A 144,179-nucleotide genomic window follows, 5' to 3' on the forward strand; every position below is an offset into this window, starting at 1 on the left:
TTCTAGGGTGACCTTTTCTTGGACTTGCCCTCATATGTAATACAATGATTAAAAAATATGATTGAACTGTTGTTTACAGAAAGAATGGAGGAAAGAAATGTTTGACTTCTACATTCATCAGGTTAACATACTTTATGTTAACCTGATGGTAGCAATGCTTAAGTTTGAGGATACATTGCTAAGTGGCAGGGGAGTGTACAATGAAAGGAATTGTCAGAGGCTTTATCTGACAAAGTCTATGCATTACGAAAAATTTCCCGTTTGATTCTCGACCGCACTTCGGACTGCAAACTGCGGTCGGATACCCCTTTTTTCGTTTGGAAAATCTCAAACAACATTTCCAACCCCGATAAACCCATCTTGGCCAGGTAATCCCCTTGTCTCAATTTCACCACCACGGGCCAGCTAAACGAGCGTTGAGCCAAGGACGAAATGATAAACAACAGCTGTGCTATTACGTAAGACTTGTCTGCCTGTAGAAGGATCTTCGGAATGAAATTATTGTATTCGATATTAATCACGTTTTCAACAAGTATATTACATTCAGACATCCAATACTAGTCCATTTTCAATTTCGAACGAAGAAAATCGACCTCGAAATAAGGAAAGTAAGCGGAATAAGAATTACGGTATGCTTAGCATGCAAGGACCGCGATGCATCCCATATAGTTTCTGTCCGTCCAGCAAGAAAATATGGGATGCATGCCGTTCACTCACGCAATGATACAGTCTTAACGAAAGAAAGGAAGGAAGGAAGGAAGAGAGAGAGAGAAAGAAAGAAAGAAAGGAAGAAAAAGTTTCTATCAACGCGTGTGGAACTCCATGCACTCACCAGAACTACACACATTGCAATCCATCGTGTGTGGCCCCCTGCTGTGACCGTTGATGCTGGGGTGTATTATCTTCGGACCAAGGTCAAGAAACAGGTGTTTCTATACTTAAATTTCATGCTTGAGGGCAATAGGGTTTGTAGTACTGAGATTTGATGATAAGGGAAACTGCCCAAACTGGGGTATACTGCTCTTCAAAGCAAGATTTTCGTTATGTCTTATTCAACAGTAACCATAGTAACAGTCACACATTTGCATTTCTCAGTCACTCAAGACCAAGCAAAACTGTCAGATAATAAATGCTGATTTAACATTCCACATGTGTGTCTTATCTGATACACAGATATTGATCACTTATTCTGCATTCATTTACATTTTCAAACAAAATAAAAACCAAGCACAACATGCCATTTGCATGATTCAGTGACTTACTTTGCCATCTCAGCATTTTGTCTCTTCATCTCTTCCTCTCTCCTCTTCTCCTTCAGCTTCTCGATGTTGCTAAGCAACGACTCCGTCATGGACACATCCCATGATTCCAAGAGATTCTTAACGGGCTCCTGAGAAGCGACCTGTTCGGGTTTGGCGCCATCGTTGGCATAGATTCGAGGATCGGCTCCATTCTGAAGCAATGTCTGAACAGCTTCCAAGTGACCAGCAAAGGCAGCTCTGTTAAAAAAGAGAGCAATCAAAACCATCAGAAATGTTTCATAATTTACATTTCATGCAATCATGACTAATTTATGTTTATATGGGGAAAATACACAAGGGGGAAAATGCATGTTTGCCCTAAAAACATAAACAATGACAAGAGGACATAAAAGCGTAGACTATGCAGATAACATAAAACTGTGCTTAGCGTCCTTTGCAAAGGGCATGCATTAATCACTGCATCTTTCTCAGTGTACACGCCTTTCGATTCACACAAAATATGCTTTCAGCAACAGTTTTGTAAACCTCTTTTATGAATTCATATAAGATGTAAATTTTGAATTGATGAATTATGGTGAAATAAACTTGCAAGAGCAAAATATATCTTGTTTTTAACATGAGTAGATCAAAATAGATACCTATAAAGTGGTGTCCTTTCAAATTGGCCTTTCTGATTGATATCAGCTCCTCTGTCGATCAGCATTTGAATGACCTCTGTAGCGCCACCACTGGCGGCTTCGGAGAGCGGTGTGTTGCCGTTAGCATCTTCACAGTTGACCATGGCGAGCTGGTGACGTGCACGGGTAGCCCGTCCAATCTCGTCGGTGGAGACACCATCCGTATTGTCACGGGCATCAACCTTTATATTGATTTGAAAATCACATTGGGAACAAAGATCTTATCAAGTACCATAAGATTCTGGAAAATATGTTGTGTCCAGTACTGGTTGTGTCTATGATTAAAGATTGAGCAAAAACACATAGGCCCTATCCTTGTTTTGTAGAGGAATAATATCTATTTCTTTTGTTCCATGTCAATTAGAAAATTCATTAAAAGCAATAATATTAAAAGAAGAATATAAACATAAATGTCATTACAAGAGCAATATCGATCTTTCCAACATTGATTCAGCAGGCAAAAATTTAAATTTCATTTCTAATGCTTCTATCAGCATCTTATCCCTAGCAAACGGACTACAAAATTACTGGAGGGGGGGGGGTGTTCAATGACCCATTAATAAATAATCTGGGAATGTTAAATGGTCTACAGCTTATCAAACAAAATTCTACTTATTCAATCATTTCCCTGGTGACTCATGCAACTTTATCAAAAGAAAGTATAATACTATCAAAAGACTTAAACAATAATAATATGCAACAATTATATAGCGCTTAATACAGACGTTTCTAAGCGCTGCATACTATTACCCCGTCTTTAGCGCGGCTACCCTGATAGGGCGCTCGAACATTCAAAGAATTCCTTTCTACCGGGTGCCTATTTGCTACACCTGGGTGAAGAGTGGCAAATGTAGATAAACGCCTTGTCAAAGGATGTAAGTGTTACGGTGGGATTTGAACCCTGGAGCTTGAGATTCAAAGTCAGGAGACTTATCCACTGAACCACAACACCTCTACCTCTTTTAATTAAGGGATGCAAGTTCAGGATACCCTACCCTATTTTACCTCTTTCAACACTGTTAGAAGGTCGTCCATGTTACCGTCGAAAGCAGATTCTAACATTGTCTTCTCCCACGTTTTCTCTTGCTTCTTCCTTTTCCTTCTCTCCATCTCCTTCCTGTGCTCTTCCTCCGCCTTTTCCTGCTCTTTCTTCACAATTGCAAGGAAAGCCTTAAAATGGGAAAGACCACATCCTTGAATGATTGGTGTACAACTGGCCAAGCTTTTTTTTTCACAAAAACAACATTAAAAAAAAAGATAACTACTAAATTTTAATCATTTTAAAAGCTAAACATGTGTAGTCACAATAAGTATTGGTTTCCGTCTGTGTTCATTCATTCATTTTCAATAATTAATTAATTCATTCATTAATTAATTCATCCATCCATCCAGTCAGTCAGTCATTCAGTCATTCAATTCATTCATTCATTAAGTCAGTCATTAAATTCATTCATTCATCCATCCATCCATCCATCCATCCATCCATTCATTCATTATTCATTCAATTCATTTCAAATCAGTTCAAATCAAAGTGAATTGTATTCATATCATCTGATATGTCTAATTCCAGTTTGTTTTAATACACGATATGATTTCATGCTGAATAACTACAGTACTCAGATATAGGGTGGTGTTTTCTAGACCACGTTCTTTACATAGTCTGCAGCCGTATGGGACACATTCCAATCTCAACATCATTTATAAGAAACCTTTATAAATCAAATCAAATTAAAATCAATCAAATTGATAAAAATGCACATTGTGGATGACAGAAATTATATTTTTGAATCAAAGGGTATATTTCCAACACTGTCATGATTAACTTTTTACTTAAAAAAAAAGGAGAAAAGTCACAATATTTAGTATTTTACCTCTTTTTCAAGTTTCTCCAGCATTTCCTCATAATCTTTCTTCTCCTTCTTCATCTTACTCAGCTTACACTGGGCCAGGAATCGACGTACCCATTTCTGTATCTGAATGGATGCCAGGTGTTCCTTGCTTGGAGGTTTGGGCTTGGCCGGAGCCTTCTGGGTAGATTTGCCTGCATCTTTGCTGCCTTTTGCTGCAGGGCCAGCTTTCTTGCTTCCACCTGAAGAAAATTCAATAGTATAGTTCACTGTTTAGGGATTAACTAGCGAAACCCTGTGCTGGCAGGAAGAGCTTAGTTATGAAACCTGTAATCCTGTATACCATTTTGTTTTCTTTAATCATAATGTAGCTTGTAAACTAAACATGTCACTAGTGATTATAAGGGAAAGGATTGGGTAACTGACCCCTGATATTTTCTAACCTTCCTCCCCCCCATTGAAATATGTAAAAAATGAAAATGAAATAAATAAATTTATAGATTGAATAAAAAAACTTCTTTTTCCTTCAATCCTGAAGATTCTTGCCGAACTTGGACCCTTGGTCCTTCCTATCTTCGAGATATATCCCTCTTTTCCCTCCTTGGAACAAATTCCAAATGCAATCTATAATAGCATCTTCTTTGGCTCGCTAAATCAAAAGCACCAATGCCAACTTCTAGCACCAGTATTCTAAGCAAATAGTACCTAGCAGCTCATCAACCTTGTGACAGACATACTGGGAGAATACCAAGGAGAACATTTGGGTGTGGAAACTGGTTGGACCTTAGGTTATATAAATCAAAAGTCCAGTAGGCAGTTCTTTAAACGTATATACAACAGACATTTATTAGTTGAGATGCAACAACAATGATCACTACTGCGTCATCTTGACAGCAGCCATAACTTTCTCTATGCAAGTAGTCACGTGTAATAACAAAGTATAGTCTACGCTTGCAGACCTTTATCAGTTATCAACACAGAAACAACCCATAACGAACAACAACAACCCTTGGTCAGTTGGTGAAGTGTGTGTCACAAAAATTTTAAGGGTAAATGCATAAAGTGCTCTCTTTTTTCAGAGAAGTACCGTACCGTATTAAATAGAGGGAGAAAACCTTTGTTCACCACTAACAGTTCAGTTAGGCCTAGATCTATACAGAGATGCCAAGTTCAAAGACCAGCTATGCGTGAGATTTTCTGGGAATCTGAGACTGAGTGTGATCCATAGAGATGTATGTTATTGACACTAGAGGGCGGACTTCATCAAATTGCTGTGATTCCATGTTCGGGGCTGCCGCCATCTTAAAGAGGGCAAGAGCGCGGATTTATAACACACGGCTCTATGGGAGAATATCACATATTTCACTTTTTTACATTATATTTTCAATTTAATGCTGTATGCAACGTTAAAATCACAAGGCAAAACATTTTTATGGTAAAATATATGATAACCATGCATATTTTATAAAGGAGATGGACTGAACATCCAGAAAACGGGGGAAAAATAGGTTGCTGTACGTGCATTAGATCAGGGCTTGGTCTGAAGTTTCCCCTCCTTTCAGTTAATTTTGAGGAAATCAATGTAGAAATCATATGGTGAATCACTGATAATCCCATTAAATATAATATTGGAGACTATGCGACGTTATAGCTATATTTAACACCACGGGTGTTAAATCTAGCAGCCCAATCAATAAAGGACCTCACCATCTGGTGTTGGAGTTACACTGCCACTGGTGTTAAGATTACCAACATTAAGGATGTTAAAATATATAAACACCAGTCTTGGTGTTCGATTTGAACACGAGTCGGAGAATGTTATGAAGTTGACAACATTTGGTGTTCATTTGACACTCTCGAACACCTGCAGAAACGAACATTTAAACGAAAGTTTAAATCACCCATTGGTGTAAAAAAAAAATACCAACACCACTTACACCAGCTTTGGTGTTGTTTCACGGTTCGGATTCACACCATTTGGTGTCCGATTTCAAGTTCTTCAACACCTGCAGCCTGACGGTGTAACTTAACACTAGGGTATTTTTTTAAAATACCCCAACAACAGACAGTGTTGAGTTACTCCAGTGAAGTGTAACTTCAACAATAATTTTTGTTAAAATATTTCTATCCAACACCTGTCACGGTGTTGTTTCAACACTTCTGAGTATTTGGTGTTTATTTTACACTCTAAGTGTTGTTTCAATACAGTATATTGCTTGAACACTGAGTGTCAAATGAGCACCAAATCAAGAGAACATATGAACACTCTAAAGTGTTAAGTTGACCTTATCTGACACCCTTGTCACGGTATATGCTATATGATGGCTAATATATTGAATCAGTCGACCTCGTCGTTTTCCCCCGTTTTCTGGATGTTCAGTCCATCTCCTTTATAAAATATGCATGGTTATCATATATTTTAACACAAAAATGTTTTGCCTTGTGATTTTAACGTTGCATACAGCATTAAATTGAAAATATAATGTAAAAAAGTGAAATATGTGATATTCTCCCATAGAGCCGTGTGTTATAAATCCGCGCTCTTGCCCTCTTTAAGATGGCGGCTGCGCAATACATGGAATCACAGCCGCATTACGCGCGCGTCAATGCGAGCGATTACTCTAGTGTCAATATACATCTCTATGGTGTGATCACAGACATTGTCATTGTGTACAAAGTATATGGGGATAGGCTGTGAGAGTTGCATGAGACAGAGATATGATTGAGGGGATGAACAAGAGTCCAAAATGCTTGAGTCTCACGCATAATGCGTGAGACTTGGTAGCTCTGTCTATACCACACATGCAACAAGCATTCTTTTTTTTAATACAGCTAAGTTATATCTACATGTATCATCTTGGGCTGCGAAACTGCACTATTGTCGCTCACACACTGGCATTCTGCATAGCGACAGTCGGGATACAACTAGAGCAAGGACAGCTAGCGGCAACACCATTTTGGGTCCGGGCTGATGAAGGGGAGCACAGACATCAAAATACGCTCACCTGGTGCGGCTTTCCCAGTCGTAGCAGGTTTTCTTGCCCCAGTCCCAGCTTTAGATGTAGTGGCTTTTGCTCCTGGTTTCGCAGCAGCTTTAGGTACAGGTTTAGCTTTAGGAGGCATCCTTTCCTAATCATGCATGATCGTGTCCAAAAAAATAAGTAATTCAGAAACAGAACAGCGATTCTCCTTCCCCGAGCAAGTCAAACCGAAATCGCCGTAGTCTCGTTGATTAAGACTCCACTTAAGACCAATATCTCTGTAAAATAGCATCCACTTATTCATTATTACTTTAACAATTATGAAAACATGTATTTATGCTCTTTATAAGATAACAAACTCGAAATCATATTCATCAATCTAATAAATCAAACGTAAGTTTACATTGAAAATGCAAATCAACAAATGGTCAAGATTCTGTTCTTAATTCAAGACTAGAAATGACGCTTATTTCGTTGTCAAGAGGTACGGGATCATGTACGGCTGGGGTCCCAACCCCCATATTAAAACGCGGCAAAACGCCATCCCCATTTAAATCTATAACATTTATTATTTATCTACAAAGCAAAGTTTCAGAGTCAGTCTTCCTCATATAAAGTTTTCATATCCTGAAGGAGGTACACCCCACCCCGAGGTGAGGTGATAGCTTTTTTTTCCTTGCCTTAATTTAGACTTCAATAAAGAAGACATTTCCTTTCTTCTTTCTCTTTCCCCCTTCCCTACACTTTTTGTCACCACATGTACTTGAAAAATCTCCCGTGGCCCCCTCCACCATTTAGCTCAACACATTATATACATCCCCTTTTTTCACTTCTCACACAAGTACATAGATAAAACTCTTTAGCCTGAATACCCCTTCCCCTTCCTCGCTCACTCTGCATATCCCACTTCTCTTTTCACTGGTGAACTGAAATAGTCATGATGGGGAGGGGGTGGGGGCAGGCTGCTACCCCAACCTCCCCATTTCACAAAACACTTTGCATTTCTATTTTTTATGAAGCCCTCACTACCATGAGATTGGCCCACTATTTTATCCCCCCTCTCATTAATATTTTGCATAAGACATTAGAAAATCAACATCTTTTTAAAAATCAATCATATTCTTCTTGATACATAGGAAAATAGTGGGGGGGGGGTGCTATAGATCTGTCTTCAATTGATCAAGCAATTTATAATTTTTTAACCTTTTCACTTTTTGTAACCCCTCATCAGAAAATAAGGTAGGGATGAATTTAAAGGATAATATTGTCATAGAATAAAATTTAAAGCAACAAAATATAAACCTATATCTAACAAAAATCTAAAAAGTTACAACTTCAAAAAAAAAAATGTTTCAAGCAAAAGTACTGTTTAGGCTCCTCTTACACTAATGACTATTAAACTTCTGTCAAAATATAATCAGCTATAATCAACAGTCACAAGATTCCAAGGGTCATTTGGTGAATCAAATACCGGTATCAAGTGCTAATACTCTGTTAGTAGTAATTCAACAAATTTTTGTAATTGCGCACTTGAATGGGTAGATATCTTAGTTTTATTTTGTGGTGTGCTGTTGTAACAACTAACAGTAAACACCTACACCAAAATATCAACACCGAACTTGAAATCAACCAAATGATTCAATCTCATTTTCACTGCATATTTTTGTTTTTGCTACAAAGATTTCATTAAGGGGAGATCATCTTCTTATGTTAGAAAATCCAATCAAATATTAAGATTGTCAAAATAAAACTAGGAATTGGATTAGATTATGGGCATACAGGGATGAGACCACCCTCCCTTCAAATAAAAACAACTTACCGGTACATAATTATATAACGATGATTTACAACATGAGTAGCGACAACATATATTTCCTTTTATCCAAACTCACATCACTTTATTAAACAATAAACATTATCAAATACTCATATTTACCTACTATCCATTTCAAAAGACATGTATAATTCACTTTGATGTGGATAGTGAAAAATACGTTCGATCGTTCAGAAATTGTTTAAAAACAGGTTCATATGTATGTACATTTCATACCACAATTAAAAAAAAAGTTATTAAAGAACTCTGATATACTTTCCATATCGACACATTACACAATCATGATTTTCCACTAGTAAAATAGCATTTATCATATTCAAGAATATTAAATTTTAATAAATAATCAAACTAGAGTGCATTTCCTGATATAATAATTCATAGAGAATCAATGAATCAATTTAAATGGCCAGGCAAGAGGGCCAATATAATTGATTCAATGCAGTGTGCATGAACTACATGTATCAGTGATCATATTCATAATTCATTTCTAAGAAACATCAATCTATTTTTACATCAAAGATATTTTATTCATATACATGAAGACCGTAGACCTGATGAAACTGTATCATTGTGAAGATTGTCTTTTTGCTCTTACTCATTTATACCGCATGGGCAGAGATGAGGGTGTTTCATGGAACACCTTCTGCACCATGATGTATGCAGCAAGAGGGCAGTTGTCCCCCCCCCTCCCCCCTGAAATTTTGAAAACTTACAATGTTTAACTGAAATTTTCACAAAAGTCAAAAGAAGTATGAACAAAATCCTTCATTATCACTTTAGAAATTGAAAAAGCACCCCCCCATGGCAATCTTGGTTGCTTTTACTCCCTTGCGCTTCAACCCCCCCCCCCCATCCTCGCAATTTTTCATTCCATCAGTCATAGGGTAGCGAATTCAAGTGCTATTGCGCTCATTTTTACAGATGTGATAGTGAACATATTTTGCTTTAAAATTAAAATGACAACATAACATTCATGACAATCTATGTCCCTGATTGACCAAGACATGCTATAAAACAAATTAGAAAAAGCCTAACACCATCACCTTTCTATAGAGCGGCGAGTACATGGCCATGTACGTTTTATCAGTTCATAATAATGAATACTACAGAATACTAACAAATCATTACTATATTCCCTGATAGAAAGTACATTTTTGTGGTACAGCGCCATTACAATTGAAAGACTACCTAGAAATTCACCCTTTTTCATGAATAAATTGGACTTTGGGCTCTGAGCCAAACCAATTATGTTCACGAGCAAAGAACACTAATTACAGAGTACATTCTACAAAGAAACACCAACATGAATACATATAAAGTAACAAAATACACATACATGTGCATGTATCAACTTCAGCAAAACAAATATGTTAACACATACAAGGAAATATTCATTTATAAAGCAAGGTGCAGACCCTACCAAGCATATTAGCCTCAGACAATAGAAATTCCATTGATTAAGGAAATGAAATGGAAATCTTGTACTTAGAAGTAGGAAAAGAAATTGCAATGCGTTTATGAACCCCTATGCGTTAGTGTATTGATCCCATAACATTTTAAAATCCAATCATATCATACATTTAAGAGCATTTCATGACAGGACTTGTCGGAAGTTTTATCCAACGAGTCCCATTTTATCCGACAGTTACCATAGTAACCATGTCTCTTAGCCAATTAGAATAAAGATACATGTACATGTAAGTTGTCGGATCCGATAACTTATTGGATGAAAGTGTTGATGAAACGCCCCCAGAACTGGCATTTTGTCACTATTTGTATTTGATATACATCTTGGCCTGTATTCTGAACTCAGGTTTAATAGATGTGCTAAAATTATGGGAAGTCAAAAGTATCAAAATTTTTATTAAGTTGTATGTTTCTTATGTTTACTGTGCTCTTTTCTGATTCATCGATGGTGAAGACAATAATCTATTTAAACTTCCTAGACAATTGAGAATGATTTGAGAGCCAAATGAGCTGAAATATATCTCTACTGTTAGGTGATTTATGTAACAACTGGCTATCCATACTTAAACCACAACTTTAAACCTGAATTTTAGTTAAACCCGACTTCAGAATATGGGCCCTTGAATTTAACCTCCTTTAAAGTTACTAAGTTACTCTTTTGTGAATAAGCATTGAATAGAGAGCTCATTTGAGTTTTAAAGGACAAGTCCACCCCAATAAAAACTTGATTTGAATAAAAAGAGAAAAATTCAACAAGCACAACACTGAAAATTTGATCAAAATCGGATGTAAAAAAAAAAAGTTATGGCATTTTAAAGTTTCACTTCATTTCACAAAACAGTTATAGGCACATCTCGATTGGTATGCAAATGAGGAACTGATGACATCACTCACTGACTATTTCTTTTGTATTTTATTATATGAAATATTTTTATCTTCTCGTCATTGTCATGTGAAATGAAGTTTCATTCCTCCCTGAACACGTAGAATTCCATTATTTTAACATTTTGTGCTTCAGGCAAGGAGGTCCTTATCGTCAAATTCGTAAAATCGACATATTGTATAATTCAAACAATAAAAAACAAAAGAAATGGTGAGTGAGTGACATCATCGACTCTCTCATTTGGATATAACTGGCTCGTTTATATAACTATTTTGTTGAAAATAAGCAAAACTTTGAAATGTCATAACTTTCTTATTTTACATCCGATTTTGATGAAATTTTCAGCATTGTGCTTGTCTGATTTTTCTCTATTGATTCAAATCAACATTTTTCTGAGGTGGACTTGACCTTTAAATAATGTGTACATAGGCCTTACAACTGATTGTATGGAAATGTACATTGTACAGGTTTATAAACAGTCCACATTTCATTGAAAACAAAGAACAAAGAAAACAGGAAAGATGCCAAACAGCCTTGCCACATCCAACAACAAAAAAACAATAGATAATATTTACAAAATGGGTGTAACTGCATGTACATGATGACAATAATTTTAGTTATGGATGTATCAAATGTTCATCTATGAGTAACATCCACATCAATAATCTGCTTAGATTTCAGCTTTTTAACTTCTTATTTCTTTTTCTTTGAAATAGGCAGGGGTGGTAATTATATGAGCATTTATCATCACCTTGCTTTCTCTCAATCATACTTTGCATGTTTGTTTGGGAAATACACTGTATGACAACTCAAACATTCTTTTACATTATAATATACATGTAAGGCAAGTACTTCATAAACAAAACAATAAAATAAATACATGTACACTGTACATGTAGGCACAGATCCCTCTCCCCCTCCCTCCCCATACTGAATTTGTACACAAAGTCACAAACATAGGTTCCTGAGTGGGTTTCTCCTATCGCCCCCTTTTTGCATTTTTCTTACTTTTTTTTGTTACTGAAGAGCAGGTTGGTAATATCGAGAGCAAATATGTGTCCCCCCCCATTCTGGAATTCTTGATCCATTCCTACAATGGACATGTATGTTGTCACTCGAAGTATAGGCCTATAAAGTAGTACATACGTACTTATGGTCTGTTAGTCTCAGACTTACATATAAAGAAAGGATTGTTTAACTTTTAATACCCAATTCTCATTTAAAAGTGTGACATTGGTTCCATAACATAAGGGTTAGACAAACTGAATCTGAACAGTCAGACTGCAGGTCCCAAGAAAGTGGCTTCTTTCATCCAAGTGATATTCATGACTTGAGATGTTTTGCATATTTAATGAGCTTGATGCGGACCAAAACATCTCTTTTTATTCGGTCATTGCTGCTATAATTGTGCATCAAATTTCATGAGTTTGGTACCATTGTATAGAAGAATCATTCTTTTAGGTCATGTGTTTGGATTTATTCAAAAATTTTGTAATATAGGTTAAAATTTTGATCTAAATTATGCTACAAAATAAATATTTTCACCTGACAAAAGCTGCTATTTTCACACTTTATGTTTGAGCCTAAATGATTTTTATATCATGATAAAGCTGAATATGTAGGGGAAGGCGGGGTAAGTTGTGACAGTTTGCTTTTTGCATGTTACAATTGATATGATTAATAATCTTGTAGAAATAAGTACCTTGCCTTGAAATTTAATTCTTCTGAAATATTTTCCACCTATATATAACTTTCTATCACCACAATGAAAGTCATCGTGACCTTTGAAAAAAACGATGTCAAATGGCTCAACTTGCCCCATATATGGGGTAAGTTTGAGCCACCTTCTGGGGTAAGTTGAGCCACAAAAACTATGTACAAAATGTATTAGGGGAGAACCAGCATGTCAATTTTTTGTTTAAAGTCTTTTCACTTGCTAATTTTCTATAAATACTAACATCCTTTAAAAGGAAAAGAGCAGTCATGTAAATTTGCTCCTTTCAGCCAGCATTTCAATCGATTTATATGGTTTGTTTGTTTTTTGAGATACATTACCATAGGAATTACCATGGCTCAACTTGCCCCATGCTGTTTGGCTCAACTTACCCCAGTCCGAACTTAGTGCGATAATTTTGTATCCACACATTTATTATGCATCCATCATATAAAAGACTACATGTATGACAAGAATGAAGATCCATACCTGGACTAATAATGTTGTTATCATGTCTTTATTATATTTAAAGACGTGTGTGTTTATAAAGCACTTATCTATTTCACACTCTTTTTTACTTTTTTGGCTGAAATTCATATTTTTTCCTCTAAAAAAATACTTTTTGTTTCAAAGTTGAAAACAATGTGGTGGGGTTAGGGGTTATGCTATGGGTCATCAATACATGACACCACCACAATATCTGACTCATTCATTATTGGCCTGGGGCTGGTGGCTCAACTTGCCCCTATGCTCAACTTACCCCGCCTTCCCCTATGCTTTGAAATGATATAGGTTTCAAAATAAGAATTGGTTTAATCGGGTCAAGATCACACTTTTCATTTGCCAAGTACATAAAGCAGTTTGAAAACAAGAATACTGCACTCTGATTGGTCAAAGAGACCACCCAGTGGCAAATTCCAACGGTTCCAGTGCATGGTTCATGGGAAGGTCACACTTCCCATGTGGTAATCTCCTCAAATACCCCGCGCCTGTTGTTCTGTGAATCTTATCCAGCCAATCAGGACTCTGGATTTCATGCCAGTACAAAATTTCAGAAATCTCGTCTTGTACCTTGGTGGGAAAAGTGTGATCTTGACCCGATTAAAAGGTACCGCATATCAAGAGTGGCATTGTGAGAAAGTACAGAAGTTCAGCTTTATGGTGATATAGATATCATTGAGGCTCAAAATAAAAAGTTTTGCACAATTTGCAAAAGAAAACAGAGGAAGAAAAGTCAGTTTTGAGGCACATTTTCCTGCCAGAAATTTACTTATTTAACAAAATATTGTATACAAAATAAATGACCAATATGAAAGAGTAACTTTTACTCTATCTGATGGTGCAATAATATTTCATTTAACTTGAGGTTAAAACAGGTAAATTCTTAGAGAAAGAAAATCTCACGAATCACGAGATTTTGCGAGGAGGATTTAGCAACGAGATGATTTGGATGAATCTGGCCTTTTTGCTCATTAACATAGGGACCTGCGGTCTGACTGTGAAAGAACAATTCTGATTGGTTCCCAGTCAGTCCACTGAGCAATATGCACATGCAAGATTGACCATTGATAGGTGATTGATTAGCGATAAACCACTAAACTTTGTGTTACGCGGCCATGGGTGTTTTTTCATTAAGATGTATTTTTCAGTTGTATGTGTAACATATCACATTGGTCAGATCATGCTGAAAAGATGCATGCTATGTATCAACAACAAGAAAACACTGTAGGCTATACCAGTCCCTGGAAATAATAAAAGCAACTGAAAAAATGGGAAAATATCTAGTTCTAAGATATTCTTTTAACAGACAACAGTACAAGAAAATCAATATTGAGGCACATCTTCTGATAGTGACAAGCACTGGAAAGGCTTGGAGTAGCTAGTACATGTCATGTACAGTACATAAAGTAGTCAATATAAAGATAAACTTCCATCCAGTTTCATGTGCGATCTTCATCTACATATATGTGTACACTCACAATATACAGCTCCAGTTCAGAACTCCTGTTCCTGATCATCTCATACTTCATGCACATGTCTGCGAACCTGTCGCCGTCTTGCCCCTGAGCTGGAGGTGTCCACATTCGATCCAACATTTATAACTAATTCAGAACGTAACGTTTCAGTGACCCTCTCCACATTGGAATCTGTTCTTTGCGCAACTGTAGAACTGGTAGCTTGATAGCTACTTTGGTCTCTGGGAGGGGCCTGAGGCGCGGGGCCCCTTGGGCGGCTGGAGGGGCGTGACTCTGGGGCAGAGTGAGTTCGCTGGTGGTTTATCGTCAGCTGTTGGGCAAGAGAGGAATCTTCTTGGGCATCAGCTACTGTCTGTGAACTTGCACCTGATGGAGAAGGGTCGTTGGCATGTCTCCTTCTTTGACGGATCGGTTTGGCATAGGTTGGAGGTGCAGTATTGCTGCTTGGGGAAGGGTTGGTGTACCTGAATGTAGGAGACGACTCCTCCCCTGTCCTACTTGTACGGGGTGAAGCATTCCGCACCACCTCATAGACAGCCTCATTGCCAGCAGAGTTGCTGTGATTGGCATTGGGGCTCACTGCCCTCTTCCCCTGAATACTTTCATCACTTTCAACCCCTTCCTTCTCACATGGAACAGTCCTATCCTGTGGACACTCATCCTTATCCTTGACCATACCATTGTCTTCCGGGGGAGCAGTTGCACCACCTACTGCACCCCCGTTCTCCTTGTCTTCTTCTGCTCCAACAACACGCCTATCTGCCGAATCTTCATCCCTCTTAACCTTGATCTTCAACCCTGCAATGCCCTTCTTGGCAGCGCTCACCAGGTCGCGTTTGATGCGTCTCCTGCGAGAGGGATCTGATCTCCGATACTGTAGCATGCTATCTAAGTCAATGACATACACATACCCTGCAATCAAGAGCTCAAATGTCCTCTTATTGGCACGATAGCTCTCTTCTAGCTCCGCATCTGTTCTTTCATCATACTGCCACCATCCGTTCCTACCTTCATAGAACCACGTATAGCACTCCTCAACTTCATCTTCCACTTCCTCTTCATCGTCCTGATTAAGCAGAAGCTTTGGACTCATAAAGAAGTCTACGGGGATCTCTTGCCTACAGAGAGCGCACCTCCTGTACTGTGTAGAGGCCCCCTTCATGCAGAGAAAACAGAAGACGTGACTGCAGGGCAGTTCAACTGGATGCACGCACGTTTGAAGACAGACGGCACAATCCGGGATGTCCATCTTCTTGGTGGCTGCTGGCTCTGTGACAAAGGTGAAAAGGAAAGAGAGATATTATTAATTCATTGAATGTCATATTCACATGTAACACTCCTCGGCAGGGATGTAGTCAAGGTAAGTACTTCTGACTCATGAGGCCATAGGAGAAAACTTTCTCCCATAGACTTTGTGCATGTCACTCGGCCTGATGACATCCTTGCTTTTCAGTATAAAACTCAGTCTACTTTATACAGTATATATCTTGCAGGTTGGGTTTCATGCATTGACATTACATGACATCACCAGTCCAGAAGAATGATTAAGAACAATAAACTAATGAAAGATTGTACCTTTAGGTTTTAAATTTAAATCCAAGGTTTTGCACATGCAGGATCACTTCAAGTGCCCACCTGAATTGCCTCTTTCCCAGTCAATATTTCCCTGATAGGTTGAATTGACAGCGGTTCTAAGAAGATTTTACAATGATATCATCATACTCTCCTAAATCAGGGCTTATGAGGAATGGCATGTAGAAGAAAACAGACGACAACAACTACATAAAGAACAATGCACAAGGACTGATGAACAGTACATGGATATATTTTTCCAGCTAGCAGAATCAGCTCTACCCCTACAGTCGTCTAAAACATACTGTAAGACATGCAGATAATGCAAGTTTCCTCCTTCTGTTGTTTTCATGAATTGCTGTGCATGCACCTATTCTCATCACTCACTGACTCACTTCCTTCTAGCAGTTGAAGAGGCTACCACTTCTAATCAGGGGCTAATAAACCTAACAGTATCTCACAAAGACAAAGATTTGCTATTATTACATTTATGGTAACCCAATATAAATGTATGGCCTCATTGACCTACAAGTACAGAGTACAATACATAAATTTTCATCAGTGTAGTTTTTAGTGTAAAATTAATCTTTAGGGTTCTTTGAGAAAAATGCCAAACTGGGCCTTAGATTCGCAACCAAAACAAACAAACAACAAAGAAAAATCTTGTTAAAGTGTACAGTCAAAGAGTTCAGGATATTCTCCACCCCCAACATTATTATCTCAATTCATAGGTGGCAGAATTGGAAAATACGCTCAAAAGGTGGTTTCAAACTGCCTCGATCACAAGAATCCCCGTTAAATTACGAGAACTTTTTCTGGCTAAAAAATACCCATTAATTATTCCTCCATTCACACCGCCCTGAAACATACCCTTTCGGGATAAGTTCCCGAAGTTACGAGCATGTGCAGTATGGTCTGATAAGCAGGCAAGGCGCGAAATTCAAATTCACTAGCCCAGCAGCCACCCACGCCGCCGCGCCCAACGACACGCTGGGCTAAAAGTCCCCGTAATTTGCTTTCACATCGCCAAAATACCTGCGACCTTGGAAAAATCCCCGCGAAAGTTCTCGTAATTTCGCCAAGTACCTACTATTTAGCGGGTATTTTCTTTCGGGGAAATTACGCGTAGTTTGCTTTCACATTACCAAAATACCTGGTATTTTCTGATCGGGGTAAATTTCCCGATCAAAGAATACCTGGAACTGGCGAACTTCGAGGCGGTCTGAAACCACCTAAAGTTCCCTTCACTTGTTTTGCTCTATATAACAATCTATTTTTAGAATACTGCCAAATACTAAATAATCTATAATATCCACACCCTCCAGGGCAAAGTTAACAATTATGGCACAGTGACCTATTGGGGGAAAACCCCTACCACTGTCAGACTCATAAGCCTGTATTCTGAAGTCGGGTTTGTTCATGTAGACCATGGTCTAACTTTGTGTTGAAATTATGGGAAGCCAAAAATGCCAAAAATTTGTTGACATTTGAAATGTACAATGCATATTTCTTATGGTTATTGTGATCTTCTTTAATTCTTCTAAAGGGAATTTCCCCAGACACTTAAAATGATTTAAGAGTCAAATTAGCTGATACATTGGATTACAGTATATCATAATTGGCTATTCATAGTTTACTTTAAAATTAAACAAGACTTCAGACGGGTCTGAGACACAAGTGAGTCAGGAGGTGTAGCATTATTGCATTCACCAAACATACATGTGTTTGCATGGTTTAAAGCACCTGGTAATCCATCTATATCAAAGGCTATTGCCATGTATACCTGACTAGCCTTGATGCCCCTCACATTGGCCTTGGAGAATTAATGAGCCCCCCCCCCCTTTGGCCAAAATTCTAAAAAGGGTGGCTAACCTAGCCTGGGCTAAATGACGTCAAATGACGCGATTTAGATTTAAAGTTAGCCCCCTTTCGAGAATTCAGGCCTTTATGTCCTAATTGTGCTATACATAATAGATATATGTGCACAAGAAGGAAAAGAGGCCTTGCCCTAAAAATATTGAAATTTAAGGCCTGGAGTTACACTGGAGTTATGTGTGTACATTTATTGCCTGCTTCAGGAATATTATACTGCCAGGGTCCTCAGGGAGACATATTCAAATCAACAGCATATCTGCAATTAAATACATGCATGTAACAAATAATGCACAGTTGTCTGTTTTAGTGGTAATGCAGCTCTTTAGATATCAAGGTTTTTGTATGTATATGGACGAGCACTCGTGTGTTTGGCATACACTGCACATTGCAAATACCCAAGACACCTGCAATGCTAACATCACAAATATAAACCTGTTCATGATTTGTTTTATAAAACAGGTTGGCTGTGTGACTTCATACAAAGTGATATAACTTTTTAAAACTTTCTCCAAATTTTGAATGATGGCACATACACTGCACATGTACAAAGACAAAGAACCTATCAAAAGCCTCACCTGCTTGCTACATGTCCATCAAGAGAATAGCCTGATTATTCACACCAAAATCTGTACCACAAAGATGTTGTATATACATGTACATCCAATTTCAAACTACTCTCATTTTTTTTTCAAACATAAGAAAAACATTATTAGCAAAGTTTGAAACAGCTAAATCAATAGTTAAAGAGGTTGAAGGTTACCTTTAAAATAAATGGTACATGTTTAAATATGTACTGCATTACAATTACTGTTGCAGCCTTTGATTTTTTATTTAAAACAAATTTTATATCAAAGTTTGCTACAGGTGTAATCAAAATTGTACACTGTACACTGGGTCTCAGAGAAATAAATCAGATGTAACTTTTCTTTTTTTAACTTAAGAGTCCCTGTACATTCTTCAGGCATGGGTGAAAGCAAACAATTTTTTAATACAGGAAGGATACTAAAAAGTCATTTGGCAGAAGGTACAGTGTATCCGAATTTTTAAAAAGAAATTCATGTCTCAATTGATTCAAACCTGCTCCTGTACAATACCTTGATAACTGAGGAATACTTCCCCAAAGGTTGATGAAATTTCACGTTTCCCCTTTTTTACGTAATCCAAGAAATGTTTCTCTTTTTCCCATATTTTTTTGAAATAATATTTATTAGTTGGAAACAATCAAGAAAATGAATAACTTTTTTACTTTGAAAAATTGTACTTTCAGTTGATGTCACTAATGTCTACATGTGGTACCACAATAAAAATATCCCAGATTCAGGTTAGATACAAATTACAAGATTGGACCTTTAAACTTGTAAACGTTTTATGCCAATGGATAAGCCAAGAACATGTCCTTGAACCATTGATATTGATTCTATTTAATGCAATTAGGCTAATTTTCTTGACTTGAAAAAAAAATCGCATTACTCTGCAAACAATCATGAATGAAGTTTTGCTTTACCCGGTACCCCTAAATGCACTAAGAATCCATCTTGAAGGTGATCTTGAGTCTTGACAGGATTTTTATTTTTCAAGTCAAGAAAATGAGCCCAAATGCATTTATAAATAAGTTCAATATCCATGATTTACTGACTTTTTCTTGGCTTATCCACTGGCACAAAATATAAGTTTACATGCAAGTGACATCAACTGAATGTACAAACTTTAAGAGACAAGAATGAAGGAAATGTTCTTCATCTTCTTGATAGTTTCCAAGTTAACAAAAGAATTATCAGGGAGATTGATGGCCATTTCATCATAAATATATGAAATGTGACATTTCAACAACTTTTGGGTAAGCTTTTCTTAAAAAAAAAAATCCCCTGCCAATTAACATTAACGGTTAACCGCTTGTTTATTAACAGAGGTCAAGTGCAAAATAAACATGAGCCTATGCTATAGCATCAGATTTTGGTTAGACGTGTTTCAGCATGAGCAGGACTCGAACGCCTCACGTTGAGATCTCCAATATTATCCAAAACAGGCGCTTTGATCGACCAAGCTACAGTACACTACATGTACCATTCACAATTCTTGGACTCACCATAAAAAAAAAACAATAGATTTGTTCCACTGAATCTATTGACTTGAGTATTGTTCTCTAGTTTTAACAGGTACACTGTCTGTAGTGTACACTCCCCCCACCCCCCTACCCCCCTGAATTGAAACGTGAAAATTGAAATGAATCTGTTTACAAGACCACACTTACATGTAGACTAACCCAAGGAGCTCCGGCCCGAAGCCCAGGACTCATCTGTGTAATACGAGGCGGTCAAACGCTCTCTAAAATGGGGCAAAATGGGGTCATTCCCAGTTTCACATGTTTTATAACTTGTTGCAGTGAATTACATGTATTTTCAGTATAAAAACAATAATATAAAACCAATTACATGTAGTACCACTTAAAAATCTTAAAATCCATATTTTATTGTTCGAAATAGACACCAGAATTGAAATACTCTGAAAATTTGTTTTGCCCAATTGACTGCGGGCCCTGCAGCCGCTGTGCAGCGCAAGATCGACGAGGCTCTATCCCTTTAATTGTTGAACGCCAAACAGGGTAGCAGCAACTCCCATCTTTTAACGTCTTTTGATCTGACGCGGCCGGGGTTTGAATCCCCGACCTCCCAGTTGTGAGACGGACGCTCTACCAACTGAGCCAACACACCGGTTACCAACACTACATTGTACCACCAAAAACCAGTCATTCAATGGAAATTGTTTTGATATGCAACAAAATATTACAGTCTGGCTGACTTCCATGCTTTCGACTTCTGGGGTGATCAAAATACCCTGATTTTTCCCTCATTTGACTTTGAGGCATTTCCCTCTGATTTGAGGTATCTTATTCTTTTATCAAATTCCCTGATTTTTCCCTGACCAGTGGAAAAGGAAAAGTTGGACATTATCATGGTTTATGTCACCAGTGACCAGTCCATTCACTGTCGTTTATTTCGTCAACGGCGGTGACTTCTTTCCACTCCCACTGACTTTGTACACAATGAGCGCACACACACTAGAAGAAAGGTGATAACTTTCATGATATGGCCCCGTGTTGGGAACCCAATTATCACTGATCAACAGAAGACATCATCGACATCGCACTCTCATTCACCATTTCATTTTTCTAGAGTCAGAATAATCGTTGTTGACTGTTTACTTTTACTGTTGTTGACTGTTGTCCCTGTTCTTTCTTGCTTAAAATCGATGGCTACTAGTAGTAACAAGTACCCACAAGTATTCCTCCCACCCTTTCTTTCATTCACCCTTTATCTCTACTTAGTTTCTTTCTTCATATTTTATTCTTTATTCATACCTGCTTTATTTACTTTTTTCTTTACTTTCTTTTTTTCTTTGTTTTGTGCAGGTGTCTCGAAATAATAATCAGTCATTGCATATAAAATGCCTATTTTGTGCAATGCGCCAGAAACAGTCTACGCACAGCGCCCATGTTATTCTCTTGACATAAGGAACGTTTATTGGTTAAACTGCCAATATAAAGCGCATTTTGATTGGTAATATCCTAAAAATGGGCGTGTTGAAGATAAGGAAAGACTTCCATATGTCCCCTCCACTAATTTTAAAAAATACTTCCCCAAAACCCCCTTCTGTCTTTCTCTTTTTTCTTCTTTTTTCTTCTTTCTTCCGGTGGGAACTTGGATTCGAACCTCTCGCTGCAGAACAAAGCATCTCCAGTCTGTCGCCTTACTCACTGAGCTAGCAGGAATTGTTGAAAGCCATGGGTTTCATAACAATTATCGTGTGTGTGTGTATTTGAGTTTTGTCAGACGTGTATCAATCAGATATTTTTTACGTATGGGACCGACCTTTAACGTCACCATCCGAAAGACGTGACCAGGGCTCGAACCTCGAACCTCTGCATCAACCGATATTACGACTAGTCTACTCTCCAAGAGTATTGGGTATTTATTTTTCTGACTAAATAAACCGATGCCATTGGGAATTACACACACTCGAATTTTTGACGGAATAAAGCCATATTTTGGTATGTATCCGACTTTTCCTTCTTAAATCTCTTAGATATATGTTAGATAATTCTTGATAAACCTCCATATTTTTTTTTTCAATTTTAGTGGAGGGGACATATGGAAGTCTTGCCGAAGATAAGAAGGAGGCAGTCCTTAAAGATTATAGGGCACACATGAGTATTACAGACCCCCATTCACTCACGTGTTACAGTGTATATCATAGCTCATCAAAAAATCATTAAAAATCAATCCCTCGATAGATTTTGCTTTAATTCACTGACATTAGTCACAATTAACAGTACATTAAGACTTGATATGTTAATCAGGTACTTGACCAGCTCAATCAAAAGTTAAATGGCCTGAAATAAGACTAACCATAATTTCGGCCAGTTCGTTACAACTGGGCGTTGTGGCGTGCGCCTGTAATCCAAGCTGTGGGGAAGTTACAAATTGATGCAGAGGTTCGAGGTTCGAGCCCTGGTCACGTCTTTCGGATGGTGACGTTAAAGGTCGGTCCCAGACGTAAATAATCATATCTGATTGATACACGTCTGACAAAACTCAAATACACACACACACACAGTTCATTGCCACAAAAACCAGAACTGCATTGTGGGTAATAATAATTAAAATGAAATACAAAAATGCAGTCTAGCCTCCCCAAATGCCTTAATTATGAAAGAGTATGAACGTAGCATTTTCTCTATCGTTTTTCTTTTGATTATATACAAACATTTAATCTATTTTTAATGAATTATTTTAATCAATAAAGTCATGTGATCTTTACTTACGCCTGTCCGGCATGCTTTGTGCGGTTGAATTACTCTCATGTGCCCTAATAAGAACGCGTTAAAAAGATTTCCAGAAATACTGATTTGCAAAGATTTTTAGCATCTTAAAATTAAAGATAACAAAGTCAATTGATTATTTAAGAATGTTTCAAATTTCAGAATACCACCCCAGCCCAGGTCTAGATTTTATCCAATTTCATTTAACAACAGTCACAATTTTGTCATGACACAGCATATTGCCTTGGGAAACACAAAAATTCAGTCACAATTAATTTGTTAAACATTTTTTAGCAGACTGTCATCACTCATGTACACACTCAGTCACACTGCACTGCACTGCACTGTCTGTCACTGACGTCACTCACTCGTCAGCTGAAAACAAAAATCTGCAAGACTGATCGACTAAATCATGAAATGATAAAATTTTACCTGTATTTACGCCTGCTTTATTCGTTTTATGTTGGTTCAATTTGATCTTCGAATCCCCCTTTTGCACCTTACAACGCCCTTGCGAGAATTCCTCTGACATTTTACAGAATTCTTGATTTGTTTGTGCTCTTTATGGTTCAACTTCGCAAGCTTTCATACATGTTCGCAGATACGATGTATACGTTACACCAACAAGCGACCAGTAAAAAGTAGTAAAATTAGCATACCAAAATTCAATAGAAAAATATCTAAAGCGTCCTCAAAAGAACAAACAAACAATGAAAGCATATCGTGTTGAGGTGAAATGAATTCAGGCGATATGATAATTAATTATCACTTTTTTTTCTACCTTCACCTCTCAGATTTACCACTTATTTATTTTGCTTATTTTCATGTTTACTTTGTTTTTTTTTTCTTAATACACCCCCTCTCTCATACAGCATCAGCTTCTTTATTTGCTTTTACCCTTTTAGGCAATTATTTGCTTCCCTTCCATATATACAGGGTTTTTTCTACTATATAGTCTTCTGTTTTTCCCCCTCACATCCAGCGGTATACAATATCAGTTACACCATCTGTTTATACATATATTTTTCCCCTTTTTGTATATATTTATATACTTACAGATTTATTTTTACTTTCTTCTCTATCATACAGACTTATGTCTTTTGCACATTATCAGTTGTTCCCCCGGGTTGTTCCCCTTTTCCTCCACTCTTATGCACCAGTTTATTATGCCTTTCATTTGTCCACTTCTCACTAATTCTCTTGTTATTCATCTCACCTCATACCCTCTAGCTATCACTGTTTTGTTCCAGATCCTGTTTGATGTTGCCTGCCTATATCTTAATCCCTCTTGGCTTGAGGTCTTTCTTTGACCTTACACTAACTTCCCTTTCTTTGTCTGCCTACTCCATTTCTTTCATCCCCTTTATTAACCTGATGGTTATCTCTTCCCCTTTGTCTCCTTTTTTCTTGCAGTTCTTCTAGCGTTGCTGTTGAATTTCTGTGGTCTATATTATGGTTGTTCCCTTTATATGTTTGTCATTTTGCCTCCGAAGAAGCTGCTAGGATCGCCAAGCTTAGGCCGCTTTTGAATCACTCCATTGGCGCTTTTTTTTAGATAAGCAGTTTTCAGCTCAGCAGCTTCTTTTCACATAAAAATATAGTATCATAATTTGAAATATTTTTTATAGACTGTTTAAAACTGTCCCGTTTTTTTTAAACGCACTGTATAGCGACTTCTCAGAAAAACTGATCATCGTTCAGAGAGGGACCATGAATGAACTTAAGATGGGGTGGGGGAGGCTTAACATTGTAACTGGTGTAAGGAAAGGAGCCGGGCATCAACCCCTAACCCTAAACTTTGAGTCCCAAACATCTCAGTTCAGTGCATTCGCAGTCATATTCATTGTTTTTACTTGTTTCATGTGGCTATTACCGGGAGGGGCAAGGGGCACGTGAAAAGGAAAACAAAAATTGAAAAGAAATGGTCAACATTATTTTAATACAGGAATGTCAAGAGTAAGGAATTAAGTCGCAGAGGAAAACCACTATGGGGTATATTTATATATATATATATATCTATTATATAAATAGTGTACAATCTATTGTACAATATACTGGATTATATGTACGACAAATATAGAATTATGCCGAGTGCAGGTTTATTTCACCGAGGCCGAAGGCCGAGGTGAAATAGGCTTGCACGAGGGATAATTTTATATTTGGAGTTCATATAGTCCAGTAATATTGTATGATAGAAGTTCACTATTTATTATAGTAAATAGATCTCTCAATCTAAGCCCCCCCATCATGGATTTTACCACAGTCTAGATCTAGATGGCATACGTTCTTCTTACCTTATATTTGTGAAATTCCAATTGAACACGATGTTCAATTTGTCGTCTGCTGCAAGGGGTTAAACCACGTAAATTTGTATTTCTATCTGCTATCGGAAATTATAAAAATGCTACTTTGGGAAATCGATATACAAATATATCGATTGAAAACAAATTAATCGATATTCTCCCCATTCATTTAACACGGGTTTTGCCATCCAAAAATCGAAAGTTATATTGTACATATGTACAATATAACTTTTTGAAGGGAGGTCACGTGGTATCAATCCAGCCAATCACAGCTCGTATTTTACTACCACTATTTACTATATATATATTGTAAAGAAATGGATGAAGAGAACATTTGTAGGCGTAGCTTAAATCAAGGTTCCCCAGAGCTATCTACCCTCTGGAAAAATTGGTGATGCCGAAAAAATGTCTCTGCCGGGAATCGAACCCGGGCCCCCAGCTTTGAACGCCGGTGCCTTAACCACAACCGCGTAGCCAGGATTTCATTTTGGAGGGGGCGGTAAATGCACGCGAAGCGTGCCAACACTTACAGAGCGCGCGAAGCGCGCTACCTATAGGGGGTGGGTGCAGGGAGGGGGAGATTCCCCCTCAGCGAAGCGCGAAGCTTTTGGTGTTTCATAAATCAAAATTAAAAGGAGCCGTCTCCCTTGTCTCTAGTACCTATAATTAGCTCAAATTCAGTTGACTGTATTGTGATTTTGAACCTTGTTTCAAAAGTGATTGTGAACGCACAAAAAAGGAATACAATGGAGGAAATTAAAATAATAATAACCCCGCGCGAAGCGCGGAAGCTTGACCTTTTTATCATTTTTTTGGCCATGAAAAGGGTCCCGAGAAAAATGTATTATCTAAAGATATATTGAATATACTTCCCTTGGAAAGATAAGATTTGATTACAAACAATTTAGCGACACAGGGCATATCTTGAACTCGCAAAACAGAGGAGAAGAAGTGTATATGCCAGTCCTGAGGAAGAAGTTCCTCCCCGCGCACTCTGACATTTTAAAGGGCTGACGTTTCATCAAATGCAGATATCTCTAATACGCCATCGGCTCTAATTCAATTGATTTTCTATGATTATTGAATTTTACTACAAGGAAAATAGTACGCAAAAGCTGACTGTGATTCATTGAAATTATTTAAAAAAGGATGCCTATTTTTTTTACTTATCCTGAAGCGCTTCATTTTGAATTATAAAGAAACTGAGGGCGCAAAACAGGACAGGAGATCAATGTGCAGGGAAATTACATGAAATTTAGTAGAATTTGATAAAAAATATTGTACTTTTTTATTTAATACGACACGAATTTTTTATACACTCTAAATTACAGGGATTTAAAATAAGTCCACATGGACTGTAGTTAGGGACCAATCGAAGTCCGGATTTAGTTTGAAATCCATAAGATTCATTTTTAAATCTCGAAAGTTTTAAATTTAAATCATTTGAGATTTAAATTTAAGTCTTTACGACTAAAACTAAACCCAGAAATTTACTGGTCCCTAACTAAAGTCCAGCTGGACTTATTTTAAATCCCTGTAATTTAGAGTGTACCTTCCTCTTTTTTAAAATTAGGAACCTGTTTGTCCCAAAATCATGGTTGTTTAGTATTGAGCTGAAAAGCGGGAAAAGTTGCCTTTATGGAGGTGACGCCAGAAATTGATATAAAGATTTTACCCGCTCGGAGCCGACTAGACCAGAAATTGCGCGATCAATTTAAAAAAAAGATAACTTCATATACTTCGGCCTTACCTTACTCTAATTCCATGCCCTAATGTATACATTTGAACTTTTAAAACTGCCAAGAAACACATATAGCTGAGGTGGAAAAACAGGGTTAGAAAAGGAGTAGGGAAAACAATGGAGAACGTCAATATTGTCATTTAACCGGGCGCAGCGCGGAAGCAAAATTCCCATATAGATTTAAAGCAAGAGTGAAGGAGAGTCTCTTTTGAGAAAAAAATAAAGAATGAAAAGAAAAAAAAACACAAAGCTACCTTTCTTCCCTTTCCTCCCCTTTTCCTTTTCTCCTCTCTTTTGTTCCTTCTTTTTTTCTTTTTGGGGACTTTTTTTTTGGGGGGGGGGGCGACCGCCCCCACCGCCCGCCCTGGCTACGCGTCTGCTTAACCACTAGACCACAGAGACGGGTTAGTGGTTAGGACGAGCCAGATCCGACTGACCGTCAGATAGACAGATTTTCGACACTATACCAATTATATTTTCCTCAGTGTCGGGTGAAGGTGAGTTTTGAACAATGACAAGCCGCCATGCCTCAGCTGGATCAAAGCTATAGCTTGATACAGTACACGTATGGGAGAAGAAATACAAATGTGTAAAGCTTTACATGTACAACAGCTTTTGGCAACTCTTTTTTTATCTAAATATTGTAAAAAAATGGATGAAGAGAACAATGGCAGGCGTAGCTTAAATCAAGGTTCCCCAGAGCTATCTATACCCTTTGGAAAAATTGGTGATGCCGAAAAATGTCTCTGCCGGGAATCAAACCCGGGCCCGTAGCTTTGAACGCCGGTGCCTTAACCACGAGACCACAGAGACGGGTTAGTGGTTAGGACGAGCCAGATCCGACTGACCGTCAGATAGACAGATTTTCGACACTATACCAATTATATTTTCCATCCGAGTCCTTCCTTCATCCATTTCTTTACAATATATATATATATATATATATATATATATATATATATGCCATTACCATTGGTAATGCAGTTTCGAACCCATGTGGAAAATGAATCTTGCATATTTTTACCCAAGGATGATATCCGTGACAATTTTGATTAGTGATAGGATTATACTTCTTTGCTGAAATCCTCTTTAAAATTATATTCCCCTTTTTTATTTGCTCTTTTCAAGGTAAATATTTATGCCGTTCTCTTCCTTATTAGTCGCCAGAAGCCAGCGCGCAGCTGGCTTGTATCGTCATGGGGCCGATTGCACGAAAGGGTCTTCCCAGGAACCGTCTTCCGTGTCGCCCATCTTTTATGATGCGCTATAAGCGGGGTGTTTCTGAAATTTATGATAAAAAATAGAATTCGTTAGCTTGCTTTTAAATCAAATTTTATTCAATGTCATGAGATATCACATCATTTTATAAACAAATATTTTGTTTATTTTAATGTACAAATAATTTATTTGAAATGCGTTTCACATGGCGCATCATAAAAAATGGGCGACACGAAAGACGGTCCTTGCAAAGACCCTTTCGTGCAATCGGCCCTGAGGGCCGATCTCTGCATCCTGCATGCTGTATGTACATAGAGATGTATATATATAGTAAATAGTGGTAGTAAAATACGAGCTGTGATTGGCTGGATTTGTACCACGTGACCTCCCTTCAAAAAGTTATATTGTACATATGTACAATATAACTTTCGATTTTTGGATGGCAAAATCCATGATGGGGGGCTTAGATTGAGGGATCAATTTACTATAATAAATAGTGAACGTTCTATCATACAACATTACTGGACTAGTATATGAACTCCAAATATAAAATTATCCCTCGTGCAAGCCTATTTCACCTCGGCCTTCGGCCTCGGAGAAATAAACCTGCACTCGGGATAATTTTATATTTGTCGTACGTATAATCCAGTATATTGTACAATAGATTGTACACTATTTATGTAATACATCTCTATGTGTATGTACCGAACGCGCCGCCCCGCGCGCTCGCGCGCAGTGATTGAATCTGTGTCAAGATGGCGGAATTCGACCTAACTTCGAAAATCGGACAATATTTGGATAGACATCTTGTTTTTCCATTGTTAGAGTTTTTGTCAGTACAAGAAGTGAGTATTATGTACAAAGATGGTGTCTCAAACTTATACGGATTGTATAATTGTTGTAATTATCAGGAATTTCGTGCCATCTGGTCGCAACTGTGTGCCCCCATGTGGAATTTGACAGTCCGACGTGTTCACTTTTGCGTCATGATTGATTAATCATGATCAATTAAATTAAAAAAAGGCAGTGTATACAGCCACACGCGTGTGTCTTTACCATCCAGCCACACGCGTGTGGTTATATCCAGAACACCTATCTGTGGATACCGCCACACGCCGCCAGTAATAACAGTAAAACACGTATGTAGGTCTGACCGTCTATATCACAATCAAAATAACCTCATTTCTTCATTAAATTCTTACATTCTAAACCCCTTTGATATCCTTAGATCGTTTCAACTTCATTCTCACCGTCTTCTCTCCTTGCTTTTCTTGTCTTGTTACAAAAGGCCGCCTGTTAAATAGCAAATTTCCACACTTTTTCTACTTGTGTCGATTCTCTACTGATCTAGGCTATGTGCGCGTACGTACGAAACTCGGGATTCGTGCATGCTTAACGCTTGGTACTTAATTCGTACCAAACGTAAACCCAAACTGTGTACGGTATGTCTACTACTGCGCTGCGCTAACGCTGTATGGGTCTGCCACCGCGTAGGAAGCCAGAATCGACACAAGTAGAAAAAGAGAATTTGCTGTTAAACAGACGACCGTTTGTAACAAGACAAGAAAAGCAAGGAGAGAAGACGGTGAGAATGAAATTGAAACGATCTAAGGATATCAAAGGGGTTTAGAATGTAAGAATTTAATGAAGAAATGAGGTTATTTTGATCGTGATATAGACGGTCAGACCTAGTGTTATTACTGGCGGCGTGTGGCGGTATCCACAGATAGGTGTTCTGGATATAACCACACGCGTGTGGCTGGCTGGTAAAGACACGCGTGTGGCAGTATACACTGCCTTAAAAAAAAAGTTAGGCCTAACCCAGGCCAGGGAACTCCCGCCCGCTACGCGGGCGGGAGCCCAGTATAGTCACGTATTGTATTACCGGACACTATCATATTTCCGGACGCGCATATTACTGCGTATGAAGTCAATTTCGTAGCGCAAGGCTTCCGCAGTTCAATTTCACAGATCAATTCAAAGAACAAGATTGCAAAAACAAGGCGAAAAAATCTAACTTTTACCTTATTATTTTTCTTTAAAATGACAGAAAATTCTTAAAATAACATAGTTTTGCATTAACAATAACAATTGATCACAATTGATCTATTTCCTGATGGGAATACGGACCTGATAATTGCTGAAATTAAATCTTGTCCGCTCCAGCATCGATCAGATCGTCGCCGGGATCGTTGACGGCTAGTTCTCAAGTAGACCAAAACCTTCGTCTCTGTTTTGTTGGTTGTTCAGCTGAACTTCATTGGCTTCACTCACCAAATACAGAGACCGAAGTTCTAGCGCGATCTGTACAGGGGACTCAATGGCCATATGTTTATGTACTTAAGATCGGATAAAACGGGGAAGTGAATTTGCGCGACAGCCGAGGTAAGTCACTGTTTTTGTTCCTTTTAACTTCATTTTTCTCCGTTTTTTGGCAATTGATGCCAAGAGGGAATATAAATTTTCACTCTGGTCACTATAATTTTCGAAATTTTTATTCATTAAAGACAAAAATTGAAAAGCCCCGACGGGGGGATTTTGCATTGCAAGTCCCCTAATGGTGGCTGCACGATAGCGAGCCGTCTGTGTACGAGGAGAAATAAAAAAAAATGTTAAAAAACTCCTCGAAACAGACGGCTGCCAGCTGTCTAGTTCTCAAGGTACTCGGTACCCGCCGTCATGGCCGTGCGCGAGGTTTACCGCGATAGACAGCCGTCAATGATTGACAGCGCATCGATAGAACTTGATGACTGAGTGAGGGTCACGATATGAACGAGCAGTAATACTGGAAAGTGCCATATCGATAGCGCAATTGAAACAAAAAAGAAATTAGCTGGCAAACACAAATTTTTATAAAAGATTTGCTCAGAATCGATATAAGAAAGCACACAAAAACTTAGAATTTACTCATGATATGACATATGAAAAAAATCACACCAATTCTTTCTTACATCATTATAATCAAGAATATTTTTACCCGTCCGGCGCGCGTCCGGAATTATGATGTAATTTGTCACGCACGAAAATAATTGTTTTTCGCGGCTCCAGGGTATGCGGCAAGTGCAGTGCAAAGAAAACGGAAAATGTAAAATAATATCATCATATTCATAATTTTCAGAATATTTGGAATAGCAAGTGATAATTTTTCTTGATTGTATTTCCTCTAGTTGTCATTTTTAAATCACTGAAATAAAGGTGTCCGGCAATAGGATACACTGCCATACATTACGTGTAATTGACCATACTCACCTGACTAGTGTGATGTATGGTCAAAATAATTCTCCGAAGAAATAGTTAAAACAGAAATCAAGCACTTACCACGATTATAATATGGATGAACATGATAAGGGTCTAACGAGTGGCAGTTTCCTGACATCTGGGCACAAACTGGAACCTCAAAAAAACGAAAAGTTCTCTCCTACCCCCGTCTCGATCGGCCATTTTTGTTATGAATCGTAACAAAATGACCGATCGAGACTGGGGTAGAAGGAGAGAACTTTTCGTTTTTTTGAGGTTCCAGTTTGTGCCCAGATATCAGGAAACTGCCACTCGTTAGACCTTCATCCATATAATCGTGGTAAGTGCTTGATTTCTGTTTTAACTATTTCTTCAGAGAATTATTTTGACCATACTTCATGCTAGTCAGGTGAGTATGGAATTACACGTAAGGTCCTGGGCTCCCGCCCGCTACATGGGCGGGAGTTCCCTGGGCAGTGCTGGGTTAAAAAAAAGTATGATTTGATGATGGTGGCTCCAAGTCTGCGCACCTAGCCTGGGGCGTCTGGGGAGTGAAAGTCATTTACTGTACGTATGGTCACTCCCCACTAATGCCTGGGACCCCTAACTATATTTCCCCACATACGGGTACAAAACCAGAAACTTTCGCCCCCGAGAACTCTACTTTCCCTCTCTAAGTAAAACATGTACATGGGGTCCAACTTCATTTCCAAGTCACATTTCTGCGATATTGATTTCATTTTTAAAAAAAGAATTCATTAAAAAACGAAAGATTTGTTATGAAAAGATGGGAAGAGCTTACGGCCTTGTTTACGTCGCCATCTTGATTTCTTTGTCTTCCGCTTGGCGACAGCACACTAATAAAGTCATCTTTCAAATGACACCAAAATGTTGGAAAACTATTCATGCTTGAGTGAGCACTACCCTCTTAAACAAAGGGTATGAAAATTAGGGTGGGCAGGAATTAGGCTTTCGGTTTCTTTCAGTTTTTGAGAGGCGAGTCCCTTGGAACTTGCAAACTTGAGGGTGTTGTGATGAATCAATGGTCATTATCAATTTAAATTGTTAGAGCAAATTTCATGAATTATCAAACTGAAATTCCATGCATGAGTGAGCGTCAATTGCAATCTTTAGTGCAGCATTTTAACTTTACAATGTGGGTCTCAGCAGTGTGTTCATTGGAGTCAGGAGAATAGGGGTAATATTGTACTTCAGTGGGTGAAGTAAGCTTATGGTAAAAGGGTCAACAGAACGTTTAGCCTCCCTCCTACAGGTCCGTCCCTCCCCCTCCTGTTGAGATTGAGACTGATTGCTATTACATTACGAATTAAGTGCAAAGCAGACTGTAAATTTGATGATAAATTCTGAAAATGTACCTAGCGATCATTCAATCAACAATTTGATAGTAACTCAATCAGTGTGATCAATCAAATATTCACCTTTTCAATAAATCATTTCATAAATCATCATAATTAGTCAAGTTTTTAATAATCATTCAATGGAAAAGAAAGATCCATCAACCATAAGTCACTTGGCATTTCAGTATTAAATCCATGAGAAAGAAAGGGGTGGAGGGCGGAGGTGAGTACATGACATGTAATTTGTAAAAGAAAAGTCTTACCCTATCTCACCCCTTGCATGTAACAGGTACCATCACATTACTCTGACTCTTACAAGCACACTTGCTAAGATCCACATAATAAACTAAAAATGCTACACTGAAATTACAATTCCTGTTTACTCATGCATTACATTTCAATTTAGTACCTCATGAAATTTGCTTAAGAAACCAAAACTGATCTCAATTCATCAGTAATTTAGCATAACACCCTTAACTTTGCAAGTTCCAAAGGACTCACCTCAAAAAAAAAAAAAAAAGCTGGAAGGCTAATTCCTGCTCACCCCAGCAAAGGCTAGTTTCACAGGAGGGGTGAAGAGGGTAGAAAGAGAGAGAGAGAGGGGGGGGGGGGGGTTAAGTGTTCTGTTGACCCATTACCCATCAACGTACTTCCCCCACCTAAGTCCTATCCCTATTCTGACTTCCATGAACACATTGCTGAGATCCATTTATAAAAGTGAAAAATTGTATTTCATGTTCACTCATGCATTAAATTTCAATTTATTAATTCTTAAAATTTGCTATAAAAAACCTAAATTGATGATGATGATCATTGATTTATCAAAACACCCTCAACTTTGCAAGTTCCAAGGGACTCGCTTCTCAAAAACTGAAAGAAATTGGCAGGCTAATTCCTGCCCACCCTAATTTTCATACCCTTTGTTAAAGTGGGCAGTGCTCGCTCAAGCATGAATAGTTTTCCAAAATTTTGGTGTCATTTGAAAGATGACTTTATTGGCTTTCCATATGTAAGTATTTCCCCACAAAGTGATATACTTTTAATTTGGCAGCCATTTCAAAAGTGTATAGTTTTTTTGGGCGACGCACTGTATATATATACTCTCTCTCCCTCTAACTGCACCCTCTTTGCCTTTGTTAGACATTGCGCAATGACATGCAGACCAGTAAGCTGCAGTGGTCGTCCGCTCCTGCACTTCGCTCTGAACCCCTGTCAAATGAGAGATGGTTTTTCATTTTTTCTCTGGATCTTTTCTGCTTCACAGATTTACGATGAGAAGGACATGCTGCAGGGCAAGCTGGATCTCCTCAGCAACACAAACATGGTAAGATCTCCTTGTCCGTATTAATTCAAATCCAGGAATCACATTGTCATTGCAAACACTCAAGCACCAGTAACAAGAAGGACATTCTCAACCCTAAAAGATAAAGAATTGATTCGTTTTGATGCCTAAAGATTTTAGAGTCGTTTCAGGTCTTGGCTGTTTGTTGCATCAGTGCATGATTATGATGGAAATAGGCACATACAGTGCCTTTGTTAAAATCCCCAAGATTCTGAATCATTGTTTTTTTTTACAAGACAATGCTTCTAAAATGTATAAATCATGCTAATTTATGCATGAAAACTTTTTTGTGGTTCTCAAAATAAATAAGAACGAAATTTGCAAATTTCTGTCTAAATCCATTTTCTAGCATTTTGAATAAACTTGTAAAGTTGAACTAACTGTTTGAATGTTCAATACATGAATACACATGAGAGGTTAACAACCTTGCTAAAGTAAATAAACTTGCTCTTGCCACCTTTGCATGAACTAAACCTGATGTTGCTTTATTTAGTATGGAGAGTCAAAAGTGGATCAAGTTGTGATGCCATATTCCCTGATATTCATTATCTCATTTCATCTGAAATTCCTTTTCATTCACCCCTTTTGTAGGTTGATTTTGCCATGGACGTGTACAAGACACTCAATGAAGACCAAGAGGTGCCACAAAGTAAGTCGTATACATTTCAAAATGTGATTTATCTTGAAGGAATACTCTTCAAAATAAATCATTTATTCAGTTGCTTTTGGACGTTTCAGTTTATTTGCTCCTAAGGGCAATATAGCCCCCACCCCCTTTAAAATGCCCCAGTGAATTTCCATTTGGTTTAAAACTGCAAAAGAGATATAAATTACAGAGAAGTACAGTGTGCGGAATGGTCCCTGTACTGTCTTGAACTAATGAATTCCTCTCATTGGCATTTTTATTCCTTCATATCTTTTAATAGATTAATGAGCTGAAAGATGTTAAAAGGTAAAAGAAAATGGTTGCAGCAAACAATCATTTTATGAGAAAGTCTTTAAAATCAATATTGCCACAAAATAAGTATCAAGATTTAGATCTGGTTCATTGAAATTAACTTATCTTTGTGAAATAATGAAATCTTAACTGAAAACGGATAATTCTGATGATTACCAACACAAAAAGGATTTGTTGGACAGTGCTATTATTATTTGGAAAAATACCTGACAGTATGAGTTCATGGAATCTTGCTTATTTTGCTCATTTCTCAGCAATTACACATATTTCTCCAGAGCCATGTGGCACATACTTTAATATGTACATACAAATACTGAGGTGGTCATCTTATTTGATTCCGTTCTATCTCCTTTTGATATCGTTACCACACTGGTATTTATCTTTAAGAAAATGTCTATCTCACATTTCTTCAGCAAGAAATTCATCTTCATTGTGCTGCATTTAACCCATTTGAGGTAAATGGGTTCCTGACTCAATACATGAGTCAGTGGTGGACCGTGACCCGAAGGAGACGAAGCATTGGAGGGGCACAGCATTGTTCACAAACAATACAATGCTTTGTCTCCTGGGTCACGGTCCGCCACTGTCATGAGTGCTAGAAAAGTAGAAATACATGCCATGTAACTGCTTGTTCGAAAGCAGGTATAAATGTACTAGTATGCCTTTGAATTGGCAAAGGGTGCTTGAAATAATTTATTTCAGTTACATTTTACATATTCTGTTTGATCATCCATTAGCCCTGAAGGATAAGCGTGCCGATGTGGTGAATCAGTTGAAGCGTCTTCAGCAGGACACAGAGCCGATCATCAAGATCTTTGAGAATGCTGAAGTACTAGAACATATCCAATCAACCAGGGATAGCAAACAGCTCTTTGATTACCTCGTCAAAAACCACGGGGTAAGTCGTCGTCTTCTCCATCTGGTAGGAGCGCTTCCTCGAAATACTGAAGATGAATGCTTTGTTTATGCATGTTGCGCCTTATTGTGGGCCCATATTCGTAAAACCTGAATAATTATAATGAAAAGATATTTTGCTTAGGGGCAGGTCCAATCTATTTGACTTGTGACGTACGGGACATTTAGAGACTTTAAAGTTGTGTAACATAAAAAAGAAATGCACAACAGAGAATCTTTTGTGGATTTTGGAAGGCCAGTTGTGCCCTCTTTATTCAGTAAAAAAATTAGTGATCTACAATGCCATTAACGATGCACTATATTAATTAATATGCAATGTGACGTATGGGACCAGACGAAAGCTGATTTATTTTAAAAAAAGTTTGTCATTAAAACTCTGTGAATTGGAATAAGCTGGAAATCTCTCATTATCATGTTTTCATCTTGTATCTTTATCAAGTTTCATTAGCCATGAATGAAATGATTGAACTCATTGGAGTTATTATGTAATAGCTCAAAATATAAACAACCGCGCTGTGACGTACGGGACATGTGACGTACGGGACATTTGTCCATGTGTAAAACGAATGGGGAAAGTGAAATTTCATCAAAATTTATAATTGATGCAAACGTAAGTAAGTTAATTTTAACATGGATTATCATGTTTGATATATATTTCTTTAATAGCATACACTGAAACAAAACATGGCAAACACTTTATGACCTTATAAATATTATGAAAGATGTCTTGCAAATAATTCCATGTGTTAAACGAATGGGGAAAGTGAAATTTCTTCAAAATTTATAATCAACTGGATGTGAACCAAAGTAAGTTAGATTTACATGGATTATTATGATTTATATATACATGTATTTCTATTATAGTATATGATTAAACAAAACAAAAATCTTTATGACCTCATAATTGTTAAAGATTAATTAATTAACTAATTGATAATAATTAATGTTAATTATTACAAATCATAACTTTATTATCAGCCTTATACCAATATTCAACCATTGATATTATATCATTTATCTCAATTTACATTATCTTTGATCCTTATTGAAAAATAACCCTAATTAGAATTACATAGAAATCTTATAGTGTGTCCCGTACGTCACACATTTGTGCACTTTCTCCACTCCCTGGGGGACATTCCAACAACTAGAGTCTAGATTTTACTTGATAGGCCACAGCACACAATTTCATGATTACTAGTTTTAAGGATGTATGAATATGGACCCTGGTGCCTACATACATGTATATGCACATATGCAAGAAAAAGAAAATAGTCAAGCTGACAGTACTGAGCCTGCATCACTCTTGAGGCCATTTAAGCATGAAGAAAGGAGGAGTGAGTTGGATCCTCTGGGAGGTTGTTTGGGAAGTCATTTTAGGTTCTTAAGAAGAACGAAGAAGCGTATGAATGACTGCTGCAGTTGAATCTCAAGAAAAAGCAAATTCACAAAGGTGGTTTTTAAAATCATTGGTTGAAACCATGGTTTATGCAGATTACCTTTATAAGTATGCTATTCCGAATAAAATAGCGTGGATAACCACGGCAACAGGCATCAAATTGGCGCACTGTGACAAAGCACGCATCAGCATTTGACATTTTTTTAACATACGCGGTAAATAAGCGTAATTTATACAGGATGTCTGCATAAACCATGGGTTCTACTGATGGTTTTAAAAACCACCTTTGTGAATTCGGGCCTTATTGTCTGAAAACAGTCTCCAAATTCCTGTAGGGAACCATCTCTTGGTAGAAGAAGGTTTCTACTTCTATCATATCTCCAAAATTGGGTTTAGTCTGAGCTTTCATTAAAAAATATGTATTTGAATTTTAAATTTGAGGTTTTAACACCCCAGCTGCAATTTATTTCTGCATAATACTTGAACACCTGTAAATCACCTTCATCTCTTACTGCTATATGTTTGATGCAACTAGAGAGAGAGAATGTTTACTTTGCAATTATTTAGGCCTTATCAGAAGTATTTCTTCTGTACATTTTATCATTTCGTATTTTATCATTTGATGAAACCATATCAAGATGTAAGTGCGTCGTGGTCTAGTGGTTCTGACTCTCGCCTTTGAAACAGAGGGTCGTGGGTTCGTATCGTGGCTACGGCGTGTTTTCCTTCAGCAAGAAATTTATCCACACTTTGCTGCACTCCACCCAGGTGAGGTGAATGGGTACCCGGCAGGAGAAAATCCTCGCAAGTACCGAGCGCCGGTGATGGTAGCTCGAGCTAAAACTGGGGTAATAATGGCAGCGCTTTGTATCCTCTGGCAAAAAGCGCTTTTTAAATCCAGGTATTATTATTATTATTTCAGTTTCGAGAAGAGTCACTGAGTCTTTTGTATGAGTATGCCAAGTTCCAGTATGACTGTGGTAACTACTCCGGAGCATCAGAGTACCTCTACTTCCATAGAACACTGGTAAGATACACACTGATGAATGAAGGCTTGACCATTACATGGTCGGGCCTTCATCATTTCATTGTTTCCCGACAATCAGATATTCTTGCAATTCGCTTCCATCTGTTTATTTTGGACATTATTGGATGCATTCTCAAAGTATCTGCTGAAATATGTGTAATTAAGTTATGAAATCTTCTTATTCTGGTAAGATACACACTGTTGAAGGCTTGACCATTACATGATCGGGCCTTCATCATTTCATTGTTTCCCGACAATCAGATATTCTTGCAATTCGCTTCCATCTGTTTATTTTGGACATTATTGGATGCATTCTCAAAGTATCTGCTGAAATATGTGTAATTAAGTTATGAAATCTTCTTATTCTGGTAAGATACACACTGTTGAAGGCTTGACCATTACATGATCGGGCCTTCATCGTCTGATTGTTCCCCCACAATTAATCAGATATTCTTGCATTATTTTCCATCTGTTTATTTGGGACATTATTGGATGCAATCTCAAAGTATCTGCTGAATTATGTGTAATTAACTTATGAAATCTTCTTACACTGGTAAGATACACACTGTTGAAGGCTTGACCATTACATGTTTGGGCCTTCATTGTCTCATTGTTCTCCCATAAATTAATCAGTTATTCTTGAATTTCTTTGCCATCTGTTTATTTGGGACATTATTGGATGCATTCTCAAAGTATCTGCTGAATTATGTGTAATTAAGTTATGAAATCTTCTTACTCTGGTAAGATACACACTGATGAAGGCTTGACCATTACTGTTTGGGCCTTCATCGTCTCATTGTTCCCCCATAAATTAATCAGTTATTCTTGAATTTCTTTGCCATCTGTTTATTTGGGACATTATTGGATGCATTCTCAAAGTATCTGCTGGATTATGTGTAATTAAGTTATGAAATCTTCTTACTCTGGTAAGATACACATTGATGAAGGCTTGACCATTACTGTTTGGGCCTTCATCGTCTCATTGTTCCCCCATAAATTAATCAGTTATTCTTGAATTTCTTTGCCATCTGTTTATTTGGGACATTGGATGCAATCTCATAATATCTGCTAAATTATGTGTACATAACTAACTTATGAAATCTTTATAAACCATGATTTAAAACCATTCAAAACCACCCTGTGAATCCCGGCCCGTAGGTAATATCTTCTCATTCCCGTCTTTCATCTTTAGACGAGGTCCTATTTTACACAGAATGTCATCTTTTGAAAGGAAGAAATTTCATTATAATGATTAAAGGTGTGAAGTATACCCCAGAAAAATATTGATTTGAATAAATAGAGAAAAATCAAACAGCCATTATGCTCAAAAAATTTCATTAAAATCGGATGTAAAATAGAAAATTATGGTCACATTTTAAAGTTTCGCTTTATGATTATATTTTTCAGAAAATTGTTATATACACGACTCTGACATTTGTTAGATTTTTCTCTGTTAATGCAATTATTTTTTTTTTGGGGGGTGGACTTGTCCTTTAACCTCAATTGTTATTTTTTATATTGGTATTTAGGTCCCACCGTCTGATCCCAAGTCTACCAGCTCACTATGGGGTAAGCTGGCCTCTGAGATTCTTATGCAGAACTGGGAGGGAGCTCTGGAAGATCTCAACAAGCTCCAAGAGGTCATTGACCCTCAAGATAAAATGGACGTAAGTATTGTACAGCAGACTGAGTACTGGACCTTGTTGCATACAAGTTTCCATTATGGTAACTCTGCCATGCAAATGATAACTTGTAAGGAATCCTTGATTTTGATTGGCTGTTGATCAGTGTTATCAAGGTAGTTACCATAATAGTTACTTTTATGCAACAAGGAGCTGGGGAGCCTTTTATCAATATTTTCATCTAAGAAGTTGTGAGACAGCAACTCTCCTTGATTTTGATGTCTGAGAAGCACTTACTATATAGTTACTGTCAGATAAAGTGTCCAAGTCCTCTGGGGAGCCTTTCACAAACATGTTCATTTGACAACTCCCCTTGACTTTGATTGGCTGAGAAGCGCTGTTACTCTGGCAAATTTTGTATAAAACAAGACTTGTTGGGAAAAAAGATTTTCGACAAGTTCTTTTATGAAATACCTCCCTGAGCAGCCTTTCATGGAGCATCTTATCAATGATTTTCAAGGATATGTTTACTTTGAGCCAATAAGATGCAATGATTTCAGTCAATAAAGTCACTGATAGTTTTCTGAAATGTTTCCCAGAGTGTAACATAAATTCTGGTTTGCATTTCATGATGTCTAAAGGGCAATTCTTAGAAAAAATAACCTTTCAGGATGTCTGACCCCATTATTCTTTATTCTGACGTCAGTTCATGAACTGCTCAACCAATGATAATTTGAAGGCATTACAAGTTTCTATATGAACTGGAATGAAGAGACGATTATTTCAGGAAAATCCCTCATATAGTGAGATGGACATACATACTTTATAGAATTTACAAGAAGGGGAATGTTGTTGGCCTCACAAGTTACTATTATAAAGTACACGTAATCCAGAATTGTGAAGGTCTATCCTACCATATACAGCTTGTGATGTATGATGTGTTTAGGGTGTCAAGGATGCCTACAATATGAAAATAGTGTACAGGCAAAATCTGAGAAAAAAAATGTTGATTTGAATCAATAGAGAAAAATCAGACAAGCACAATGCTGAAAATTTCATCAAAATCGGATGTAAAATAAGAAAGTTATGACATTTCAAAGTTTCGCTTATTTTTAACAAAATAGTTATATGAACGAGCCAGTTACATCCAAATGAGAGAGTCGATGATGTCACTATTTTGTTTTTTTATTGTTTGAATTATACAATATTTCATTTTTTACGAATTTGACGATTAGGACCTTGCCTGAAGCACAAAATGTTAAAATAATGGAATTCCACGTGTTCAGGGAGGAATGAAACTTCATTTCACATGACAATGATGAGAAAATACAAATATTTCATATAATAAAATACAAAAGAAATAGTGAGTGAGTGATGTCATCGACTCTCTCATTTGGATGTAACTGGCTCGTTCATATAACTATTTTGTTAAAAATAAACGAAACTTTGAAATGTCATAACTTTCTTATTTCACATCAGATTTTGATGAAATTTTCATTATTATGCTTGTTGAATTTTTCTCTTTTCATGACGAAAAACTTCCATTTGAGAACAATATAATGAATATACCCCAGTTCCCCTTCTCATCAATTCTCTTCTCCAGCCGTAACTGCCTCAAGAAAGCAATTTAAGTATTAAAATACCTGTTTCTTGACGTTGGTCCGAAGATAAAACAACAGCCCGGCATATACAGTCACAGCAGGGGGCCACACACGATTGGATGCATGCGCAGCGCTGAGTGCAGTCCCTGTAGGCATGCCGTCATTTTTGTCTCACCTGCGAAGCAGAGTGAGACTATAGGCGCTGCTTTTCCGACGGCGGCGGCGGCGTCAACATCAAATCTTAACCTGAGGTTAAGTTTTTGAAATGACATCATAACTTAGAAAGTATATGGACCTAGTTCATGAAACTTGGCCATAAGGTTAATCAAGTATTACTGAACATCCTATTAGAGTTTCGTGTCACATGACCAAGGTCAAAGGTCATTTAGGGTCAATGAACTTAGACCATGTTGGAGGAACCAACATCGAAATCTTAACCTGAGGTTAAGTTTTTGAAATGTCATCATAACTTAGAAAATATATGGACCTAGTTCATGAAACTTGGACATAAGGTTAATCAAGTATCACTGAACATCCTGTGCACGTTTCAGGTCACATGACCAAGGTCAAAGGTCAATGAACTTTGGCCGAATTGGGTGTATCTGTTGAATTACCATCATAACTTTGAAAGTTTGTGGATCTGATTCATGAAACTTGTACATAAGAGTAATCAAGTATCACTGAACATCCTGTTCGAGTTTCAGGTCACATGATCAAGGTCAAAGGTCATGTAAGGTCAATGAACTTTGGCCATGTTGGGGTGTTTTGTTGAATAACCATCATATCTCTGTAAGTTTATTGGTCTAGTTCATAAAAAGTGGACATAAGAGTAACCATGTATCACTGAACATCTTGTGCGATTTAGAGTAGTATTCAAAGTCAGCACTGCTGCTATATTGAACCGCGTGATGCAGGTGAGACGGCCAGAGGCATTCCACTTGTTATTCGCTTACTTTCCTTATTCCGAGGTCGATTTTCTTCGTTCGAAATTGAAAATGGACTAATATTGGGTTAATGAATACAATATGCCTTTGAAAACGTGATTAAATATGGAATACAATAATTTCATTCCGAAGGTCCTACTACAGGCAGAGAAGTCTTACGTAATAGCGCAGCTGTTGTTTATCTTTTCGTCCTTTGCTCAACGCTCATATACTGGCCTGTGGGGGTGAAATTGAGACAGCCGGGATTACCCCTGGATTACTTGGCCAAGTGCGGTTGATAAGGGCTTGGAAATGAGTTTTAGGAGATCCAAATGGAAAATGGGGTAAAACACCGCAGTTCGCAGTCCGAACTGCGGTATTGTTTCAAAGGGAAGTTTGACGTAATGTTTTATTCAAATCAAGTTTTTGTTGGGGTGGACTTGTCCTTTAAGTGTACAGGCACATTCTGAGAAAAAAAAATGTTGCTCAGTTGATATTTCCAATGGGGAAATCTGATATGGGCCATTATGAGAAATCTCGACTTTAATTTGGTTATAACTCTGAGAAGTTTATAAATTTAGCAATACGATGTTTACATGACAGTAACATGTTTGGTCAACTATCATTTGGAAATAATTCTTGGTGACAACAATATGCATGTTCAAGGTCAGAGGTCAAAAGAATTGGGTCACGTGTATGACTTCAAAGTGTCACACACGTGACCCACTTCTTTTGACCTCTGACCTTGAACATGTATACTGTTGTCAGCATGAAATACATGTATTTCCAAATGATAGTCGACCAAACATGTTACTGTTATGTAAACATCAAATTGCTAAATCTATAAACTTTTCAGATTTATAACCAAATTAAAGTCAAGATTTCTCATAATGGCCCATAACAGATTTCCCCATTGGAAATATCTACAGAACACAACATATTTTCTCAGATAAACATTGAATTACAAAATCTATAAATTTTTGAGAGTTATAACTAATTTAAGTCAAAACTTGTCATAATTTTGGTCATATAATAGCAAAGAATAGCCCTGTACTTGACTGCATCTTTCTGTATTTCTTTTCCTCGTGCAGTCTCATTTCATCACTCCACTGCAGTCATTACAGCAGAGGACTTGGCTGATTCATTGGAGTCTCTTTGTATATTTCAACCATCCCGACGGCAGGGATCTCATCATCGATAAGTTCCTTTACCAACCAGCGTAAGTAGATGCTTCGCGAGATTTCATATTTTAATTCAACCACGACATGAAATGTAAATACAAGTGTAATTCATAATTAAAACACAGATTGCTTTCTTCAGAATGTGTATTTTTTTTTTGGGGGGGTGTAATTTGTCACTAAACGCCCCCCCCCCAAAAAAAAATTACACAACGTGTGGAAGTGTTGTGATATTACAATGCTGTGGTGCCAAATCTCCCTAGCGTCATTTGGATAGGCGTCAATCCACATTTTGCTACTCTCCAACCAGGAGTTGTATAATAATATGCAACATTTGTGTAGCGCTTTATATAAATATTTCTAAGCACTGCAAACTATTTCCCCCCGGCTTTAGCACGGCTATCCCGATCGGGCATTCATAGAACTTCGTCCTACTGGATACCCATTTACTACACCTTGTTGGAGAGTGCAAAATGTAAACAAACACCTTGCCAAAGGACGCAAGTGCTGTGGTGGGAGTTGAACCTCTGACCCTGTGGACAAAAGTCCAGAGACTTATCCACTTAGCCACAAAACCTCTACAATGGGTATCTGGTAGGATGCGAAAGCCTCGCATTAGAGTTTGAAACCGCTTGTTGGAATACTCCCTTGTGAGTGGAGAACGTGCGTACTCTGTGTTTGGGCAGGCAAGAATCCCTCTGTATAGTGCTTGGAGACATTCCATTAACTGCTTTGTGGAATTTTATTATTAAAAGAAAAGGAAGAGAATCCTCACATTTTGCAATGTGGGGGCTTGTAAGAACTATGTAATGTGGGCTATGATAAGAACTATTCATCATTGTCACACATTGTATACATGCACATATGTGAATGCAAACAAGTTAATATGTCCTCACATCCTGCAATATGGGGGTATAGTAAGAACTATTTACCTTTGTCACATTGTATAGATACCTGGGAAGTTCATCAATAATTCATCCGACAAGTTGTCAGATCTGACATCTTTCCATGATTTTGATTGGCTGAGAGGCACTGTTCTGATGGTAACTGTCGGATAAAATGGGACTTGTCGGATAAAACGTCTGACAAGTTCTTTCATGAAACGCCCCCCTGAATGCAATCCAGACCATGTGTCCTCACTTCCTGCGTTATGGTGTGTTACGATACTGCAACAAATAACAATCAGAAATTGATGTATAAAGTTTAATTTCCTCTTTTTTTATTACAGGAAATAATTATACATAAATAAAACAAATAATGATCTTACATAAATCTCTTGAAGTGTCCGATGTAAAATCCCGAAGTGATGATACTATATCCAAGTAATAATCCAAATGATAAAATCCCAGTTGACTGGCGAAAATTCACAATGATGGCGATGATGAAACTGATGTTGAAGTCCGATGAATAATAAGAGTCACTGCAACGAGTTGAAATGTCCGTGAAGACGATGTTGATGATGATTAACAGTCAATTTCAGTAATCCATGGGTTGAAGCGTGTTCATTGAACAGGTTGATGATGTTGATGATCTCGATGAGAACTGATAATTTCTCAAAATAACTGCAAACAGTTCATTGATGCATAAACTGCTCTGATCTGATCTGGTGAAGTGATCTCATATGATGTGATGTGATCTCCTGCTCTCATATGATGTGATGGTGTGATGATCATCTTGAAAAATCTGCAGCTTTTATACTAATTACAAGTGTTCTAGATCATTCTCAAATTTCGACTAATCTACAAGCTTCTAGAATTGTCTTCCAAAAGAACTTTCTCCTTTCAGGAGCAGTCAAAATCCAGAACACTCTTGAATGACCTCATTGAAATCAACAGTGTAAACAAAATACCTAAGCCTATTCATTTCCACTACCAATACAATTCTATTGTTTGGCTTTTCCTTATTCAACAATAAAACTCCTTGGCCTTTAAATAGGCAAGGCCTGCATAATAAAAAGACATCCTGGAATGTTCTTTACAATTCTTGGCTATCCTTAAAGGGAAATAACTAATAGATAAATGTAATTGCCTTTTAAAATTCTTTTACAATTATTCATATATGTAACACCTCCCCCACCGGGGAAAAGAAAGCTTTACCGTAGTAAAGGTTTCTTTATGATTACTTTTTCTTTTAACTGTTCAAAGTCATCTTGATAAATCATTTACAGTTATCGTGTACAAAGATATAGTACTTAACGAACATGTTAAAATAAATGAACATCAAAGATGTTTTCTTCAAATGACACACTTGGTCAAAATCATGAATAATTTCACTTTTTATACTCTTGATAGAGCATCAGCAATTACATTGTTCTTTCCCTTTATGTGTACAATTTTCAAAGGGAATGGTTGGAGCATTAGGCTCCATCTGTACAGTCTTTGATTCTTTGTTTTGAATTTCTCCAAAAACACAAGAGGATTGTGATCTGTATAGACTGTAATCTCTCCATTGGTTAGATACACCTCAAACTGCTGAAGGGCTAGTACGAGACTCAGGGCCTCTTTTTCAATAGTTGAGTATTTCTTTTGAAACCGATTGAGTTTCTTAGAGAAGTAGCACACTGGTTTTTCGATGCCTTCTTCATCTTCTTGGAGCAATACTGCTCCTACTCCAATATCACATGCATCAATAGCTACTTTTAACGGCTTTGTGAAGTTTGGAGCTGCCAAAACAGGCTCATTCACCAAAATGGCCTTTAATTTCTCAAACGATCTTTGACATTCGTCAGACCAAACATACTTCACTTTTGCCTTCAGCAGGTTTGTCAGAGGACTAACCACTGTACTGAAATTTGGAACAAATTTCCTGTAGAAGCCACTCATACCTAAGAATCTGAGCAATTCTTTCTTAGTTGTGGGAATTGGGAAGTCTAAGATAGCTTGTATCTTGGCTTCTCTTGGTAGCACTTGCCCTTGACCAACCACATGACCAAGATATGTGACTTTTGCCTTGGCAAATTCACTCTTCATCAGATTCACTACTAGATTGGCTTTGTCCAGCCTGTCAAACAGTGCTCGCAAATGATTCAGATGATCATTCCAAGTATCACTGTATACTAGGATGTCGTCTATGTATACGACACAATTGTCAAGTCCGGCAATCACTTGATTTGTCAACCTTTGGAAGGTTGCTGGTGCATTTTTCATTCCAAAAGGCATGACTTTGCATTGAAACAAGCCTTCGGGTGTGACAAAGGCTGATATCTCTTTGGGTCGGTCAGTCAGTGGCACTTGCCAATATCCTTTAAGCAAGTCTATCTTTGTGATATAGGCAGAATTTCCAACCCTATCAATACAATCTTCTAACCTAGGAATTGGATACGAGTCAGTCTTAGTTACTGCATTTACCTTCCGGTAATCAATGCAAAATCTCTGAGAGCCGTCTGGCTTTGGAACCATTACAATGGGAGAACTCCAACTACTCTGACTCGGTTCGATTATGTCATTATCTAACATAAACTGTATTTCCTTATTCACCATTTCCAACTTGCTTGGATTGAGCCTATAAGGATTCTGTTTGATAGGTCTTACATCACCTACGTCTACGTCATGTACAGTTAAAGGTGTACGACCTGGTTTGTCTTTACATACATTCTCATATTCTCTTAACAGGCCAGATATATCATTTCTTTGATCTTCAGGCAGGTGTTTTAATGCCTCATCCATGTTTCCTAACATCTCTGAGTTAGACAACTTTATACCACATGGTTCGTTCTTAGATACATCTGTATAAGACAATTCATTATCTGTCTTTCCATGGTATTCTTCTTCATGAACATCTACATGTTTTTCTTCTTCTTTGACCTGTGTTGTACCTATTGGCTGACTAGCCTCTCGCTCAAAGTATTCTTTTAACATGTTTACATGACAAACTCTTTGAGACTTTCTTCGATCAGGGGTACTGATCACATAGTTGACATCATTCAATTTCTTTTTGACTATGTAGGGACCACTAAACCTAGCTTTCAAGGGCTCACCTTGCAAAGGCAACAACACTAACACTTTGTCTCCAGGCTTGAAACTTCGCTCTTTTGCATTTTTATCAGCATGAGCTTTCATTTTTCCCTGCGACTCTTTCAAGTGTTCCTTAGCCACATCACAAGCTTTTGAGAGCCTTTCTCTAAACTTTGACACATAGTCTAGAAGGTTTACATCATCATCCTGAACCATAAACCTCTCTTTGATAAGCTTTAGAGGACCCCTAACCTCATGACCATAGACCAATTCAAATGGACTGAAACCTGTGGACTCATTCGGGGAATCCCTGGTTGCAAACAGTAGGAATGAGATCCCTTTATCCCAGTCATCGGGATAGTCTTCACAATAAGCCCTAATCATGGTCTTCAAAGTCTGATGATAGCGTTCTAACGCTCCTTGGGACTGTGGGTGATAAGCAGAGGACTTGATCTGCTTTATTCCCAACTCCTTTATAACTTGCTGAAATATTCCTGACATGAAATTTGACCCTTGATCAGATTGAATTTCCTTCGGCAGACCGTACCTAGTGAAAAACTGCACTAACGCCTGCACCACTGTCTTTGCAGTGATACTTCTCAAAGGTATCGCCTCTGGAAACCGTGTAGACAAGTCCATAATCGTCAGGAGAAATCTGTGACCCGACCTCGTTCTGGGTAAGGGTCCGACACAATCAACAAGAACCCTAGTAAAAGGTTCATCAAATGCAGGAATGGGTATCAATGGAGCAGGCTTGATAGAAGGCTGTGCCTTACCAATAATCTGACATGTGTGACATGTCTTACAGAAATGCACAACATCTTTGTGCATCTTAGGCCAATAGAAATGCCTCATAATTCTATCTTCTGTCTTCCGAATACCGACATGACCTGCCATAGGTAACTCATGAGCCATTTTCAGAATATCTGTGCGGTAACAAGGAGGAACTACAACCTGGTGAATTATACACCAATCTTCATCAGCTGGTCTCCGGGGAGGTCTCCATTTCCTCATCAAAATGTCATCTTTGACATAAAAGCACTCAGGAACCTTATCAGCCTCAGCCTCAGAACATGCTTTTTGTGACAAGCTTTTTAATTCTGGGTCTGCCTGTTGTGCCTGTACAAGGGAGGATTTACTAAACAAACTATCATTGTTAGCAACAGAGCCTTCAACACTATCCCCATTCAAATCCTTGAAAAAGGTTTCAGCTAACCAGACATCAGTACTCTCCTCTACATCAGCAGATTCCGCATCATCCTTTTCAGCTCTACGAGTCTGAGACCTAGTAACAACACAATCCGGGAAAATCCCTGGAAAATCTTCCTGCAACAATTCAGTTTCAGCTACCTCAACGGGCTTTTCCGAAACCACTGGAGATGCAACAACTTTATCTCCAGCCAAGTCGTTACCTAACAAGAAATCAACACCTTTCATGGGTAATTCTGGAACGACACCAACAGTCACAGGACCACTAACTAGGTCACACTTTAAGTCGACCTTATGCAAAGGGACCGACATGAAATTTGGGCCAATACCTTGAACTAAGACGTTGGCATTCTCTGAACTCTCCAGAGGAAGAGTCGAATCACCTGGCACCATCAGGGACTGTGCAGCCCCTGTATCCCTAAGGATCACCACTGACCTACCAGCAGCACCAGTCGAACAAGGGGATACTTCACCATCATGCAAAAAACTTCTAAAAGTTTCATCAACCTGTTTGACTTTATCAGCAAATACCAGAGAAACACTCTCAACATCTTGATTGGGCTCTGATGGAACAAACTCCATCGAGGGAACACTTGTTTGCTTGACAAAACCCATGTCTTTCTTAGTTTTGGTTGGCATTCCAACCAATTTCCAACATAATTCTTTCAAATGTCCCGATTTATGACAATGAGTACAAATTTTGGAACTACGACTCTCAGACCGTTTGGTTGATTCTGTGCCCCCACTAGCCTGATTCTTTTTAGCGTCTTTGTCCTTGCTTGCATATTTTCCCTCACTAGGTTTATTGTGGGATTTAAATGACCCTTTTCCTTTCTTTTTCCAATAATTCTTGAAAGGAGGCCTATCTCCACTACCTTTATGTGTGACCTCAAATTCATCAGCTACTATGGCTGCTTTACTGACTTCAGTAACTCTGTGGTCACCTAAGTGAGATTTAATGCCAAAAGGAAGACTCTTTTTGAATTCTTCTAGGAGGACAACTTCCCTAAGGTGAACAAAATCTTTGTCAACTTTCAGTGATCTGTACCACTTATCGAACATCATTTCTTGTTCCCTAGCAAATTCAACATAAGTCTGGCCTGATTGTCTTTGCATGTTCCTAAATTTATGTCTGTACGCTTCTGGTACCAACTCATATGCATTGAGAATTGTTTCTTTTACTGTAGCATAGTCACATGATTGCGTTTCAGAGAGTGAAGAATAGACTTTTGCAGCCTTTCCAACAAAAACACTTTGAAGGAGAAGAGTCCAGTATTCCTCGGGCCAATTCAGTCTCTTGGCCACTTTTTCAAATGACACAAAATATGTATCAACTCCCTCTTCATCAAATTTTGGCACAAGGCGAATGTTTTTCGCCACATCAAAGACTTGGGGAGATTTATCTTTCGCAGAGTTAGTATTTGCATGAGCTAACTCCATTTCTTTCAACTTTAACTGGTACTCCAATCTCATTCTCTCCTTTTCAATGTTTATTTTCTCCATTTCAAGGTTTTCTTTGATTCTTTCCTTTTCCAATTCAATGTTTGCCAGTTGGATCTGAGCATCCTCTGACATATTGATAGAAGTTTCAGGCTCCTCTGTAAGCTTCATGTGACTAGCTAACAAGTCAATTATCTCTGCCTTCTTTAAACCTGGGGCTAGAGATACACCCAAATGATCACAAACTGTTATCAAATCATCTTTCTTCAGTGACTTCAAATGATCATATGACAATTCTGTCATTGCAAGAAATTCTTCAACATCAAATGTAGCCATAGTGAATATACACAAATACAAGCACGTAATAACACAGTACAGTATATTCTAGAACTTTCCAAAATGTTTCCAATTCAAATTGGCTTTTGTTTCCTGAAAAACTGGTTTTAATTTCAAATTGGCTTTAAATTTGGTTTTCGTTTCAAATTGCCTTGGCTTGTACAAATTTGGTTTTTGTTTCCCGGACAAGCCCCCAAAATTATTTGTTACGATACTGCAACAAATAACAATCAGAAATTGATGTATAAAGTTTAATTTCCTCTTTTTTTATTACAGGAAATAATTATACATAAATAAAACAAATAATGATCTTACATAAATCTCTTGAAGTGTCCGATGTAAAATCCCGAAGTGATGATACTATATCCAAGTAATAATCCAAATGATAAAATCCCAGTTGACTGGCGAAAATTCACAATGATGGCGATGATGAAACTGATGTTGAAGTCCGATGAATAATAAGAGTCACTGCAACGAGTTGAAATGTCCGTGAAGACGATGTTGATGATGATTAACAGTCAATTTCAGTAATCCATGGGTTGAAGCGTGTTCATTGAACAGGTTGATGATGTTGATGATCTCGATGAGAACTGATAATTTCTCAAAATAACTGCAAACAGTTCATTGATGCATAAACTGCTCTGATCTGATCTGGTGAAGTGATCTCATATGATGTGATGTGATCTCCTGCTCTCATATGATGTGATGGTGTGATGATCATCTTGAAAAATCTGCAGCTTTTATACTAATTACAAGTGTTCTAGATCATTCTCAAATTTCGACTAATCTACAAGCTTCTAGAATTGTCTTCCAAAAGAACTTTCTCCTTTCAGGAGCAGTCAAAATCCAGAACACTCTTGAATGACCTCATTGAAATCAACAGTGTAAACAAAATACCTAAGCCTATTCATTTCCACTACCAATACAATTCTATTGTTTGGCTTTTCCTTATTCAACAATAAAACTCCTTGGCCTTTAAATAGGCAAGGCCTGCATAATAAAAAGACATCCTGGAATGTTCTTTACAATTCTTGGCTATCCTTAAAGGGAAATAACTAATAGATAAATGTAATTGCCTTTTAAAATTCTTTTACAATTATTCATATATGTAACAGGTGTATAATAAGAAATATTTACCCTTGTCACATTGTATAGATACCAGAATGCAATCCAAACCATGTGTCCTCACTTCCTGTGTTATGGTGTATGATATTGATAAGAATTATTCACCTTTGTCACACATTGTGTAGATACCTGAATGCCATCCAGACAATGTGTCCTCACATCCTGCGTTACCTGACTACAGCTGTCATCACCAACAAGGGTAGGAGAAGACAGGTTCTCAAAGATCTAGTCAAAGCTATCCAACAGGTAAAACTACCATATTCTTCTCCTTTAATGAAAACAATAGTCCCTCTTATATAAGTCAACTTTTCATTAGTTATTTCCTCAGACTATATCAAGAAGACTCCTCTCTTATTTTTTTTAGTCATGAACTGGCAGAATTCAAGGCCTCATTGTATAAAAGTTACCATTATGGTACCTTTGCCATCCAGTTGTAACTTGAATGGAATCCGTGATTTAGATTGGCTGTTAATCAGCGTTACCATGGTAGTTACCAGTGGATGGTAAAGTTACCATTTAATGTAACGGGACCCTGATCTCTAGTCCGGTGTCCTGTATCATTCTAAATTAAGTGTAATATTTCGATTTTATTTTTTGTACCTTGTAAACAGGAGTCGTACACTTATAGAGATCCCATCACAGAGTTTGTGGAATGCCTCTATGTCAACTTTGATTTTGATGGAGCTCAACAGAAGCTTAGAGAATGTGAAAAGGTGAGTATTGTTACAGAATGATGCCACTGGTGATGTGTCATAGGGTCCCGGTTTACAAACATGGGTGGTGCACATTATTTTTATATGGGGGGGAGGGGGTCAGGGAGTCTCTATCTAATCGTGGTTTCTTAATAATAAAAAAAAAACAGGTTTAGAATTACATTACATGACCAAGCATACTTGTTTCTGTACTCTTTATTCGTACGATTCTTTCTTTTCTCCTCATTTCCCTTTTGAATTCATACTCACTTTGAAAGTCAGAGGGGGGGGGGGTGTAACTGGCTGTGCCACCTCATACTGGCCCAGCTCACAAAACTAGGTATAATGTTGCAGAGCTGCCAAGTAGTACTGATTTTCCGTATTTAGTACAGAAAAATGAGAAGAATTCTGATGGTTTCATGCAAAATACTGATTTCTAAAGTTTCAGTTTTATGTGATGTCCTATGGTATTTCTTTGAAAATACTGATTTCCTTGCCAAAATACTGATTTTTAGCTTTAAAAATACTGAAAAGAGCTTTTTCAGGTTGGCAGCTCTGATGTTGACTTGGGAGAAATTGATTTCATTTATTGAGAGCAAATATATTTCATTAATGAATTTGATGATAAACTAGTTTCTGTTGTTCCTTATCTTGTTTTACCTTGAGGAAAATGTAACGTTTGATTAATTGTGTGATCTTTCAAGTATACTATGACATTTTTCGAGCCTCAAAGTCAAGTTTACAACAACAAAGTTTTCTTCCATAGGTGCTTGTCAATGACTTCTTTCTGGTAGCCTGCCTTCAAGACTTTATCGAGAATGCAAGGCTCTTCATCTTTGAGACGTTCTGTCGTATCCACAATTGCATCAGCATCAAGTAAGTCGCGAGAGAATATATTTGGCTTGAGGCCTGGATGAGATCCACTCATTAAAACGTGCTTTGAGCTTTGTTGTAATGTTGAACAACCAAATGAACTCACCACCAGGAAAAAGACCAATAAGCAGAAATTTTATTGTCCTTGTTTTGAATTTTGATAAAAAAATGATAAAGGAGATGTATAGCTTTGAAATTACATGTAACTAGTAAATGTCTAGATTGAAAAAAAAATTGTGAACCACCTGTCGTCGTGTCAGTGCAAGAACGCCCTGCAGACTGAGTGTTTAGAGCCATATCAAATCCTTTGATTGCTCGTAGCTGGTTTGCAAAGATTAATGAGAGGAGTGAAGCTTTCCTGCTTATCTGATTCAGTGATGGGCTGGCTATACAACACTCCTACATGGCATAACCTAGCTTGGGTGAAAACACTGTATTTGACCAAATAGTAGTTGCTGGTCATCGCATTTATGTTTGCTCCGATTGGGACCCTGTGCACCATTGAAAACACTAAATGAAAAAATCTGCACTGGGTATAGATCTTTCTCATATTGAAATTTCAGGTTCAGTCTGCACTCCATTATATCACAGCATTGATAGATCTTGTAAACTTGTCACCGTTTCATCCATTGTTCATGTGCTATGTCTTCTAGTAACTATCGATGTTGTTAGTATGTCATTGTTCATATGAGTCAATTCAAATCAAAGCAGATCAGATCAGTGGTCCGTTTTATCAAACTTGTTATCAAACAAATCTGCAATAACAGTTAAAAGCTACTGAAATCCTTCCATTTGATTGGCTGATGGTAAATTTTTAATAGAAATGTTGCATTTGTTATTGTAGCAAGTCTTTATGAAACAGAACCAAGACCAAATCAAATCTGCAATGAGATGGTAACAATTATAAACCATGATTCTAAAGCTTTTCTCTTAATAACCAACTGCAATTGTTCCAATTGACCTCATAATTTTCTGCTTTCTTTCTTACGCATCAGCATTTAAGTGTGACTCTAACAGGGTGTTGCAAGAAACTTGCGATCAATTGCAAGTCTATCTTTGGTCCCCAAATCAATCATATGTCTTGCAGTTAATTGCAAATTTGCGATTGATTGCTAATCTGCTTCTTGAAACAAAAAGTTTAATCTGATTTGCTACAGCTAATGTTGATCTCTAATTTGTAAAATTGCAAAAGGGTATTTGCAATTGATCGCAAATATTTTCTTGCAACACCCCATAAGTCATACTTAAATGTTCCTGAAAAAAAACCCCATATCAGGTCAGACCAAGTCAAATCTATGACCATTGCAAATGGTAACAATTAACCATGATTTTTAAGCGTTCATCTTGATAATAATAATATAAGGTATTTATATTGCGCACATAAGGTGGTTTCAGACCGCCTCGAAGTTCGCCAGTTCCAGGTATTCTCTGATCGGGAAATTTACCCTGATCAGAAAATACCAGGTATTTTGGTAATGTGAAAGCAAACTATGTGTAATTTCCCCGAAAGAAAATACCCGCTAAATAGTAGGTACTTGGCGAAATTACGAGAATTTTCGTGGGGATTTTTCCAAGGTCGCAGGTATTTTGGCAATGTGAAAGCAAATTACGGGAACTTTTATCCCAGCGTGTCTTTGGGCGCGGCGGCGTGGGTGGCTGCTTGGCTAGTGATTTTGAATCTCCCGCCTTGCCTGCTTATCAGACCACACTGCGCATGCTCGTAACTTCGGGAACTTATCCCGAAGGATGTGTTTCGGGGCGGTGTGAATGCAGGAATAATTAACGGGTATTTTTTAGCCTTAAAAAGTTCTCGTAATTTAACAGGGATTCTTGTGATCGAGGCGGTTTGAAACCACCTATATCCACCTTGTTAGGTGCTCAAAGCACTCCTATATTACCCAGCTGAGCTAGGCGTTCAGAGCGCACATAGCTTCTTATGGAATCACTTTACCCATTTACCTCATCTGGGTTGAGTGCAGCACAGTGTGGATCAGCTTCAGCAGATAGCCTAACTGACCCTTCCTGTTTTCTTTCTCACGTAGCATGTTAGCAGAGAAGTTGAACATGAATCCTGATGAGGCTGAGAGGTGGATAGTCAATCTAATCAGGAATGCCAGACTAGATGCTAAACTTGACTCAAAACTGGTAAGTTATACCTAACCTTATATGTAGCAGGGCAGAGTAAATTTTTTTAACCATTTCTTTTTAATAGTTAATTTTATACTTGTTATTTATGTATTCTTTTGTTTTCTTTCACAATTTTGATTTTGCTCATTTGGTAAAGCGCTGTGATACAATCATTGTGAAGAGCACTATATAAATACAAAAGCACAAAAGTATTGTAACCACTGTTCAAACAAAAAATTGAAAGTGTAAGCGTTCACATATTTTGACAAACGTTCAATCGTATGGGGAAAATAAAGTCCCCCCAAAAAAATTTTTTTTGGGAAAATTTGTGTGTCCCATCTTAACTTATGAAATGGCCATGTATTGTCCATGTCACTTTGAATTTAATCTGATTTAGTTGCAAGCTATCAATAAAATGAGGTATACTAACTTCTTTCTCGACTCTTAAAGATCCATTTCAGTTCATGTCACTACAACCCTTTTGAACTGTTCTCCGACTGTCCAACCATGTTATTATTGCCCTTCTCTTTACTGGGTAAATAAGAATTATTATTATTCCAAAAATAATTTTTCTTGTACTCATTGCAAGGAACTTAAAACATCTCTGAATCAGAGTTTCTCCTTAAAGCCTGTGTATAGCTTTGGTAAAGGGTCAATAATGTGATTGATAATCGAATATCATCTAATATGACAGTCTTACTGAAGCGTAGAGACCGTTAGATATTTTTCCAACTGCACTTCTCTGAGAAAATTTCAAATATTCAAATCTTGGATATATAGCGCCCTCTCTCAGCGATGCTTGTTTTGAATTAAAAAATGGGCATTCAAGCACTTATCTTATAAATTTAGTGATTAGATATCCAAAAGTTACAGACAAAGAACATATCTTGAAAGTTTCAGCCCATTCCATGATTTGGAATAGGATTTAATTGAAAGACAAAAACACACAGATATTTTAATTTGATCGGGTGACCCGATCAAGTTAAATTTCCATGTAAAATCGCAAAATTTATCCTGTTAAACACATTTTCATTTCATATCCTCCACATCATAGCTGTTATAGGGCATATCCATTCATATTAGCTAGCAATGAATTGGAATAGTGATGGGTGCATTTTGGTGGATTTACCAAAACTATACGCAAGCTTTAACACAATAATTTGTATGTTTTTCTTCCGTTTATAGGGTCATGTTGTCATGGGAACGCAGAACGTATCGCCATACCAACAGGTGATAGAGAAGACGAAGAACCTGATCCATAGAAACCAGCTCATCATAGTCAATCTAGAGAAGAAAGAAAACCAGCTTAAACAGCTTTCTAATGCACAACAGGTAAGCCAGTCAGTGACACAACATTTGCTCCGGCGACAATTGATCCTGGCTTTATTTCGTCTAAGAAATATGGTTAGGGTTCCAAACAGGTTTTATGTTGGGTTTATGATAGGGTATAGTGTTAAATCGAGGGTGGTGTTTCATAAAGCTGTTCGTAAAGTTACGCCCAACTTTACGGACGACTGGAACATGTTCTTACATAAGTCAGCTACATAGGGATATATCATATAGCACAAGAATGGGTCACCAGTCGTGCATGAAGTCATTTGTAACTTACGACAGCTTTATGAAACGGGCCCCAGGGTTGAAGTTGAAGTCATTCAGTTAGTGTGTAGAATTTACAACAGAGTAATTCTCGCTGGATCAACTTTGAAGGAACCGGCAAATCAGCCGGTATTGTGATCCCATTAAAAAATTTTGCATTATTTTGTATTAAAGATCTGTGGTCCAGCTGAGTGATAAGTGCTCAGAAGGGCCCCTCTTAGAAAGAGTTGTGATTGATGCAATTAATCGCAACTATGGAAAGCCAGCAAAGTCAACATATAAACTGCATGTTTGTTAAAAAAATTTATAGATATATTATCAACATTCATAAATTCATTGATTTCTTGTCAATCTGGTGCGTGCTCCTTTCTTTTCAAAGGATATTTCGCAAATTTCCTGTAGAAACAAATTATGACACTGATGGATTTCCGTAGAGATACGATTGATGTGATTAATTGTAACTCTTTGTAAGACGGGGCCCTGAAGTATTGAACGCATTGAAGATGAGTGCAGTATTGTCTCATGTGAATGGAATATTGTTAGTCTCCCATGAAGAAAAGCCATCCATTATAATTATTATCTTAAGTGATCATTATTTGTGTGACCAGGCATTGTCGCACTTTATTATCTATGTATGGTGTTTTAATGATGCTTTCAAAATGCATATTTTGGTCTGCATGATAAGTATGTGCAATATGAGAGCATCTTGCACAAAGCAGCTTAATCAAGACAAATATCCCAAGGGTGACTATATAACTCACTGTTCAATATGATACTAGTAACATATTGCCTGATTAAAAATGATATTGCAAAGGCAAGTCATGCAGAATATACTACACATCATTAAAAGGCCTTACAAAAATTATAGTGGAGGGTATGTAATTGGCAGACCATGTGCTATTTGAGCCATATCATATCCCTTGATTGGTCATAGCTGGTTTGCAAAGATCAAGAGAGGAGTGAAGCTTTCCTGCTCATCTGATTCAGTGATGGGCTGGCTATATAACACTCCTACATAGTGTGTTCTCAACGGTAGCTCTCCTTGAGGCAAAGAAATTTTAATGTGGTTAACTGCCAGTTTGTCTACTGCCAACTCATCCACTCACCACATAGTCTACTTTCATTTAGTCTAATGCCATTCCGTCCAACAACATATTGACTAACAACCATTTGGTCCAATCATCACTTTGTCTTATCACCAGTTCGTCTTTGACCATTTTGTCTCATAACCAGTTGGTCTAATCTCCATTAAATTTTCATTCATTTTTCACAATTAAAACTCAGTCCAATTAGACCAAATGGTTTATGGACTAAATGGCTATTGGACCAACTGGTCATTAGACAAAATGATGATTCGATGAAATGGCAATGACCAAATGGTTATTGTACCAAATGTAGATAGTGGATGAACTGATGGTAGACCTAATAAGACTAGTCGAGTTGGCAATTGGACGAATTGGAATGAGACCAAATATTAATCTTTAATATCAGGAGAGGGCTTCATGAAACAAACGGTCAGTGATTTCACTGGCAAGTGACCCACTGCACAACAGTACTGTACTCTGGTCATTCCCTGCTATTAATCTACAAACTTTTATTTACATATATTTGTGTCAACAATACAAATATTTCCCCTGGACAGCTTTATCAGGAAAGGATGAATTGGTTATTAAATGAACAACATCATAGTCAGTGTGCTGAGTGTGCAAAATGTTAATCATAAGAAAGGAAATGTGCTTAAGTTTATAGCTCATTCTCTCTCACTTTCCGTTTTGCACTTTGGCGCTCCACATATTTCTTGCTTGTTGCCTCTTTGCGTAATGGGTTACTATGATGCTGATTATTTAATAATTTCCTGACTAATCCCTGTGGGGGAAAAATTGATTCATTTTCTCTCTGTTACAGTTTTATTTTATTTTTTGGGGGGGTTTTATTAGTACAACTGAAATTGCTACAGTACCATCATTGATATTTGTGTCATGTCTTCCTTTGCTAGAATAAAACAAATAATTAATTCCTTCTGTATTTTCTCTCTCTATCTCTAGCAACCGGTGCCCCAACCCTGGGCTCCTGAAAACTACTGAGGGCGCCATCACCCACCAGCCATCTAGAGCACGGATCGCGTAATTTATTTATCCCTTTCTCTACTTATTCTAATTGTATGTGAAGTTACGTTATGGATAGTCGAATGTCCTCAAACTTTGACTACATCTTTCCAATGTTAGGTTATATCTTCCATGTTTTCTTCATTCAATGTGTGTGGGGGAGATCTGGTGGAGTAAAGCTGATTTTTTTTCTCAATTCATATGGAACATTACTCATAGGCCTTTATTCTTGAAAGAGGTTGTAATTGAACCATGGTACATAACAATGATAATAATAATATTAATAATAACCTTGGAATATGTATATTTTTATACATAGTTACACTTATTTCATCACTTCACTATGAAAAATGCAATTAAATGCATGCTTTTTGCAAAGGACGCTAAAAGGGAAGAAATAGGCATAAACCATGTTACATTCGAAACCTCTTTCAAGAATATGGGCCGTTCAGGACAATTGTTCATATGAAACGCTATTCAGAACATCTTACTACGTAAATAGCTGGAATAACAAGCAATCGTGAAAATTACCTTGCTGTTGATAATGACTTCTATTTGTGATGTGTGACTGGATTAGCAACAGAGCCTTGTATTTAAGCAGGTTTTAGTCAGAAATGCAAATAACATGGATGGTGCCATGGCTTCATTCTACAGAAATAAGTTGTATTTGTGAATGGAGGATGTAGGACACATTAGTTGTCTGTCTGTTGCATGTCTTATGGATTGTATATTTCTTCCTCCACCAAACGGATATGGTATACAAAATAAACCAGGCTTTGAGTATAGCGGAAATATTCATCCGAGGTTGGACTGGTATTATTAATCTTTCCCAAGGGGCATAACCCTGAGGGAAAAATAGTAATTTTGCCAGTACTAAGGAAATAAATGCCTGGTATATCTTTTTTATATCCTACAGGAAGAAGTCAGAGCAGTGGATCTTGACAATATAATTCTTGTACTCGTAGTTCATCTTTTTAAAATTTGAATCAAGATAACCCTACTGCGCTTTCCTGAAGCCACGCGCTGAGAGCGCGTGGAATGCGTATTTGTGCTTGCGCCGTCATGATCTGTGACGTCAATGATGGAATAGTGCACTATTCCATCATTGACGTCATGGAACAGCAATTTTTTTCAGTGGCGTTTCATTTTCAACTTCATCACAAAATAGTGAGAATATGTTTGGTCACATGATGCTATTTAAACCAATCAGCATACATGATTTAATTTATGTAGGATAAAATGTTATATGTATCGTCAACATTTGTATTAATACTATTCTATCATGAATAATCATGTTTTTTAAACATCAGAAATACAGGTGTATGTTCTTTCCAATATCCAAATAAAAATTATGTGAAGAAAAAGGCGGGAGGGCTTCTGCTTTAACTTTACCAGGTCTCCCCTATATAATGTTAAGAATGATCAGATAAAGGCTAATTTATTGTTACAATTGTGTCCTGAAACCATGTGTAGATTATTAAAAAAGTTTCATAGAACCTATGCATGGGTTACTTTGTCACAATTATCCATTGTACATTTGTTTTCTTGAGCTAAATCCATTCCAGTTCATTCGGAGCCATTGCATTTCCCTCACTGTCCTTCTAAATTACACCAATGGCAGTTTTAGCCCCCCCCCCGACAAAGAATTTGTCTTAAATTATTGGCGTAGTGGTAAACTTTTATGTGTTCATTTTAGACTCAGTATACTTACCTTTAACTTAAAGGTACCCATTAGGATTTAAAGCCACTTTAATATTTCTAGCAATTGAGTTTTTGGCTAGAATTCTCCAAGTAAATGGAGAAAGGGCGCTGGAGGTCATTATCTTCCCTGTCTCAAAGTTTCAATTCAATATATTTTACTGTTTATTTGAATTTCCTGAAGGTAATACTTTTCCCCAAAGAAGTTATCCTCCATTATTGACAACATAAAGTACATTGTCATAATGTTGCTCTGTTCCTATTATGTTGACAAATCTTGTCTACATCAGTTTATAAATTCCATTTTATTACCAAGATTATACTTTTAAAAAGTATGTTGAATCAATGAGATATTGAATTAAATACATAATACAATCCACGTTTCTTTTTCATTTAATTTTGTTATTTGTACACATAAGGATTCAGCATTCTCTACGTTGACTTTCCATTTTCAGTTACAGTCCCGTCAAAGGGGAAGTTCACCCAGAGAAAAGGTTATATTGTAAAAAAACCCCAAAAAATGAAAAAATAAGGATTGGTACAGGTTTGATGAAAATCCATCAAAAATAGATCAAGAAAGTTATTTGAATTTTGAGTTTTTGATTTGGGACATCACGTATATGAGCAGCTGCCCCATATGTTATTTATGTAAAAATGCATAAATTTCTATATCTAAATAGTTCATTATGAATAAATGTTTTATTTTTTTCAGGAGTGGTTGTGAAATAATGTCTTTTTAGACTGAAGTAACAAAAAAAATTTTCAGGATATGACATTTCATTGATTTTTTTTACTACATGATATACTTATATTGGGAAGCTGCTTGCATATTACGTCACAAGTCAAAATATTAAGATTGTAATAACTTTTCCTAATCTGATGAACTTTCCTCAACCTTCAATGTTTTTAAACATTTTTTATGCTGTTTAACTTTTTGTCAAGGTGAACTTCCTTTTTAAATTCTGGAAACCAGGGCCCTGTTACACAAACCTTAGCGCTTGATCTGAGGGCTGATTTTAACGATTAAGTACATTGTATCATCAATTGTACAAATCAACCTTACAATCAGTTTTGTGTAACCGGCCCCAACGCATTTTTTTTAAAAACTAATGGGGAGTTGCAAGAAACTTGCAATTGATCGCAAATTAAATTTATGTCCCAATATCAATTGAAAGTCCTGCATTTCATTCCCAATTTGCAATTGATTTGATGGTCTGCTTCTTGCATAAAAAATAGATTGATTTGCTTTAGTTAAAATTGATCTATCACTTGTAAATTTGCACCTGAAATCAACAGTTGTTCATTGCAAATATTTTCTTGCAACACAACCAAGGTGTAGATAAATCGGTATTAAGTGTAATTCAGAGTTGAATTTCATGATTTGTTGAAACCGAACCCTAATTTTGCAAGATTTGGCATAGCCTGTAATGTAGGCAGAGGCTGAAGCTATAGCTTTGCTGTTATGCTAAACAAGATCGATGTGACTGATGCAGCAAGACTTCAGTGGGGGTAAAGACCTCGCCACTTATTCCAAGATGTATGAAAAACTACCACCAAAGATTTGTTGATAGAAAGAAAACAACAAAAGCAAGATGTGAGTGCCTATACATGTATAGGCGGAGGGTTGCTTTGCAGCCACTGTAGTTGTTACTTTATCAGACATGTCAATTATGTTTAGTCCAACAGCATCACTCGTAAAACCAAAAATTATAATTGCAACCTCTGTCTAGATTATACTGCCCAACTTTGGCAAAAGGAAGCAAGTAACACATCAGTCAAATTTGAGTTATTGTTGTTTCTGAAACATCCTTTGCATGTTGCACGTTCAGGCAAAATTTGAGGAAGAAATGATCGTTCTATGGAAAGATATTGAAGAAAATATGCTGTTAAATTGAATTGACGCCTGTGGAGATGACAAGCCCACATTGCTCATTTACAACAAATGACACTTTCGTAACTTACTTCCTTTTGCCAAAGTTTGGCAGTTTAGGCCAGATTTTTACTAAACTCTTTAAAAAGAGGACTTAATCTTGTAAATAAAAGGTTTGTGTAAAGGAAAAAATAAAAACAGCATGGTTTAAGTTTTCGAAAGGAATCTGACAATTTATGAGGATATATTTTCATTTGAAAACAAAATCACTAAGACTTTGTTTATCTCAATTGGCAATCTGGTGAGTAAATTGCGGCATCGGGGTAGGAATAAGTTTAACAAATAAATAGTGAAGCATAATCGTCTTTATCTCTTTGTTGATAAAGCGAAACACACACACATGATAATTTTCAAAGATTTATTCATCAAAGTACATAATATGTATTACAAAATTGATTATCTTTAGATTTGAAAATAGAGAAAACAAGGTTAGAGAACATGTTTGTAGAATCTGCAACAAATTTTTAATATTCTCCTTTGCAATTAAGCAAGCAATGCATGCATAAGCCCAGCTCAACATAATTAAAATTGCATTATTGAAAAATAAAAGAATGTTCAATATATGCATCCATGCATGAATAATGCAGGAATGAAATAAAAATTAATTCTGAATAAAGAATGCAATAGGAAGAAAAATACCAGTTTTCTTTCATTTTAAGGTTAGAAAAAAAATGGTTTGGTAGAGGGAATAAAATGATATGTAATGGTCATTGTAATCCTACCCCATTTCTACACAAAATCGAAATATAAATGTATACTATACATGTACATACATGTACATTATCAAATATTCCCTTTACATTGCTACTGCTAATTGCACATTTGACAAAATGAATTCTCATCGTATCTGTAAAGGGTTACTCAAGCCTGAAAATGATAAGTAAATCAGCAAATCACTATAAATTTTGTCAAATCATATTTAACAGTCATAAAAAATTTATGAATGTTTTAATAGTTTTGCACTAATTTTGGTGAAGCAGACGTATGCATGTATGAACTGCGGCCTGTAACACAAAGGTTAGCAATGATCGTAGAACATTTTTCTACGATTGATTGCATAGACTACAACACACAATCGTGAAAATCAAGCGTATGATTAATTGCTAACCTTTGTGTTACGGCGCCCTGGGGTCAAGCCCTTCAATAGTTTAACTTTTTCCCAATGTCTCGTGTACAAAAAGTGAGTAATCATAATTTATTGTTTTTACTCCAATTAGAGCAGAAGATCAATATAACTGATTTTTTGTATTATCAAATTACAAAAGAAAAAATGGAAGATATGGCACCATCAGATCACACAGTGAATGGTCACTTCACTGGCACACATTAATGTTTCACTGAAATAATTCAATCATTTATGAACAGATTTTGATGGAACTTTTAGTGTCTTGCTTGTTTGAATTCAATTTGTGCATATTATGTTCAGGCTGAAGTACCCTATTTAAACTTATTTTAAAACCCCTTTTCAATATGTACATTCTAAAACATTCTATATACACAGAAAATATCCAATTAGTCATAGAGTAATCTTCCATGACAAACAATGACTTACATGTACAAATAACAGGTTATAGTAAAAAAATCCTTATAAAACTAATCAAGTATTTATATGTTTTTGTAATTTTCTCAGAGCACTACTCTGGAAAAAATATTTTTCAAACTTGAACAAGATTTGCATGATGAATTTTTTAAAAAGCATACCCAGAAGTCGACAAATTATTGATATGAATTGCAGGCAATACCAGGATGTGCCCGAGTAGAAAATAGATTAACCCATCAAGAAAAAAAGTTTCATATTTTCATAAACTAATCTATTTATTGTCATAAATAGGATATACTTGAATATATTAATTACATCACATTAATCATGATTACACCAAACATACTCTCGGTTTGGAATAGATAAAGAATAGCTTGATTCCAAGACAAGATCGTAATTGAAAGTGAAAATAAATTGCAAGTGTGTTATAAATATTAATCATCACAATTTCTTGATATTCACTTTCGAGTTTATTCAATATTACTACGTACAATGTACATGGAGGTGGCTTAAAGGCTGTGTAACACAAAGGGATGGCTATCATTCGCTAGTCGCAATGGCCACTCACGATCAACGTTACATGCATATTTTGATGAAAACACTGACCAGGAACCAATCATAAGTGCTCTTATTTATTTGCAATACATGTATACATTAGTTATCACAAACCTTTGTGTAAAGGAGTCATGGACTAGTCAGCAGGCCCATACCCTATGGTGTTTGAATAGTGCATACATGTAGCATGAAGAGTGAAATATGAGACTAGATTCACTCATGCACCATGGCTGCTTCTAAGCCTTTTTGACCAAGACAGAGGCCCGTATTCTGAAGTCAGGTTTAACTTAAACCGCGGTCTAACTCTGTGCTACAATCATGGGGAGCCAAAAAATTTAAAAATTCTGTTTATATTATATATTTCTTATGTTTACTACTTTGTTTCTTTTTGCTTTCATAATATAAGGAAGAAAGATACTTCAGTTATTATTCCCAGATATATTATGAACAATTTGAGTGTCATGTGAGTCAATACATTTAATGTGTACTGTTAGAGATTTGTGCTCCAATTGGCTCTCCATAGTTAAACCACAACTTTAAACCCGGGTTTAATTCAAACCCGAGTTCTGAATACGGGCCAGAGGGTTTAGACTCTAGTCTCTACACAGACAAGGTTTAATTTGTTGAAGTGTCAATTCTGAGTCTGCACATGTAGACTAGCCCTGGAGAGAGAAAGGCATTGATGGTGAAACTTGTGCATATAATCCACTCAAAGGAAAGAAACCTTGATCTCTGCAGGCAGGTCTTGGAAAGGTTTCATCAGGGAAAGAAATGCATGCTAGAGATATAACCGATCAGTCAAAAGGAAGGAGGAAGGGGAAAATTAGAGATTGAAAAATGGCAACAAATAGAAAAAAATGAAAAGTTATACCTACAGTGTAAATAATGAACATTTTGTTTCACTTTCTGAACATAATTAGTCTGCAGGCACAAGTACCATATTAATAGTTAAGTAGTTTGTTGACAGTATTTTACCAAAACATAGGTCATGTGCCTTCTTGCTGTGTGTCATGTAAGGATACGAGGAATGGCCACAGGGCTAGGGACACTAGACATGACCCTATCCCACACATTTAAAAGAACCCATCTCCAAAGATCTGTAGCCCCCCCCCCCTCCCCCTTACCCCACTCCTGCATAGATATCTTTTATTTGCCATTTTCAGGTAAGACACAAACATCAATACCGAGTAATCAAATATCTTTGCTTAACCGAACAAACGCCATGTACATCTATGGAATGTCATCTACTTCATATAGGGAATCAGATTAGCCTCAAACCATTCATCTGTGAATTGCAAATGATCACCAGGCGCTGTGAGGAAGACTAACTTCTTGTCAGCATCCATCTGCTTCAAGCCAAGCTTGTCCTGTAAAATGAAAAAAAAAATATAAAGAATGGGATGAGTCATAGGCAGATATGACCTGAAATCTGTCAAATTTCCAGAATACTATGTTCAGCATGAGGTAATGGTCAGATTAGTCCTGCAATTATTTAGATTTGCTGAGATTGTTAAAATATATTTTTAACTTTTTTTCTTCAATTTACCCTAAGGTATTTGTTGCTATTTCAATTAATTTGTAGATTATATGATTGCGTATGCTTGAAAACTTATGGTGTAGATGAAATGAAAACCTGTTTCATTAGGTGTATTCAAAGATTTAACAGGTAAATTTATTTCTATCAGGTGCCAATAAAAAAATTACTGTATCTGCATATATTTCCTAATTTTGATATGAAACCACTTTTAACAGCAGTCTGATATCCAAACCATAAATTTGGAAGATAACTGATCAACATGCTTTTTAAAGAAAAAAAGTACCAAGAGAGGATGCTAAAGATAGAAAAATATATATACATATAAATTTACAATTTTTCAAAAAAAAATTAATGGCTGTAACATTCAACAGCCACTAAACTTTTGTAACTATTGGAAGAATAGATGACTCAAGTATCAGCTGCATAACTTACAATAAAGTTATCACTTGTATTTTTTATGTCTACATATGTATATAATAAATAATTAACTATATATAAATCATCTTTATTTGATAATCAATTAGAGAAGGTACAATTAACCCAGGTACTTTTCCAATAATAATGGGACAAACTCCCCTTCACTGGCAATACGCAAGGTTATATATAATACATGCATATAATATATTGATAAACAAGTATAACTATAATTCATATTAAAGTTACAATACATGAGGAACAGTTTACACTACATATAAACACTAACATAATATTAGAATATAAGTGGAATGAAGTATGCAGATAGAGACAAGTGAAAGAGAAAGGTGACGTATGAATGAAAGAGAGATGGAGATAGAGAAGGTTCAGATAGTAAGAAATTACAAAATAATCACTTTGTGATACAGAAATACATTAATAAATACATATATTACATAGGTTATGTAGATTCGAATCATTGATAGGTCAATACGCCATCACGTGACCATAGCTGCGAGGATCGCATTTGTCAATTGCGGAGTTATATTCACTAAGGTGACGTCACTCGCTGCATACAAGTTATGTAACAAGGTAGTTTATTTGATGTACGCGCTAATGTTAACGCGTCGACTGCATGAAGAACGCGCTTGATGTATTTAAAAAAAAAATCTATTTTGACGTAGATAGATCTGCAGCTGTAGCAAGAATTTCGGGTCTGAGCCAGATGATGAATGCAATTTCTGATGGCGAATCCACATAGACTATATAGTATAAGAGATATTGCCTGGTCTATCGTTTTAATAAATAACACTTCAACTCCCTCCGAAGATATATTTTTCCCTCGGGATATTTTCCCTTAGCGCTGCGCGCTTCTGGCAAATATAATCCCTTGGGAAAAATATAACTCCGTCGGGGAGAGGAAATGTTATATTCATACTCTAGGTAGGCAATACATGTATCTGTATAGTACTGTAGGCATCGCCACAACAAAAAGAGAACTCATAAACTTTATACAGAATTATTCAGACTCATATAATCTTAATTATTGTGAATTTGATCTGAAAACAGACGAGTGCTGTGCTATTGAAAGTAAATATGATCTCATGGGAGGCCCCGAGCAAAACTATGACATGAAATAATCATATATATATATCTCAATAGTTTAGGGTTTCAATTACCCATTAAATCCTCCTCCACCTTCATGTATCAATAAAACATTAATTGAATTAATGAAGAAATGTATCTTCAGGTTATGCAAGATTTGAGGTATCAATATATTACATTGAAATGTAATTGAATAAATAAAAAAGAAACGAGGACATAAATGCAAATTGAGGGAGTTATTCAAATGAAATTATGTTTTATTAGTTTAATAGTCTATTTGTAGTTCATGATCTATCTACCTATATCAATAAATAGTGAGCTCTCACATTGTTATTTTTATTTACGTGCATATGGTTGCTAGGGTGAACAGACTCTGCATTTCAAATTTGGGAAAAATTAATATTTGCTTTATCGCAAACTGATAATTGGCTACCTATTCAACCCATGTTCAGTATCACTTTTAAAATCAACATGGAACCTGGGTTTGACAAGTAAAACAGGAAATAGTTTACTCTTACCAGTGATTATAATAAAGCAGAAAACCAATGAAAGTGTTAGGCAGGGTCAGCAACAAACAAAGTTCTAAAGATCATTTGAAAACAATGAGGGAGGAAATACAAGACCTGCCACCAAAACCAACTGTAAGTCACCCAAAAATCAATTTCGGGACTTTTAATGTCCTTGCAAAAATTGTATCCTAAGCTTTGAAATAATATACAACTAGTCACAACTGATCAACAACAACAGACACAAGTACTTGATCGAATGCAGAAGAAATTTGGTGAGAGATTCGAAGGATATGGAGAAAACAGGGTTTGAAGTTTACTCAAACATGACATATGAACACTGTGCAATTGACAGTATAACAAATTCTTTCAGATATGCTATTTTCTGATTTTTATTTCTTGAAGACCAAAGTACTATTTTGTCTTATTACAGAGAACCTTCCCTGGCGACTTATCATAGGTTTTGAGGTGGCGATTCACCTAATGCAATTATGATAGAAAACATGTAGAAAATAGAGAATACAGGCATTAAATAAATTTTTCTATTACATTGTATTTCTTTTTACCTGGATGTATAGTTTGCTTTCTCTCAATGTGTACACCTCAGTTGTATTCCCAGGAACATAGAAGCCAAACCACTGTAAATGAATGAAAAAAAAATTAAGAAAATTCAGAAATAAGCAGGTATATGAAATGAGATAGATATGGAAATAATGAATGCATGTCAGATCCCAAATTGTGCAAAATATGATTTCTCATTCACAATTCTAATGCTTATTCTGTAAGTAGCCAAAATTCATAAATATGATGTTATGTTTACTTTTACTAATGAAAAGAAATTAGTGTTAAGTTATCTATGATAGATTTATAGTGTCAGAGAGGATTTCCATTAAAAAATAGTCAACATTAAGTTTGAAAAAAAGATATATAAATGAGAAATTAAAAACGTAAAAAAAGATATTCTTTCTTTTCCTTTTTCTTTATCAATGTTGTTGTTTTATTTTTGTTTGTTTACGATCATGTCTAATTATGTAAATTTTGTGATTTCTTGTAATTGATTATTTATGAATACAATAAAAAAAAATTCTTACCTCTGATTCTTTAGGCTCTACCATTGTGTCCTTGCCAAACATGACCATCACAAACTTATTCAACTTTACCAAATTCTTCTTGTATGTCTCATTCACACTCTGTAGAAAAAATAAAAACATAGCGGATGTCTGAATTAGCCCTCCAGACCTTTTTTGCTTGGGGGAAAGGGGGGGGGGGGGGGGGGGTACAGGATATCATATACACAGGAGGTTGTAGCTGCAATATTTTGACTACTTTTATCTGAGATTACAATTGTTCAAAATCATGACTTCATACATGTCTGATCAATTTTCAAATTTCTTATAAAACAGAGGAATGTAATATACATTGTAGTTTATGACGTCCCAACAATCTTCTTTAAAACACATACATGAATACATACATGTATATGAAATATAAAACAAATAGGTTTTCATGCATGTCAGCATGTTTTGCGCTTATTATATCTAAATCCATTTTATTGTCATTCACTGCTGTTTATTTCATATCTCTTATAAAAACAAATATACACTGCATAAATTATGACATAGATAGAGTAGTAAAAAAACCCCAAACAATTGTACAACTTCTGCAAAATATAAGGCGGAGATGTGGATGTGAGGGGTTATTAACAGGATGCTTGGAGGTGTGTGAGTCTGTATCTGTTGTTTTGGATGGGGGGGGGCTAAAGATCTTAAGAACTTACATTTTCTTGGTTGATGATAGCAATGAATCTACTGTATTGCCTATACTCCGCCTCGTTCAGAGGATCATGCCAGTACTGTGCCTGTACCAAACTAAAACCGGAGGAAGAAAAAAGTGCATACATTCGTAATTCCGAAGCTTCGTTATTCCGAAGGTTCGTTATTCCGAAGGTTCGTAATTCCGAAGGTTCTTTAATCCGAAAACGAAATGAGGTTTGTAATTCCGAAGGTTCGTTAGTCCGAAAACGTAATGATTAACGAACCTTATTTTGTTTTCGGACAAACGCACCTTCAAAACAACAAACCTTATTTCATTTTCGGATTAACGAACCTTCGGAACAACGAACCTTATTTCGTTTTCGGACTAACGAACCTTCGGAATATCGAACCTTATTTCGTTTTCGGATTATCGAACCTTCGGAATAACGCCACAAATGTTCGGATTAACGAACCCTTTTACGTTTTTGGTTTTACGAACATCGAGGTATAGGCAATTTACGTGTTTCAGAATTACAAACCTTTGGAATAAAGAACCTTTGGAATTACGAAGTGTAACCGAAAATACAGAGAGGGTTATAAGTGGGTGTAGATTTTCACTGTTAAAACCTTAGTCACATTTCTCTACAGAGGCCAAATCGAAAAGAGACATTTTATTCAATTTCATTCAAACAACTTATATGCAGTTGGTAAAAAAATGTTGCAACTGCCGTTGCCGGTTGGCCGAACGGCCGCCGTAGGCAAAATGTGACTGATGTTCAAGTGTTGAGAGCAGGGAATAATTATCCTGGTATCGAATTGCAATTTGCTCCACATTTTTGAAAGACTGCTATGCATATTATTTGTACAGCATATTTTTACATAGGACTGTACGTTACTTAGCCGAGAGCTTTTCTATTATGACCAAAAATGCTATTCAAATTTGTAAAGCAAAATTATGCCTGATTGTGAGTATTGTGACATGTGTAGACAGGAGATATGTAAGCAGCAAAATGCATGCATTTGGATTCATCAACATCAGTCATCATCAACTCGTGAGGGAACAAAGAAGGGATCAAACATCGGTTTATAAGTGATGTCATAATTTTTTGATTAGCTTAATGTACGTAGTGCTCAACATATTTTGATAATGAAACAAGGAAACTTTAAGTCTAATAATTATGTCACTCTATAACTTTAAATGACAATTCCAAACAGAGCACTGAAACTAATTGAGAGATGCTCAAAGATATATCAAATATCACATAAAAGTATCTACATATTTCTCTATCTCTCCCTCTCTCTCTTCCTTTTCTCTTATCATTTCTCTTCCTTCTTTACTCCTTTCTCTCTCCTCTTTCTTTGGCTCTCTCCCACTCTTTCTCTTTTTCTCTCTCTCTCATGCACATATTTACATACATGTACATGAGCTCTCACTTGGGTTTTTTTGTGTCATTAATACATACATGTACATACATGATGAAACACATTACCATAATATATCACCATTCAAAATAATTCAATACTCTAAAAAAAAATAATTGCAAATTGTACTCACTTTTCCTGGACAAATCTGCAATCAAGAGAGAAAAACGGAGTACCAAATGAAAACAAAAACAAGAATGAGAAACAGATATGGAGATTACATTCATGGTTCTATGAAGAGGACAATAATAAACAGTTTTGTATAAAAAATAATAAAATACATAACAGTCTATGAATCTCCTAAAAAGAAGGATCCTTCTAGTAAAATAAGTTCAAAATTTACCTTCTACACTTTATATTCTTAGAAAAATCAACGACTCATGAACATGCTTAACAAGAGGATGATATTGAGGTACTCAAGTGGTAAAAGAAGTTTGACCTTTGTGCCACAATAGAATGAGTGAAGTCCCTACCCTACTAGTAAATGTTGTGCCCATAAGGACATTAATTAATCCTCTCAATATCAAATTCTCTTCACAAAAATAAAATCTTAAGACCTTGAATAGAAAATAATGACATGGAACATTTATATGGTACATGTATATTGTGTGGTTGTTGTATATGGCTATTACCACTATAATGATAATTATGATTTTTTTTTAATATACAAGGTAGCTATTTCACTTTTAGAACTGTTCAACCTAAATACCATGGTTAATATCGGTTATCAATAGTGTTGACAAAGCTACAGTACATACTACTACTTCTGCTACTACTACTACTACTACTACTACATGATACGATGCAATGGTAAAAATCACACCATCAATTATAGGAGACACACACCCTCTGCAGAAATATTAAGAAACCCTCTGATGACTTCAAATTTTCAGTCATTCTAGATTTCATTTCATTTATTTCAAAATTCATGTGTAAAAACAATAAAAGCATTATTTGCAATACATTCAATGAAATAAAAAGATTTGATACAAAAGGTGTGGGCCCCTTAAAAAGAAAAGAGCTTATCACCAAACGCCTGGGGCCCATTTTATAAAGAATTAAAACTGTTGTAACTTTGCCATTATGGCAACTACCATGGTAACTTTGATTTTGATTGGCTGCTGAGCCCCCAGGGGGCAGTCAAATATATTGCTGTACACATGTGTGACCAAGTAACTTCCAAGCACCCCCCCCCCCTCAGGGGGACAAAACTGGATTTAAAAAAGTTTGGATTGATGATGATGATGCATGGTAAAGGCACAATTGTTATTTGATTATGATAAAGGTATGGGGACTTACAAATGTTGCAACTTTGCCATTATGGCAATTACCATGGTAACAGGGCTCAGCCAGGGGGGGGGGGCTGTCAAATATATTGCTGTACACGCGCATGACCAAAAAAAAACACGTTTAAAGGGGTGTTTTTTCAGTTTTTGACGCAGTCCACGTGTGGACTCAAGAAAAAAGGGTGGTTTTGAAAGACTGGTCAATGGTCAATCACGGGGTCATGTTAGGGTATGTTTTGTTTTCCCCAAAAGCATTTTTTTAAAGACTAGCAAAACGTGTTTAGGGTATGTTTTTTTCCCCAAGCTTTTTCCCCCGAGGTCATATTTTGGCGACAACTTGTTGGGGCCAAAATGTGTAAATAAGGCCCGTGCCGCCCATGAAAAACCTGTTTAGGGGGTTATTTTGCACACAGAGATAAAATCAATCAATTCTCCTCACACTCAAAATGCTATAACATGATAACAACCGATTAAACCTTACTTGTCATAAGCTCCCATGTTCAGCAACTCTCTTGCAAGATTACAGAGGGTTGAATTGTCTCCTGGGCACCTGGGAAAGCCATACACACCTAGATATATCAAGATAAATTTGATATGATTTCACTTTCCATGGAGCGTGAAGATTGATTAACTTTTTGGTGGCTGTATCAAATTTGAGGTACAGTAATATTCGTCTAAATTCTCTTATCAAAGACATATAATGATAATACTTTTATTCATAATTCACATTTGTGTTACAAATTCAGCGGCTCCTTTAATTGATATTTACCAACTCTTCTCCAGGGCCCAAACTTAAAAAGAGTTGTGATTGATCTGATCAATCGCGAGGCATTCACACATCCATGCGATTGATCCAATCAATCACAACTATGGAAAACCAGCAACATCAATATCTAAAAAGCATGTTGGTTCAAAATATTTTCTAGATATGCTGTATATTCATGCACTCATCCTTTTCTTATTTCAATGTGCTGTTCTTTGCGAACAAAAGACATTGAGGAAATTTCCTGCAAAATAAATGATGACATTGATGGATTTCCATAGTTACAGTTGACTGGATCAATTGTAACTCTTTGTAAGACGAGGCCCAGATCATCAATAATCATCAATGAAGTACACATCTCCTCTGTGTTTAATAGCAGAACTAAGTACAATATGTACACGTCTTTATTTCACAAGGCATTCACACATCCATGTCAGTTCTCCGGAACCACCATTGTCTCGCTTCTCTCCATCTTTGTCGTAGTCTGTTCTACAGACTTTACATTATAATATCCGTCACATTTATATCGTAGCACTTTTCAACAATTTACAATGAAAACAATACCAGATAACAGGGCTCCACACTAACCCTTTTTTCTATTGGTCCAACGTATCCATGTCGGACCAGCAGATACCCAGTTTTTTTTATTTTTTACTGGTCCGAACCTAAAAAGGTTCCTTTCTTGTTACCCCCCCCCCTCAAAAAAAAATGTAGGAATGAAAGACAAAAAGAAAGCAAGACAGACAGAAAGAAAAAAAAGAAGGAAGGAAGAAAAGAAAGAACTAAAGAAGGAAGGGAAGAAAGAACAAAAATAAGAAAGAAAGAACAAATGCAGATAACATGAACATTATTATTAATCCACCATTCAAACATTTCCAGCAAGCCTTTACTTTTCTAACTAAGAATTTGTAAGAAATTGCAAGACTTGTGATTGACTTGGAAACCTGAAATTAGCTTTTAATCGATTGAAAGTTTTGTTAGACCTTACCTTGATGCTGGCCCCCAGCAGAGATCAAGTTGTTCATAGGAGGATTTGGACATATCTGTGCTACAGCTCTCCTACAGGGTTAAAGAAATTATGATATATGTAAGAAATATCATCGCACAGAACTTCATGATATACATGTTTGTACACAGATGTCAACCTGTTCAAGAATAATCCAATATTTTAAAGGCGGAAAATCAGCATTTTGGTAAGAAGATCAGTATTTTCACAGAAATACCATTGGACAAAACTGCTTAAACTGACTCTTTAGAAATCAGTAATTTTCATGAAGCTATTTCTTTTTTCATTTTAGAGCTACTTTGTAGGGGGGAAACAAGCAATTATTCAGTAGACCTTAAATGCAAATATCATTCTGCCACAATCTTGAGTATTGATTGTTACAGATTTTGGGGCAATACTAAAATGAATGGTCGCCCCAAAACATGCTTGGGGGAGAAGTTTTAGGGCGAAATTGTCTGTCACCCTCATGTATGTTCTTAGGCTGCTAGGTACTAAATGTATCCTACAAAAAAATTGGCCATCCAGTACTATACATTTTACATGTATTTACACTGTACATACATAGTCTGCAAGAAAATGCACATTATTCGAATAATGCACAGAAGCGCATGCATGCAGGGCCAAAGAATGAACGATGTGTGAGAAGAGCCAATGGATATACCGCACCGAGGTCCGCAGGACCGAGTGCGGTATATCCATTTGATGTGTCAAGCATAGAGTTCATTATTTAGGTCCTCTATGCACAAGAATGCATGTATTGTTTGTTTTATACAACCCCCCTCCCATGTTCCTGAGTTCCCCCCAATGCTATATTTGATCTAAATTCTAGATAATTCCAAACCTCGCACTATCCTGCACTCTGACGTCAGAGTGCAGGATAGTGCATTTGGTATGACGTCAGAGTGCAGGATAGTGCATTTTGGATGCAATAGTGCAATTCGCTGAATAAAATGTGATCCGATTTGGACCAATCAGATTACAGAACATTCTCGGGAGTTGCATAATACATTTTGTATGACGTCAGAGTGCAGGATAGTGCATTTTGGATGCAATAGTGCAATTCGCTGAATATCATGTGATCATATTTGGACCAATTAGATTACAGAACATTCTTGGGAGTTGCATAATGTGGAATAACTGATCAGCTAGAAGGAATCTACTCAGAATTTCTAGTAATATTAAGGTCTGACCTTAGTGCACCATCCATAGAAATACCAAATAAAGTGTCATACTTGGGGATAAAAATGGGTTGAGAAACTCACAAGAACTGTCCTCCCTGAGAGAAACCAATGGCATTGTATCCATTCTTGAGTTTAGGGTCTTTGGCGATGATGTCACAGGCATATTTTATTTGGGTGAAGCCGTCCATGAAAAAGCCATTGGCCATATCCTGAGACACACATAGAGGGAGAATTGGAAGGAGAAATAATTACAATGGTAAAATATCAATGTCATGAAGTTGTTGACATTCAATCAAACAAAACAACTTTATAGTCCACAAAATGTTAGTACATATATTACACCAAAACCAATAATACATCAAAGCATAAATCTGAACACAAAAACTCAAGTCAAATGAATTGGGCATACTATGTACAAATTTGAATGGGTCATGAGAATACTTTGCCTTTCAGTTTTCTAGATCTTGTGTATGAATAGAAGTTTCAAACTTTGGCAAGATTTCTATTGACATTTAATAATAATTTGGAAATCGATACTAATAAAAACAATAAAAATGCTATACATTTATATACTAGTGCTTAAATCCCAGAGGGGCCACTTACATTGACGAGTGGATACCATTTAGCACAGCTACCCTGATCAGGTATTGAGCATTCAAGGAATTCCTTCCTAACTGGTTTCCATTTACTACTCCTTGGTGAAGAGTGGCAAATGTAAATAATTGTTACTGTCACATGAGACCTGTATTCACAACCATATTCCTGGTTTCTAATGGACTTACATCAATAATATTACTTCCAATTTCAAGAGAGTTGACATAGATGCCTGGTATTTTTTTTTCTACCAGAGACTTTATGCTTCCCATGCTTAGTGGATTACAGCAACTGTCACCTGAAAGATAAAAGAAATGAAAAAAAAAAAATGCAAGTCGTACATTAACATGAAAAAACATAAGGGACTGGATACAGGAATACGCTACAGCACTATCTCAGGGAGGAGCGATTCAACAACTTTTAACTTTGAATTAGGCAGTCTAAATTAGATGTAAATGTAATGTCATCATAAATCAAGTGGGAAAAACAAAAAATCCTGCATGCATAGCTTGTTTCCATAGTTGGATTGCCTTCATTTATCAAGTGAACATCTGAAATGAAAAGAGGAATTTATAAGATTAACCAGTTCAGATACATTTTCTCTGATGAATTGGTTGATTATTCTGACAAAATCCAACCAGGTTTCCAACAGAAATGGTTGGGAACTGTTTGAATACGATGAATCATAAATAATTGTTGCTAGTTTCAGCTAAAATAACTTTGTTTTAAAGAAATTTATACCATTACTTGTTAGGGTGTTTGATAGGCCTGGGAGTAAACATTGATTGATTGAATGGTTTGAATGTCTTGCCGCTGATCGCTAATTGAATAGCAAAATTTGTACTGTTTGAATGTCTTGCAGATCCCGATTGAATACTCAAGTAATAACAAAAAGACAAAATAACAATGATCGCTCGATCACCGTCAGCACAGCTACAGCAGAGCGTATGAACGTGCCAGACAATCTGCTGGTGCATCTGTCCACTCAGCTGTAGCTGATGGCGATCGAGTGATCGAAGATTGACCTGGCGGATCTGATCAGTTTGTCATCAAAATTCACTCTTTTCCAGCATTTTTTTTTTAAAGGTGGTAAGCTGATTATATTTTAAATAAAGTCCACCGCAACAAAATGCTGATTTGAATAAAAAGAGGAAAATCAAACAGGCAAAGCACTGAAAATTCCATCAAAATTGTATGTAAAATAAGAAAGTTATGACATTTTAAAGTTTTGCTTCATTTCACAAAACAATTATATGCACATCCTGGTCGGTAGGCAAATGAGGATTGATGACATTGATCATCCACTCACTATTACTTTTGTATTTTATTTTATAACATATTCTAATTTTCTCCTCATTGTCAAGTGAAACAACAATTAATACCTCCCCTCAACATGTGGAATTAGCATTATTTGATATTATATGGTTCAGTCAAGTTAGTCCGTATTGTCGATGTAAAAAATGAAATATTGTATGAATCAAACAATAAACAAGTGGAAAGGCTGGCGGTCTCACCTGCATCACGCGATTCAATATAGCAGCAGTGCTGACTTTGAAAACTACTATAATTATTCCCCCCCCCCAAAAAAACACCATTCATATGTACAATTTTACGTTCCTTGACATTTGACCTTGATCATGTGACCTAAAACTTGTCAGTGATACTTGATTACAACTATATCCACATTAAATACACTTTATCTATAAACTTTGAATATTATGACAGCAATCTGATAATTACCTCTAAAATGGCCAAAGTTCAATGACCTTATGACCTTTGACTTTGGTCATGTGACCTGAAACTTGCACAAGATGTTCAGTGATACTTGGTTACTCTTATGTCCACGTTTTATGAACTAGACCGATACACTTACAGAGATATGATGGTAATTCAACAAATACCCCCAGCATGGCCATAGTTCATTGACCTTACATGACCTTTGACCTTGATCATGTGACCTGAACCTCACACAGGATGTCCAGTGATACTCGATTACTCTTATGTCCAATTTTCATGAGTAAGATCCATAATTCAACAGATACCCCCATTATGGCCAAAGTTCATTGACCTTTGTAATGTGACTTGAAATGCGCACAGGATGTTTAGTGATACTTGATTACTCTTATGTCCACGTTTTATGAACTAGACCAACATACTTTCAAAGTTATGATGGTAATTCAACAAATCCCCCCAATTCGGCCAAAGTTCATTGACCCTGAATGACCTTTGACCTTGTTCATGTGACATTAAACTCATGCAGGATGTCCAGTAATACTTGATTAACCTTATGTCTAAGTTTCATGAACTAGGTCCATATATTTTTTGTAAGTTATGACATTTCAAAAACTTAACCTTAGGTTGAGATTTTGATGTTGATTCCCCCAACATGGTCTAATTTCATTGACCATAAATGACCTTTGACCTTGGTCATGTGACATAAAACTCAGGCAGGATGTTCAGTAATCTTGATTAACCTTGCGGCCAAGTTTCATGAACTAGGTCCATATACTTTCTAAGTTATCCTGTCATTTCAAAAACTTAATCGTCGGTCATTAAGATTTGGTGTTGACGCTGCCGCCGCCGTCGGAAAAGCGGCGCCTATAATCTCACTCTGCTATGCAGGTGAGACAAAAAAAAAAGAAATAGTAAATGAAGGACACCATCAACTGTCTCATTTGAGCCCTGGTCACGTCTTTCGGATGGTGACGTTAAAGGTCGGTCCCAGACGTAAATAATCATATCTGATTGATACACGTCTGACAAAAATCAAATACACACACTGAATTGTGCATATCACCATTTTGCGAAAAAGCTTCAGTTTCTCCACTCACCAATACATAGACTGAAGAGCTTGGAGGCCCATCCGTACAGCCAACGCATAAGTGAACTAACGTTTTAAAGGTCGCGATTTAAAACTGTTTTTAAGCAAAATTTACAATTTCATGGTTTCCATTATCAAGGAAATATAAGTAATTGGGTACCTTGGACCGGAGTTATTGATAAAAATCTTTGGATGATCGAGAAATCTTTCATCTAAGACATTTTCACCTGAGCTGACTTTTTTTTGCAAGTTGCCATCTTGAATGACGTCATTATCGTTATTAACTTGTTAATGTCTTGATATATCGAATGTCATCTGCTACCTGTGATCGTAGCGGTTTATCTCGCATGTGGAGCAAATCGCATAATATCGAAAGCAATATCGATATCACATTCGTAAATTGTTGATGCACTCTCTGTTCGTTTGTAAATATCTCATATTTTGGCTGCCATTTTGGGAGTGAATTTGGTGTCCAAGTCGCAAGTAAACATTGGTAAAGTACAGTTTTCTAGACAGCTGGCAGCCGTCTGTTTCGAGGAGTTTTTTAACATTTTTTAATTTTTTAATTTCTCCTCGTCGACAGACGGCTCGCTAGCGTCTCCCCGCCATTAGGGGAGGTACAACGCAAAATCCCCCCGGCGGGGCTCATCGAATATTTACTTAAATGAATTACAATATATAAAAAGAAGCTTACCAAAATGCAGCTTGTTATTTCCTCTAGGCTTTTATTTGCATTTAAGTGGTGAAAATTCAATTGAAAGGAAAAAAAAACAGTGACTTTCCTCGGCTGTCGTGTAGCTCCCAATTCACTCGTTCCTCCGAAGTCGATAATGTACACAAACATATGAGGTAGGATGAACTTCCGGGTCAACTGCTTATCGAAACCGTTGGCCAATCAGATCATCTCTTTTACGTCAGGCTTATGAATATTAATTTTCTTTTCCTTTTCAACGTTTGCTCGCCCTGGCACTGTATACGTGGTATATGTGTGACGTAAAGGTCATGGGGCGGAGTCTAACTTTCGCCGGCCACTTTTCATGAATAATTTATTAAATTCAAGTTGGCAGTTTGACCGCCAACTTGAATTAAAAAAATATTTGCATCTGCCGATAGATATCAGGAATCGCAAAATATTTTTTTTTATCGATAAATATCATATAAATTATTTCATGATATTTTTCAACCGAAACAAATATTTTACAAATCGTTATTTTTATTGACAAATGCAAGTATTTTTTAAATCTAAGTTGCAGCTCTGCACGCGTGTGTATCTAGGTATCATAACAAAAGAAATCAAAATGGCTTCGTCAACAGACGGGGGTAAGTGAACGCTATTGCTCTTAATTTCTTTCAATTTTACGACTATTTATTTAATGAAAACTTTAAAAAATACAATTAAATGGGGGTAAACATAAAACTTGCCCATGTACATGACTTTGGGCGAAAAACTATAACTAAAATTGGTGATTTAGGTCTAGGTTCACCATGGGTAATCCTGTCCGATTCGCAAAGGCATGTACGGTGATTCCTGGCGTTAGTGGGGAGTGATCTACGTACAGTATATAACTTTCACTCCCTACAACGCCCCTGGCTAGGGGATGATACTAGTAAAATGTCAGAAATTGTTGAATAAATCCCCAGAAACGACGGGTATTCCTGTCTAACAAAATAATAACAATTGAGAATCGTGTAACTGTAAGAAAAAAAATATTCAGCTCTTTTTTGACTCTGAAAAAGATTGTTTTATGATGTTAATACTTTTTCTACCCTTCGATTATATTAGTCTACGATTCTTCATCATCTTCGTCTGAAAAGGAAGCATCCATTAATAGTTTTTATGTATGAATTAAAATCCAAACGAAGGGAATTGCTGCGCTTGCATTTGCAGCAGGAAAGCAAACTTCTAAATGAATACATGGGACTACATACAGAATTGACACAAACATGAAACAAACTGAAAATGAATGAGTATGAGTGACAAAATACCACGACAACTTACCCATTCCATGCCATATGACAAGAGGCAATGATGAATTAGAATGGCAGCTTACACTACCGACAAAAACTACAGAACATATTGCTGACAAAATTATTTTCAGCTCCATTTTTAGTAGGCAAGTGCAATCAAATAGTCAAAGAAAACACCGCAACAGAGGTCAGCTGATGCTAAAATTATATCATCACATGACTGATCAAATCACGTGACCGTGAGCTTTTTGCACTGAAACTTTTATTTTTCATGCTGGAGCTCGATGGTGCTTGGTTACTATTACTTTATTCCCAAAGTTCCAAGACTTAGAAACAGTGGCCTAGTTACGGGGGGGGGGGGGCAAGTTCCCCATCTGAGATTTGGTGTGCCCCCCCAGGTGCCCCCCCCCCCGAAAAAATTGGCAGAGCAAAAAAAAAAAAAAAAGGAAAAGGAAAAGAAGAAGAAAGACAGAAGAAAAAGAAGAGGAAAATAAGAGGAAGACGAGTGAATGAAATAATGTGAGGGGAAGACTTGCAATTAAAAAAAATCTTTTCATGTTACTATGTAAAATTTTTGCTGGCGCTTCGCGCCATAATTGCCTGTTCGATGACGATGGGATGCATATCTTGCTCAATACGCTGATGTGGAGCAAGTTTTGAAGTCAATATGCAAAACATATTTTACCTCGGACATCGAGCTTTCATTTTTTTTTTCATTTACAAATTTAAGTGCTCTGTAAAATGTCTGTTTTATGGTCTACATATCATCATTTTAAGCTCACGCTGCGTGGTCACATTGTTTGATTTGCCAAGTTCATATTGTCTACGTGTATTCTATAATGTTCCATTAAAAAAATGTATTCAGAATGCCCAGATTTTATGTCTAAATATAAAACATGCGTGATAGCGTGCATGTTCTTTATTTAAAATGTACTTAAATTATCCAGTTTTACATCAGAATATCAATAATTGTCTGCTCATGCACGCTTCACGATTGCATTAATAATGATACCCAATTGACTATATCCTATTTATGACTTACAAAATATGAATAGAGTGTCCCGCTTTAATTAGGTCTAAATATCTCAATTTTCTTCCTCTCGCGCTTCGCGCTCGCATCAATTATTTAGTTACATACCTATCCTATTAATTCATACAAAAAGTGCTTAGAATGACCATTTTTTTAGGTCGGAATGCACAAAAATTTGCTCGCGCTTCGCGCTCGCATTATTGAAATAATATACCGTCTTCGTGACTCACTGTAAGCAGTCCTTAACAGGTCCCTTTTCGATAATGCTAGAACAGTTGATAAAAATTTATGTTAGCGCTTGGGGGTACATACGAATCTTGTTCAGGATCACACATAATATTGCCCAGAAAATTAAATTTCAGGAAAAAATACATTAAAGTAAAAAAAAAACAAGTGGAATGCCTCTGACCGTCTCACCTGCATCACGCAGTTCAATATAGCAGCAGTGCTGACTTTGAATACTACTCTAACTCGCACAAGATGTTCAGTGATACATGGTTATTCTTATGTCCACTTTTTATGAACTAGACCAATAAACTTACAGAGATATGATGGTTATTCAACAAAAAACCCCAACATGGCCAAAGTTCATTGACCTTATATGACCTTTGACCTTGATCATGTGACCTGAAACTCGAAAAGGATGTTGAGTGATACTTGATTACTCTTATGTACAAGTTTCATGAATCAGATCCATAAACTTTCAAAGTTAGGATGGTAATTCAACAGATACACCCAATTCGGCCAAAGTTCATTGACCTTTGACCTTGGTATGTGACCTGAAACGCGCACAGGATGTTCAGTGATACTTGATTACTCTAATGTCCAAGTTTAATGAACTAGACCAATAAACTTTCAAAGTTATGATGGTAATTCAACAGATACCCCCGATTCGGCCAAAGTTCATTTACCCTAAATGACCTTTGACCTTAATCATGAGACCTGAAACTTGCACAAAATGTTCAGTGATGCTTGATTATTATTATGTCCAAGTTTCATGAATCAGATCCATAAACTTTCAAAGTTATGATGGTAATTCAACAGATACCCCCGATTCGGCCAAAGTTCATTGACCCTAAATGACCTTTGACCTTAATCATGAGACCTGAAACTTGCACAAAATGTTCAGTGATGCTTGATTATTATTATGTCCAAGTTTCATGAATCAGATCCATAAACTTTCAAAGTTATGATGGGAATTCAACAGATATCCCCAATTCGGCCAAAGTTCATTGACCCTAAATGACCTTTGACCTTGGTCATGTGACGTGAAACTCATGCAGGATGTTCAGTGATACTTGATTAACCTTATGTCCAAGTTTCATGAACTAGGTCCATATATTTTCTAAGTTATGATGACATTTCAAAAACTTAACCTCAGGTTAAGATTTCGATGTTGATTCCTCCAACATGGTCTAAGTTCATTGACCCTAAATGACCTTTGACCTTGGTCATGTGACATGAAACTCTAATAGAATGTTCAGTAATACTTGAATAACCTTATGGTCAAGTTTTATTAACTAGGTCCATATACTTTCTAAGTTATGACGTCATTTCAAAAACTTAACCTCAGGTTAAGATTTGATGTTGACGCCGCCGCCGCCGCCGTCGGAAAAGCGGCGCCTATAGTCTCACTTTGCTTCGCAGGTAAGACAAAAAATCGTTCGCGCTTCGCGCTCGCACTTTTCTATAAGGCTTATGAGATTATTTCATGTTTATGTTGTTTTATAAGAATAAAACTAACAAGTGACTGATATAGGTGAAGATAAATTCGGGCCCATCCCCTATTGGCGAAAGTCGGATCCGCCCTTGTTGACACATACACACTCACCGGAAAAATGGCCGGTGCCCCCCCTGAAAAAGCAAGGACCCCCAGTGCCCCCCCCCCCGGAAAAAAATCCTAGCTACGCCACTGCTTAGAAAGTTAATACCCGGGGTTAAAGAGGAACGTAAACAAAACAAATGGAGAGAAAAAGTGAGATCCTTTATCGTTTCCTGAATGTCAATGTCAAAATCTAGTTAGATATCATAAAAATGGATTTTCATTATCCCCCAATATATACAGAGCCGGGTTATTTGGATCCACTTATATATCACGTACAGCTGAGCTGGGGGCAGATTCCTCCCTACAATCTCCTGAGATTTCTGCAGCCAATCGCACGATCGCCGCATTTTTATTGTTTTAAATTTTGTTTTGATGTTTGTTAATATTATTTTTTTTTCTTAAGTTTGCAGTGACCGTGTAACCTTTAAGGCCGTTATCTAAAATAAAATAAATGAAAACATTTTAAAAATGGATTGATTGTGCAAATTTTCTATTCGCAAAACCATTGCAGGATTCTGATCATGTGTACCTAAAAAATAAAGAAAATCATTTTTCGTATATGGATTTTATTTTTTTAAATGTATTTCTTATGTATTTCTTTGCTTTTCCGGCATGGGCGGAAATCCCAGGGGGGACGTGTCCCCCTACTCAAAATAGTAGGGGGGAACACAATATCAAATGCCCCCCCTACTATTTTGGGTCTTTGGTGATGCTGAGAAATATATCACTCAAAATGTGAATGAAACGTGCGTTTTCGGACGAGATGACCTTTTTTTTTTTTTTTTTTTTTTTTTTTTTTGCTTGTCAAATATGTTTTCGTCGAAATGACCTTAAATCTTAGGTATTTTATGATTGTTTCTTTTTTTAATGGAAATCGTCAGCTAGTTCATTCTGATCACAAACAATAGAGTTTTATCAGTTGAATTATAAAAGGGTGAAACATTGAACATTTTTAAGGATAAAAAGTAATAACATGAAACAATTCCTGCGATCATAACGTTGAAATGTTCATCGAGTATAAGAATGCACTGAAATTTAATAGGCCTAGTTGCATTCATTTTTATACAAAACATTGTCATAAAACGTGAAAAACTCATACAGGTATATGCGAATGAGAGAGAATGTTGATGCCACTTATTTCTATTGTGTAATTTATTTTTTGAATTGAAAATATTTCAATTTTTACAGATTTGAAAATATTGAGCATCTAGTCAGGAATTAAAAAAAACTTACAAAAATGATGACAATTCCACATTATGAGAAAAAATAAGACATTTCATATAATGAATAAAAAATAAGTGGGAATAGCTAGGTTCCCTCATATGCATACCGACCAGGATGTGCATAATATACCTTTTTTGCGAAATTAAACGAAAGTTTAAAACGTCAAAAAATAAAAAAAAATGTATATTTTTGCATATCAGATTTAATAGCTCCATGATATCATGATGTAGGCGGCGAGCACTGAAATGAAGACACGTAAATTTAACATTCATAATAATCAACAGTCTTTGTTGACGAGATCGAAGTTTCTGATACTGAATGAACTCCGCTTAAAAATAAACTTATTCTAGTATAATTCTTCTTCCTTTATTTACTTTTATTATGTTGTTGGTGTGTATGTGTGTGGGGGAGGGGGGGGGGGGCTCCAGACCTTGATGATAATTGAAGGCATAAGTTTTTTCGTCAACTATATATTAGTCAGTGAACCATAGCGGTTAGGTCATGTTAGGAAATTTATGATACATTTTTCTTTATTTTTTCCTTTAAATACAGATAATCTGAATACCCAAAACTGATCTTTTTATAAATAAAAACGAAAGAGTAATAACTAATAATAAAAATAAATAAAACTGAGTCACCTAGCTATAAACGAATTAAATGTATTACAAAAGAAAAAATGACATAAGTGAAGGATTATTCAGTTTCACCGGAAACCCCTGAAAATAAAGTTAACAATTAAAAAAAAGTACCCTCCAATTATTTATTCTAATATTCATCATTCAAAAAGAATAATAACACCTGATCATCTACATTTATATTTCTTCAGACTGTTGTACAACTTGATCCAAAATTAGCGGCCATTTAATTCCTAATACTGTGTAATCTGCTCCCTCATGCTGGCCCATGCGCATATTATGTCCCCGGTATGCCCCACGATTCAATGATAATACCAAAGAGTTTGATGAAAGGTTTAGTCTTACACAGTAAAAACAAATATACAACGCTGTTTACTATATGAACATTACAGTAATTGCTTAAACAGTTTAAACAAGTATTTAAATCTTAAGCAACAAAGTTTAATTTTCAATATCTATTCTTCAATAAATTAAACATTGTTTAAACGGTTAAGTATAAGGTTCATAAAGTAAACAGCGTTGTATAAAATCTTAAACAGCGTTTTTACTGTGTAGGTTACACTTCGTAATTCCGAAGGGTATACTTAAAGGTTCGTAGTTCCGAAACACGTAAATTGCCTATACCTTGATGTTCGGGGGGGGGGGGACACCGTTTCATTTTCAATTTTTATGAGGATGGGAATGCATGTGCGCGGCAGAGCGTATTTTCCTTTGGGGGGCATAATATGTCAAAATGGGCCTTTTTGGTGATATTTTCACCATAGGATTATCTGTGTGATGCCGTTGTGTGTTTTAAGTTCAGCAATTAAATTCTTTTTGAACTACTTTATGATTATTATTATACATTTATGTTTTTACGCGGTTTGGAAATAAAATATCAAATCTGAAGTTCTAAAACTCACTTTTTGGACAATTTTTATTCTGGGGCTAACTAGGCAATTCTGTCAAAATGGCATCCCGCGTGAGATGTTGCGATCGCTAATCGCAAGCTCAAACTTTTGGACATTTCAATAAGAAATTAAAATTGAACATTCTGAGCAGTTCTCTTTATCATAAAAATGATGTTCTAACCAAAGAATTGACGCATAAAGTGCGAGTTGAAAAATTCTGATATTCCAACATTAGGAAAATTCTTGTTTGAACTTTATATCAGAAAACTGGACATTCTAAGCATGTTTATTACCAGAAAAAGGAGTTCCTTGCTACAAGCGCGAGCAAATACAGTGATTTTCTAACCTGCAAATTTCATAATGTTGTACTTCAAAGAGAGAATGTGATTTCGAAAAGGGCGCATTTTATTCTTTGAAAGGCATTTTCTCTTTTGAAAAAAGGACATTTTTATACCTACGGGGAATTAATTTTTTTATCTTAACCAGCAGAAGCTGTTTAAAAAAATCCCCTTATCTTGAGGTCACATGTGACGAACATTCAGTCCCCAATATTCTTAATCCATTTGCTCGATTAGGCAGCAATTACTAAGAGAAGATAAAAATTAAGATGTTTGATCCAAGCGCAAAATCTTGATGCAATACACGCTTTGACCACAACAACATAATGTATCATCCTCCGTTTAAGCTATTATATTACTGCATAATTTCCTGCTATTTTATTAATTTACAACACTGTTATTGTTACTAAAATGATTCATCATTTTCGGAAAAACGAGCCTTATTTCATTTTCGGACCAACGAACCTTCGGGCTAACGAATCTTATTGCGTTTTCGGACTATACGAACCTTCGGAATTACGAATGTCACCCCAGTGTTCTATTTACACTTTCGAATGATGTACACTAATTTCCAAGTCCCAGGGCCCCGTTTGATCGACTTGCAACTGTGAACTCTGCCATTATGGCAACTGCTATATGGTAACCTTGATTTATTGGTTGCTGAGCCCTGTTACCAAGGTAGTTGCCTTAATGGCAAAGTTACAACAGTTGCGAGAAAAACGGGCCCCTGGTTTCTCAATCATTGACATGATTGATGAGACTGATATGTCAAAGCTTTCCCATCCCGTCTAAAATTTTATTTGGAAGAGTATCGGTTTCATGCTCGTCATAATAACAGGTAGCGGATCCAGGTTACGGTCACGATCCGAACTCAAAAAGGAGGAAGAGGGAAGGATTGAAGAAGAAGAAGAAGAAGAAAACGAAAAAGAAAGAAAGAGAGAGAGAAAGAAAGAAAGCTAGAATGAAAATCCATAGATCCTAAAAACTCAAGAAAACAACTTATTAGTTCTCAACTCATTGGAAAATTTAGTACTTCGATTTTTTTTTCAGTGATGTGACCAGGACCCAGAAAATCGTAACACAAAGCTCAATCATCGGAGAACATTTTTTTTTACGATCGATTGCATTGATTGCATGAAATAAGAATATGATTTGAAGTAAAACATTTTTTTGAAAAATGTAAATTTAGTCATTTTATGTATTGGAGTACATGGAAGAGTAGTCCTTGCCTTACATCACTGATTTGACATCACATTTGTTGCCGATTCAAAATCTCCATAGCCTTAGGTATATGTGATTCCCAATATTCACAACTTCATGTTTGTCTGATATTGTTCAAACTATCGCCTATCAATTTTTTGATTTTCCTCTTTCCTCTACAAGCAATTTTTTTATTTGGGTTGGATTCCCCTTTAACATCAGAAACGACATCCCGCGCGATCGAATCAATTGTGGTTTTTTTTTGTTATATGACTTTTACAAGTTCAGTCTCAATATTTGCTGTGTAAGTTCTTGTTTCACTAATAAAAGTAGATAAAAGACCTGATAGAAAATAAAAACTTGGACAAAATGATTAATGATCATGCGGTTAACTTACAATACTAACAGGAACTTCCTTTATTGAATTAATCATTTTAATTGTTATTGAATCGGAAGTTCTGCTAAAATTTAGTTGTGTTGGAATGATTAGTTAATAGCCTACAGAATATCGGCATTTAACGAGCATGATTATTCATATTAATTTCACAAGACGTTAATCACTTGCAGCTCTGAAAAGATATACTTGGCGAATCAGTAGGCTAAAGGAGCGATGAGACGACTGCAAGTAGATCTGCTCCCTTGCCATCTTGCATTCTTTCTGTTTTCACTCCGCGTTCTTTTCAACACTCCACAGTTTTTCCTTTCACTCCCTGTGTAAAGAGAAACCCACGACGGAGAATACCAAGACACAGTCGATCGGATCAACCGACGAAGCAAGGACTGAAGCTGTCTTCAGCCCAAATCCGTGTTGATACACCCCTTTACATCAATCAAAATGGCAAACTGTACCGTCTTTCCAAACACTAGTGACCAGTGGACACTCATTGGAGATCCGTTTCCCCGATTCGACTATGTCCTTTGCCTCCTCATCATCATCGGAGTCGTGGGCAATTCCCTCGTCATCTTCATCAAGATTCGCCAAGGAGGATCGCGAAGTGGCGGCGGGTTAACGGAGACCAATCGCCTCGTCATTGGACTCGCCACCGCGGACCTTCTGACCGCAGTATTTCTCATTCCGGTCCCGGAGCTTGTGAACGTACCGCATAACGCGGCGGGCGAGTTCTACTGTCGGATCCTGGAGTCGAGGTTCTTGGCGTGGATATGTTTCATTGCGTCGGTGTACACTCTCACTACCATCTCTGTGGAACGCTTCCTCGCCGTTGTCTATCCGTACTACTACAGGATATGGATCAAGAAGCACCATGTGAAGTACTCGTTTCTTGTCATATGGCTATCTTCTACTGTCATCAATATTCCCACCATCGCTTTCCATTCCATAGATGGATGTGGCAGGTGCAACTCCACAATTCCATCGACCCGCTCTAGACGAATCAACGGCGTTTTCATTTTCTTGATCGAATATTTGGGTCCTCTGTTCATAATGGCGTACACGAGTGTAAGGGTTTTGATCGTTCTTCGAAGGAGTGTGATCAAGGACGTAAATGAAGGTGATAAATCTCTAAAGAGGCAATCGACGCAGCTTGATATGCTGCGACGGCGTTTCACCAGGATGTTCATCTTCATCTTCGCTGCATTCATGGTCCTCTGGACTCCCGACCAACTGGCCTTCTTGCTTTACAACTGCGGTGTCCTGGATGATGAGTTCACCGGAACCAAAGCCTACAGGATCTTCGTCAACCTTGCATTCTTGAATGCAGCGACGGCCAATCCCATCATCTACTCGCTGTGCTTGCCTTCGTTCCGCCAGGCTGTTAAAGATCTTCTGTTGTGCAGAGGAATGGAAGGATCTCCGGATCCTCTGACAGATCTCTCATTCAGCGCCGATAGACGACCAACTACATCAACCGGTCTGACAGCAACGTCCAATTATAGGGGATGATGTGTGAAATCCCATTATTCCCAAGATATCATAATATATTTTGGTTAGTTCTGGTATGCTTTCTCATTCTCAGGATCCGAGAGGGATATTTCAATTAAGCAACACTGACAACTACCAAGATAATTGGAATAGATTTAAATACACCAGAAGAACTGTTTGTATAAAGAATTAGTTCAAAATGCAGTACTACAAACGCATGTCGTAAGCTTCATCTAAACTAAGTAAATAAGTGTTTATCATAGATATTCTCCTTTTACATGATTCAAGTATTTGGATAGTCATATAGGCTGAATTCCATTCAATTATATATCCATTACACATCTGATCCATGTGAACCATGTTACAATGACTGCATTTTTTTCTTTTCATTTCTATAATCCCTTTCTGTATTAAAGTGTCACATTGACCTATTAACAAAAGATGACTATTTTAGACATGAGATGTATCATTTCTACATCGTTGCAGAAAGAGTTGCTTTTAAACGCAAGCCAAAATATCAATCGCAAGTCCAAAATGCGCGCTGTTGATTGGTTGGAAATCAAGTTGCGCCTAAATTTTTAGAGTTGAAATTGATTGCAACTCTTTCTACAACGGGCCCCAGGAATAGTATGAGAGCAACAAAAAAGCACTTCATGTATGACGTAAGGTTTCGCGAATGTGTTTAGACCCTCACTTCGTCATTTAACTGTTGATATAATGAAACATTTTAAAATATATACTCAATCGTTTTATTCAATGATAGAATTTTAATCAAGTTTTATCTGTGCATTAGTTTGTCTTAAAGGTATTATTTAACTTTGTGAGCAGCCGATTTAGAGAATTCTCAAACTAAGATGAAACATGTGTACAAATACATGTATTAGAACCAAAAGACCCTGAAACAAGCTAAAGATACAAGGCAAACCCCAATTTGGTAATTATGTGTCTTGAAGACGCTTAAGTAGAACACATAAGTGTATGGGATGAGATTAAGATGGTGTTTCCGGTCACTTAATATTTCACTTTTTGAAGCACTAAATAATAATTTTCGGACGCAATTTTTTTCTTGGCTTAATTTTTGTAACGAATCACAGACACAGGTGACAAGTGTGATCTAGCTCAGATTTTTTAAAGTCAAATCAATGTTAGCATATCACTTTAAGGAAATTATTTCATCGATATTTCATTTTCAAATCCACACAAGGTAAGACCATTGTTCTGTCTGACAAGAGTTCCATCAGTGTCATAATTTTTTTACAGGATATTTACAAAATGTCCTTTGGACACAATAGAAGCACGCTGAATTGTCAAGAAAACTGTGAATGTATGAATATACATCATTATCTAGAAAATATTTTGAAGATACATGCATATTAGAAGTTGACGTTGCTGGCTTTCCATAGTTGTGGTTGATTGGAACAATTGCAAATCTTTGTGAGACGGGTCTTTGGTCTGACATGAATAAGGTCAGAAAAAACCGTGCTTATACTGTGAGTGAGGGTGTGTGTGTGTGTGTGTGTGTGTGAGGTGAGAGGGTGATAGAGTGGGTGTGCGTGTGGTTGCTAAGTTGCTTTGATTTTATTGTTTTCTTCTATACATTCATAATATCATTTGTATAATACATTTTTCCATATCATAACAAACATAATACATTAACTGTTTTAGGCATGAATCATACGTAAAATTTTGATAACAGATATGTTTTTATACATTTGTGATCTACTACAAAATTATAACAAACACAATTTGCAGGAGTGTCATCATAAGCAGATTGCTTGAAAGAAAAATGACAATCCAAGGTTTAAAATTCAATACCTTTACACAGCAGGGCCCCGTCTTACAAAGAGTTACGACTGATCCAATCTAACGTAACTCTACGGAAATCCACCAGTGTCATAATTTTTTCTACATAAAATTTTCAAAATGTCCTTTGTAAGCGAAGGCGAACACACCAACTTGTCAAGAAAACAATGAATTTATGTAATTAACGTCATATGTAGAAAGTATTTTGAACAAACATGCATTATAGATTTTGGCGTTGCTGCACAGCGAAAACTGTGGTGTTAACCGGTGCACATAGAGGACCACACCAGTTATTTTATACCGGTGTTAAATTGGTGATGTTAGTTTTACACCTATAGGTGTTATTACAACACCTTTTGTTGTTACATTTACACTCTTTGGTGTTATGTTTAATCTCTAGGGTGTAATTTTAACACCTCAGGGTGTGGTCCTCTATTAACTTATTCTCTCTTTATCAATGGATAGGGGCCACTCTAAATTTTACATTTTGGGTTTGAAAAAATTATCTTTGCATATCGTTATAGATCTCTTTAAAGGCCTATAATATCAACGAAATAATCCTAAATTGATAAAATAATCCTTAATTATCTAAATATCTGGCTAATTTGACTTTTTAAACACCAACCAAGTACGAAAAAAATGATACGTTAAAAAAATGACTATTTTTGCTCGCTTAAATCGTTCTTTTACACTTTCCCGAATAGTGCATCATGTCAAAAATTCCACCCTCCCAAATAGAGAGAAAAAAATAAGAAAAAGGGAAAACAAATTTAAACTTCATGAACATGGAAGAAAAGGGGGAAAATGATTTTGTATAAAAAAAGACTGAGGGGCGGGGGGGGGGTGGATCCTAACTCCAATACCCTTTATTACTCCGATTTAATAAATACCTAAATTGACGTCACCTTAATGCGGTCATCTCCCCCCCCCCCCGATCCAACATTCAAAATACACTGGCACCGGCCTGAGCCTCACAAGGATTGAAAATCATGCTTATGCACTCTAAAAAAAATTGAGTGAAAGTGCTTCATGAGGGTAATTCTGTGTCCAACCCACATTGGGTATATCATTTTGGAATGTTTAATTATCTAGTGTGATAAAAATTTTGCCCATTCTAAAGAAATTGCAGCCTATTTTTTAACCTTGCTGGACGATATGCTTCCCGCATTGGGTAAAATACTGTCCAAAATTGGTTGGACACATAATTACCCTCGTGATTGTAAAATTTTTACCCTATACTTTTTTACAGTGTAAATTGGCTATATTCTTAACCCCATTATTCTGCTATGCAATTACATGATTGCAAAAATTCTGTTTTGCTCATACTCAACAGTACACCAGTCATGATATCAAAGTAAATCGTAAAAAACAAACCATGAAAATTATTGTTTCTTTTTTTTCTTGAATAAATATCTGAGACTGAGATTCTTGTTCCCTTTACTTTCCCTTTCTAAAAGAGAACATGGACACACACTTATTGGCATCCTATATTTGGCAAGTATCAACTCGTCAATTCGTTTCATCGAGTTACAGGAAAATCGACTATGATACATTTAGTTTCCCTTTCATTCAGTGGCGTACCTCGGATTTTCCACGGGGGCAAAACCGTCCGCCAAAAAAATTGACAAGCAAAAAAAATTTAAAAAAGGTCTTCCAGCTTGTCAAGCTTGTCAGGGAGAGGGGGCAATAAAGGTCTTCAAGCTCGTCAAGGGGGCAAAAAAGGTCTTTCAAGCTAGTCAGGGGGGGGGGGGCAGGGATACGTCCTTTGCATGGATTGTGGCTCGTCACAATGAAAGCACTAGCGTACCTACGGGGGGGGGGCAGCCTCCCCCCCGTAGGTACGCTAGTGCTTTCATTACATTCATGCCGGGGATTTATATCTCGCTCTTACCATATAGCCTGAATTACTAATTGACGAGGAGCATTATCATATTCATGACCTACCGCTGACAAAATGGTAAAAGGATTGATTTCACTTTCTATTCATTCATCAAAATAAAATACTTGTAATGTACAGTAAGTCACTATGCAATAAATTGTCATAATGATAATGTTGATGATGATGATAATAATGATAATATAAGTTTTTCCGTCCAATTTCGTCAAAATTTCAACCGATTTAATGATGTAATAATTCAATTTGCAATTAATTTGAATGACCTATGCGATCAGCATTTAAATAGCCAATACTTGATTTAATTTAAAGGGATTGTTTAACTTTGTGAGCAGACGATTTAAAAAATTCTCAAACCAAGATGAAACATGTGTACAAGTGCATGTATTAGAACTAACAAACCCTGAAAACAACCATTATTGAGAATGAAAAGCTAAAACTACAAGGCAAACCCCGATTTTGTAAATAGGCGTCTTATAGATGCCTAAATAGTACACATAAGTATATGGGATGAAATTAAGATGGTGTTTCCGGTCACTTTATATTTCAATTTTTGAAGCACTAAATAATTATTTTCGAACGTAATTTTTTCTGGGCTTCATTTTTGTAACATATCACAGACACATGTGACAAGTGTGACCTTCTAGCTCAGATTTTTTAAAAGTCAAACCAATGTTAACCAATCACTTTAATTCTTCTGGCACGCGATTTCATAGTTATTTCATTTAAACATTTAAAAAGAACGATCAAATTAAAATAGCTGAGTAGTGTTTTCAAATTCGCACCGGTACCTTCCTTGCGATCGTTAAGGAATTCAAAATCATTAATATGCAATCACTTACAAGATATGGACAGTGTTTTTCGTTGCTTTTTTTTTTTTTACTTCTTTTGAATAATTATGGAAATGGGTTTTACTCCTAAATTGGATGTTAAAAATTTTATTGAATTTTACATCTGACAGACCATCATTGGGACAACAACTCGTTTTTGTTCCACTTTCATAACTATATATAGACTGTGGTCAATACCATGATACACATCCCCTCCCCAAAACGATTTAAATTATATACAATTATGTAAAATAAAAAAGAACAAGATGATGAAGAAAAAATACCTACCATTGGCATATACTAGGTCATCGACCCACTCAATGGCGGATCCAGGGGGAGGGCACAGCCGACTCGTGCCCCCCCCCTTAAGAGGCACAATTAATTTTTTTTCGTGGACTGAATACCCTTATTCTTTGGTTAAAAATCTTCTTTTTTTTACTCGTCAAATTCTTCCGGAAAATGTGCCCCCTTTTGGGAAATCCTGGATCCGCCCCTGCACCCACTCATCAATCACTAAAAGAATATGCGTTTACAACCATATCCTATAAGTGTTGCATGAATTACGTCTTTATATCAAACATAATGGAATAAAATGATTCTAACTGAAAAGATCCGCAAAAAATAGAAATATAGGGTAAAGTTTGAAAAAAAAATGAATACAGAAACATGATATCTGAATTTGGAAGTTTAAAGTGCAAATATGTGTGCCGATAAATGAAATTGAAAATGGTGTTTTAGGCGAAATTAAACGATCAGTTCGTCGTCGTGAAATTAAATGACACCTTAGGGCCATTAATTTGAACGAACTTCTCTCTAAATTGAATTTCTACAAAATTCAAAGGAATGATATAGAACGGAATTGAATACTAAATGAATGAAAATGAACCATGTGTGAAGAGGGTGGACAGAAATCTTTCGAATTTGAACGTCTTTTCATTAATTCAAATGCAACTCTGATGATATTGGACGGGAAAACCTATAATAATAATAATGATAATGTTAATATTAATGATAATAACAGCTAGTTTTTATACAGCGCTTTTCCCATAATGGCTCAAACTAGCGCTTTACAGCATTTTATATATCACCCCGGGGATTGATTTCAATCTCGCACGAAAAGTGCACAATTTCCACTCCCTGGGGAGCATTCCTCGAATTCATCGTAGCCTCATAATGGCGCTGGCAAAATTCAAACATACAATGACTTTCGCATCCTATCATAAGATACCGACATTAAAAAACGTCAATGTTATCGTTCAGCTAATAATTGTGGTTTCTACTTTTCATTGAATGATTAGCCTACAGAATCATTTTTTATGCTGAATTTACTTTTGATCGGATACCGTTTTTTCTGTTTAAACTTAAGTCGACCCATGAGAGACTCATTCATTTGTCGAAAGATCAGGCTAAGCAGTGCGAGGGTACGACTCACGTATCTAGTTCGAATGGAATACATCAGTGGCGTAATGAGACTAAAAATTTGAGGGGGCAAGATATCGCGTATCGGGCAAAATTTGTTAAAGGTTGCGAGGTACCAAAGTGAGCGAGCAAAAGATGTGATACAATTTTGTGAAAGATTTTGACATACTATTAAAAAAACGATATAATATTTCATCCTTCTCTCTTTCTTTTTCTCTTTCTTTTTTCTTGGTCGTGATATTTCTTCATTTTTTTTGGGGGGGGCAAGCACCCCGAGCCCCCTATCTGTACGCCACTGGAATACGTAGATTCGGACACTATGCATGACTTAACTACTTAACTATCGTGTATATGGAGTATTTGAATCTCCCCCAAACTTGGCACTGGTAATTAATGGAACGTTGAATATATACAGGCCGATAGGTTTTCAGGAAAATGAAACATGTCAGTAGGCCTATGGACAAAAGTGACATTGTAATTGATGGGTGTCACTTTAGTGTAATGATCATGTCGCTCAAAGTGACGTATGGATTCAGCTTTTAGATTCGAAGATAATTATGTCGATGATAATAATAAAATCATACATATTGACTCTTGCAGTTTGTAGTGTTTTACAGGGGCCGCGGAAGCGGGGGGCTGGGAGGGGCGGTCCTTCAGCCCCCACTTTTTTTTCCAAAATCGTATAAAAAAACGTAAAAATGACCATATGATTGTGATTCTTTGCATGATCAGCCCCGAACTTTCGGCTCAGCCCCACCCCCACTTTGAAAACCATTCCGCGGCCCCTGTTTTATGTCATCAATCAGTATATCTTCAAAACTATAGGAGATTACAATGAAAATAATTTTACAAATACTAATATGGCATGTTTATGGAACGTTTATAAAATAATGCACAACCACCTTATACCAAGCAGTTGTGATATTCTTGACAATCGTTGGATTTTATAGACCTTACATATACTTTATTTTTGTCGTTTTCAGAATATTTTCTCGTCGGAGGCCTGTACTGTATTCAAAATCATTATTTGAAGGTGGATTTTAATGTTGAATTGAACCACTGTGAATTTTCCTTTTTCTGCAAATTCACCAAGTATATTTTAGTATATCTCCAAATAATAAGATGTTAACAAATCTACAGACTTATTTAATTCGTGTTTGTATTAACCGAGAATAGGGGTGACAGTAGGGAAAGGTCATATATAGGGGAAGGCGGGGTAAGTTGTGACAGTTTTTGCTTTTTGCCAGTTAGAATTGATATGAATAATAATCTTGTCGAAATAAGTACCTTGCCTTGAAATTTAATTCTTCTGAAATATTTTCCACCTATATATAACTTTCTATCCCCACACTGAAAGTCGTCGTGACCTTTGAAAAAAACGATGTCAAATGGCTCAACTTGCTCCATATATGGGGTAAGTTTGAGCCACCTTCTGGGGTAAGTTGAGCCACAAAAACTAGTGGCGGATCCAGAGGGGGCGCCCCGGGCGCGCGCCCCCCTATTTTCGCCGGATTTTTTTTTTGATGGTTATATTGGTTATACTGGATGGTTATATTGGTTATACTGGTTATACTGGTTATACTGGATTGCTACAATGTAGTCAATTTCAAGGGCTAGATCTAGTCAAAACTATATTTTAACTTACGCTCATGGCCTTTGTGTTCGCACAAATGCACCTCTGTCATACTGTATTGCAATATGTAAATTCTGGAATTCCAGGGCGCGCAAGTCGATTGGTTGGAAAGTTGCACCACTTGTAATCGGGAGTTGCAGTGCAGTGACCAGTGTGAAGATGTTGGATTGGATATCATTTTTCCCCGAAATTTTGTGTTTTTTTAACATGCGTTTGTCCGTCTTTATGGCAAATACATGTAAATTGTAAGTAACAGATCGCGAGAGAAAGTGTCAACGATGCGAATGATAATGTCTATCCCCGAGATTATTCTTCACTCAAAGATGAAGCCCTATATCGCGCGCCACGTGCGCAGCATTATCATTCTGCCTTGGTCATGTACGTTTTCACTGAAATGTATAGGTCAGACATATTTGTATTTAATGTAAACTAACTTTTACACTTTCTAGTAGATTCAGAGGCATATTATCCAGGGCGCCCCAACTAAGTTTCGCCGAAGCAATCATTCCAACGAATTATCAAGGAGCAAAATTGTATATTCTCAATCACCAGTCGACCCCACTCCGCGTTTGCTGTGTATAGGCAGCTATATGTCAGCGTAAGGAGTAAAGATTTTATGTGACGGGGGTGGGGGGTGGGGGGAGAATAAAAATACTTTCGTGCTGGGGAAAACGTCCCGAGGACACATTGTGTATTGTTAAAAAGTAGAAATTGTGACATTAACCCCCCCCCCTTACCCCATTTTTAATGTTTGATAATCTATAGGTTTGCTGATTACAATATATCTTTAAAAAAAAATGCCAGCAAAATCGAAAACGTAAACAATAAAAATGATGAGAATCCCCCTAAGAAGCATTATATTACTTTGAGGTTGTGCAGAATGACTGGATTATTGAAGATGATTTGAAAATAATACGAGGGAAAAGGTTGATTACCAGAAGATGATGTCGTTTTTTTCTGTAGTTTGTAACAATTTACTGTGCATTTTGGGGAAAAAAGAACCAAATTTTATGCATGTTGCCATACGACTAAACAATTCTCGTTTGAAACACACAATGTAAATACACAATTGACAATAAACAGAATGGATTATTCGGAACATATCGATTACAAGTCTCAGTTTCGTATCATTTAAATTTGACGTTTCAATCACACGATGCAAGCAAGTGAAGAGCCTTTGCCAAATGTATGTTTTGAATGACAGCTTATACGGTGCCCGGAGGGGCCACTTACATTGACGAGTGGATACCATGCGCGACCAAAAAAACACGTAAAAAGGATGTCTTTTTCACGATAGGGCACGTTACGTACGTAACGTGATAAGGGTGCCAAAAACACAAAAATAATGAAAAAAGGGTATCTATTTCGCTTGGAAAATTACGTGTTTAGGGTCTAATTTGCGGGGATGATAAAACAAAATTAAAATGTTTTATAAAGGATGTCATTTTTGCCCCAACACTTCGTGTTTAGAGTCCGATTTGCGCGAGGTGTAGAAGTGGGGTCGTAAACCAAATAAGGTAAAGCCGACGACCGAAGGAACCGTAACAATAAAACATTCCTGTACTTGTTTAGGGGTTCATTTCAGGGAATATTTGCCAAGAGTATCGTTTTTGTTTCCAATACTTGTTAAGGGTAGGGTTTCACACGCCAATACTTGTTAAGGGGTTCATTTTCAGAATATGGAAATTACGTGTTTAGGGTGCTTTTCGAGACCCCTTGGTCGCGCATGGTATCCACTCGTGAATGGAAGTGCCCCCCCCCCCCCGGGATACGGTGTGTGACTGGAAACCAGCTCCTAAATGAGCCAGTATGTGTCTTTTATTCATGAAGTTACAGTGATTTAAGTGTGCATTTTTCTTCTAAAGGTGCTCTCAAAATACGACTTTTGGACATGATTTTTTGAAAAAGTCCTTGCCGTGGGAGGGGGGTATCCCCCCTCCCACACCCTCCCCCCGCTCGGTCGCTTCGCTCCCTCGCCGCTGGCGCCCCCCCTATTTCGTAATCCTGGATCCGCCCCTGAAAACTATGTACAAAATGTATGGGGGGAGAACCAGCATGTCAATTTTTTGTTTAAAGTCTTTTCACTTGCTAATTCTCTATAAATACTAACATCCTGTAAAAGGAAAAGAGCAGTCATGTAAATTTTCTCCTTTCAGCTTGCATTTCAATCGGTTTTTATGGTTTGTTTGTTTTTTATGATACATTACCATAGGAATTACCATGGCTCAACTTGCCCCATGCTGTTTGGCTCAACTTACCCCAGTCCGAACTCAGTGCGAAAATTTTGTATCCACACATTTATTATGCATCCATCATATAAAAGACTATGACAAGAATGAAGATCCATACATGGACTAATAATGTTGTTGTCATGTCTTTATTATATTTAAAGATGTGTGTGTTTATAAATCACTTATCTATTTCACACTCTTTTTTACTTTTTTGGCTGAAATTCATATTTTTCCCTCTAAAAAACTACTTTTTGTTTCAAAGTTGGAAACAATGTGGTGGGGTTAGGGGTTATGATATGGGTCATCAATACATGACACCACCACAACGTCTGACTCATTCATTATTGGCCTGGGGCTGGTGGCTCAACTTGCCCCTATGCTGAACTTACCCCGCCTTCCCCTACACACCGATAAATGGACATGGCTTCATTCATCTTGCCCACTTCTTGAAGAGGGCGGTCGCCTATATATAGCTGTATTACGCACCTCCTTCGTTAGCCACAACGAGACCAGCATTGATATCTTGAATAAAGTATTGGCCAACCAAGTGTGTCAAGTGTGTTAAGTGTGTCATTATGGTATATAGTTTCAGTCTTATAAGTTGTTATTACTGTTAATTCGACATTTTTGAAATGAAGTTAAAAATATTCAGTCCGGAGAACCACGCTGAGCAGTATAAAAGCATTTCGCTGACTATTGACTCATTAGTGTTTCCCCAATGTTTCAATCTTTAGAAATGATTTGTTGTCCTCATCACTTGGACTTACAGAGCAGTAAACTCCTTTTTTACTTTGATGATTCCAGTTTATTCACAACTATCTTCACCCGACACTGCCAGAGATGGAAAATAATACAACATGCCATGATTTCGGCGGAGGAGATACTTGGCACGTTACGCCTTTCGAACGGTTTCGTGTCCTAGATTGTTTCTTCATTCTCATCGGAATCATTGGAAATTCTTTCGTCATTTACATTCAGCTGTCTCTGAACGAAGCCCGAATCGGGAGAGATTCATCCAGCACCAACCGCCTCGTAGTCTGTCTGGCGATTGCAGATCTGTGTACAGCGATATTCTTGATACCGGTTCCTAGAATAGTGAACATACCGAACACCGCAGCGGGGAAGTTTTACTGTCATATCATCAATTCCAGGTATCTACTATGGGTATCGTTCCGGGCATCTGTGTACACCCTGGCCACAATTGCGATTGAACGGTTCTTGGCAGTTGCACACCCTTATACCTACAGAGTCTGGGCACATAAGAAATACGTCGGGTACGCAGTTCTGGCAATCTGGCTCTGTCCCGTCATCATTCGATTTCCCATGATGTACTTTCGAACTGTAGACGAATGCGGTAGGTGCCGCAGTAGATATCCAGAGCCCAATTCCTTGAAGGTATATTATTCTTTCCTGTTCGTGATAGAGTATTTGTGTCCGTTGATCATCATCTTATACACCAACACCAGGGTCATTGCTGAGCTTGGAAGAGGCCGATTTGACCAGGACACAAGTGATCCTACCGCTAGGCAACAGTCCACGCAACTGCAGTCAGCGCGACGTCGCCTAACAGTCATGTTTATCTTCATCTGCGCTTCCTTCATTCTCCTGTCAACACCCGATCAATTTGGCATCTTCCTGTATCGCATCGAAGCACTCCCAAGGACATATCCATCTACGGTAATCTTCGACGTCTTAGTGGCGATATCTTTCCTGAATGCGGCCGTCGCCAATCCCCTCATCTATTCAGTGTGTCTTCCAACCTTTCGCCAGGCTGTCAAGGGTCTTCTGATGTGTCGAGGTATAGACAGAACAAGGTCATCCCTGATGGCGCCCACCACTTCCAGTATGGCTACATCTTCAGCCTGACAATAATGTATGACACTATAAGCCTTGTATATAACCGTCCGTTGCAATATCTCTTTTGAAGATTTTATTGTTCTCAAAGCTCTTCTTAAGGCATCTTAAGAAGTTCTGTTGTTCTAAGAAACTTGCATTCACACACGAAGAAAAATAGGTTCAACTTTGTGAATTTCTGAAAGGTACAAATAAGCACCAATGCAGTACAGAATTGAACCCCAAAGGTGATTATTTGCACCTTCAACATGTTCAAGAGAATTGCACTTATATGTTTCCAAAAAGGAACAAAGTGGCACCTTAAAGGTGCTTAAAGTGTGACATCTGGTATGCCCCTTCAAAGATTCAAGATTCACTGTTAAGCAGTTGAAGGTGCAAAGTTGAACCTATTTTTCTTAGTGTGGTATGACCTTGTAACTTTACCTACAAAATAATAATCATTTCCCAAAGAATACGAAGTTATTGGAAGTTCGGCAATAATATTTTGTATACCGTCATGATAATGCATAGGTGGGTCGATGATGCCATGTTCCCTTTTATCCTATTTTTCTCGTCTTATGACATGAAATCAATTACATATTTTCATATGTGTAACAAAAAAGACCCATGATTGTAACATAATGTCAGCAGGGAATATAAAAAATTACATTTCATACATTAGTGTGAATATGACGTCGTCAGCCCTATTATGATATATTCACGAGGACATGCATGATTGCATGCACGTTTCACCAAAATAATCCAAAATTTCAATTTTAATAACTGTTTTATTGCTCAACCAGTCTTGATAAAATGTTCATTTTCGTATGGCTGATATTACACTATCTGTTTAAATCATAAAATAATCTAATTTGAGTATCAATTTAATGTGTTCTGGCCGATCTGGCGTGCTGCTTGTCATGCTTGTAGAGAACATTTTCCTTTCAATTACAGTAATGGAGGTTTATCAATGACGGTGAAATAGGTTTTCTCGATAACACTCATGTTACAGGAAGCGTACATAATTATAAACACTGTAAACGTTTTCGTTATCTTGGGTTCGCAGAGTGTTGAGAGAATGCCTTATCTTCAACTCAATGAGAATATAATATGAAAATCATAGTGATAGTCAGTAATAGAGACCCATATCATATGTCATCATTACGGTGTGATACATGATATCAAAAGGAAATTGATACTTAACTTGAATCGAACTAATAATAGACAAGGCATGGCAGTTTTTATTTTTCATTCATCGTTGCACTCAACAATTTTTTTTCGAATACGAACTTACGACAAGAACAAAAATGCAGGCCAATGCGTTCTGTTTCTGAATATTAGCAAGCTTTAGCAATTGCAACGGAGACGAGATTCTGCAAACTGCCCGTCAAATCACAATGAAGAGCTTCATGAGGTCTTTGTCGAAAACTGGTGAGCCGGCCGGGACAGCAGATCGCCCCAAGATCATGAAGATTCGGTGCTCACGAAAAAATGCAAATATGTTTTTTGTCCAGTCCATGGACGAAACAACAGGTTTAATTCACAAATTTTAGAGGTTTGATTCACTAATTTTAGAGGTTTGATTCACTAATTTTAGAGGTTTGATTCACTAATTTTAGAGGTTTGATTCACTAATTTTAGAGGTTTGATTCACTAATTTTAGAGGTTTGATTAACTAATTTTAGAGGTTTGATTCACTAATTTTAGAGGTTTGATTCACTAATTTTAGACAAATACTTGATTGGTTCATTATCATGCAGGTTATTTGACAATACCCTTTTTATGTTCTTGAATCCGTCCTGCGCAGTGGAAGCGAAAGCTCCCTACTTTTTTTTCGAATATGAACTTATGACAAGAAAGACAAAACAAAACATACCAGTGTAGGAATATGCGTTCTGCTTCTAAATAATAAATGATATCGAATGAGTAAAAACGAAGAAAGGAAATGATAACAGGAAATCAATATTGATGAAAACAATCCTTTTTGCAAGATCATGAATATAACCGAGAGGTATAATGTATCAACACTTGTATTGATTCAATTGAATCAATACCCATTGAATCAAGTGTTCTAATGAAAACTTTCAATAGCTGATTGGTCCATATCAAATTCCTTTCAATTTTATGGACGCACAAAATATGCTTAAATTTATGTTTTGAAAGTCCAACAGACAACCTGATAGGCGAGATTCAGTTTTTATTGACACTCAGCGTAATACATTACCCGTTAAATGATTCTCTACATTGCTTTAATAAAAAAAATATTGTTTAATTACTCTTTATTACCCATCACTACCAACAATTTGCTTGATAACACCTCTCGTTTTATAACTGGAACTAAGAAGAGCATGTTGTCTTGAGGTGTGTTTTGTATAAAATGCAAAATGTAGCTCGGATTTATCATCGGTTAGATCCCTGGCATTGTCTGGTTTGAAAGTTGTTGGTGTTCGTTCACGGATCTAAAACACCTAACATCGAAGTTAGACACATACACCCGTATTGATCTGCATGGATTCATTAATTCTTCGTATACAGCATTTCTTAGCACTGAATTAGCACTAAACAAACTTATCGAGATGGGCAATTTCACGAACTGCACAGATTTTGAAGTAGATGGCAAATGGCGCGCTCGCGGAAAGCCGTTCGAATGGTTTGATGGTGTCGTCTGTTTCCTCGTTCTTATTGGCATCATCGGAAACTCTCTCGTCATCTACATCCAGCACCGGCTGAGTCGCACCCAGGTCACCCCAATCAATCGCCTCGTCGTCTGTCTGGCCGTGGCGGATCTTCTAACCGCAGTTTTCATCTTGCCCTTACCGGAGTACGAGAACCTACCGCGAAGTCCTTGGGCAGAATTCTACTGTCACGTCATAGAATCGAGGTTCTTCCTCTGGGTTTCCTTTAGAGCGTCCGTCTATACCCTAACCGTGATTGCCATCGAACGGTTCTTGGCAATAGTTCACCCCTTCATCTACAGAGCAAGGGTTCATAACCGCAACGTCAAGTACACGATCGCCGCCATATGGGTCTTCCCTTCGGTTCTACGATTTCCGCAGCTCTTGTGGAATGTAGTCGGACCGTGTGGACGATGCGACTTTGTATACCGGTCCCGCAGCTCTGCAGTTGTCTACACCGTTGTCCTCTTCGTTGTGGAGTTCGTCTGTCCACTAATCATCATGGTGTATACCAGTATCAAGATCATAATAACTTTCAGACGGGAACGGTTTCACCATGCTGATACTATTGACTCTTCCAGGAGCCGACGGCCGACGCAACTCCGGGCAATTCAACGTCGTTTCACTATCATGTTCATCTTCATCTGTGCGACGTTCATGCTCCTCTGGACACCCGACCAACTCGGCATCTTTCTTTACCGCTTGCGTGTATTCTCACGGGCTTACACCGAGCAGGTCTTCCAACAAGTCTTCCTTAAATTGTCATTCCTGAACGGTGCCACCACCAACCCAATCATCTACTCGATATGTCTGCCTGTGTTTCGTCGGGCTGTGAAAGAGGCGGTGACTTGTCGGAGGACGTCTGACAGGACCCAGGCGCAGATGATGGAAATGACTATGACACCGTCTCCTGTGTAAAACCCCCGTCACACCGGGATAAAAAGGAGTTTTCGCAACAACTACGCAGACGCCTTTTGGAACGAAGAGATTCTATTGTCAAAAGCCCTTAAATACAAAGAAGTCTTTGTCGAAAATCGGTAAATCAAAACACCAGCGTCGTCCTGAACTCTAGACAAACGGCATATTTTGCAGTTTTTCGTCTGGTGCGAATCTTGGGACCATCTGCTGTCCATCGATCGGTCCACCATCTTCCGACAAAAAAAAACTCTCAGCTGTCCATTGTGTTTTGAGTTCCATTTTCAATAGATTTACTACGTTGCGGAAACCGGCCTCGTTGCAATAGCTCCCTATTAACGAATGCACAACTTCTATTACCAAATTGAACCGTTACGATTCCCGTAGATTTATGTTATGGAAAATATTGTATGACAGGTAACGGACCAAGATACGTCTGCAGGGGTCACCTTGTCCGAAACCATACGAAATCACATAAAGATGAATCCATAGGCATAGTTAGGATTTTACTTTGGAATATGATGTTGGCTCAGTGGTAGACCGTTTGCCTCAGTCGTGAACTGCTGGTCGTGGATTCGATCCCCAGCCGAGTCATACTACAGACATGTATGAAGATAGGGTCTTCTGTCTTGGATTGACGTTTGAGAAGGGTAATTTAGGTCGTATACATTCGTAATTCCGAAGCTTCGTTATTCCGAAGGTTCGGATATTCCGCAGGTTCGTTAATCGGAAAGCGAAATAAGGTTCGTTGTTCCGAAGGTTCGACAATCCGAAAACGAAATAAGGTTCGTTAATCATTACGTTTTCGGACGGACTAACGAACCTTTGGAATTACGAATCTCATTTCGTTTTCGGATTAACGAACCTTCGGAATTACGAACCTCACTTTTTTATCGGACTAACGAACCTTCGGAATTACGAACCTCATTTCGTTTTCGGATTAACGAACCTTCGGAATTACGAACCTCACTTTGTTTTCGGCCTAACGAACCTTCGGTATTACGAACCTCATTTCGTTGTCGGACTTACAAACCTTCGGAAATACGAACCTTCGGAATAACGAAGCTTCGGAATTACGAATGTATGCGAATTAAGGTTGTGTAGTGCTGCTGGGAGAACCGTTCATCAAAGTTGAATTGGCTACTCTGGGTAATAAAAATTAAAAATATTGTTATAATCATTATTCTCTTATCATTGTCATTGTTAAGCAAATGTGAATATGCATAATAATGTTTTAAGGTTATATTTAATGATGTATTAAGGTTCAATATAATTTTGTATATTCTTTTTCTCCCTCTCTTTCTTTCTCATAATACCTTTTAGAGTACTATTAAAGAGACGTAAAAAAAATAATAATAGCGTTTTATTTACCCAGGGTAGCCACTTCAGTTAGGAAACTGCTCTACCAGCAGGCCCTGCATAACATAGTTATGTTATTATTACCCTTCTCCAATCTAAATCTTGAGCGCTTAGCAAGAAGGCAGAAGGTCCCATTTTTATATGTCTTTGGTATGACTCGGCCGAGGACCAAACCCATGATCTCCCATTCATGAGGCGGACGCAGCCACTGAGCCACCATGACTTAACTGTAATATGCGCTATATAATACTTTAACATTATTATTATGACCGTCGAATGATTTTTGTATTGTTTCTAAAATCATATTCAGAAAACAAACAGATGCGTTTCAGGATATTACTTGAATAAATTAATAATTCATTTAATCACGTTAGGAACGGTACGATAAATGAGAATGATAAGTGAAGATTTTGTTATCGCTGTTTGATTTCTTTATACTATAGGAATATAAGACCATTTAAAAACATATCACCAAGAAATATTAGAGAACTTTAAATTTTCCATCATTACATTATACCCCTATCCAAAGGTTCCAAATGGGTGATATTCATGCCATAATGAGAATAAAATGTAAATATGGTGTATGCAACATAAATTATAGTCACTTCTCCGTTTGCAATAATTGTATCAGTGTTTCAATATATCCAAAACAAACTGAATCCCAAATTTCCCGTATTTCAAATACATTTCCTCAAATTTTCAAGTTTGATTTTAACAAAAATCCGGCAATTATACAGCGAGCCTAAATTTGGTCCAAGTGACCGAAATCGAGGAATTAAACATTTTTTGGGTCACGTCCTCTTAAAAAACAACAACACGAATTGCTACCGCAGAGCGAAAGCGGAAAATATTGAGCTACTATCGAGGTAAACATATCAACATGATAAACATGCTATGATTAATTGTTGTTTGATTGCAATTTTCGGATTACCCGGAATTACCTTGATTTTTTTTCATTACCCGAAAATTATCAGACAATGATCCGGATTATCCGGCATTCCTCGTAATTTCCTTCAAAGTGGAAACACTGAATTGTATTTTGTCATTTTTTGAAGGTGGTACTTAGGGTTGAAAATTAATGTTATCTAATTAGATAGCGTAAAATTCACAGAGAAAAATGCAAAAAAATCTCACCACAATCTGATTACGAATAACAAAGTTATTCAATTATAGAGTTTCGCAATATTTTGTGTAAACAGTTATGCCGTCATGAATGTTCATGAGGTCATCTGATGCATGTTTTCATATCCCAACTTTTCTTTTCTTATGTTATTACATGAAATCCTCATTATATCTTACTTACATAAATAATATGTCTCCCTTGTAATGAAATAAGTTGCAGCAATGAATATCTAATGCACTCAATCAGTTGTCAATTCATTTTTTTTAAATTCTTTGAGGACAAAATTTGAATATAAAACAACATTATTTTTTTGAAATCAACGAAATACGAAAGAACAGGTGGAGATTTGCTCAAGGATGTTCATGGTGGCATGCATAGAACTGCATGTTTCACCAAAATAATGCAAATCTTAGTTGTTCCTTGTCCAAATTTGATCGAATTTTTAGTCTGATTTTTTATCTGTTCAAACCATATTTCCAGCCCGCTGGAGGACTCCTTTCAGTAAATACTACTACTACTCAATTTTTATAAGCGCAAATTACAGTTAATTCTCTTAGCACTCCTGAATGAAACTAAATTCATAATAACCCAAAATACGTCACTGAATTTTGAGAATTTGGACTTACACAATGAATCAAAATTAGGAAAATTTGAATTTATCTTTGGAAAAATGTACTACTTTGATGGACTTTAAAAGATCAAGAGAACATTCTTTAAAGGTCAAGTCCACCCAAGAAAAATGTTGATTTAATCAAAAGAGTAAAATCAAACAAGCATAACGCTGAACAAATCGGATGTAAACTAAAAAAAGGTTACAATTTAAGTTTCACTTATTTTTCACAAAACAGTTATATGCAAAACTTAGTGACATGCAAATTAGAGAGCCGATGGTGTCCCTCACATTTTCTATGGGTTTTAATTGTTTGAATTATACAATATTCTAATTTTTATTGATTTGACAACAAGGACCAACTTGACTAAACCATAAAATGTTAAACAATGTTAATTCGACATGTTCCGGAAGGAATAAAACTTTTTTTTCACAGTACAATGGGGAGAAAATTGGAATGTTTCATAAATATGATAAAATACAAAAGAAATAGCGAGTGTGTGATGTCATCAGTCCCCTCATTTGCATATCGACAAAGGTGTGAATATAACTCTTTTGTGAAATCAAGCAAAACTTAAACATGTCAGCTTTGTTATTTTACATCCGATTTTGATGAATTTTTCAGTGTCATTTTTGTTAGATTGTTTTTCTTCTTTTTACTTAAATCAACTTTTTGAAGGGGTGGGCTTGTCTTTTAATAATATCGGGAAGTTTATTCAATAGTTTAGGGAGTGAAAATTGCCCATATAAAATTGTATTAACATTTAAGGGATGAACATCTTTCTGAAAATCGTACAAGATTGTCATAGTGCAGCTCCCTAAACGTACTGAAGTAGAACAAATGTAATGTCATTTGTCTTTTGATACTATTACATGATTTAGGGATTACGCTACTATCAACATGATCAATAATATGATAGCAGCCTAATTCATTCAATTCATTCATTTTGTCAAATATTTCGTGTAAATTCTTGCCAAACTATTGAATTTTAGGATCTTTTCCTAATAGTAGCATGATATATTATATCGTTTTTGTTATTTTGTTTGATTCACGGTATATGATAAGCTTATATGTGTTTACTTTTTATTGTATATGGACCCCATGGAAGAACAGTATTACCATGTCGACTAAAGTGAATATGGGCTATCCATCCGTTTTGTGTTTTTTATACGGAAAATAATACTATTCTATATACATAGGATGATTTTGTAAATATTTCACTATGTCACAAAGTACGCGTAAATGTACGGTCTTTTTATATAAGATTATATACTTATAGCTGTGACAGGAAACGCTTGAAGATACAATATAATATTCGACACGGTCGATGAATCATGCGAGGTATGCTGATTTAATAATTTAAATGAGAAAAAAATCAAGAGATTTGTTTACCAACAATACACCATTTTTTAAAAGAAAAATAATGTAATCCATTTTGTAATTAATAGTTTCTAATAAAAATCGTGTATTTAGGTAATGTGAAAGTTTTTCCGTACATCAGCACATGATAAAAAAAAACATAGTTTCATAGCACGATCTACAGTATTACAGTTTGTCATCAGTGTAATAATTATTTAGTGTTAGAATTAAAAATAGAGCGATCCATGCAAAGAATTGTAAACTTGTGATTTCGATGATTCAGTTTTAATAAAAACTTAATGATACATATAAAAAAGAACTGTAAATAATTTTGTGGAGTCCTGCCGTTCCGGGGGAAGGGGATCTGACTCTCTTTGAATGCTTAATAGGACCATGGACCTATTAAAAAAAAGGGCTCATATACCGTCATGACCAAGGAACGTTTCTCTTGTGGACTTTAGCCGTCAGCGGCACAATTTTCTTAGGTGGGGCACTGATGCGAGAAACGGCACCTCCAAGGCGTGATTCATTGATAGGATGCATTTCCCATCAATCAAATAGAGCGAGCGCGAAGTGAGAGTGAATAAAATCTTAAAATATTCGACTTGAAACCTCGACTGGTTAAGCAAGTTTGTAATAAAGAACACAGTAAACATGTTTGGTAAATAAGCGTGAGTTGAATTTCGTCACAATTGGATGTAAACTAAGAATGTTATGACATTTCAAATTTTCGCTTAATTAAAAAAAAAAGTTATACCTATGCACATCCCTGTTGGTATGCAAATGAGGGAACTGATGACATCACAAACTCACTATTTTATTATATAAAATATTCTCATTTTCTCCTCATTGTCCTGTGAATTATCTTTCAAGTTGGTTCTTCTGGTCAAATCTGCAAAAATTGAAATAATGTTTAATTCTAACAATAACAAACAAAAGAAATAGTGAGTGAGGGGCATCATCGATTCTCTCGTTTGCATGTGACTAAATTGTGCATGTAACTATTTTGTGAAAACTAAGCGAAACTTTAAAATAACATAATTTTCTTATTTTACAGCCGATTTTGATGAAATTTTCAGCATTATGCTTGTCTGATTTTTCTCTATTGTTTCAAATCAACATTTTTATTCTGAGGTAGACTTTAACTTTAAGGATATTTCGTACCCGACCCGATAAAAAAGTACGGACAAGAAAAAAAAACTCTTCATTTCAAAGGAGGGGGCACACTTCTGTTTTACTGGCATTCTTATACATTACAAATTTTTATTTTGCTTCTCAAGGGGGGGGGGGGCACGTGTCCGCTGTGCCCCCCTCCCCTGGATCCTTCAGTGCCCCGGGCCTCCATGTTTGCCATGGGTGTCGATCACAGGGGGGGGATGGGGGATATATCCCCCAATATTTCAAGTGGGGGGATGGCCTGTATCATCATCCCCCAATAATTTAGGGTAAAAATATTATAATAATGATGATGAACACATTATAAGTTTGATCATGATGATTATAGTGATGATTATAGTATGCCATCAATCAGTTTGTTTCTCTCGCAATTTGTGTATATTGTTATTAAATAAAAACATTCTTTTTCAGGACTATTAAACAGATGGGTGGAGGTTCAAGATGAGAAGAATGAAATGTTTATGTATATGATATTTTTTAACACATGACATAATAGGACCCCAACGAAAAACAACTTTTGTTGATAGGCTGTTCCATCCCACCAGTGGTGAATAAATTAATTTTAATAAATTAATTAATTCAGAAGGGTGGAAAAATAAACGGGAGTAAAGGGTGGCAAGATAAATCGTCTAAGGAATGACGGTAAACCCGATGGCACACAAGAAACCACATAGTTTGTAATTTGTGCAAGTTTTAATTGGTCTGAATATGCATTTTGCATTAAGCATGTTAAAAAGAATAAAATATTGCCAGTCGGGTTAGATTTAAGAAAGAAGTTGTATACACAGAGGCGTCAATTCTGGGGGGCAGAAGGGTGATCGGCCCACCAATGAAAATATTGGGGGGGCAAACATATCGTTTTGCCCCCCCAAAAATAATTCCGCATGTGCAACTGAAAAATAAAATAAGATTGTAATGCTACACTGAAATCAGCAAGCGAGATTAAGATACCAACTCGATTTTGATTTAAAATCGTGCTCAAAATGTCTGCTTTTCAGATTGGAATATAAAAATTTTCAGCTCGCGCTTCGCGCTCGCATCATTTCTGTACCAAAACTCCATACATTTCATGATTAAATAGGTGAATAGAATTTCCCGTTTTCAATTCTAAACCTCAAAAGAACTCCCGCTTCGATTTGCAATAATCTTTTGTTGGATATGTATCTTGTTCTTTATTAAAAGCGTCCATTATACTGTCTTTTTTCTCGAAATTCATCTATTGTTCTTCTAGATACACATCTTAAGCATTGGTACCAAAAATGATTAGAATATCAGGCTTTCAGGTCAGAATATAATTTCCGCACGCTCTCGAGTGAGATACTTGTATCTATCCTCCTTACGTACAAACAAACCTAAACAGGTACATTTTTCCTGTTTTCATATCATACAAAAAAAATTCAGCTCGCGCTTCGCGCACGCATTGTTGTTGAGGGTGAGATATGAGTCTCTTTCTCAGGGTCGAGTCATATATATGTATATATATATATATATATATATATACACTACAACAATGAATGAATTTCCAAGAAAACACCATGCATATCAACTACTCCCAAATGTCCTAACTTGTGATTTTAGTGGGGGTAATGTTGAAAGATCCCCATCCACAAGAACGTTTGTGTCAATCATCCCCCCAACCATGTCCATGCCCCAACCAAGAATACCGATCGACACCCATGATGATTGCCGCCCTTAGTTTTAAGGCCTTGGGCCTATATAGTCATGTAAAATTAGTCTATCCAATGAGTTAACTCCTTCTATCCCACGATCCAAATCAACATTTCCTATATCGAAGCCAATGTAGTGTACAAGTCACAAACTCGATGATTGTAGCAAATGTCATCAATAAAAAACGTTGACACAATTATTTCTAAATTGTAAATTATTGTATAAATCGGCATTCATTTAATGTGCATGGCAATATGTATTAATTATAAATTTAATGCGGCCAGAAAGCGATTACGTATACGTATACCGGTAGGGGCGGCATTAATTAAATCTACCATATCTAAACATACGGCGACCCATATAGTCAAAAGTGCCAGAATTCGAAGATTGCCCGAACGAGCTTGCCGAAGAAAATGTGAATAAGGAAGTGCCGGAACATTTGTTTTAATGTCATATTGAAAAATTAGACTGTGAATTACATGAAGCATTCGGAGAAGTACCTTGGAGAACGCTGCGAATTGTGTAGGACCTTGGACTTCAACTGGCCCTGTCCTGATTCCATGTAGCAGACGAGTATTTTGCAATTGCACCCGTATGCGTGATCTGCTCGCCGACCGTACCGGCGGACAAAGCCTACGTTGTTCCGCTAGCGCGCCGCTTGCTCTGCCGTGACTGCATGCACAACTCTGCAACTGCATCAGCATTCTCCTCAGCTCAGTCCTCCTGTCACTGAAAATGGAGCGTGGCTGTGATATTGAAATTGCGAAAGATGAAATAAGTAGCCGACCTCTTCACGGCAATGGTTTCAAAATTCAGGAAAATGATAAGGAGTCGTCATCAGTTCAGTTGACAGAGTAAGTTAAATAATCCAGACACTGAGACAGGCTTCCAATAAAGCTTCGGTCTCTGTTGATGTTACTGGTTGTTCTGCTGAACTGTGTTGTCTCCACTTAGTGACTCACCAATTACAGAGAAACAGAAGTTGATAACTCCCCGATCCATGAAAATGTTGTTTGACAATTAAAATTCACCAAAATTCCATTTCCCCCCAAACCATAGTTCTGACTCCCTCCTCTGGTGGCCGTACATATTTTTCAATATCAAAAGAAATTTAATTTTTTATATCTGCTCTCTCATTAACATAACCCATAATAAGCAAAAAATGAAATTTACTGTTTTACAACTTTCTTTATTTTCCACCTGTTGTCAATACTGTCAGTTTTTCCCGGGGGGGGGGGGGGGCACTCGACCAAAAATGTGGTGGGGGTGTGCCGCGGGCGAGACAAAAAGCGTGGGCCTTGGAGCGGGCTTATTGTAAAAAGGAGGGTCCTCCGAACGTGCTTCGGAACGACAAATGTGAAAACGGGGGTCCTTGGAACAGATCGCCAGCGTGTGAGTGCGTATGCATCCCTATGGAACGGCCATGCGTGCATGATGCAGCTATAGCGCGGCCTCCGCCCGGGGGAGCTCTGCGGCCGCTTTTCACCAAAATTGCAGCTCATTCAATGCGATCGGAGCGGCAAAACGAAAAATATGCGAAGCTTTGGAGCGGATTCCCCTCTTCTTTTTTCTCGATAAGAAGAAAATGCTATGCCTTGGAGCGGCTTTCTTTGTTCTTTTTCTCAACAAGGCAAAAATGCTATGCCTTGGAACGGAAATTTGAGTGTGAAAATGGGGGTCCCCTCCGCGGCACATACCCACTATGCATTATATACTGAGTGCCCCCCCGGGCAGTTTTTATCCTTTTCTCTTTTTAAAATAAGAATTTTGCTGGGATGGACTTTGCCTTTTAAGTTTTAGTTTAATCTGAGAACCTTCAATAAAAAGCACATGAATCCAAACACAGGTTCAACCATTCAAGGCCTTTGAACATAAATTAATATGTGTAGTGAAATTTACATTCAGTTGCATCTTGTCTTTCTTGCAATGCATCATTTTTTAATTCAACAATAGACCAGTTCGTGGTTACTTCATGGGCAATTTTGGTCAAATGACCTTTTATTTCTTTCATCATGATAGGCAGATTTCAAAGCAAGATATTACGTAAGCTTGCCTTACATAGCAGGATGAAGAAATTGAATAGACCTGGGGCCCGTTTCTCAACACCGTCATAAGTCTAACTTCTTGACTAAATCGGAGATAGTGAGCTACTTGTCCGCTAACCGTTTCACGAAGCCCTCTTTACCAAGATCGGGTACAACAACCTCACTAAATATTTATGACACCTCCGAACCTGTCCTAACTTCTTTCTTAATGACGTAGTGGCATCACGTGGGTAGACTATGACATGCAAAAGTGCTTAGAAATTTTAAAATTATAATCTTACGTAATCAATCATAGAGGTTGAAATTACATCACAAAACAAGTGGGATAATGCATTCAATGATAATTGTAATACAAATAAACTAGAAAAACTGTTGTTAAATGCCACAAAACCATTCATTTTGAAATAGTAAAATGATTTAATCGATAAAGATTCTACCACGTCAGGCCATCCATAACTGAACTCGTATTTGTTGTTTTCAGACCCCTATTAACAGTTGGATAAATTCTATCTCTAATTTATGCATATAATTTGTCAAATTTCGTATGTTTCGGTATCAATAATTAAAAATGTTTCGTTAAATTATATTTTGATGACGTTTAGAATCATAAAAGACCGTATAATTATCATCATTTTACAAAGAAAAAACCATTATGGTTTACTTTCGTAAACTATTGAAATTGGATATCCCGGGGGTACCCATCTCAACGTCCACAAGTGATTTTTTAGTCATGAAATGAATTATTCATAATTTAATTTTCTCTGCAATTGAATGCTCCAGTCTTCATGGTCTAGGTATGTATGATGCATAATTCACGTGTGCTATTATTTTGAAAAGATTTATTTCCCAATTTATCACAATATTTGCAATTTTGTCATAATTTTTAATTTTGAAAGTTATGATATTTTGTGACTAAGGCTACGTCTCGTCTGCTCTTTTTACCGATAGTATCGATATCAAGGTATTCTAGTTAGGAAGCCTTTCGAGAAACAGGTTTAGTAAGATTGGAACTAACTCCGTGGTTGGTGGATAAAGATATGACTAACTTGTCCATGTGTTGAGAAACGGGCCCCAGGTGACTAGAATAGCACACCAATGAACACTTAATGAAGGTATTTGTTGCATTCCTACTTTGAATGCATATCTTAGCATGTTGCACAATGTACTTGACAAACTGTGAAATACCAGTCGTTCGTGGAAGCATTGTTTTTTTTGTGGATGTAAATAAAAACAACAATTCAAAAGAATATATGAATAATCAAGACATCAAAGTTGGGGCTTATCTCATTAGATTTTAAAGCACCATGTCACTTTAGTACAAATGACCTTCTGATCATGCGTGGAATCATTTGATCATGCGCAGAAAGGAACTACGAACTGGCTTATTAAATAGATTCACAAAATAAAGTCATCAATGAAATTGCCAATTGTTTTCACCAAATCAACTCATCAACTCAAAATAAGGCTAGACAAGGTGTGGGCAGACCAGTGGTACTGCTCACCCTATGATGTACATGTATAAACCATACTATGTCAAGGACGGTGAAGATTTCCAAGCTGGACTGCTATGAAGATACCTAACTAACGAGAAGGATGAAGGGCTTAAGCTGGAAGCATGACTGCTGGGATCATCAGCATTCTTTCAGAATCTCGCGTAAAGGTAAATCAAATTGGGCGTTACCGGTATATACCGGTAATACTCAAGGGTTTTCTTATCCAGAATTATGTCCATGCAAACATTGCAACGTAATATTTGTATTGGTTCTTGAGACAATCTTCAATTGCGATGGTACGCTTGTTTTTCTTGTGGGCATTCACGGAAGGATGTCCTTTTCAAATATGTTGCTTTATTATTTACAGGAAAGAAAGAAAGATATGGATGGCAATGCTCTTCATCGGAACATCCTTGGCATACAGCTGCCGGACTGTCATGTCTGTTGTAGCCATGGAAATGGCTAATGAGTTTAAATGGGACTGGGCCCAGGTGGTAAGTTAATAATAAATAGTGAAAATCACAAAGTTTTTTTTTTTTCAATAGCATTTGTTCAATCATCTGTATATACATTTCACATTTACATCAAAATACATTAAACATAATCAAATAATACATACAGAAGACGATAGAGATATTTACCTGTACAGTTTTTGTTCATTTCTAGTCTCCTACGCAATGCTGATTTAAATAAAACGTTAGATTTGATGGTCTATTTTCTACTTTCCTGTTTCCTGAAAATCACAAAGTGAAATAGCTCGATATTGAAAATAATTCCTCAGTATAATTTCTAGTAGTAATATTCATTATCACAATAGTACTGATGATGACCAGGGGCCTGCTGCAGATATTCAATCGCATCAAAAAAAGAAATGAAAAGTCAAGTTGCATTTGATTTTCGGATTTGCGTTCGATCGCAACTCTTTCTGCAAACGGGTCCCTGAACACCCTTGTCATACATACATGACCATCCATCTGGAGAGCGTTTCATGAAAGGAATTGTCGGACGTTTTATCCGACAAGTCCCATTTTATCCGACAATTACCATAGTAACAGTGCCTCTCAGCCAATCAGAATCAAGGAAAGATGTCAGATCTGACAACTTGTCAGACAAAAATGTTGATGAAACGGTCCCCTGAAAGAAAACAATCATAGATCTATGTAAGATGCCTCTTGCCAGCACACAGGTGGCCATTACCTTTACCAGTGCATGTGCATGTAGTTTTAAAGGGGAATCCAGCCTTGGCCATAAAATGTTGTGTTGGGAAGAAGAAAAATAGATTAAACAGAATGGCGAAAGTTTGAAAGAAATCGGACAAGCGATAAGAAGGTTATAGCTGCTTTAAAATTGAGATCACTAATAGTATGTAGATTTCAAATTGGCAACTGGGTAAGTAAATTATGACAAGGGGCAAGGACAACTTTCCCATAGGCCATGTACTTTATTATCAGGGATTTGTGGTTTTCTCCTAAGTACCTATTCCCCTGGGGCAGTAATCTAAATATAATCCTGGTAGTATATTGTTTTATGTCCTCATGAAAGAAAAATATAATTTGAAATAAAACTTTTGGGAAAAATGACATTTTAGCCATAATATGTATTCAATTCAATTCAATTCTTTTTTATTTCATTTCCATTCAAAACATAATACAAAGTAATATAAAACAATACAAATCAAATACAATTTTACAGAAGGGCATTCTTACTTCGTAAAAAAAACAGTATAATATAGAGCATAAATGGATATGGAAATGGAAATGAGGGGGATCCACTAAAAGCAAAGCTTGTAAAATTGTGGATCCCCCTTGGAAAAGAAGAAATTATAGTCGACTTACTATATGCGTACATGCATGTATTACAGGAAAGAAAAAGAGAAAAAGAAATCATATTGACGGAAACATAAAAACTGAACAAATGCAAACCTTTTCACACAAAGAGGTCTTCGTTACAAAGGATATGTTGCGCAAGACAGGAAAAAAAAAGAGAGAGAGGTGATGACAAGACGTAGAAGACAAGACAAAACAAGAGACAGGACAGTACAAGACAACTAGTTTTTAAAAAGGAGTAAAACTATAAGAATGGGAAAGGGCTGACCATGAACCAGCTTGATCTGGTGAAATAACAAAGGATATGACTGGACAATATAGATGAAAAAAGATAAAATACAAGTGAAAAAATGTAAGGATTATAATCAAGATAATGAAGTGTTAGTTCCGTTGAGAAGAATTATAGGAATTAAGCAGGATACGTTTGAGTTTACGTTTGAATGAATTCAAGGAGACACTGTCTTTAACATTATTAGCGAGTGAGTTCCAGAATTTAGGACCGTTGAATAGGAATGTATTTTTGGCCAGTAAAGTTCTGTAAAGTGGGATGTGAAGTTCGTCAGAGTGTCTCGTGGGGTAGTTATGATAAAATTGATTTTTAGGGAACATGGCATCAAAAATATGGGGAAGTGCATTATTATTGTAACTATACATGAAGTGCCCTAACTGTAGTAAATACAGGTCTTTGACTTTCAACAGTTTACTTTCTAGAAAAAGTGGGTCCGTATGAGAACGGAAACATGTACTATGAATAATACGAAGTGCTTTCTTTTGCAAAAGCAACAATTCATCTAATAAATATTGATGGGTATCACCCCAAATAAGAATCCCATAGTTCAAATAAGGCAAGATTAAGGATGAGTAGAGCATGATTAATGATGTGGAGGGAATGCAAAATTTTAGCCTATTAATAATACCAATATTTCGTGAAATTATTTTGGATATATTTTCAATATGATTTTTCCAAGAAAGTTTACTGTCAACTGTTATTCCAAGAAATTTGGTGTAAGGTACCATTTCTAATGGGGTATTATCAAATATAATGTTCATCGGTAACTTGTCTATGGAATTACTAAATAACATGTATTTTGTTTTGTTAAGGTTCAAAGATAATCGATTGGCTCTTATCCACTCAGTAACATTAATAAGTTCAGAATTAATAACATCAACTAAAGTTTGTGGATTCTGATGAGAAAAAAATAAGGTCGAATCATCTGCAAACAAGATAAGGGATAATATTTTGGATGATCTACAGAAATCATTTATATAAATTGTGAAAAGAAGTGGGCCCAATAAGCTACCCTGGGGGACTCCACAGTTAACATATTTCAAATTGGAGTTATGATCTTTAACAAACACGTATTGTTGTCTGTTAAGTAGGTAGCTCCTGAACCACTCCAAGGCCTTGGAGGTATTGGAGTACATGAAAGAGTAGTCCTTGCCTTACATCACTATGACATACCATATGCGGCCAATTTGAAGTCTCCATGGGTATAGTGATTACTAATATTTACAACTTTTGAAAATTCATAACTCTCTTGTTGTTTGTCCAATTTTGTTCAAACTTTCACCTATTAACTTGTCTGATTTTTCTTTTTCTTATAAAAACAAGTTTTTATTTGGGTTGGATTCCCCTTTAATTCACACAATAATGTAGAACTATAATTTAAATTACCCCAGGTATAACACATTCTTTTAATACATGTAGTTGCAAATAGCATGAGTGGTTGCAAAGGATAATTCGCTGAAATGACCCACTTAACAGGCTTTGAAGTCTGATTACTAAGTTATGAAAAAGAAGAAATTGAAATCTTAAAGGAGAATAAAACCATTGGAACAAGATAGCTTGTGTGAAAACAGAAAAATCAAAGAAACAGATCAACAAAAGTTTGAGAAAAATCGGACAAATAATGAGAAAGTTATGAGCAATTGAATATTGCGATCACTAATGCTATGGAGATAGCAAATTGGCAATTGCGACAAAGATGTGTGATGTCACCTGTGAACAACTCTCCCCATTACTTTAGTATATATTTCACATGAATTGCCTCATTTATCACATCTATCCATAGATCATGTGTTCTTTCTACATGAGGGCATGTAATACATATTTTTTAAGAATACATCATGGATAAAGAGTTTGTATCATCATAAGAAAAAGCAAAAAGAGACATTTTGAGGGTATTTTATAGTCCACCAAAGGGAAAGTTGTTCATCAGTGACATCACACATCCTTGATGCATTGCCAATGGGAGGATCTCCATAGCATTAGTAATTGCAATATTTAAATGCTCATAACTTTCTCATTATTTGTCCGATTTTTCTCAAACTTTCTTTATTCTTATTCTTTGATTTTTCTGTTTCTACACAAGCCTATTTGTTCCAAAGGTTTCATTCCCCTTTAATGTGAAATAGTAACTCTTGCCTTAAAATATGAAATTGATACCCCTTTCACAAACCCATCCTCCAATTAACGGCCTAAGAGTAATGCAGAAAATTCAATAAAAATTGCATTCACAAACTCCGAAAATTATCCGCACTATTTTTTACAAGTGCCCGACCTTAAAAAGGCTGATAAGTGCAATGGCAACTGCACACACCCCCTCCGATGGGGTTGTGTTGGAAAAGGGTGACCGCACCATGGCAATTATCCGCATTTCTTTGGAAATGCATTCATAAAGTCAAAATCTGGTTCCAATGCCGCTATTATGTGGATAATTGCAGCATCGAAATAATGCGGATAACTCCGGTCCCGCTCAGATTTTACGACCAAATTATGCGGATATTATCCGCATAATATCCGCATAATTTGGTCTGTGAAAGGAGTATAAGAAATCATCTAGAGTATTTGAAATGGCCCACTAAACAGGCTTTGATTTCAATTCATGAAAGAGAGAAAACAATGAATTCTTGTATGTGAAATAGTGACTCTTCCCTTTATATGTAAAATTATGAAATAGAAATATATTGTCCAGTCATTAAAATGAGCCACTTAACAGGCTTTGATTACAAAGTTATGAAAAAAAATGAATTCTTATATGTGAAATAGTGACTCTTGCCTTAAATGTGATATATTATGAATTGAAAATAAATCATCCAGAGTCAATGAAATGACAGGCTTTGATTGCAAAGTTATGAAAGAGAAAAACAAATTGAATTCTAAACATGTGAAATAGTGACTCTTGCGTTAAAATGTGAAATTATGATATAGACATATATATATATCATCCAGAGTTATTAAAATGACCAACTAAACATGCTTTGATTACAAAGTTTTGAAAGAAAAAAAAATGAATTCTTATATGTGAAAAAGTGACTCTTGCCATTAAATGTGAAATTATGAAGTGAAAATCACCCAGAGTCAATGATATGACAGGCTTTGATTACAGAGTTATGAAAGAAAAAAAAGAATTAAATATGTGAAAAAGTGACTCTTGCCTTAAAATACGAAATTAAGAAATGTAAATAAATCATCCAGAGTAATTTAAATGACCCACTAAACAGGCTTTGATTATAAAGTTATGAAAGAGAGAAAAAAATTGAATTCTATGTGAAATAGTGACTCTTGCCTTAAAATGTGAAATCATGAAATGTGTTTAATAACTCATCCAGAGTCATTGCAAACCATGGTGGTTGATGCGCTATTGACTGGCCTTGATGCCCTCTGTGGAGATTTGTTGTTTACGTTTTTAACTTTTGCCATTTTCCCCGTTTCGTGAGCATTTTGTGCTAGTGGTTATGACTCTCGTCTTTAAAGGACAAGTCCACCCCAACAAAAACTTGATTTGAATAAAAAGAGAAAAATTCAACAAGCATAGCACGGAAAATTTCATCAAAATCGGATGTAAAATAAGAAGGTTATGGCATTTTAAAGTTTCGCTTATTTTCAACAAAATAGTTATATGAACGAGCCAGTTACATCCAAATGAGAGAGTTGATGACATCACTCACTATTTCTTTTGTATTTTATTATATGAAATATTTATATTTTCTCGTCATTGTCGTGTGAAATGAAGTTTCATTCCTCCCTGAACACGTGGAATTCCATTATCTTAACATTTTGTGCTTCAGGCAAGGAGGTCCTAATCGTCAAATTCATAAAAATTAAAATATTGTATAATTCAAACAATAAAAAACAAAAGAAATAGTAAGTGAATGACATCATCGACTCTCATTTGGATGTAACTGGCTCGTTCATATAACTATTTTGTTGAAAATAAGCGAAACTTTGAAATGTCATAACTTTCTTATTTTACATCCGATTTTAATGAAATTTTCAGCATTGTGCTTATCTGATTTTTCTCTATTGATTCAAATAAATATATTTCTGAGGTGGACTTGACCTTTAAATCTGAGGGATGTACGTTCGATTCCCAGCCATGGCGTGTTTTCCTTCAGCAAGAAATTTACCCACATTGTGCTGCACTCGACCCAGGTGAGGTGGCAGAGTACATGGTAGGAAGAAATTCCTTGAATGCTTCAGCGCCTATATAGCAGCACTGCTAAAGCCGGGGTATAATACCAGCAGCGCTTTGTGTCCTTGGGTAAAAAGTACTTTATAAATCCAGCTATTATTATCACTATATTATTATTAGTAGTAGTACATGTATTTGTGCTGTACATACTAATATAAATATGGCATTACCCTAATAATAGGTCAATATTTAAGTCCTGATGGTCATTGCACTTTTAAAATTATCCTGAATTTAATCACACCCCTTTGTGCAAATTCAAACTTAGCATAATTACACTCTCTTTGTTCCCCAAGGGTTTCCTTCTCGGCAGTTTCTTCTTGGGCTACCCCATCCTACAGATCCCAGGACTGGGGCGTGGTCTACGTGACCGTTTTGGTGAGGATAACTTCATTGCCGTCTGTGGTCTGTGTTGGTCTACACTAACGTTTATCACACCAATTGTACCATATGCCTTCGAATCAAACGAGATTGCTCTAATGGCCATGATTTGTGTTCGCTTTCTGCAAGGCTTAGCTCAAGGTAAGTGTACTGTTGTAACATATTCAGTAAATTATACCCCGACATAAACTTTTATTGCGTTTAAGTTATCTCTTCATACTGTATGCAGAAAATGTATAGCATGGCATTAGCCCTAAGTCTGTGCACTGCCCCTTGTTTATGCATATCTGTGTGATTCTAATGCAAGAAGGTAATCCAATGTCTGTAATACATAGATGTTCATTAATAAGTCCTCCCTCATCAAAATGTAAAATGAGTGAATGAGTAGACATGGGTCTCCTTTCGTTACTCAGTCTTAACATGACAGGCCATGGCTGGCTTTTGGTATTAAAGGAATTGAGCATATATCTTGCTTAGATCTTGTGGAGATTTGGGGCACAATTACTCTTGAAAGCGGATATATTATGCCAAAACATAAACCCTGACCTCAAACCTAAACCTAACTAATCCCTACCCTAACATCATTCTGAAATTAGAATCCTATCACAAGTTTCGTAAACCTAACCTAATATCATCAATGGGTGATTTCAAGTACGGTGTTGAAATCTAGTGTTGGGACAACACCAACACCAGCTACAACACCATACTTGAAATCACGCTGGTGTTGGGATTGACCTTGGGAAATATGACATATTTCCGGTAGTTTGTGTTGAATGTCGTCTGCTGAACCGAGCATTACAGCTGGTGTTGACGATCTACGTGCAATTTCCCTATTCACCAACACTAACCCCCAGGGATTGGGGAAATCGTGATTTCAAGTTCGGTGTTGGTGTTGATGAACAGTAGTTCACGAACAGGAGGCGAACACGATGAAACACCCTCTTAAAATTATCTATTACAGTTAAGATGAGCGCAAATCATTAGAGTTTTACACATTTTCAGGAAAAATAATATTTATGCTTTCTGATTATTGCAGTGATTTTAACCTTAGCATTCTGTATGATAAGATTTTACTGCAATTTCGTCCCGATTTCACTTTCGTCTTCGAGAACTTCTTGCGTGAAGTTGAGATGTTCAGCAGCGCAGAGGCTTGACGTCATAGGATATCGATAATGGGATCGGTATCGCTCCTCTGAACTCAGCTCGGTTCAGCAGCCTTTTCATGCTCTCAACACCAACACCGTACTTGAAATCACCCAATGAGATATTAAAGATAAATTCCAGTATTGGTAACGATCTCAAAATGACTTTTTACAGAATCTATATAATGAACACCCAAGTGTCTGTTTGTATGAATAAAAAATATGTGCCAAAGGATTCTGGAAGAAACTGTAATTGCTGAGAAATAAGCATAATTAGCGCGGATTCGGTCACTTCCGTCGGGTCTTTATTCCAGCAATAGTAATACACTGTCCCACGTTTACCTATCTGTGTTGGTGATCTTCAGTGTGAACATTTTCAGCTTAGATTTCAAGATTTCACAAAGTTCAGTTTATGTAACGGTACCAGATCTAGATTCTTGATGATATACTGACGATTAAGCCTGGTTTTACAGACTTTCTCATGAAATCAGTGTTTACTGCAACTACTGGCATTTCTCTTTAACAGAGGAGCAACTTCCGCTTGAGAAATGCCAACTTACCATATTTCTGTATTCATACTCACCAGGTCTTACAAAGAGTTACAATTCATTCGTTCAACCTCAACTATATGGGAATCCATCAATGTCATAATTGGCGTAAATTGGCATAAATGGCGAGGTTATCCCGGGGTAAAATATGGGGGCGTGGTGGTCTAGCAGTTATGACTCTTGTCGTTCGTCTAAAGGACGTGGGTTCAATTTTCTGCCCTCAAGTATTTCCGGTGCATCAGAGTCGAGTCACTCATGGGGTCACATTCATCCACAAGTGTTTTCTTACGGAGGTAATAAAATCACCTGCTGCGTTGTGAATGGGTACATTAAATTTTTCTCAACACTGTGCCGGGATAACTTTTCTACTGTGAATGCATTTGTAGCGGGTTTATAGCGGTGACACCATCCTGTGAAAGCACCAGGATGAATTTGAAAACCAATGTGAAGACGGTATAAAAAAATCTATCCAAAATCTATATTAATAGCTCTGAGAATTGATGTATGATATACTTCCCTCTTGTCAGGCCCCCACTATCCATTCATGAGCCGTCTTGTTTCAGCAACGGCACCTCGCAAGGGAAAAGGGTTTGCCATTTCAGCATTGGCTGCAGCTGTGTACTGTGGGTAAGAAGCTTTGTCTTGGTATGGACTTCTTAGGCCCCCTCTCAAAATATTAATGATGATTCAATATTTTTATAGCGCCTATTAAAATTTCTCTCTGCACTTTACATTACACATCCTAACTACTTAACTTTAAGTGTTTCAATTGCGTTTCTTACTGAACTTCTGTAAATAACTTAACAACTAACTTCTACCAACTTAACTACAGACAAAATTAACTGTGAAAATCAGATTGATTTATTTGCAGAAAAGATATGTTTTAAGTGCTACTTTAAAGGAACTAAGAGAGGAATAAGGTCTTAAGCTAAGGGGAAGTGAGATTCGGAGTGTACAATGTTCATGTAGGAGCCAAGGCTCTATTGCCACGAGAAGCTTGTGCACCGTAGGGGTTTAACTTGGGTTTTACTTTTCCAGGGCTTTTGGTGGTATTTAATGCTCTCATATAACACTGGATTCTTTTTCCTGTTGACATCCGCACAATTGCAACATCAACACATGTTACTCATTGTTAAATTTCACATTATTCCCCCTTTTTAAAATCAAAACTGTTTAACAGCTCAGCTGTTTTGGCTCTTGCTGAAAAAAATATCAGTTAAGGTGCAATTTCCCGTCAAGCTCACAAACAATTTTCAATGTTTGCTTATGAAAATTATCTCCTCTTAAAATTCTATGTGTCTCCTAGAATTCTGGTTAACGGACTACTTGGATCAATATTACTTACCCGTGCTTTTAAATGGCACTATCCATTTTACCTTTTTGGAGTACTTGGAATCATCTGGTCAATGGTTATGTTCTGGTATCTCAGAAGAAAATATGCGGCAAAGATGAAGAATCAGAGCAATGAGGGCATGGAGCCGTTTATCCAAAACCTTGCCTCGTGTCAAGAGCTGAAGAATACAAAACCATTTTCACTTCGCAATGTGGTTACAAAAGCATCTTTTTGGTGAGTTGACATTCTGATGCTTTTTACCCTTTGTACTAGTGGTTGATATGTATCGCATACAAATGTACCAAGCTGAGAGGGTATATATATAATAGTGGGAATTATTTATCAGAGGGGGTCTGGCATAGCAAAATTTTTTCTGGCAAAGCCCCAAGGAAAAATAGTTAATATTGTCTCTCAGTCTCCAAAATAGATAGGTTCCATTATACTTTTGAACTAATGCTTTATGTGCTTGTTATATCAATTTTTGTCTCGCCTGCATAGCAGAGTGAGACTATAGGTGCCGATTTTCCGACGGCGGCGGCATCGTCAACATTGAAATCTTAACTAAGGCTAAGATTTTGAAATGTCATCATAACTTAGAAAGTATATGGTCCTAGTTCATGAAGCTTCGACATGAGGGTTAATATGTATTACTGAACATCCTTTTTGAGTTTCAGGTCATACATGTATGACCAAGTTCAAACGTCATTTAGGGTCAACAAACTTGGGTAATGTTTTGGGTATTTGTGGAATTGTCATCATAACTTTAAATATTTATGGATCTAGTTCATGAAACTTGGAAATAAGAGCAACCATGTTTCTCTGAATATCCTGTGCACATTGCAGGTCACATGACCAAGATCAAAGGTCATTTAAGGTCAATGAACTTTTGCTGTGTTGGGGGTATTGTTGAATCGGCATCATAACTTTAAGAAAGTTTATGGATCTAATTCATGAAACATAGACATAAGGGTAATCAAGTGTGAATGATTGTTTTGCACACTTCTTAGAACACATGATCATTGTCAAAGGTCATTTTGGGTCAACGGACATAGTATATTATATTTCATTATCATATGAATTTTTTTGGGGGAATAATTATTCATTAGCTGTTTTCAAAGTCAGCACTGCTGCTATATCGAATTGCATAATGCAGGCACGACTGCCAGAGGCGTTACACTTGTACTAGGTAATTAGAAAAGAGTAAAAAGATATTTTGACAAGCCTGATATTTCCATTGTAACTTGTAAGTTGTAGAACTTGTTTAATTTCATTTAATTCAAACTTTAATCTAAAATTTAAAATCTTTTGGGAAGGAGGAATAAGGTCAGTCATATTGAAATACCATTTCACTTTCATTCCCAAAACTTGAAAACATGTATTGACATTTGAATACTTACATGTACTTTTGATTGTTGATTCTTTCTGAAAATGCATGATTTTTTATTCATCCAACATATCAATCTTATAAAAGTGCATTGACATTGACATTCGTTGATTTTTTTGTTGTATAAATGTTTGAGGATGTTTAGTTTTTACCCTATGCCATCGGTGTCTTTTTTTATCCCTTTAAAGGGCCTCTTGACTACTTCTTTGTAAATATAGTGATTTAGATAATCCAGTGGTAAAACTGTATTGATTATAGAAAATTAAGAGGCTTTTTTATAGGAGGAAATTATAATTTGTTTAACAAATTTTCGGCATTACTCCTATTTGTTTAAGATCAGTATGCTCGATCTGTAATGAAAATCATAAGATCAGTATGCTCGATCTGTATGAAAATCATAAATCATAAGTCAGAAAAATTGGAACCAGTGGGATTCGAACATGCCATCTACTGCTTTCCGGGCAGCGACTCAACCACCAGGCTATTCTGGTTCACGGCTAAGCCACGATGAACTGGAATTCAAATACCCTCGATCCTCTTCTTTCTGACTCATTACTATTCAAATGCCGTCCGCCGTGGACAGTAGATAGTAAATTAAGAGGCTTTTTATAGGAGGAAATTATAATTTGTTTAACAAATTTTTGGCATTACTCCTATTTGTTTAAGATCAGTATTCTCGATCTGTATTGATTATATTTACTTTTGGTAGGAATCACCAGAAAATTGGTGAATAATAGACATTTGACCTTAAAGTCTACCTTAAGCTTAACCCTATCTAGGCCGGGGGGGGGGTGGCCTCGGAGGCCCCCCTTCAACGAATTGCTCGTTATTTTTCGCCGCACAATTTTTTCTGACCGCCCCGCTCGCTGACTTTTTACTTTCAAGTCTTGCGCAACTTTTGAGACCAATTTTGCATCACCTGGGTACGTGGTTCCGAAATTACGCAACATTATGTCAGACCACAAATAAGCCAGTTCGTAGTTCCTTTCTGCGCATGATGAAAAGATTCTACGCATGATCAGAAGAAGGTCATTTGTACTAAAGTGACATGGTGCTTTAAAATCTAATGAGATGAGCACCAACTTTGATGTCTTGATTATTCATATATTCTTTTGAATTGTCCTTTTTTACATCCACAAAAAATAACAATGCTTCCACGAACGACTGGTATTTCACAGTTTGTCAAGTACATTGTGCAACATGCTAAGATATGCATTCAAAGTAGGAATGCAACAAATACCTTCATTAAGTGTTCATTGGTGTGCTATTCTAGTCACCTGGTCTATTCAATTTCTTCATCCTGCTATGTAAGGCAAGCTTACGTAATATCTTGCTTTGAAATCTGCCTATCATGATGAAAGAAATGAAGGGTCATTTGACCAAAATTGCCCATGAAGTAACTACGAACTGGTCTATTGCTCAAAAATGTGGTTTTGTGTACAAAGCCAATGCAAATTGTGTTTTCAACCAAACTTCATAAATGTATGATTATTTTAGTTTTGCTGGTATAAATGTATTAATTTTATGCTTTTTGTATGATCTCAGAAGAGTCCCCAACAAGTTTCATTGAAAAAACAATGAAAAACAAAATGTCAAAAACAAAGAAATACATAGGAAATTGCAAAAAACAATAAAATACATGTAAATAAAAAAATGATTTTATATCGCAACTTTTTTCATGTGTAAGATTTCGCATACTAATTACGCATAAATTAGCATAATCACTTAATAGCAATTCACATGAAATAAATTACTATCTAATTTTGTAGATTATGTCCGAGGCAACCCGCGTGCCAATTTTCGGCACCGATCGCACGGTCGACAGCCGAGATCTCAAGGGGGGTCCTGGGAGGCCCCCCTCCCCCATGGCCATATGAACTCCCAAAATACCCTGGCCTAGATAGGGTTAATATTGAAGTTGTTGGTTGGTTGAGTTTAGTGTAGAGGTGGCGCTATCCATCGATATCCGATGATTTCCGCCAGGCTAAACGAGAGGGATTTCACCCTCCCCTGTACAGCTCTCGACATTCGATTTTGTTATATTGCACTGTTTGTGAGATATAGATTGTATTCGTTTTCATATAGTTTGCCTTTTGGGATACTGTCAAAACAGTTGTATGGGCAGATTGTGCACATGTGTAGTCTTGCTTGCGCATTATAACAAGAACTGTGATGACTTTGGAGATTTGTAAGGGTGTGCTTTTACTGTGACTGTTTCTCTCTCCATATTAGGGCTATGTTACTATCCCATCAGTGTGTTGAATTTGTCTTCCTTATCCTGTTGTCATGGCTACCAACATATTTCATTGACACATTTCCCAGGGAAAAGGTAAGTATTCCTGTAAAGCATTTTTTATTTTCTTGCGTGCAAGCCAGAGCGAGACTAGAAGGCACCGCTTTTCTGGTGGCGGTCTCATCAGCATTGAAATCTGAAAGATAAATGCCAGATGTGGTAACCATCTCAAAATGAGTTTGAACAGAATCCAATAAAATTACCACCCTAGCACTTGCGGATCCAGGGGGAGGGGAAAACAGCCAGCCCTTGCCCCCCCCCCCTTTGAGAGGTACAATTAAACATTTTCATAAAAAAAATTCATTGTAAAAATGCTGTAGAACGAGAAATGTGCCCCCAAACCTTTTGAAAGTGAAGACCTTTTTTTTTGCTTGTCAAATTTTTTCATGGATGAAATCTCCTTAATTTTTTGTTCAAACTTTTTTTTTTAGGGGAAGGGGCTTGTCGAATTCTTCCTCAGGAAAAATGTGCCCCCCCCCTTCGAAAAAATACTTGATTGCCCCTGAACCCAAGTGTTTGTATTCATAAATATAAGATATGTACCAAATAACTCTGGAAAAAATGTGTCATTGCTGAGATAAAATGTCCCAGATTTTTCCAAGTAATATTAATGCACTGTCCCACATATGCTTTTTTTGTGTCAGTGGTCATTAGTATGATCGGTTTTCATAAAAAATTTCATGATTACAGTCACAAAGATGAGATTATTTCAATGTACCAGATCTAGATCTAGGATAATATTGTGGTAATTAACCTTGATCTTAAAGACTTTCTTGTGAAATAATTGTTTCCTGCAACTACTAACAAAGGTTAAGTTTTTGAAATATCCTAATTTAAAAGATATTTTCTTGAAAAAAAGAACATGAAATTAATCTTGTATCACTGGTCATCTTGCCTTTGTGTGGAAATAGTGTCGCTGACAATTCCAATTGAAAACAACAACAAAAGTATAAAAAACAAAGAAATATATAAGAAATAAAAAAAAGGAAATACATCAGGAAGCATTTTAATACCAAGTATCTTTTGATGTGCATTTGATCAGAATCCCACCTACAGTCTGTAAACAAATGATTAGCACCTCAATCAAATTTGATTGATTTTGAAATGCAGGATCTGGTGTTTGATTCCCTTCTGTGGGTTGGTGCTCTGTTCTCAGCAGTTTTGTCGGGACTGCTAGGTGATTGGCTGTTGCGGAGTAGACCACCCCACACGATCGCAAGAAAAGTGTTAGCAGTAAGTGCATATTGTAATTTGTAGGGTGTTGTGACTCAGTGGATGAGTCTCCAGACTTTGAACCACAAGGTCCGGGATCAACTCCTACTGCAGCTCTTGAGTCCTTTGGCAAGGCGTTTATCTACATTTGCCACTCTCCACCCAGGTGTAGTAATTAGGTACCCAGTAGGAAGGAATTACTCGAATGCTACGTCCGATCGGGTTAGCGGTGCTTAAGCCGTGGTAATTACATGTATTATACAGTGCTTAGAAGCATTTGTATAAAACGCTATATTATGTTGCATATTATTATTATTTATATTAAATTTTTCTAAAGGAAACTCCAACCAAAGTTGAGATGAAAAGACAATTTTTGTAATCAGATAGGTGAAAGTATGAATAAACTTGGACAAACAATAAGAAAGCTATGATTTTAATAAAGGGGAATGAAACCTTTGGAATAAGTAGGCTTGTGTCGAAACAGAAAAATAACAAGAACAAAGAAAGCTTGAGAAAAATCTAACAAATAATGAGAAAGTTATGAGCATTTGAATATTGCAATCACTAATGCTATGGAGATCCTCCCATTGGCAATGCGACAAGGATGTGTGATGTCACATGTCACAACTTTCCCTTTGATGGACTATTAAATACCCTCAAAATGTCTCTGCTTTTTCTTGTGGGGACACAAACTCTTTATCCATGATGTATTCTTTAAAAATCTGTATTACATGCCCTCCCATAGAAAGAATGCATGATCTCCTGATAGATGTGATAAAAGAGGCAATTTAAGTGAAATATATACCATAGTAATGGGGAGAGTTGTTCACAAGTGACATCACACATCTTTGTCACATTGCCAATTTGAGGATCTCCATAGAATTAGTGATTGCAATATTCAAATGCTTATAACTTTCTCATTATTTGTCCGATTTTTCTAAAACTTTAGTTGATCTGTTTCTTTGATTTTTCTGTTTTCTCACAAGCTCTCTTGTTCCAAATATTTCATTCTCCTTTAAAATGTTGTATAAAGTAGTAATCATTATACCAATGGGGACTTCGACCAGATTGACCTACATATGTGTGATGGCATTACTACGCAGTAGGGCAGGAACACTCCTGTATTTGCTTGATCACTATATCAAATGACTAAAGTATGATTAGTTTTTCTAAGAGTTTGTCTTAGAATGATATATTTCTTACATGGAGACATGAAACACGATCATATGTTTTATTATCACCCCAAAGGAAATAAGGAACTTGGGAGAGCAATACGGATCCCGGATTATTTAGTACTTGGCAAAAATGTCCATGCCATTTGGTATAATCTATTCATTTGTAAAGTTGCCAATTTGAAATAGACACGGTCTTAATAGTGACCTCATTTTTCATACATTCATGACATTCTCATCCCATTTGTTATGGATCTGTGGACTCAACCCAGGTGAGGTAAATGGGTACCGGTAGGAAGTAATTCCTTGAAAAGCTGGATACAAGGTGGATATGTGCGCAATATAAATACCCTATATTATTATTATTATTATGATAAGAAACTCTACAGTCTTTACATTGAGGACTGGGGTTCAAATCCAACTATGGCACTAATGCGCTGTTGCAAGGTGTCTGTCTTCATTTGCCACACTCTAGCTAGGTGTACGTGTGAATGGGTTCCCAGTGTGCTTGAATATGTTGGGCACTAGTAGCTTTGGCAACTCCCCACACGGCCATGACCGACCACCTGTGGTAATTGTGTCTACGTACCCATGAGGGATGGAGTGGAAATGGGAAGTTCCAAGTTATGAGGTCGCTGGAGAAGACATTTTCCCATAGACTTTGTACTTGTGACTCGGCCTGAGGCCAAGGCCTTGAGGCCGGCCTCGACTTCATCCCTGCTACAGATTGACACTCATTATTTTACATTCTCTTTATTTCACTGTAGCTGATAACGTTCCTTGGGTTGTCCATCCCTTGTTTCAATGTCGGCGAGACTGACATCTTCCGACTGGCTATGAAGTATATGGCCATAGTAGTGGCATCTCACGCATTCTCATACAGCTGCATCAGTGTGAATTCCTTTGATATAGCACCAGACCACGGAGGATTGATTCACGGTAAGTAGGAATATCGGTATTTTAATTCAATTTTTAAGGAAAATATGAAATGTGCATTTATCTAGATCCAATTGTCAGTGAAAATGGAATTTTCTTCCCAGATCAGAGCTACATGAATAATTTGATAAAAAGTGTAAAGTCATGACTAGACAGGGCCGTCGCCAGGGGGGGTGCGGAGGGTGCGAACGCTTGAGGGCTCTTTTGAAATAGATCTGGCCGGCGGGCTATATAACGCATGAAATTGAGTTAATACGTTTTTTGTGTTTTTGTGTTTTTTTTTTCATAAAAAGCACCCCCCCTAGAAAAAAGCTGGTGACGGCCCTGCTAGACGATGCATATCGGATACATTGGTATGTTCGGGGTATTTGTGACTTCAAGGAATTAGGATATCTTTGCAATATCTTCAGCCTTTTATTCAAGCTTGATTCATCTAGCTTTTTAATATCTTGTTCCTTTCATCAGGCGCTAGCCACAGCCTAGCTTCACTCCCGGGGGATTTTTAGGGACGTTCATCGTCGGTCACATTCTTCATACACGTAACTCGGACGAATGGAATGTTGTCTTCCAGATGAGCGGAACCGTTGGTCTGGTAGGCCTGGCCATCTTTACATTCTGTGGAAGCGCTGAACCTATCCTATAGTAAACTGAAACCAGCCAACAACCTATCATAAGCATGGCATTGTGTCGATCAGAAGGCCCTTTAAGTGTTAGAATAAGGGGTGTATTTTCATTTGGTCCAATGCGAATCCGTCCAATTGCCAACTCATCTACTCTCATTTGGTCTACCACAAGTTTGTCCAATGTTTTGCATGGTCTAATTGCCATTTCGTCAACTCACCTTTTTGTCTGAAATACAGTTGGTTCAATAGCCATTTAGTCCATATACAATTTGATTAGGAGACAAAGTGGTCTTTAACAAACTGGTGATTAGACAAAGTGGTGATTGGACCAAATGGCTATTGGACCAAATGGTTTTTAGACGAAATGTTGATGGATGGAATGGCATTAGACATAATGAAAGTAGACCATGTGGTGAGTGGATGAGTCGGAAGTAGACGAATTGGCAATTTATTAATAAGGTACGTGTCAAAAGCATGAGCCTTTCTAGAGAGGTGGCAGCAGTCTGTTTCGAGGAGTTTTTGCAGCCACCATTAGGGGACTTACATTGCAATATCCCCCCGTCGGGGCTCTTCAATTTTTGTCTTTAATGAATCAAACTTTCGAAAATTAATGCGACCGAAATGCAAATTAATATTACCTCTTGGCATTAATTGCCCAAAAAAGGGGAAAAATCAAGTTAAAAGGAACAAAAACAGTGACTTACCTCGATTGTCGCGCAACTTCACTTCCCCGTTTTATCTGATCTTAATACATAAACATATGGCCATTGAGTCCCCTGTACAGATCTCGCTAGAACTTCGGTCTCTGTATTTGATGAGTGAAGCCAACGGTGTTCAGCTGAACAACCAACATAACAGAGACCGAAGCTTTTGGTCTAGAGCCTTTCATGCGTGATTCCCTGTAGCCACCATTCATTACTAATTCTCACAATTTATCATAGACAAAACAATGTGTGATGCAGGAAAGCAGGTATGAAAAGACACACAGTTTATTTAAAGTGGGATTCCTGCTTAAACAAGCCACTCAGACTTTGACGAGGTTCCTTTATTTTACAATTCATATTGTATATCATTTGGGTAATTTTAATACGCCTGTCCTAGACGGGATGTATTATGTTATCACGCTCGGTGTCCGTCCGTTAAATATTCTTTGCAAACGCGATAACTTCAGTTTAACTTAACCTAGGCTCATATAATTTGGTGTGGATGATGCTAGTATGGATCCCAGGAATTCTATTGATTTTGAGGTCAGAAGGTTAAAGGTGAAGTCGCCACCTTCCACTTTTATTGCTTGACCAATATCTCCATTTTCCGCATAACAGGTGAGCATATTATGTGCTCACCTTAGCGACACTTGTTTTAAGTATGGTATTTACTTGTTAGCCTATCAAATTTGCACATGTGTGCAGTGTAATCTACAAGTCTGTTTGTCATTTTTCTGAAATAATATATCATTTTATGTAAGTTCATTATGCTCATTCATAGATGAATCATGGATTTTGTTCCCTAATTAGTGTAAATATTCTTTGTAGCATTCCAATCAAATGTTTTTGAAAAAAAATGTTTAAACATCAATTTATTGTTTCATTAATTTCTTTTTTAACTTTGGTTGATTGACATTTTTGTTTGTAGATTTTAAGCGTAATTTTGCTAACATTAATCAATTTCATTCAATGTAAATGAAAATAATCACATCTGTATGGAAAAGATTTGAAACATCCATTCACATTGACTTTTATACACAAAATCCTGTTTTTTTTAGCAATTTGGGGTCTGACATGCACTTGGAAAATCTTTAAAAAGATGTGCGCGACATATTTATAGTCAGCAAGTGCCGCTGTAAAAAATTTCATGTGCGGGGAATGGTGAGGGTAAAAACTGATTCAACTCCCAGCAATTTTGGGTTAAAAACATATTAATTGATTGAGGGATTGCAGTGTCATCTTCATAGGGGATTACAATTGCAATTTTGTCTTGCCTAACATAGCAGATCGGATTTGAGACAAGCTGCTTTTCTTATCAGAGCAGTGTGAAACAATCTTAAGCTAGAAGATTTTTTTTTTTTTAATTTTCATGGAAACTCTCCTCCAAGGAGCTCATTTGTGAATGTCTTGCCATAGAACCATGCACTTCAGGGTAGTCTTGAAATACAGACACTTAGGCCCGAATTCACAAAGGTGGTTTTGAAAACCCACGGTTGAATCCATGGTTATAATGATTTACTGTAGAAATTACGCGTATTTTACAGTGTATGTTAAAAATGTCCAATGCTGATGCGCGCTTTTGTCAGAGTGCGCCAAATTGATGCCTGTTGCCCTGGTTATCCTTATCCACGCTATTTTTTTCATGAGTCTACTGTTTTGAATAATGAGTCCACTCTTCAAACGGTGGAATCATGAATAAAATAGCGCATCTAACCATGGTAACAGGCGTCAATTTGGCGCACTGTGAGAAAAGCACGGATCAGCATTGGACATTTTTATACAAGCGCCCAATATGCGCTAAATTAAGCGTAATTTATACAGGAAATCTGCACAAACCATAGACTCAACCGTGGGTTTTCAAAACCACCTTTGTGAATGCGGGCCATTGTTTCATACTATTCACAAACCTACAGGGTATGTTTATAAGGGTATCCTAAGTCTTCTTTTTTTGAAGATGCAATTTGTGTATAATTGTCTTGACTTTTATATTTAATATGAGAAAAAAAAAGAAAAATGAAAATCCATATTTTATTGTTGGAAACAGAAATCGGACACAGAAATACTCCGAAAATTCATTTTTGTTCAGTGGAACAAGGAGTAACACCTTGGATATTAATTGAATAAATTTGACACCTTGCCTCTGTTCATGTTAATAAAAAGTTATTATTCATCATCCCATCAAATGGGGCCTTTTTGAAAGAGTTTTACATGTTGATAATTTTTTTTTCATTTATTGAGTCCTTAAGGGGATGGTCCGGGCTGAAAGTTTTTGTAGTTTAATAGAGTAGAATTTACTGAGTAAAGTGCCAAAAATTTCATCAAAATCGGATAACAAACAACAAAGTTATTGAATTTTAAAGTTTACAAATATTTTGTGAAAACAGTCGTCATGAATATTCATTAGGTGGGCTGATGATGTAACATCTCCACTTGTTCTTTTGTATTTTATTATATGAAAGTAGGTTTAGTCACATTTGTTCCTCCAAGAACTGACATCTGATTTAGTGTCTTAGATATATATATTGCTGCAACTTATTTCATTATATTAAGGGAGAAATATTCACACAAGTATAAAATAATGAAAAAAAAATATGATTTTATGTAATAACATAAAACGGAAAGTGGAGATGTGACATCATCAGCCCACCTAATGAATATTCATGACAACTGTTTTCACTAAATATTGCTAAACTTTAAACTTCAATCTTCAATAACTTTATTATTTGTTATCCGATTTTGATGAAATTTTCAGCATTTTGCGCAGTGAATTCTACTCTATGTATTAAGATATAAATATTTTCAGCCCGGACCATCCCTTTAATTATACAGGCTAGCTTGTTCAGTTGTCTTACATAACACTGTTTCACAGGAAGGCCCGGTAGGCTGTTGGCTCTGAATTAATAGCAGATGTATTCTGTATGGAGGCCTTTACTTTGACATGTAGTAGAAATGTCTTTCGACTTGATATACATGTATACATTTTTTTGTGACCCTCCATGCACCTTAAAACCCACAATAAGTCGCCTAAAATGAATTTCCAATTTTTTGTTAATTCAAGAACAGATCCTAATAATAAAGCTTGAAAATATTATTATGCTTGCAAAATTGATCAGCAATGTCCGCACAAGCAATTTATTTTATGAAGAAGAATTTCAGTGAGAACTGAGAACTTTCTCAAAGAATAAAGAGAAATTGAGCTTTGTTGTTCAATTAAAAATGACAGTTTCTACTTCCAAGCAGTTTAAAGCTTTCAGCATTCAGGAAAAAATATTATCAAATGAACCCTTGTATCTTTTATATTTAACTTAACAACTTCATGAAAATTGATAGAATGGAGAAAATTGACTCTTTCTTATTAGTTAATTTTCAAATTTTGATTTGTTCAGACCGAAATTACTATTTTGCCGAGCTATAGAAAAACTTGCCACATGGTTTATTGCTGGTTTTGAGGTGGTCGATCATGAAAAAACAAATTAATGATCATCAAGAGTAACTGTCTTTCATTGTGAGGTATGGTTTGAAGAACTGAAATATTTCATAAAATATTAGAGTTTTTGATGTACTATGTCTTATTGATTTTTATATATTAAGAATTCCAAAATTCTTCTTGTACCACTAATCATGTGACTGTAAAATATGATGTTACATTTTTTTGCAATTGCTGAATTTGCTTTTGTCATTATTAGATTTTTTTACCTCATAAATATAGGTCAAGTGCCAATTCCTTATTCATGCAACTCAGATTTGGGGTGATGTCTATGCATGTGTATATGTACAGCTGTGCATGGTGATTTCCTTGTATGTATTTCCTTGGTAAGAAAATGCTATTTATAGTTTGATGGTGAATGGTTTATTGTAATATCAAATAAAGTCTTCTGTTTTTTTTAGTTTAAAGGTATACAGACTGTCTCATAATCTAAAGTATTGATGCAGTCCTATTTTTTTTATTAATGATTAATGATGTGAAGAAGGTTCATAGTGGTGAAGGATTGAGAAGAAATAACCAGTTGTCTCATGATGTATCAAACGATAACCAGTTGTCTCATGATGTATCAAACGATAACCAGTTGTCTCACGATGTATCAAACGATAACCAGTTGTCTCACGATGTATCAAACGATAACCAGTTGTCTCACGATGTATCAAACGATAACCAGTTGTCTCACGATGTATCAAACGATAACCAGTTGTCTCACGATGTATCAAACGATGACCAGTTGTCTCACGATGTATCAAATGATGTATCAAAGTGCTTTTGATACATCCTGTGTGAGATGGCAGTGATTCCAATATATGTGAATCTATCCGGCTGACCATGGAGGTAGACAGGGTTAACAATTTCTTCCTCAAAAATCTTGTATTGCCATTATATTATACTGAATTTATTCAATGATCCATGAACATATTATAACCATCATGTTCCGAAAGGCATCGTCACCAAACGTCATCGCCATCGTCGTCTTTATAGCCAACATTATCACTGTCAACTTCATCAAAAATAATCATCATCTATATCATCACCATCATTCATCATTGTTATCAGTCACCTTCATCATCATCAATTTGTCATTACCATCATCATCATGATCATCATCAATCATCATCATCATCATCATCACCACCATCATCATCACCACCATCATTATCATTACCATCATCATTATCATCATCATCCCTGTCACCACCATCATCCATCTTAGTCAACACCATTATCACCATCAGCTCTATAGCTAATGTTATTACTATTATAATCATTTCATCGTCGCCGTCATCACCATCATTGTTATAGCCCTCTAGAGTTACTTCGATTATCCTATCATCATCAACATCATCACCATCATTACATCATCATTACAATCACAATCATCATCACCACCACCACCATCATCACTATCATGACCATCATTACAATCACCATCATCACCACCACCATCATTACCATCATCATTACAATCACCATAATCGCCACCACCATCATCATCACCACCACCATCATTAGTATCGTCATCATTATCAGTGGTTTCCAGTGGTTCGGAAATTATGGATATTTTTAAGGGGGGGGGGCTTACTTTGTTGTATATAATATCCATTTATAATCTCGAGCTTTATGTGTTCTCTCATCGATGTAAGAAGGATTCAAGAACTGAGTAAATGTATTGTCAAATGACGTCAAAATGACAAAACAACAACTAAGAAGCCTGTCAAAATGGGCAAACCGGAACGGCAGTTTCAGAGCAGCTGACTAAAATGCTGTTTTTATTCACCAATTTTTGACAAAGACCTCCTTGTTCTTCTTTGCCATGAAGGGCATTTGACAACATTGGCGGCGGAAGCCAAAAAAATTAGGAGGTGTCCACCTGAAATTTTGGGATGGACACAGGTAAGAAATTGGACAAGCGCCCCCCAAAAAGGTTATCAACCTAAATTTTAGGAGTTGCTAACCAAAAATTTTTGACAAGCAAAAAAAAAAAAAAACGTCAACAACCTAAATTTTAGGGGGGGACAACACACGTTTCAGTGGGGGTCCACGTGGGGGGGGGAGACCGTCCCCCACCTGAAATTTAGGGGGGACACGTCCCCCCCCCGCTTCCGCCGCCTATGTTTGACAATATATTTTTTAAGATCTTGAATTCCGCCGCACTAAGCAAAAATCCCTAACAGCTCCCTGACTCAAGAGGATGATATGGGGGTGGGGGTGCCCTCCCATTTCATTATTCTTCAAGTTCTAGTATAGAGGGGGGTGGGGATCATAATATTTCAATTACTATAGTGGAGGGGGGGGGTCATATTCTTTTTCCTGACACAGATGTAGCTGGGGTGCGGTGCATCCCCTTGCACAAGTGGCGGACCGTGACCTGGAGGAGACGATGATTGGAAGGGCACTGTATTGTTTGTGAACAATGTGCCCTTCCAATGCTTTGTCTCCTTCGGGTCACGGTCCGCCATTGCCTGGCACTCATTATTTTTTTTCACGAAGTATAAAAAGGGGTGGGGATATGGGGTAAAAGATGGGAACAGCATAAAAGTTAAGATCGTGTAACTCTATATAATTCATGTTATCAAACCGAGACCCCCCCCAAAAAAAAAATGACGTAACAATTAGGACCTATTGATCGCCCCACCCCTCAAATCATTCAGATATCGCATCACATGTATTCCTTGATCCATCTTCACATGCAGGGCGTGCAGCGCCTGGGTGAGGGGGTAAGACGACGTCATATTTTCCCTTCAATTTCATGAATTACAAAAAACGCGGCCCAGAAATCTCTTGTGTAAACTCTTCTTCCTTCCGTCTTTCAATTTCTTCCTTTTTTCATTTACTTATTCATTTTTTTCACTACGAACGGGGCGGGGGGGGGGGTCGACCCCTGCTTCCCCGTGTCACCTCACCTTTTCTCATGATACTAATTAGTGTAATACTTGCAATCCAGTTTGCTCGTTGCTATGTCAGCCTCTGCCAAGCCTTGGACAATAACGTTTGAAAATAAATTACCCCGAGGAATTTAGATATGTGAAGTCGCTATTGTCCCTTTTCCCCCTATTCTACTTTGTATACAGGGTTAACAAGTGTTAAGCGACTGTGAAGACCATTCTTGTAATGTATCGAATACTTGCACTTGGAAATTGTAAGGGCACTATGCAGCGGATCATTTACACAAATATTTGCTGTAATTGTAATCCAATCGACCCATGTTAATGATGTACTATCCGCTAATCAACGATCAATGCTACATGCTTTGAGTACCCGGAGCGGGTTGCAGCTTGTATATATCCGAAACAGACGTCGATCAACACATTACAAGCCCGGCGGATTGGATCTGAAGGTGTTGTGGAGGAAAATATATCAGGTAGGCCAAGTTTGATTCCGATTCCTCATTAATCAAGATGGAGATGTATTTTTATATTTTGACAATCTTGATCTGAGCTCAGTAAAATGAAATGAAAACTCCTAATCTTGTTTAAAGCAGTAATTGGATTGAAGCAATTTTCACTTTATTGCATGCTTCTTTCTTTGCCTATCTTCCTCATCTTATAGAGGTGCTATATAATAAAAGCATATGGTAATTTTATATTATCATTATTGTAATATTGACTGTCTTGTGCAATTCAGTTAGAATTGGATGCTTATTACCGGCAATCACAACATTGATTTCAAAAAAAAAATAATTGGGCTACCGTTTCACATTCATTTTTGTTTTGCGGAAACAAACTTTCAACCATTAAACAATAATACGTTACATCTTGATATCAATCGGTGACGTGGAAATGTGCAATTATAGGTAAATAACGAAATGCGTTAAAGGGGAAGTTCACCCTGACAAAAAGTTTATTGTAAAAATAGCAGAAAAAATAATGAAAAATATTGCCGAAGGTTTGAGAAAAATTTATTAAATTAAAAATATATTAGAATTTCAATTATTTGATTTGTGACGTCATATGCGAGCAGCATTCCTACATAGCGAAGTGTAAAAAATCAATGAAATGTCATTTTCTCAGAAAATTGAAAATGGTTTTCACTGTACCTTTTGTATATCAATAGACAAATCATTTCACACCCGATCATGAAAAGAAAACAAAATTAAGTCATCAGGAACCATACAAAATTTGAAATTCATACATTTATATTACATAACACATGGGGCAGCTGCTCGTTTATGACGTCACAAATCCAAAATTTTGAACTCTAATAACTTTCTTACTCTTTAACGGATTTTCCTCAAACCTTCACCAATATTTTTTACTTTTTTTTCTGCTATTTTTACAACAAAGTTTTCTTCAGGGTGAACTTCCCCTTTAAATAATTTCAATAACGGCACTTTCATGTTTAAATTTAGGCCAGGTTGTAAAGCTAAAATAAAATACCAATGATGTCTTCCCACTATATCTTATTTTATGAACCTTTTAACAATCATAAAAGCTTCGCAATGCATACGATGGAAGATGATGACGATTCTCCGTTCGAATGCGACATTGATTTGGCCCCACTCATCAAGCGACCTCTGGATGATGTCGACAAGGATCCCACAAAGTATGGTGTGAAACGGAAATGCACCCCTCGTCTCGTCGTCTGCCACGCATTCTTGCTGCTGATGGCACTGGCTCTGATTTTCACGGGATTGTTATTCCTACCATGGTTTGTGGAGCGAATGTATGGCTACGTTATACATCGCGTGAGTAGACTCGGTTTCATCCTCATTGAATAAATCTAAATAGAATATGCCGATTTCATCAGCTTGATCACACCCCCAGTCTAAATTTTTTTTGTTATATTCATTTTATGCAGCGTGGTTTATTCAAACATGTCAATGCATTTGTGTAGTAAGCTCTAAAGTGCGATTTACTTTACGAGATACATGGCAAGATTTATTTCATCTTGATTTGTCCGAAATAGCATCATTATATCGACTCGACGGCACGAGGTATTTCTTTCCAAGTCGATTTATAAAAAGTTGTATATTACATGGCTCGATACGATATCTTGCCAAGTCGACGTATAAGAAGTTAGGTTTCCTCATGGCGAGATAGGTCATTTTGCAAAGTCGAGTGATAAAAAGTCGTATGTCGAAATCCAAACTTACCTCGCCGCCATGACGACATGTTTTTGTTCCTGTATCGATAGAACATCTCACCAAATCTTTAAACTTGCTCCATCTTCAATTTTGGATATATTTATCGTTTCATTTTCAACATGATTATATAAGCATTCTTATACTATCTGTTAAAAGCATGAAAAAACACTCTGTTTCTCTTTACAAGGTTTTCGTTTTGGATCCTAATTCACGCCTATATCCAGAGTGGCAACGCCCAACCCTACCTATCTATCAAAACGTTTACTTCTTTGACATTCAAAATCCGGATGACCTAATGAATGGTCAAAGGCCAAAGATCGTTGAGAAGGGACCATATTCATACAGGTCAGCATTTCACGGTTTCTTTTTTTGGACACACTGCAATATTATTTTCTGAATATGCGTCAAAATATGACAATTAGAATTTCAATAATAATAATAATAATAAAAACGGCCACTCGCTCGCTCACAGAATTTTTAATCAAAAGTTTGCCCTACATACACCGTTTTCTACCCGGCCCTGTAGTCAGCTTACTATATGTCGAAGATCCTTTTTAATATTTCATTTATTGTTTTCGCGACTTTTTTTTCAATAGATATACAAAGTAAAAAAAAGATATAATACATAGCAAAATAGTGAACAATGATTGATATGTGAAAAAGGTTGTATTTTCTATAACAAAGATTTATAAAGGTTGCAGGGGTTGCCGTTCTGTTTGTAATGTAATTTGCATTTTCTCGGTTTCCAACTCATTGATTTGAATTTCTGTACTTGTGATATGTATGTTGAAAAAATGAAAAGAAATAAAATAACCTAATATGATCAAATCAACTTATTTTTTTTCATAGGATGGAGTTAGCTCGAGACAACGTTAGTTTTCACGATAACGATACAGTGTCTTATCTTCTTCGCTATCGATACTATTTTGATGAGGAACGTTCGGTGGGACCTGAGTCGGATACTGTTACCGCCCTCAACTCACCGTTACTGGTAAAGTGTGTCTGTGTGTTTTATGGTCATGATAGTCAACGATTTATATGGAAAATTGTTCATTTCATGAAAATAGTATGCCTATCCATAATACGAAACACACATCATAATCGACATTGATTTTTTTTTATTGTAATGTCACTGCCATTGACTGTAAAGTGCATCCACTCTTTTTGCTGCCCCACCCCATCGCCTCTTCATCCGAGTCCTATATTCGACCATTTCCCATACCCCCCTCCC

At 36.8% G+C, this 144,179-nt stretch overlaps 9 protein-coding genes across 11 annotated transcripts in view; 6 read left to right on the forward strand and 3 right to left on the reverse strand.

Moving 5' to 3' along the window:
- Positions 1 to 7,016, reverse strand: part of LOC121430922 (IQ motif and ankyrin repeat domain-containing protein 1-like) — a 17,428-nt gene extending 10,412 nt beyond the window's left edge. The window contains exons 1-5 of the mRNA XM_041628354.1: positions 6,792 to 7,016; positions 3,811 to 4,028; positions 2,945 to 3,109; positions 1,901 to 2,121; positions 1,263 to 1,499 (exon numbers count right to left, since the gene is read on the reverse strand). Coding sequence (XP_041484288.1) covers positions 1,263 to 1,499; positions 1,901 to 2,121; positions 2,945 to 3,109; positions 3,811 to 4,028; positions 6,792 to 6,909 — 959 coding nt within the window. The 5' untranslated portion in view covers positions 6,910 to 7,016. The remainder of the gene's footprint in view (positions 1 to 1,262; positions 1,500 to 1,900; positions 2,122 to 2,944; positions 3,110 to 3,810; positions 4,029 to 6,791) is intronic.
- Positions 7,017 to 14,112: 7,096 nt separating this feature from the next.
- On the reverse strand, positions 14,113 to 23,533 carry LOC121430816 (E3 ubiquitin-protein ligase RNF146-B-like). Of its 2 annotated transcripts, none has more exons than XM_041628226.1 (2): positions 23,340 to 23,533; positions 14,113 to 15,910 (listed from the first exon to the last, which is right to left on the reverse strand). In XM_041628226.1, exons 1-2 carry the CDS (start codon positions 23,437 to 23,439, stop codon positions 14,685 to 14,687), a joined length of 1,326 nt encoding a protein of 441 aa, XP_041484160.1. In that variant the 5' UTR covers positions 23,440 to 23,533; the 3' UTR covers positions 14,113 to 14,684. The 2 variants fall into 2 exon arrangements, with proteins under 2 accessions (XP_041484160.1, XP_041484161.1); XM_041628227.1 differs by lacking the exon at positions 23,340 to 23,533 and adding an exon at positions 16,217 to 16,268.
- A 5,350-nt stretch (positions 23,534 to 28,883) lies between these two features.
- LOC121431246 (eukaryotic translation initiation factor 3 subunit E-like) lies at positions 28,884 to 60,171 on the forward strand. The gene is made up of 13 exons (XM_041628756.1): positions 28,884 to 29,014; positions 34,029 to 34,088; positions 34,698 to 34,755; positions 35,802 to 35,962; positions 38,301 to 38,405; positions 39,935 to 40,072; positions 43,643 to 43,770; positions 51,918 to 52,038; positions 52,404 to 52,505; positions 53,251 to 53,360; positions 55,400 to 55,502; positions 56,670 to 56,816; positions 59,126 to 60,171. Exons 1-13 carry the CDS (start codon positions 28,925 to 28,927, stop codon positions 59,162 to 59,164), a joined length of 1,362 nt encoding a protein of 453 aa, XP_041484690.1. The 5' UTR covers positions 28,884 to 28,924; the 3' UTR covers positions 59,165 to 60,171.
- A 5,907-nt stretch (positions 60,172 to 66,078) lies between these two features.
- Positions 66,079 to 81,465, reverse strand: LOC121431247 (palmitoyl-protein thioesterase 1-like). The gene is made up of 10 exons (XM_041628757.1): positions 81,296 to 81,465; positions 76,664 to 76,773; positions 75,963 to 76,090; positions 74,683 to 74,753; positions 73,413 to 73,500; positions 71,779 to 71,793; positions 70,247 to 70,337; positions 69,561 to 69,659; positions 69,036 to 69,107; positions 66,079 to 66,275 (listed from the first exon to the last, which is right to left on the reverse strand). The coding sequence occupies exons 1-10, from the start codon at positions 81,399 to 81,401 to the stop codon at positions 66,153 to 66,155; spliced, it is 903 nt and encodes a 300-aa protein (XP_041484691.1). The 5' UTR covers positions 81,402 to 81,465; the 3' UTR covers positions 66,079 to 66,152.
- Positions 81,466 to 88,977: 7,512 nt separating this feature from the next.
- Positions 88,978 to 91,044, forward strand: LOC121430993 (galanin receptor 2a-like). The gene has a single exon (XM_041628445.1). It carries the CDS (start codon positions 89,242 to 89,244, stop codon positions 90,304 to 90,306), a length of 1,065 nt encoding a protein of 354 aa, XP_041484379.1. The 5' UTR covers positions 88,978 to 89,241; the 3' UTR covers positions 90,307 to 91,044.
- A 9,891-nt stretch (positions 91,045 to 100,935) lies between these two features.
- LOC121431265 (galanin receptor 2a-like) lies at positions 100,936 to 101,961 on the forward strand. Its single transcript, XM_041628774.1, has one exon. The coding sequence runs from the start codon at positions 100,936 to 100,938 to the stop codon at positions 101,959 to 101,961; it is 1,026 nt and encodes a 341-aa protein (XP_041484708.1).
- Positions 101,962 to 103,656: 1,695 nt separating this feature from the next.
- LOC121431377 (allatostatin-A receptor-like) lies at positions 103,657 to 105,812 on the forward strand. The gene has a single exon (XM_041628921.1). It carries the CDS (start codon positions 104,505 to 104,507, stop codon positions 105,519 to 105,521), a length of 1,017 nt encoding a protein of 338 aa, XP_041484855.1. The 5' UTR covers positions 103,657 to 104,504; the 3' UTR covers positions 105,522 to 105,812.
- Positions 105,813 to 113,172: 7,360 nt separating this feature from the next.
- On the forward strand, positions 113,173 to 134,356 carry LOC121431122 (solute carrier family 17 member 9-like). The gene is made up of 9 exons (XM_041628625.1): positions 113,173 to 113,668; positions 116,720 to 116,846; positions 122,947 to 123,172; positions 125,249 to 125,348; positions 126,028 to 126,288; positions 129,671 to 129,767; positions 130,842 to 130,964; positions 132,883 to 133,054; positions 133,517 to 134,356. Exons 1-9 carry the CDS (start codon positions 113,550 to 113,552, stop codon positions 133,555 to 133,557), a joined length of 1,266 nt encoding a protein of 421 aa, XP_041484559.1. The 5' UTR covers positions 113,173 to 113,549; the 3' UTR covers positions 133,558 to 134,356.
- A 6,673-nt stretch (positions 134,357 to 141,029) lies between these two features.
- LOC121431388 (scavenger receptor class B member 1-like) overlaps positions 141,030 to 144,179 on the forward strand; it is a 15,165-nt gene continuing 12,015 nt past the window's right edge. The window contains exons 1-4 of one of the 2 annotated variants that reach the window (XM_041628943.1): positions 141,030 to 141,226; positions 142,297 to 142,549; positions 143,136 to 143,293; positions 143,798 to 143,939. In XM_041628943.1, coding sequence (XP_041484877.1) covers positions 142,304 to 142,549; positions 143,136 to 143,293; positions 143,798 to 143,939 — 546 coding nt within the window. In that variant the 5' untranslated portion in view covers positions 141,030 to 141,226; positions 142,297 to 142,303. The remainder of the gene's footprint in view (positions 141,227 to 142,296; positions 142,550 to 143,135; positions 143,294 to 143,797; positions 143,940 to 144,179) is intronic. The other variant, XM_041628942.1, reaches the window with a different exon arrangement.

The sequence above is a fragment of the Lytechinus variegatus genome, chromosome 17, assembly GCF_018143015.1.
Source record: "Lytechinus variegatus isolate NC3 chromosome 17, Lvar_3.0, whole genome shotgun sequence".
Taxonomy (NCBI): Eukaryota; Metazoa; Echinodermata; class Echinoidea; order Temnopleuroida; family Toxopneustidae; genus Lytechinus; species Lytechinus variegatus.

Bases quoted from the DNA above. Each gene is read 5' to 3' on its own strand.
- LOC121430816 (XM_041628226.1), bottom strand. From the start codon at position 23,439: ATGTCAGAGGAATTCTCGCAAGGGCGTTGTAAGGTGCAAAAGGGGGAT. The intron at 15,911-23,339 runs GTAAAATTTTAT...CCTTTGTCACAG, and splicing joins TAAAGCAGGCGTAAATACAG to AGCCAGCAGCCACCAAGAAG.
- LOC121431246 (XM_041628756.1), top strand. From the start codon at position 28,925: ATGGCGGAATTCGACCTAACTTCGAAAATCGGACAATATTTGGATAGA. The intron at 35,963-38,300 runs GTAAGTCGTCGT...TTATTATTTCAG, and splicing joins ACCTCGTCAAAAACCACGGG to TTTCGAGAAGAGTCACTGAG. The intron at 40,073-43,642 runs GTAAGTATTGTA...TTCCTCGTGCAG, and splicing joins ACCCTCAAGATAAAATGGAC to TCTCATTTCATCACTCCACT.
- LOC121431247 (XM_041628757.1), bottom strand. From the start codon at position 81,401: ATGGAGCTGAAAATAATTTTGTCAGCAATATGTTCTGTAGTTTTTGTC. The intron at 76,091-76,663 runs GTAAGTCCATTA...TGTGTGTCTCAG, and splicing joins TTGGAAGTAATATTATTGAT to GATATGGCCAATGGCTTTTT. The intron at 69,660-70,246 runs GTAAGTTCTTAA...TTTTTTCTACAG, and splicing joins CTATCATCAACCAAGAAAAT to AGTGTGAATGAGACATACAA.
- LOC121430993 (XM_041628445.1), top strand. From the start codon at position 89,242: ATGGCAAACTGTACCGTCTTTCCAAACACTAGTGACCAGTGGACACTC.
- LOC121431265 (XM_041628774.1), top strand. From the start codon at position 100,936: ATGGAAAATAATACAACATGCCATGATTTCGGCGGAGGAGATACTTGG.
- LOC121431377 (XM_041628921.1), top strand. From the start codon at position 104,505: ATGGGCAATTTCACGAACTGCACAGATTTTGAAGTAGATGGCAAATGG.
- LOC121431122 (XM_041628625.1), top strand. From the start codon at position 113,550: ATGGAGCGTGGCTGTGATATTGAAATTGCGAAAGATGAAATAAGTAGC. The intron at 130,965-132,882 runs GTAAGTGCATAT...ATTTCACTGTAG, and splicing joins TCGCAAGAAAAGTGTTAGCA to CTGATAACGTTCCTTGGGTT. The intron at 133,055-133,516 runs GTAAGTAGGAAT...TCCTTTCATCAG, and splicing joins CCACGGAGGATTGATTCACG to GCGCTAGCCACAGCCTAGCT.